The sequence below is a fragment of the Entelurus aequoreus genome, linkage group LG05 (genome assembly GCF_033978785.1).
Source record: "Entelurus aequoreus isolate RoL-2023_Sb linkage group LG05, RoL_Eaeq_v1.1, whole genome shotgun sequence".
NCBI lineage: Eukaryota > Metazoa > Chordata > Actinopteri > Syngnathiformes > Syngnathidae > Entelurus > Entelurus aequoreus.
The window spans coordinates 11,068,189-11,212,367 of NC_084735.1; the positions used below are offsets into that span (position 1 = coordinate 11,068,189).

Sequence of the window (144,179 nt, forward strand, 5' to 3'; positions counted from 1 at the left end):
TCTTAGTTTCATATTTGTGTCACGTTCAACTGACACAACTTCACTCTAAACACCAGCCTGGAGCATTTAGGTGTGTGTGTGCGTGTGTGTGTGTGTGTGTGTGACTGTGTGTGTGTGTGCGTGTGTGTGCGGGGAGGTGAGCCTCCATCACTGAGATGTCACGTGAGGGAAAATCAAGTCTGATTCTGCTTGGCTTCTGGCCTTTAAAGAAGGAGTCCCTAAAAGCGTCCACGCCCATGTGGTCTCTGCGGGGTCGTGGGCGGGCCTACGCTAGCTGCCAGTCACACGACGCCACATTTCAACCTTTCATGTCAAGAGGAAGAAGTGCAACTGGGAAGTGCACAAACAGGAAACAGGAAACAATCATGAGTGGAGGGCATAAATTGCAGGCTGATTGGCAACTGCAAGCAGGTGTGCCAATCAGGGACAGGTGAGGGAGACAAGCAGGAAGTGGAAGTAAAACAAGAGCGCTGACAGGAAATAAACACCAAGTAAGGACAGGTGTGTGACATCACACCTAATATATGATTGACATGTACCCCTGTGACATCACACCTAATATATGATTGACATGTACAAACCCCGTTTCCATATGAGTTGTGAAATGGTGTTAGATGTAAATATAAACGGAATACAATGATTTGCAAATCATTTCCAAGCCATATTCAGTTGAATATGCTACAAAGACAACATACTTGATGTTCAAACTGATAAACTTTTTATTTTTTGCAAATAGTCATTAGCTTTACAATTTGATGGCAGCAACACGTGACAAAGAAGTTGGGAAAAGTGGCAATAAATACTGATAAAGTTGAGGAATGCTCATCAAACACTTATTTGGAACATCCCACAGGTGTGCAGGCTAATTGGGAACAGGTGGGTGCCATGATTGGGTATAAAAACAGCTTCCCAAAAACTGCTCAGTCTTTCACAAGAAAGGATGGGGCGAGGTACACCACTTTGTCCACAACTGCGTGAGCAAATAGTCAAACAGTTTAAGAACAACGTTTCTCAAAGTGTAATTGCAAGAAATTTATGGATTTCAACATCTACGCTCCATAATATCATCAAAAGGTTCAGAGAATCTGGAGAAATCACTGCACGTAAGCAGCATGGCCGGAAACCAACATTGAATGACCTTTTGGTTTGTTCTGTGTGGTGTTTGTGTCTCCTCTCAATTGCTCTGTTTATTGCAGTTGTCAGTGTTGCTGGCTCGGGTTTGGTTTTGGAATTGGATTGCATTGTTATGGTATTGCTGTGTATTGTTTTGTTGGATTGATTAATTAAAAAAACAAAACACTTTTTTTTTTTTTTTTTAATGAAAAAAAAAATTAGATTTTTTAAAAATGAGAATCGATTCTGAATCACACAACGTGAGAATCGCGATTTGAATTCGAATCGATTTTTTCCCACACCCCTAATATATATATATATATATATATATATATCCATACATGCATTTTCTACCGCTTATCCCTTTCATGTATATATATATATATACATACACATATATATACACACACACATATATATATACATACATACATACACACACACACACACATATATATATATATATAAATATATATATATAAATATATATATATATATATATATATATATATGTATATATGTATATATATATATATATATATATATATATATATATATATATATGTATATATATATATACATACAACTGTATTTTAATGTTGTCATGATGGTGGTACTTAATGAATACTTAGGTCTACTACACTACTGTATTTAATGTTGTCATTATGGTGATACTTAATGAATACTTAGGTCTACTACACTACTGTATTTAATGTTGTCATTATGGTGGTACTTAATGAATACTTAGGTCTACTACACTACTGTATTTAATGTTGTCATTATGGTGGTACTTAATGAATACTTAGGTCTACTACACTCCTGTGTTTAATGTTATTATGGTGGTACTTGATGAATACTTAGGTGTACTACTCTACTGTATTTAATGTTGTCATTATGGTGGTACTTAATGAATACTTAGGTCTACTACACTACTGTATTTAATGTTGTCATTATGGTGGTACTTAATGAATACTTAGGTCTACTACACTACTGTATTTAATGTTGTCATTATGGTGGTACTTAATGAATACTTAGGTCTACTACACTACTGTATTTAATGTTGTCATTATGGTGGTACTTAATGAATACTTAGGTCTACTACACTACTGTATTTAATGTTGTCATGATGGTGGTACTTAATGAATACTTAGGTCTACTACACTACTGTGTTTAATGTTATTATGGTGGTACTTAATGAATACTTAGGTCTACTACACTACTGTATTTAATGTTGTCATTATGTTGTCATGGTAACGGTGAACAGCTGTCTCGTCAGCTGACGCGCGAGCTCGCAACCGGGGTGACTTGGCAACCTGCCAAAGTCCACTTAATAAAATGGTATTTAATCGTAGAGCACATGCGCACCCCTATTCACCTGGCCACTCAGGTAAGGTGTGTATATCATTCGGCATTAGTTCGGCCAGTCGGCTTGTATGATGACGTCATCACAGCCAAGCTACTTAGGTTCGGCGCGCTCCCGTCTCATCTGCTGGTGCGCGAGCCCGTTAATTAGTCAGCTGTGTCAAATCAAGCGGAACAAAGGACGCACCGCAGCGCGGAAACAACTTTAGTTCCTTACAGAGAAGTTGATGTAGGTGTACACCTAATGTTGTGCACATATTTCTTTATGTATCCCTAATAACCTGAGATCCCTCAAAATGTTTTCATCCAATTGCACCCAGGACCTTGGCCATAGGCTCGGCCAATCAATGACTGGCAGGCTGGTGGACTGGCGAATGGGAGGAGAGGAGAGGCGGGACAAAAAAAGACTGGCGAATGGGAGGAGAGGAGGGGCGGGACAAGAAAAGAGGGGGAAAACAGAAAAGACGGAAAATGGCGGCGCCTGAAGAGGTCCGAGGCTGACGGAGATTTCGCTGTAAGTAACAGTAAATAACAGTTTAGCTCTTAGTCACCGCCTGTGTGACAGGGTTTCATCCGAGCTATACCATCAATTGATGAACGTGGACTTAAACAAGTTGAAAAACTTATTGGGGTGTTACCATTTAGTGGTCAATTGTAGGGAATATGTACTGTACTGTGCAATCTACTAATACACGTTTCAATCAATCAAAGCTACAAAACTGTTAAAAGTTGAGTGGCGTGTGGAAGAGCGGAAGACTCCACGCTAACAACGCTGAAGATTCGTCCGCCATTATACCAGCAACAAGTGTAGGTCGCGTAGTGCAACCATAGACATGTTATAAGTAGACGCAGCATTGGCTGCTGTGACGCGACAAATTGGGCCGCCATCTTGAAGTGGTGACGAGGAGTTGGCGAGCAGCCTAAACTGACAGTTGACAGGTAGGAAACAAAGATGCTAAACTGACAGTTGACAGGTAGAAAACAAAGATGCTAAACTGACAGTTGACAGGTAGAAAACAAAGATGCTAAACTGACAGTTGACAGGTAGAAAACAAAGATGCTAAACTGACAGTTGACAGGTAGAAAACAAAGATGCTAAACTGACAGTTGACAGGTAGAAAACAAAGATGCTAAACTGACAGTTGACAGGTAGAAAACAAAGATGCTAAACTGACAGTTGACAGGTAGAAAACAAAGATGTTAAACTGACAGTTGACAGGTAGAAAACAAAGATGCTAAACTGACAGTTGACAGGTAGAAAACAAAGATGCTGAACTGACAGTTGACAAGTAGAAAACAAAGATGCTAAACTGACAGTTGACAGGTAGAAAACAAAGATGCTAAACTGACAGTTGACAGGTAGAAAACAAAGATGCTAAACTGACAGTTGACAGGTAGAAAACAAAGATGCCAAACTGACAGTTGACAGGTAGAAAACAAAGATGCTAAACTGACAGTTGACAGGTAGAAAACAAAGATGCTAAACTGACAGTTGACAGGTAGAAAACAAAGATGCTAAACTGACAGTTGACAGGTAGAAAACAAAGATGCTAAACTGACAGTTGACAGGTAGAAAACAAAGATGCTAAACTGACAGTTGACAGGTAGAAAACAAAGATGTTAAACTGACAGTTGACAGGTAGAAAACAAAGATGCTAAACTGACAGTTGACAGGTAGAAAACAAAGATGCTGAACTGACAGTTGACAAGTAGAAAACAAAGATGCTAAACTGACAGTTGACAGGTAGAAAACAAAGATGCTAAACTGACAGTTGACAGGTAGAAAACAAAGATGCTAAACTGACAGTTGACAGGTAGAAAACAAAGATGCTAAACTGACAGTTGACAGGTAGAAAACAAATATGCCAAACTGACAGTTGACAGGTAGAAAACAAAGATGCTAAACTGACAGTTGACAGGTAGAAAACAAAGATGCTAAACTGACAGTTGACAGGTAGAAAACAAAGATGCTAAACTGACAGTTGGCAGGTAGAAAACAAAGATGCTAAACTGACAGTTGGCAGCTAGAAAACAAAGATGCTAAACTGACAGTTGACAGGTAGAAAACAAAGATGCTAAACTGACAGTTGACAGGTAGAAAATAAAGATGCTAAACTGATAGTTGACAGGTAGAAAACAAAGATGCTAAACTGACAGTTGACAGGTAGAAAACAAAGAAGGTGTTGAGTGTTTTCCTGCTCAAATGAGCAGACTGTTGAAAATAGGAATCGAGGGATTACTTTTCACAAGTAAGATTTAACATTAACGTACTATTGGTTGTATTTTGTGAAAAGAATATTATCACAGAGTTGAGAAGGAGCAAAGATCTTTAATAGTACTGAAATCGTACTGATTATGATGCATTCTCATTTAAGGCAAAGTATAAGACAATACTTTCTTAACAGTATAATTGTAACCAGGAATAAGTCTTCAAGTAACAATATTCAAATGCTAACATTGTTTGGTAAGACAGAATTTGGTTTTATTCTGAATCCAGTTTAACAGATTGGTGGTTTTAGCTGATATAAAGACATTCAGGTGTTTATATATGTTTATGTTGAAGTATTTGGCAGACACTTTTATCCAAAGCGACATAAATAAAAAATACATATAAAACAATCACTGTAAACATGATCATTTAAGGGAAGAATGTAATACAAAATATCAATACAAAGTGTCAAGACAGAATAAACTCTCTGCTGCTGCAGCAACAGAGATACAGTCTATAAGATATATAGATATCTAATGTATTCATACATTGTTTATGTAGCATGTATATATAACCTAATCATATTGTTTCTTCAATTTAAAAATAGCTGACCCTTCTCTGGGATTATATTCCCAGTTTTGATCTCGGCCGTCTGGTCACTTATAGCATATAAGAATATTATATTACTGTCAAGCAAACTATGGATAATAAAACATGTGTCCTTTATCATAACTACACGTATGACAAAAAAGCGTGTGAAAATCAGTGGTATTCAGTGAGGTAAGATGAATTAAATGCGCTGACAGTTCATTGCTCCTGCCAAATGAATTGCACTGAGTGGAGCAGATCACCACTCCAAGATGGCGGCCCCGCGTCTCGTCAGCGCCAGTAGGCAGTAGCGCTCCATGCTGCGTACCCTTAGAAGATGTCTATGAGTGCAAGGCACACGTCCTCGTTAGGGAGGGAAAAGTGTTGTTGACTCAGTTCTATGACTAACCGTGGTCAACATGGGAGTCTGGTCACGTCAGAGAAGGACGACAGCCAGCCTGTTGACTGCTGCAGTAGGACATCTCCCCGCTCTCCTCCTCATCCTCTCACGCTGCGGTTGGTGAGTAGAAAGACTTCCCTGCCACACATAACTCCACCATTTGGACCGGACAATGCGCTCATGATGGACACAGGTTGTTTTTTTTTAACGGTCGGCAAGTACGGAACGTTGCGTTGGACAATCCAAACCGAAAGGAACTTTGAACTGACTGTGAACAATGAGAGGACTGAATACTGTGTGAGACTGTTCTTGGGTTTACTATTAATAGCAAGGGTACTGTGTGTGTATTGTGTTCACAAGAATACGACTGCTATTTGCATATGTGGGATTATTTCTGTGTTTTTGTGTATAGACACATGCTGATGGTGTTGAATCCAGCTTCCAGGTGTTATTGTGCCACTCCAGTGAAGTGAAGGTGAACACAACGTTTTGGATTTCTTATAGTGGTTACAGATTATTAGAGAAATCATTCCTATAAGTCCATGTTTTGTTTATATATTTTTGTATTTACTTTTCTATTTTACTTAGTATTAAAGTACTAATACTGGGGTAATAAATAACAGAATGTTTTTCAACTTTCACGCTACTGATTTTATTGAGAAGTTTTTTTTCCCTTCTCTGAAGTAGGGGCTTCTCGTCCTCTGTTCTGGAGCGTAATAGTTAGTAAGTCCCACACACTGACACTTATTCTGTACTTTAGGTTCTCACCATGACAGGTTCAAATCCTAGAGCCTAAGCTATTGTGTTTTGACCAAACAGGCAGAGTAATAGGCCTGGCGGTTAGGGATTTAGCTCCTCTAACTTCCTGCCATTCAGGGAAGAGTGATTTACCCCTACTAAGCAGACATAGGTCCCGTCTGTTACATGTACTTCCTTACAGAGAAGTTTAGTTCCTTACTGATAAGTTTAGTTCCTTACAGAGAAGTTTAGTTCCATACTGAGAAGTTTAGTTCCTTACAGAGAAGTTTAGTTCCTTACAGAGAAGTTTAGTTCCTTACTGAGAAGTCTAGTTCCTTACAGAGAAGTTTAGTTCCTTACAGAGAAGTTTAGTTCCTTACAGAGAAGTCTAGTTCCTTACAGAGAAGTCTAGTTCCTTACAGAGAAGTTTAGTTCTTAACTGAGAAGTGTAGTTCCTTACTGAGAAGTTTAGTTCCTTACAGAGAAGTTTAGTTCCTTACAGAGAAGTTTAGTTCCTTACAGAGAAGTCTAGCTCCTTACAGAGAAGTCTAGTTCCTTACAGAGAAGTTTAGTTCCTTACAGAGAAGTTTAGTTCCTTACAGAGAAGTTTAGTTCCTTACAGAGAAGTCTAGTTCCTTACAGAGAAGTCTAGTTCCTTACAGAGAAGTTTAGTTCCATACTGAGAAGTTTAGTTCCTTACAGAGAAGTCTAGTGCCTTACAGAGAAGTTTAGTTCCTTACAGAGAAGTGTAGTTCCTTACTGAGAAGTCTAGTTCATTACAGAGAAGTCTAGTTCCTTACAGAGAAGTCTAGTTCCTTACAGAGAAGTTTAGTTCCTTACTAAGAAGTTTAGTTCCTTACAGAGAAGTTTAGTTTCTTACAGAGAAGTTTAGTTCCATACAGAGAAGTTTAGTTCCTTACAGAGAAGTTTAGTTCCTTACAGAAATGTTTAGTTCCTTACAGAGAAGTCTAGTTCCTTACAGAGAAGTCTAGTTCCTTACAGAGAAGTCTAGTTCATTACAGAGAAGTCTAGTTCCTTACAGAGAAGTCTAGTTCCTTACTGAGAAGTTTAGTTCCTTACTGAGAAGTCTAGTTCCTTACTGAGAAGTCTAGTTCCTTACAGAGAAGTCTAGTTCCTTACAGAGAAGTTTAGTTCCTTACTGAGAAGTTTAGTTCCTTACAGAGAAGTCTAGTTCCTTACTGAGAAGTTTAGTTCCTTACTGAGAAGTTTAGTTCCTTACAGAGAAGTCTAGTTCCTTACAGAGAAGTCTAGTTCCTTACAGAGAAGTTTAGTTCCTTACTGAGAAGTTTAGTTCCTTACTGAGAAGTCTAGTTCCTTACAGAGAAGTTTAGTTCCTTACTGAGAAGTTTAGTTCCTTACTGAGAAGTCTAGTTCCTTACAGAGAAGTCTAGTTCCTTACAGAGAAGACAGATGTGTGGCAAAAGTGTATGAAAACCAAAAGCTGTACGGACAGCCGGTAAGATCGTGCTTTGTTTCTCTTTGTGCGTGTGACTCACCTGTTGGCAGGTGAGATGTGTGTGGGGGGGTTGTGTACTCACTTACTTTGTGTAACTGTTGGCTGCTAAGTTGGTCTGATAAATGTTGTAGTAGTTTGCTTCTTCAGTCGCCCAATTTATAAACTAAATAATAAACAATAAAGTGTTGGATTTAACTGTGCTGGATCAGTGTCTGCCAATGAGGGCATATGATAAACTAAATCAGTGTTTCCCATAAACTGCCAAGATACCTGTGGCGGTGGGGGCGTGGCTATGGGCGTGGTCACCATGACATCATCGCGTAATTTGCATAATTACTACAATGATATGATTTTCTCTAAAAAGGCTCAAAAAATGTATACTTACTAATTAATAACAGTTTTGTTTTAAACGTCCATCCATCCATTTTACAATATAATTACAACACTTTATGTACATATTTATATACAGATTTGAACAATAAGTTATTCACTGAAATATATTTATTAATTGTGGTTCTTACAAAAAATATATCTTATAAAATATAAAAGCTAAAATATCTCTTAAAGCTCTGCCCCTTTAATTATTGCATACTAAATCATTTAACTTTAGCCTACTACTACAACCATATTATTTACCAGCAACATAAAGTGAAACAGAGGCAGAGGTGTCCTGCCACAGTCAGTAACAAATAAACAGAAAACAGTAGTGGTCAAATACAAATAAGGCAACAAGAGAAGTATCCTACACTTCTCTTTTGTAAAGTACATCTGAACAGCCTATATGGGCATCTACATCAACTATAGGATTTGCCTGAGAAGCTGGACAGGACGTAATTCTTTCGTGGCGGGCCGCCACAAATAAATGAATGTGTGGGAAACACTGTAAATAATAAAGTGTTGGATTTAACAGTGCTGGAACAGTGGCTGCTAGTGAGGACATATGATAAACCAAATAATAAATAATAAAGTGTTGGATTTAACAGTGCTGGAACAGTGGCTGCTAGTGAGGACATATGATAAACCAAATAATAAATAATAAAGTGTTGGATTTAACAGTGCTGGAACAGTGGCTGCTAGTGAGGACATAGGATGAACGAGGCATTTTTCTATTGGTAGACAGCGTTTAAGATTGAGTGTTTCGCTGCTAAATTAATAATACATTTATACTGGATATGTGTTTTAAATATGTATCTAAAACAGGGGAAATAGGTGGTTAATTGCTTAGGTATTTATGTATTTGCGTATTGGGTTTTATGCGGCATTAATATATTGTGTTTCTGGGGTTAAATGTATTTTATATATATCTTGGTGCATTTACATTGAAGTGAATTATAAGTGAAGTGAATTATATTTATATAGCGCTTTTCTCTAGTGACTCAAAGCGCTTTTACATAGTGAAAGCCAATATCTAAGTTACATTTAAAGCAGTGTGGGTGGCACTGGGAGCAGGTGGGTAAAGTGTCTTGCCCAAGGACACAACGGCAGTGACTAGGATGGCTGAAGCGGGGATCGAACCTGGAACCCTCAAGTTGCTGGCACGGCCACTCTATCAACCGAACTATATCGCCCGATTTTAAATCAATTGTTGAGACAATTGATTTAAAATCTGTTTTAACTTAAAGGGAAATAGTCCATTTTCTTGCACTTGTTTAATGGTTAAGGGTTTGATAGCCTAATTAATAATTGTAAATTATGGGATTGATAATTGGTTGATTTTTTTACAGCATGTTAATCTTGTGGTGTTATGTCTTTCAAGGTTTTTCACCTAACAAGACTGCTAACAAGACTGCAAAAAAAGACTGCTAAAAAAGGTAACAAAGGTAAAAATGCTAAACAAGACTGAAAAAAGACTAAAAAGAAAAAAGAAGCTGTTTCTTCGTTTGGAGAAACGGCTGCAAACTAAAGGAAAAATAAAAGGAAATAAATACCAACGCTCTGGTCTTTTGAGTGACATCCAGAATTCACATTCAGCATTGGTACATCCTTTCAAGTGTGGGATAAGCACAGCATAGAAGCAACACACTTGATGAATACTTAGGTCTTCTAATCTACTATATTTTAATGTTATTATTATGGTGGTACTTAATGAATACTTAGGTCTACTACACTACTGTATTTTAATGTTATTATTATGGTGGTACTTAATGAAAACTTAGGTCTACTACACTACTGTATTTAATGTTGTCATTATGGTGGTACTTAATGAATACTTAGGTCTACTACACTACTGTATTTAATGTTGTCATTATGGTGGTACTTAATGAATACTTAGGTCTACTACACTACTGTATTTAATGTTGTCATTATGGTGGTACTTAATGAATACTTAGGTCTACTACACTACTGTATTTAATGTTGTCATTATGGTGGTACTTAATGAATACTTAGGTCTACTACACTACTGTATTTAATGTTGTCATTATGGTGGTACTTAATGAATACTTAGGTCTACTACACTACTGTATTTAATGTTATTATGGTGGTATTTAATGAATACTTAGGTCTACTACACTACTGTATTTGATGTTGTCATTATGGTGGTACTTAATGAATACTTAGGTAAACTACACTACTGTATTTAATGTTGTCATTATGGTGGTACTTAATGAATACTTAGGTCTACTACACAACTGTATTTAATGTTGTCATTATGGTGGTACTTAATGAATACTTAGGTCTACTAAATTACTGTATTTTAATGTCGTCATTATGGTGGTACTTAATGAATACTTAGGTCTACTACACTACTGTATTTAATGTTGTCATTATGGTGGTACTTAATGAATACTTAGGTCTACTACACTACTGTATTTAATGTTGTCATTATGGTGGTACTTGATGAATACTTAGGTCTACTACATTACTGTATTTTAATGTTGTCATTATGGTTGTACTTGATGAATACTTGGGTCTACTACACTACTCTATTTAATTAAACGGTGGCATTGTTGTGTGTGGACACAGATAAGGTTAGGTGGGATTTACCCTGGATAACCCTATCTGACTTAGTGTAAACGGGGCCTAAGAGACAATACTGTGTTTAGATGGAGACAGGTGTGGACAATATTGTCCCCACACTAAAAGTATACAGAAAACTATTTGATGTGTTGCAGCAGGTGATGTGTTGTCACAACTTGTTCATAAAGTCTTTACTTTGTTTACTACTCCTCCTTTATTGAACTGTATCAGTGTTCAAATAACATCAATACTAGCTAAATGTTTTGTCATCTCATCCAACTGAACGCATGCTGTGAAGATTGTGTATTCCATGTGAGAGGTATTACTCCTCTTTATTTTTGTTGTTGGCCAAACTGTTGTACTGAACCACTAGGAGGTGTTGTTGGAGAAGAACAAAAGTTTGTTTATTAGACTTCATCTTCATTAGCCAAACTGCTTTGTGTTTTACTTTGATATCAAAAAGTAAACACCAGGTTTTTTTGGTTTTTTTACATGTTTTTTTCATGTCACAAAGTTATTACTTCAAAGTCATTCATGTGACATCATGTTGTTAATGTTTTATTGTGTGTAGTTAATTCCTGTATGACATATTTCTGCTCAAACTCTTCATGGATCTGTCCTGATACATCACCTACATCAGGAGTCACCAACCTTTTTGAAACCAAGAGCTACTTCTTGGGTACTGATTAATGCAAAGGGCTACCAGTTTGATACACACTTAAATAAATTGCCAGAAATAGCCAATTTGCTCAATTTACCTTTAACTCTATGTTATTATTAATAATTAATGATATTTACACTTAATTGAACGGTTTAAAAGAGGAGAAAACACGAAAAAAATGACAATTAAATTTTGAAACATAGTTTATCGTCAATTTCGACTCTTTAAAATTCAAAATTCAACCGAAAAAAAAGAGAAAAACTAGCTAATGTGAATCTTTTTGAAAAAATTAAAAAAAATAATTTATTGAACATAATTAGTAATTTTTCCTGATTAAGATTAATTTTAGAATGTTGATGACATGTTTTAAATAGGTTAAAATCCAATCTACAATTTTTTTTAGAATATATAACAAATTGGACCAAGCTATATTTCTAACAAAGACAAATCATTATTTCTTCTAGATTTTTCAGAACAAACATTTTAAAAGAAATTCAAAAGACTTTGAAATAAGATTTAAATTTGATTCTACAGATTTTCTAGATTTGCCAGAATAATTTTTTTGAATTTTAATCATAATAAGTTTGAAGAAATATTTCACAAATATTCTTCGTCGAAAAAACAGAAGCTTAAATGAAAATTAAATTAAAATGTATTTATTATTCTTTACAATAAAAAAAATAAATTTACTTGAACATTAATTTAAATTGTCAGGAAAGAAGAGGAAGGAATTTAAAAGGTAAAAAGGTATATGTGTTTAAAAATCCTAAAATCATTTTTAAGGTTGTATTTTTTCTCTAAAATTGTCTTTCTGAAAGTTATAAGAAGCAAAGTAAAAACATTAATGAATTTATTTAAACAAGTGAAGACCAAGTCTTTAAAATATTTTCTTGGATTTTCAAATTCTATTTGAGTTTTGTCTCTCTTAAAATTAAAAATGTCGGGCAAAGCGAGACCAGCTTGCTAGTAAATAAATAAGATTTAAAAAATAGAGGCAGCTCACTGGTAAGTGCTGCTATTTGAGCTATTTTTAGAACAGGCCAGCGGGCTACTCATCTGGTCCTTACGGGCTACCTGGTGCCCGCGGGCACCGCGTTGGTGACCCCTGCTCTACATCTACATATACATGTACAGCACTTAAATAAATAACTTCTCTATCAAAATGTAAAAATAGAGATAAAGGCATCATGTAATGACAAAAAGCTGACAAGTTTATATTATTAAAGAAAAAAAACAACTAATACCGTATATTACCAAATAGTAGCCCGGGCGTTTATTTCACAAAATGGGGTCGGACCCCGGGCGGCTATTGGGACATGGGCGGTTATTTGCACAAGGCTTTTATTTATTTTTGCACCAGCCTGCACCAGGCCATTATTTGGTTACAATGGTTACTGTCCAGTATTTTTTTTTCGTACAAAAAACTTTAAATGTAAAAGCTATTGTAAACATACAAACAAGAGATCAACATGAGGTAGGCTATCAAAAGACAAGAGATCAACAAGGCCTCAACATGGCAGTAGTGCAAGAATTGTCAAATAGAATACCAATACTAAAAATAAATAAACTTTTAAAATAAAGCAGCCTACTGGGAAAAATCAAATTATGGTACCAAGTACTCAAGTATAAAACCCACCATCAAAACAGAACAATAATACTGTCATTTAAATCAAATAAAGGCTACAGTACTACAGTTTTAAATAAAGCAGCATACGTGATGTATCCACTGACACAAATTAGCATCAAGCTCGTCGCTCACTTTCTTCCTACCTCCACCAGATAAGCGAGCCCGTTTTCCATCGATTGCCGACTGAGATAGTAGTTCTCCCTTTTTTTGTTTCCATTCTCGTACACGTTTTGGGTCAACGTTAAACTGCCTGGCCGCTGCCAAACCAGAATTCTGCTCCGCATACTTCACAACCGCTAGCTTGAACTTTAAGTCAAACTTCCTGTTCTTCTTCCCCCTTCAAGTATTCCCGTCCATCAGTTGTATCCTGTTCATTCAACTCACTGCTACTGTTGCTTGCCATGCTGAAACTTTTCCTCGTGGCTTTGTTGTTGTCGTTGAGTGTGTGTTACGCTATATGCGGTGACCCATTGCAATATGTTGATTACCCAGAATCCCCACGTAACGTCTGCTGTTACCGTAATTACCAGAATTACTGCACCTTTGCTTTTCCTTTTAGTTTATTGGGCTTAATGAAATCAATATGATTTTAATCTAAATTATGCAAATAACAGCCCATGGGCGGCTATTTGGACATGGGCGGTTATTAGGAAGAGGCGGTTAATTCACTAAATGGGGTCAGACTCCGGGCGGCTATTAGGACATGGGCGTTTATTTGGTAATATACGGTATTTGTCTTTAAATATATAGATAATGTTTAGTCTTTTTATTAGACATTACAAAGTACATGATGGTATTACTTTCACACCCCAACACTGCTTTACCTAATCATGATTTCAATATTGATAACTAGGGATGTCCGATAATGGCTTTTTGCCGATATCCGTTATTCCGATATTGTCCAACTCTTTAATTACCGATACCGATATCAACCGATACCGATATCAACCGATATATACAGTCGTGGAATTAACACATTATTATGTCTAATTTGGACAACCAGGTATGGTGAAGATAAGGTACTTTTTAAAAAAAATTATAAAATAAGATAAATTAAAAACATTTTCTTGAATAAAAAAGAAAGTAAAACAATATAAAAACAGTTACATAGAAACTAGTAATTAATGAAAATGAGTAACATTAACTGTTAAAGGTTAGTACTATTAGTGGACCAGCAGCACGCACAATCATGTGTGCTTACGGACTGTATCCCTGCAGACTGTATTGATATATATTGATATATAATGTAGGAACCAGAATATTAATAACAGAAAGAAACAACCCTTTTGTGTGAATGAGGAGGGAGGTTTTTTGGGTTGGTGCATTAATTGTAAGTGTATCTTGTGTTTTTTATGTTGATTTAATTAAAAAAAAAAAAAAAAAAAAAAACGATACCGATAATAAAAAAAAAACGATACCGATAATTTCCGATATTACATTTTAACGCATTTATCGGCCGATAATATCGGCAGGCCGATATTATCGGACATCTCTATTGATAACAATCATCTTCATTATTACTTTGGCCATAATTGGCAGCCCTAGATCTCATACATGAACACTACTTGTATTTATATGGACAACAAGTGCAGTTACCGCTTATGGCCATCAGGTGCCATCTTTCAATGTGTGTGTGTGTGTGTGTGTGTGTGTGTCTCTCCTAACTTGCCTTGGTGCCCTAAAATATGAGCCCTCCTTTAAGGCAACACTTGCCTTGACCTTAAAAAGTTCAAATTTGAGGCCTGCAATGTTCATTGTGTAAATGATAAATGGGTTATACTTGTATAGCACTTTTCTACCTTCAAGGTACTCAAAGCTCTTTGACACTATTTCCACTTTCACACATGTTCATTATGTACACTACCGTTCAAAAGTTTGGGGTCACCCAAACAATTTTGTGGAATAGCCTTCATTTCTAAGAACAAGAATAGACAGATGAAAGTTCTCTTTTTCTGGCCATTTTGAGCGTTTAATTGACACCACAAATGTGATGCTCCAGAAACTCAATCTGCTCAAAGGAAGGTCAGTTTTGTAGCTTCTGTAACGAGCTAAAGTGTTTTCAGATGTGTGAACATGATTGCACAAGGGTTTTCTAATCATCAATTAGCCTCCTGAGCCAATGAGCAAACACATTGTACCATTAGAACACTGGAGTGATAGTTGCTGGAAATGGGCCTCTATACACCTATGTAGATATTGCACCAAAAACCAGACATTTGCAGCTAGAATAGTCATTTACCACATTAGCAATGTATAGAGTGTATTTCTTTAAAGTTAAGACTAGTTTAAAGTTATCTTCATTGAAAAGTACAGTGCTTTTCCTTCAAAAATAAGGACATTTCAATGTGACCCCAAACTTTTGAACGGTAGTGTACACAATGAACATTATGTACACAATGTACACAACAAACATTAAGTACACAATGAAAATTATGTACACAATGAACATTGTGTACACAATGTACACAATGAACATGTACACACTGAACATTACGTACACAATGAACAATATGTACATTGTGTACATAATGTTCATTGTGTACATGTATATACATATAAACCAAAGCAACCTCGGCTGTATATACATGTATGTATGTATGTATGTATATTACTTTTAAATGTAGTTCTTCCACTCTGCTGGCTGCTTTTGTGGGAGAAAATAAAGGTGAGAATGAACCAAATACGACAAAACCACCTTGCTGAGGGGAGAGGACTGACCTGCTCCTTCTAAAGTTGTGTGTGCGAGTGTGCGTGTGAGTGTGTGTGTGTGTGTGTCACCTGGCATGCACCCCAGGGTAGGTGTTAGAGGTCATGGACCTGAAGTGAAAGTGAGGAGCCGTGGGCCCACCATCATCATAATGTTTACCTGCAGGACCCCATTATGAGTAACCATGGAGACAGGTGAGGGGGAGGGCCACACCTGCCTGGGGTTGTTGTGCAGTGACCCTTACACTGTGACTTTGAAGACTTGTTGCTGCATCACTAAATGTCACACACTAAGATACACAATAGCACCTGCTAAACACTGTGTGCAGATGTCCATGGATGTCACACACTAAGATACACAATAGCACCTGCTAAACATTGTGTGCAAATGTCCATGGATGTCACACACTAAGATACATAATAGCACCTTTGATTGATTGATTGATTGAGACTTTTATCAGTAGATTGCACAGTACAGTACATATTCCGTACAATTGACCACTAAATGGTAACACCCCAATAAGTTTTTCAACTTGTTTAAGTCCACGTTAATCAATTGATGGTACAAATATATACTATCATCATAATACAGTCATCACACAGGTTAATCATCAGAGTATATACATTGAATTATTTACATTATTAACAATCTGGGGGGTGGGATGAGGAGGGTTTGGTTGATATCAGCACTTCAGTCATCAACAATTGAGAACAGAGAAATGGACATTGAAACAGTGTAGTTCTGACTTGGTAGGATATGTATAGCGAGCGGAGAACATAGTGAGTTCAGAAAGCATAAGAACAAGTATATACATTAGAAATACATTTGATTATTTACATTTGGTTATTTACAATCCGGGGAGGTGGGATGTGGAAGGGGGAGGGTGTTAGTTTAGGGTTGAAGTTGCCTGGAGGTATTCTTTTAGTGCGATTTTGAAGGAGGATAGAGATGCCCTTTTACACATGTTGGGAGTGCATTCCACATTGATGTGGCATAGAAAGAGAATGAGTTAAGACCTTTGTTAGATGGGAATCTGGGTTTAACGTGGTTAGTGGAGCTCCCTCTGGTGTTGTGGTTATGGCGGTCATTTACGTTAAGGAAGTAGTTTGACATGTACTTCGGTATCAGGGAGGTGTAGCGGATTTTATAGACTAGGCTCAGTGCAAGTTGTTTAACTCTGTCCTCCACCCTGAGCCAGCCCACTTTGAGAAGTGGGTAGGACTGAGGTGGGATCTGGGGTGGAGGTTGTTGCGTCGACCAGCATTCCTCCAATGGGGAATTCAAATTGCTAGTCTCTCCCAGATTCTTTTTATGGCAATAAGCTGATGTTTATATTCAATCAACAGGCAGTAGTTGGTATTTTGTGGTTTATTCTCCAAGCTTAGAGGACAAACGTGAGACCAATCTAGCACACCAGCGTTCCCCCGCCCGGTCTAGCTCGGTCTCCCCTCCACCTCCTGTCCCCCCAAGCTCAGCACTGCCCTGTGCTCCTTATCTTAGGAATGTTATGGCAGTCTCAACAGCGCTCTGTCTCTCTACTCAAGGGCACTCGAATGCAAGCACTTTGTTACCACACAAGACATTAGCTGATGAAAATATGACTATAGGAGTTTAGAAAGAAGTACCACTTAAATATGGATATGATTCTGATCTGCTTCCATCAAGGTCTAGAAGTAACCTGATTAGCTTGTTCTGGGATGTTTGGAGTTTAGATTTGAGGGTTTTGGAGGTGCTGGGGTACCAGGAGGTGCATGCGTAATGGAAAAAGGGTTGAACGAGAGTTCCCGCTAGAATCTTCATGGTGCTTTTGTTGACCAGAGAGGAGATTCTATAGAAAAATCTCGTTCGTTGGTTGACCTTTTTGATGACCTTGGTTGCCATTTTATCACAGGAAAGATTAGCCTCTAGAATGGAACCTAGGTAGGTGACCTCATCTTTCCTGGTGATAACAATGTCACCCACTTTTATAGTGAAGTCATTGACTTTCTTAAGGTTGATGTGGGACCCAAACAGGATGGATTCAGTTTTACCCAAGTGTATGGATAGCTTGTTGTCAGCGAGCCAGGTGCAAGTTCTACAGAGTTCAGCACTGAGGATTTTCTCCACCTGTGACTTGTCCTTGCCGGATACCAGCAGGGCCGAGTCATCTGCAAACAAAAACAATTCACAGTCGCATGCCGATGACAAGTCGTTTATGTATTTTAGGAACAGTAAAGGTCCCAATAAACTGCCTTGGGGGACTCCACAGCTCACTGAGGGGTGGGGGGGACACGGTGCCGTTCACCTCTACCACCTGCTCCCTCCCCTCCAAGTAAGATTGCATCCAGCTCCATGAGGTTTTGTTAAATCCGATTGCTCTGAGCTTATCCAACAGTATAGCGTGGTTAACGGTGTCAAAGGCCTTCTGAAGGTCCAGCATGACCATGCCGCAGTATTTGCCCGCGTCCACCTCATGTTTGATGTGGTCGCTCAGATAGAGAAGGCATGTGTCAGTGGAGTGGTTAGTTCTGAAGTCAGATAGAGAAGGCATGTGTCAGTGGAGTGGTTAGTTCTGAAGTCAGATAGAGAAGGCATGTGTCAGTGGAGTGGTTAGTTCTGAAGTCAGATAGAGAAGGCATGTGTCAGTGGAGTGGTTAGTTCTGAAGTCAGATAGAGAAGGCATGTGTCAGTGGAGTGGTTAGTTCTGAAGTCAGATAGAGAAGGCACGTGTCAGTGGAGTGGTTAGTTCTGAAGTCAGATAGAGAAGGCATGTGTCAGTGGAGTGGTTAGTTCTGAAGTCAGATAGAGAAGGCATGTGTCAGTGGAGTGGTTAGTTCTGAAGTCAGATAGAGAAGGCATGTGTCAGTGGAGTGGTTAGTTCTGAAGTCAGATAGAGAAGGCATGTGTCAGTGGAGTGGTTAGTTCTGAAGTCAGATAGAGAAGGCATGTGTCAGTGGAGTGGTTAGTTCTGAAGTCAGATAGAGAAGGCATGTGTCAGTGGAGTGGTTAGTTCTGAAGTCAGATTATGTGTCAGTGGAGTGGTTAGTTCTGAAGTCAGATAGAGAAGGCATGTGTCAGTGGAGTGGTTAGTTCTGAAGTCAGATAGAGAAGGCACGTGTCAGTGGAGTGGTTAGTTCTGAAGTCAGATAGAGAAGGCATGTGTCAGTGGAGTGGTTAGTTCTGAAGTCAGATAGAGAAGGCATGTGTCAGTGGAGTGGTTAGTTCTGAAGTCAGATAGAGAAGGCATGTGTCAGTGGAGTGGTTAGTTCTGAAGTCAGATAGAGAAGGCATGTGTCAGTGGAGTGGTTAGTTCTGAAGTCAGATAGAGAAGGCATGTGTCAGTGGAGTGGTTAGTTCTGAAGTCAGATAGAGAAGGCATGTGTCAGTGGAGTGGTTAGTTCTGAAGTCAGATTATGTGTCAGTGGAGTGGTTAGTTCTGAAGTCAGATAGAGAAGGCATGTGTCAGTGGAGTGGTTAGTTCTGAAGTCAGATAGAGAAGGCACGTGTCAGTGGAGTGGTTAGTTCTGAAGTCAGATAGAGAAGGCATGTGTCAGTGGAGTGGTTAGTTCTGAAGTCAGATAGAGAAGGCATGTGTCATTGGAGTGGTTAGTTCTGAAGTCAGATAGAGAAGGCATGTGTCAGTGGAGTGGTTAGTTCTGAAGTCAGATAGAGAAGGCATGTGTCAGTGGAGTGGTTAGTTCTGAAGTCAGATAGAGAAGGCATGTGTCAGTGGAGTGGTTAGTTCTGAAGTCAGATTATGTGTCAGTGGAGTGGTTAGTTCTGAAGTCAGATAGAGAAGGCATGTGTCAGTGGAGTGGTTAGTTCTGAAGTCAGATAGAGAAGGCACGTGTCAGTGGAGTGGTTAGTTCTGAAGTCAGATAGAGAAGGCATGTGTCAGTGGAGTGGTTAGTTCTGAAGTCAGATAGAGAAGGCATGTGTCATTGGAGTGGTTAGTTCTGAAGTCAGATAGAGAAGGCATGTGTCAGTGGAGTGGTTAGTTCTGAAGTCAGATAGAGAAGGCATGTGTCAGTGGAGTGGTTAGTTCTGAAGTCAGATAGAGAAGGCACGTGTCAGTGGAGTGGTTAGTTCTGAAGTCAGATAGAGAAGGCATGTGTCAGTGGAGTGGTTAGTTCTGAAGTCAGATAGGGAAGGCATGTGTCAGTGGAGTGGTTAGTTCTGAAGTCAGATAGAGAAGGCATGTGTCAGTGGAGTGGTTAGTTCTGAAGCCGGGTTGGAATTAGTACATGAGTTTATTAGTGGCAAGGTAACTATCGACCTGTTCATAAACTATTTTCTCCATTACTTTCGAAATGGAACTGAGAATAGAAACAGGTCGGTAGTTGCCAGGTTCTAATTTGCTACCTTTTTTAAAGAGGGGAGTTACTCTTGGGTTACCTGCTAATGAAATACTTGTGTGTTCTACTAAGACTGCTTGTACAAGGAATAAGTGCAGAGCACCTTCTTGAAACCACACTTGTTTTTGTAACAGGAAGCTGTGAGACGGAACAAACATCACATTTGAAATGTCAGGGAATCAAACCTTTGGCATCTGGGTTGTGAGCCATCCTGTCATCCATGGAAAGGTCAGCTGACTGTGACATCATGCATGATCCTTCGCCACTCAGGGCGCATATTTGTTCAACATGTCACATCTCATCTCTGTGTGTGTGTGTGTGCGTGTGTGTGTGTGTGTGTGTGTGTGTGTGTGTGTGTGTGTGTGTGTGTGTGTGTGTGTGTGTGTGTGTGTGTGTGTGTGTGTGTGTGTGTGTGTGTGTGTGTGTGTGTGTGTGTGTGTGTGTGTGTGTGTGTGTGTGTGTGTGTGTGTGTGTGTGTGTGTGTGTGTGTGTGTGTGTGTGTGTGTGTGTGTGTGTGTGTGTGTGTGTGTGTGTGTGTGTGTGTGTGTGTGTGTCACGTGACAACGTTAGTTTGACCCACTGCAGTTCACTATAAAGTGCCCCAAATTATAAGCCATACCCACCACATTCTAGAACTATATTTCCATATATAAGTCTCACTGGACCAGGGGTCACCAACCTTTTTGAAAGCAAGAGCTACTTCTTGGGTACTGATTAATGCGAAGGGCTACCAGTTTGATACACACTTAAATAAATTGCCAGAAATAGCCAATTTGCTCAATTGACCTTTAACTCTATGTTATTATTAATAATTAATGATATTTACACTTAATTGAACGGTTTAAAAGAGGAGAAAACACGAAAAAAATGACAATTAAATTTTGAAACATAGTTTATCGTCAATTTCGACTCTTTAAAATTCAAAATTCAACCGAAAAAAAGAAGAGAAAAACTGGCTAATTTGAATTTTTTTGAAAAAATAAAAAAAATAATTTATGGAACATCATTAGTAATTTTTCCTGATTAAGATTAATTTCAGAATTTTGATGACATGTTTTAAATAGGTTAAAATCCAATCTACATTTTGTTAGAATATATAACAAATTGGACCAAGCTATATTTCTAACAAAGACAAATCATTATTTCTTCTAGATTTTCCAGAACAAAATTTTTAAAAGGAATTAAAAAGACTTTGAAATAAGATTTAAATTTGATTCTACAGATTTTATAGATTTGCCAGAATAATTTTTTAAAATTTGAATCATAATAAGTTTGAAGAAATATTTCACAAATATTCTTCGTCGAAAAAACAGAAGCTAAAATGAAGAATTAAATTAAAATGTATTTATTATTCTTTACAATAAAAACAATACATTTACTTGAACGTTGATTTAAATTGTCAGGAAAGAAGAGGAAGGAAGGTAAAAAGGTATATGTGTTTAAAAATCCTAAAATCATTTTTAAGGTTGTATTTTTTCTCTAAAAGTTATAAGAAGCAAAGTAAAAAAAATAATGAATTTATTTAAACAAGTGAAGACCAAGTCTTTAAAATATTTTCTTGGATTTTCAAATTCTATTTGAGTTTTGTCTCTTTTAGAATTAAAAATGTCGAGCAAAGCGAGACCAGCTTGCTAATAAATAAATACAATTTAAAAAATAGAGGCAGCTCACTGGTAAGTGCTGCTATTTAAACTATTTTTAGAACAGGCCAGCGGGCTACTCATCTGGTCCTTACGGGCTACCTGGTGCCCGCGGGCACCGCGTTGGTGACCCCTGCACTGGACTATAAGTCACAGATATATATGTTGTGAAATGAGATAATTACACAGAAATATTCTCTAAATGTTTATTTACCTCCCTTCATTGTTTCCAAACAGTGTCTGTAACAGAGCAGTAAAACGGATGATCAAACAAAACAGAAGTCATGGTCATGGACCCACTAGCTGCGCAAGCTAGCTCTCCAATCAGCTAAACAGACTAATTTGTGAAAGTGAAACAATACAAAAATAATGTAAGTTAATAATACTAACAGACACTCGTAAATGTACTAGCATATTAGCTCATGCTAATGAGGCTAGCTTGATTACATTACATTAGCAGGTAGAAATATGCATGAAAACACTCCTACAGACATCACACATGGGACACCTTAGGAAGTAAGAATAGTTGTAGTTATATTGTAAAACTTACAAACGTTGCTTGGAGTGATGAATGAAAAATCCATATGAGTAGAAACGCTATGGATTTAATATAATACTTCCGGCACTAAACAGGAAGTACATTTCCAACACACAGCACCTGTCGTGACTGAACTTATTTAAAAGATGGCGCCATTGCACAAACAATAACACCATTGAAGTTTCCCTGTTGGTGTTTTACGAAAACTATTTGTTGAACACAAAACATTATGGCCGTTAGCCAAAATACAATTATTCATCCATTTTCTACTGCTTGTCCCTCTCGGGGTTGACACTCACATTCATTATTTAGGACAGCTTTAGAACCAAACAACGTGGGTGGACTCTCCCATCTTAAAGGGACAGTCCCAATCATGTGCTCCCACTATTAAGAATGTTATTCTATATTATCATGTTTTAAAGGGACCCTAAACCTAAATTCACCAAAACGTCACAATTCATGATTTATAGGTTTTTAAACAAACAGAATTACTAGAAAAGCTAGCATGATAATGTTAGCATGATGACATTGGACAAGTTAGCATTATTCTAAGATGGAGCCAAGTAATAAAACACACTATTTTTAGGTGTGGAAATTCAAAATTATCTAAAAAGCTAGCATTAAACGTGCTCGTGTTGTTGGCATTAGCTAGTATGCTAACGTGTTTACAAGTGTCTGTGTTAGTATTATTAACTTACAATGACATTTGTTTTGTGTTGTTCCACTTTCACAAATTCCTCAGTAAATTCACCAAAAGGTCAGCGTGGAGTTATTGAGTCTGTTTAGCTGATTGGAGAGCTAGCTTGCACAACTAGTGGGTCCATGACCATGACTGACGTTTTGTTTGATCAGCCGTTTTACTGCCTTGTTACAAAGACCGTTTTTTAAACAATGAAGGTATGTAAATAAACATTTACAGAATATTCCTATGTAAATAACATTTCGCAACATATTTATCTGTGACTTATAGTCCAGTGTGACGTATACCGGTATATATATGTATGTATGTATATATGTGTATATATGTATATGCATGTACTGTATATATATATATGTATGTATGTATTAGGGCTGCAACAACTAATCAATTAAAATCGATTATAAAAATAGTTGCTGATTAATTTAGTCATCGATTCGTTGGATCTATGCCATGCGCAGAAGCTTTTTAAATTTTTTTTTTTTTTTTTTTAAATAAACCTTTATTTATAAACTGCAACATGCACAAACAGCTGAGAAACAATAATCAAAATAAGTATGGTGCCAGTATGCAGTTTTTTTCAATAAAATACTGGAAAGGATAGAAATGTAGTTTGTCTCTTTTATCCGATTATTAATCGAAGTAATAATCGACAGATTAATCGATTATCAAAATAATCGTTAGTTGCAGCCCTAGTATGTATATATATATATATATATATATATATGTATGTATGTATGTATGTATGTATGTATGTATGTGTGTATGTATGTATATTAGGGGTGTAACGGTACATAAAAATTTCAGTTCGGTATGTACCTCGGTTTAGAGGTCACAGTTCGGTTAATTTTCGGTACAGTAAGAAAACAACAAAATATAAATTTTTTGGTTATTTATTTACCAAATTTGCAAAATCTTCCACCAAAAATATATTTCTTAGTGTAATATTTGATGTGAAGTAATGGGAACCTTGGATAGGTCAATAATTCATAATAATATTGATTTATTATGTTTTGAGCAATGACAGTTTGAAAGAAAAAAAACCCCAGCTTTGTTTTATTAGTCAACATTGCAACTTTTTCTAAATTACATTTAACCTTTAAACTTTTTTATTCCACTTGTGTTATGTGGGGCTGCAACTAACGATTAATTTGATAATCGATTAATCTGTCGATTATTACTTCGATTAATAATCTGATAAAAGAGACAAACTACAGTTCTATCCTTTCCAGTATTTTATTGAAAAAAAAACAGCATACTGGCACCATACTTATTTTGATTATTGTTTCTCAGCTGTTTGTGCATGTTGCAGTTTATAAATAAAGGTTTATTTAAAAAAAAAAAAAATTTTTTTTTTAAAAGCCTCTGCGCATGCGCATAACATAGATCCAACGAATCGATGCCTAAATTAATCGGCAAATATTTTTTTAATAGATTTAATCGATTAGTTGTTGCAGCCCTAGTATGTATATATATATATATATATATATATATATATATATATATATATATATATATATATATATATATATATATATATATGTATGTATGTATATTAGGGGTGTAACGGTACATACAAATTTCAGTTCGGTACGTACCTCGGTTTAGAGGTCACAGTTCGGTTAATTTTCGGTACAGTAAGAAAACAACAAAATATAAATTTTTTGGTTATTTATTTACCAAATTTGCAAAATCTTCCACCAAAAATATATTTCTTAGTGTAATATTTGATGTGAAGTAATGGGAACCTTGGATAGGTCAATAATTCATAATAACATTGATTTATTATGTTTTGAGCAATGACAGTTTGAAAGAGAAAAAAAACAGCTCTGTTTTATTAGTCAACATTGCAACTTTTTCTAAATTACATTTAACCTTTAAACTTTTTTATTCCACTTGTGTTATGTAGGGCTCCAACTAACGATGAATTTGATAATCGATCAATCTGTCGATTATTACTTCGATTAATCGATTAATAATCGGATAAAAGAGACAAACTACATTTCTATCCTTTCCAGTATTTTATTGAAAAAAAACAGCATACTGGCACCATACTTATTTTGATTATTGTTTCTCAGCTGTTTGTACATGTTGCAGTTTATAAATAAAGGTTTATTTAAAATAAAAATAATTTAAAAAAAATAAAAAAAGCCTCTGCGCATAGCATAGATCCAACGAATCGATGACTAAATTAATCAGCAACTATTTTTATAATCGATTTTAATCGATTAGTTGTTGCAGCCCTAGTGTTATGTTTTTATTTGAATAGTATTTTTAGAATGTGCCGTGGGCCTTTAAAACATTAGCTGTGGGCCACCAAATGGCCTCCGGGGCACACTTTTGACACCCCTGCTATAGATAATAAAAAATAAAATGTGATAAATCTATGGATAAAAAGCAGCGCGTTTATCATAACTCTCTCTCTCTCTCTCTGTCTCTGCCCCTCCCTCACCAATGCTGCAGTTTGTTTTGTTTTTAACCCCTTCTTAACCATGAACGTACATTGAAAATACACGCAACCATAGCTCGGGGTGCCGGACATTTGGGCCATTTGGGTGCACCGCCCGGGCGGCCCCGCGGGGGAGGGCATGTCCGGTGAGGGGAGGACGTGTGGTCAGGACCTGGCCTCTCTTTTGCTGGCATGCTGGCGGCTAACGGGCTGGGATAGACTGGCTGTGCGTCTTCCTTTCGCCGGGCGTGTCCTCTTTTGCGGAGCTGCCGGGGCGGGTTTTCTTGGATGCCTTAGGTGTCCTGCATTTTGAGTATTGTTTACACAACATGCAGTACGCTACTTAATATGTCCGTGTGGAAACTCGTTCGGTACACCTCCGCACCGAACCAGAACCCCCGTACCGAAACGGTTCGATAAAATACCCGTACCGTTACACCCCTAATGTATATATGTATGTGCGTATGTATATATGTATGTATATGTACAGTGGGGCAAAAAAGTATTTAGTCAGCCACCCATTGACAATCAATGGGTGGCTGACTAAATACTTTTTTGCCCCACTGTATATATATTAGGGATGTCCGATAATGGCTTTTTGCCGATATCCGATATTCCGATATTGTCCAAGTCTTTAATTACTGATACCGATATCAACCGATATATGCAGTCGTGGAATTAACACATTATTATGCCTAATTTGGACAACCAGGTATGGTGAAGATAAGGTACTTTTTAAAAAAAATTAGTAAAATAAGATAAATAAATTAAAAACATTTTCTTGAATAAAAAAGAAAGTACAACAATATAAAAACAGTTACATAGAAACTAGTAATGAATGAAAATGAGTAAAATTAACTGTTAAAGGTTAGTACTATTAGTGGAGCAGCAGCACGCACAATCATGTGTGCTTACGGACTGTATCCCTTGCAGACTGTATTGATATATATTGATATATAATGTAGGAACCAGAATATTAATAACAGAAAGAAAGAACCCTTTTGTGTGAATGAGTGTAAATGGGGGAGGGAGGTTTTTTGGGTTGGTGCACTAATTGTAAGTGTATCTTGTGTTTTTTATGTGGATTTAATAAAAAAAAAAAACCAAAAAAAAAACAAAAAACGATACCGATAATAAAAAAAACGATACCGATAATTTCCGATATTACATTTTAACGCATATATCGGCCGATATGATATCGGCAGGCCGATATGATCGGACATCTCTAATATATATGTATGTGTATATATATATGCATGTGTATATATATGTATGTAGATGTATTAGGGCTGGGCAATATGGCCTTTTTTTAATATCTCGATTTAGGCCATATCGCGATGCACGATATATATGTGGATATTTTGCCTTAGCCTTGAATGAACACTTGATACATATAATCACAGCAGTATGATGATTCTATGTGTCTACATTAAAACATTCTTCTTCATACTGCATTAATATATGCTCCTTTTGAACTTTCATGCAGAGAGGGAAATCACAACTAAGTCAATTTAGCAAAAGTGTATTTATGAAACAGTTATTAAGCAGTGGCACAAACATTCATGTCATTTCAAAACAGAAAGTGCAAGATTGTCAGAGGCATTTTAAAACAAGTATAGTATATGTCCTACAGTGTTGATGTTGAAATACAAACCCCGTTTCCATATGAGTTGGGAAATGGTGTAAAATGTAAATATAAACAGAATACAATGATTTGCAAATCCTTTTCAAGCCATATTCAGTTGAATGCACGACAAAGACAACATATTTGATGTTCAAACTCATAAACTTTATTATTTTTTTTGCAAATAATAATTAACTTAGAATTTCATGGCTGCAACACGTGCCAAAGTAGTTGGGAAAGGGCATGTTCACCACTGTGTTACATGGCCTTTCCTTCTAACAACACTCAGTAAAGGTTTGGGAACTGAGGAGACACATTTTTGAAGTGGAATTCTTTCCCATTCTTGCTTGATGTACAGCTTAAGTTGTTCAACAGTCCGGGGGTCTCCCTTCTGCTATTTTAGGCTTCATAATGCGCCACACATTTTCAATGTCTGGACTACAGGCAGGCCAGTCTAGTACCCGCACTCTTTTACTATGAAGCCACGTTGATGTAACACGTGGCTTGGCATTGTCTTGCTGAAATAAGCAGGGGCGTCCATGGTAACGTTGCTTGGATGGCAACATATGTTGCTCCAAAAGCTGTATGTACCTTTCAGCATTAATGGTGCCTTCACAGATGAGTAAGTTACCCATGTCTTGGCCACTAATACACCCCCATAACATCACACATGCTGCCTTTTACACTTTGCGTCGATAACAGTCTGGATGGTTCTTTTCCTCTTTGGTCCAGAGGACACGATGTCCAGTTTCCAAAAACAATTTGAAATGTGGACTCGTCAGACCACAGAACACTTTTCCACTTTGTATCAGTCCATCTTAGATGAGCTCAGGCCCAGCGAAGCCGCCGCCGTTTCTGGGTGTTGTTGATAAATGGTTTTCGCCTTGCATAGGAGAGTTTTAACTTGCACTTACAGATGTAGCGACCAACTGTAGTTACTGACAGTGGGTTTCTGAAGTGTTCCTGAGCCCATGTGGTGATATCCTTTACACACTGATGTGGCTTGTTGATGCAGTACAGCCTGAGGGATGGAAGGTCACGGGCTTAGCTGCTTGATTTCTCCAGATTCTCTGAACCCTTTGATGATATTACGGAGCGTAGATGGTGAAATCCCTAAATTCCTTGCAATAGCTGCTTGAGAAATGTTGTTCTTAAACTGTTCAACAATTTGCTCAGGCATTTGTTGACAAAGTGGTGACCCTCGCCCCATCCTTGTTTGTGAATGACTGAGCATTTCATGGAATCTACTTTTATACCCAATCATGGCACCCACCTGTTCCCAATTAGCCTGTTCACCTGTGGGATGTTCCAAATTATTGCCACCTTTCCCAACTTCTTTGTCACGTGTTGCTGCCATCAAATTTCACAACTCATATGGAAACGGGGTTTGTATATATATATATATATATATATATATATATATATATATATATATATATATATATATATATATATATATATATATATATATATATATATATATATGTATGTATATATATATATATGTATGTATATATATATATATATATGTGTATGTATATATATATATATATATATATGTGTATATATATATATATATATATGTGTATATATATATGTATATATATATATATATATGTATATATATATATATATATATGTGTATATATATATATATGTGTATATATGTATATTTGTATATATATGTACCGTGTATACATACACTACCGTTCAAAAGTTTGGGGTCACCCAAACAATTTAGTGGAATAGCCTTCATTTCTAAGAACAAGAATAGACTGTCGAGTTTCAGATGAAAGTTCTCTTTTTCTGGCCATTTTGAGCGTTTAATTGACCCCACAAATGTGATGCTCCAGAAACTCAATCTGCTCAAAGGAAGGTCAGTTTTGTAGCTTCTGTAACGAGCTCAACTGTTTTCAGATGTGTGAACATGATTGCACAAGGGTTTTCTAATCATCAATTAGCCTTCTGAGCCAATGAGCAAACACATTGTACCATTAGAACACTGGAGTGATAGTTGCTGGAAATGGGCCTCTATACACCTATGTAGATATTGCACCAAAAACCAGACATTTGCAGCTAGAATAGTCATTTACCACATTAGCAATGTATAGAGTGTATTTCTTTAAAGTTAAGACTAGTTTAAAGTTATCTTCATTGAAAAGTACAGTGCTTTTCCTTCAAAAATAAGGACATTTCAATGTGACCCCAAACTTTTGAACGGTAGTGTATATATGTATATATACATATGTATATATGTATATATACATATGTATATATGTATGTATATTGTATGTGTATGTATGTATATATATACAGTATGTATGTATATGTATAATGATTTATATATATGTACATATGTATAGTAAGGGTGTAACGGTTCGTGTATTTGTATTGAACCCTTTCAGTACGGGGGTTTCGGTTCGGTTCGGAGGTGTGCCGAACAAGTTTCCACAGGAACATATTAAGTAGCCGCCTAAGCTAAAGTCTTAACAAGCTGCTCTGCTTCGTTCTGCCTCTGTCTTTTGTCAGTCCTCTACACAGCACCCAGCATTGCCCCACCCACACAACCATCTGATTGGTTACACACAGAGCAGTAACAGCCAATCAGCAGTGTGTATTCAGAGTAGGGATGTCCGATAATGGCTTTTTGCCGATATCCGATATTGTCCAACTCTTTAATTACCGATACCGATATCAACCGATACCGATATCAACCGATACTGATATCAACCGATATATACAGTCGTGGAATTAACACATTATTATGCCTGATTTGGACAACCAGGTATGGTGAAGATAAGGTACTTTTTAAAAAAAATGAATCAAATAAAATAAGATAAATAAATTAAAAACATTTTCTTGAATAAAAAAGAAAGTACAACAATATAAAAACAGTTACATAGAAACTAGTAATGAATGAAAATTTGTAAAATTAACTGTTAAAGGTTAGTATTATTAGTGGACCAGCAGCACGCACAATCATGTGTGCTTACGGACTGTATCCCTTGCAGACTGTATTGATATATATTGATATATAATGTAGGAACCAGAATATTAATAACAGAAAGAAACAACCCTTTTGTGTAAATGGGGGAGGGAGGTTTTTTGGGTTGGTGCACTAATTGTAAGTGTATCTTGTGTTTATTATGTGGATTTAATAAAAAATAAAAAAAAATAAAATAAAAAAAACGATACTGATAATAAAAAAAACGATACCGATAATTTCCGATATTACATTTTAACGCAATTATCGGCCGATAATATCGGCAGACCGATATTATCGGACATCTCTAATTCAGAGCGCATGTAGTCAGTGCTTCTGCGGTGGGGTTAGCAGATAGGTGTTTAGCAGGTAAGCATCAGGCAGCGGACTCTTCCCAAATGATAATTAACACCTCCCCGTCAGCATCACTATGAGCCCGTTGACGTTCTAGAAACAAACGGCAGCTCAGCTCACTTGCAATCCTGGCTTGAGGTGAAGGCTAATTAGCTTTTAGCGTAACGTTAGCTCATTTTGTGGTGTGTGTGTGTGTTACGGACAGCAAAGCCCTGTTTGTCTGTTATTTCACTTGACCTTTTTCCGTGTTGATTGAGCTGTGTTGAAGCAGCAAAAAAGGACATGATGTTAAATGAAGAGTTTCTGTCTCTGATAGTTGATATAATAATGTAAGTGCATCATTAAGCCTACATGAACTCCATGGTGTTCAGGGATGAATAGTCTCTCCTATTGCTATTGTACTATTTCTTCAGCTATAGTTACATTAATCATTAGTAATGTAGCAGCCTAGTTTTGAATGGCAGTATCACATGTTGATAAAAATATAACATTTACATCATAATAATCAACTACAAGCTTCCCAAATGCTGTAATAAATCAAGCATGATGAGTTGACTTGAAACTGTTTAATGTTGCACTTTTTATATGTAGAAGAAAAGTTTTGTCATGTTTGTACCGCCGAACCGACATTTAAAAAGTATTTAGTCAGCCACCCATTGATTGTCAATGGGTGGCTGACTAAATACTATATATATATATATATATATATATATATATATATATATATATATATATATATATCAATATCAATGTGCTAATAATGGTTCACTCTGGGGTCAATGTGCTAACAAAAGTGTTGTTTGTTGAGGGTGTCTTCCTGGTCTGTGTCCTCCCAGCTTCATCTTGATGCTGTCTGTGATGACAACATGGTGGGCTGCATCAAGGTGACAACTCTGCTCTCTCTCACCACCTCCATGGTGAGGTGTGCACTGACCACATCACCTGGGTGGGAGTGGTCTACATGTAGTCTGGAGGTGAGGTAAGACAATGACTAACTCTCTCATGACTAAAGTCTGATCATCATTCATTCATGTCAATAATTAACACTAACGACTACTTTGCAATTACAATCATTTTCAGTGCAGCTGTGTTAAACATACCAACTAAATAAATAGTCTAAATGAAAATAAAACATTTTTAAATACTTTTAATAATAAAAACATTTAAAAAATAGAATAATACAAAGTTAAATAGTAATTTATATGAATTGTAAATGTAACCACAAATATTTGAAGAACACATCAGTCTGGATGATGATGGTGGTGGTGGAACACATCAGTCTGGATGATGATGGTGGTGGAGGATCACATCAGTCTGGATGATGGTGGTGGTGGTGGAACACATCAGTCAGGATGATGATGGTGGTGGAGGAACACATCAGTCAGGATGATGATGGTGGAGGAACACATCCGTCAGGATGATGATGATGGTGGAGGAACACATCAGTCAGGATGATGATGATGGTGGTGGAACACATCAGTCAGGATGATGATGGTGGTTGACGAACATCAGTCAGGATAATGATGGAGGAACACATCAGTCAGGATGATGGTGGAGGAACACATCAGTCAGGATGATGATGGTGGTGGAACACATCAGTCTGGATGATGATGGTGGTGGAGGATCACATCAGTCTGGATGATGGTGGTGGTGGTGGAACACATCAGTCAGGATGATGATGGTGGTGGAGGAACACATCAGTCAGGATGATGATGGTGGAGGAACACATCCGTCAGGATGATGATGATGGTGGAGGAACACATCAGTCAGGATGATGATGATGGTGGTGGAACACATCAGTCAGGATGATGATGGTGGTTGACGAACATCAGTCAGGATAATGATGGAGGAACACATCAGTCAGGATGATGATGGAGGAACACATCAGTCAGGATGATGATGGTGGTGGTGGTGGAGGAACACATCAGTCAGGATGATGATGGAGGAACACATCAGTCAGGATGATGATGGTGGTGGTGGTGGAGGAACACATCAGTCAGGATGATGGTGGAGGAACACATCAGTCAGGATGATGATGGTGGAGGAACACATCAGTCAGGATGATGATGGTGGTGGAGAAACACATCAGTCTGGATGATGGTGGTGGTGGAGGAACACATCAGTCAGGATGATGGTGGTGGAGGAACACATCAGCCAGGATGATGATGGTGGAGGAACACATCAGTCAGGATGATGATGGTGGAGGAACACATCAGTCAGGATGATGATGGTGGAGGAACACATCAGTCAGGATGATGATGGTGGAGGAACACATCAGTCAGGTTGATGGTGGTTGAGGAACACATCAGTCAGGATGATGATGGTGGAGGAACACATCAGTCAGGATGATGGTGGTTGAGGAACACATCAGTCAGGATGATGATGGTGGTGGAACACATCAGTCAGGATGATGATGGTGGAGGAACACATCAGTCAGGATGATGGTGGTTGAGGAACACATCAGTCAGGATGATGATGATGATGGTGGAGGAACACATCAGCCAGGATGATGATGGTGGAGGAACACATCAGTCAGGATGATGGTGGTGGAGGAACACATCAGTCAGGATGATGATGGTGGTGGAACACATCAGTCAGGATGATGATGGTGGAGGAACACATCAGTCAGGATGATGGTGGTGGAGGAACACATCAGTCAGGATGATGATGGTGGTGGTGGAGGAACACATCAGTCTGGATGATGGTGGTGGTGGTGGAACACATCAGTCAGGATGATGATGGTGGTGGAGGAACACATCAGTCAGGATGATGATGGTGGTGGAACACATCAGTCAGGATGATGGTGGTGGAGGAACACATCAGTCAGGATGATGATGGTGGTGGAGGAACACATCAGTCAGGATGATGATGGTGGTGGAGGAACACATCAGTCAGGATGATGATGGTGGTGGAGGAACACATCAGTCAGGATGATGGTGGTGGAGGAACACATCAGTCAGGATGATGATGGTGGTGGAGGAACACATCAGTCAGGATGATGATGGTGGTGGTGGAACACATCAGTCAGGATGATGATGATGGTGGAGGAACACATCAGTCAGGATGATGGTGGTGGAGGAACACATCAGTCAGGATGATGATGGTGGTGGAGGAACACATCAGTCAGGATGATGATGGTGGTGGAGGAACACATCAGTCAGGATGATGATGGTGGTGGAGGAACACATCAGTCAGGATGATGATGGTGGTGGAGGAACACATCAGTCAGGATGATGATGGTGGAGGAACACATCAGTCAGGATGATGGTGGTGGAGGAACACATCAGTCAGGATGATGGTGGTGGTGGTGGAGGAACACATCAGTCAGGATGATGGTGGTGGTGGTGGAGGAACACATCAGTCAGGATGGTGGTGGTGGTGGTGGAGGAGGAGGAGGAGGAGGAACACATCAGATCTTTTCTGTCCTGTCATCATTGTTTATGTTGAGGTTAAAGAAGTGATTCACTGCATGTGAGAAGATTTCACATGACATTGGACATTTATGTTCTAATACTTTAATGTTGGAGACCTTTTCACTTCTTACCTTTGTCAGGGACATCTAGTCTACTCTACTTGTCATGCTGGTGTCACCTTCACACAGGAACCAAGTAAGAACATGTCTGCTGTGTTGTGGTGTCACCTTCACACAGGAACAAAGTGAGAACATGTCTGCTGTGTTGTGGTGTCACCTTCACATAGGAACCAAGTAAGAACATGTCTGTGTTGTGGTGTCACCTTCACACAGGAACCAAGTGAGGACATGTCTGCTGTGTTGTGGTGTCACCTTCACACAGGAACCAAGTAAGAACATGTCTGCTGTGTTGTGGTGTCACCTTCACACAGGAACCAAGTGAGGACATGTCTGCTGTGTTGTGGTGTCACCTTCACACAGGAACCAAGTAAGAACATGTCTGCTGTGTTGTGGTGTCACCTTCACACAGGAACCAAGTGAAAACATGTCTGCTGTGTTGTGGTGTCACCTTCACACAGGAACCAAGTGAGGACATGTCTGCTGTGTTGTGGTGTCACCTTCACACAGGAACCAAGTGAAAACATGTCTGCTGTGTTGTGGTGTCACCTTCACACAGGGACCAAGTGAGGACATGTCTGCTGTGTTGTGGTGTCACCTTCACACAGGAACCAAGTGAGGACATGTCTGCTGTGTTGTGGTGTCACCTTCACACAGGAACCAAGTGAAAACATGTCTGCTGTGTTGTGGTGTCACCTTCACACAGGAACCAAGTGAGGACATGTCTGCTGTGTTGTGGTGTCACCTTCACACAGGAACCAAGTGAAAACATGTCTGCTGTGTTGTGGTGTCACCTTCACACAGGGACCAAGTGAGGACATGTCTGCTGTGTTGTGGTGTCACCTTCACACAGGAACCAAGTGAGGACATGTCTGCTGTGTTATGGTGTGAAAACATGTCTGCTGTGTTGTGGTGTCACCTTCACACAGGAACCAAGTGAGGGCATGTCTGCTGTGTTGTGGTGTCACCTTCACACAGGAACCAAGTGAAAACATGTCTGTTGTGTTGTGGTGTCACCTTCACACAGGAACCAAGTAAGAACATGTCTGCTGTGTTGTGGTGTCACCTTCACACAGGAACCAAGTAAGAACATGTCTGCTGTGTTGTGGTGTCACCTTCACACAGGAACAAAGTGAGAACATGTCTGCTGTGTTGTGGTGTCACCTTCACATAGGAACCAAGTAAGAACATGTCTGTGTTGTGGTGTCACCTTCACACAGGAACCAAGTAAGAACATGTCTGCTGTGTTGTGGTGTCACCTTCACACAGGAACCACGTGAGGACATGTCTGCTGTGTTGTGGTGTCACCTTCACACAGGAACCAAGTAAGAACATGTCTGCTGTGTTGTGGTGTCACCTTCATACAGGAACCAAGTAAGAACATGTCTGTGTTGTGGTGTCACCTTCATACAGGAACCAAGTAAGAACATGTCTGTGTTGTGGTGTCACCTTCATACAGGAACAGAGTGAAAACATGTCTGCTGTGTTGTGGTGTCACCTTCACACAGGAACCAAGTAAGAACATGTCTGTGTTGTGGTGTCACCTTCACACAGGAACCAAGTGAGAACATGTCTGCTGTGTTGTGGTGTCACCTTCACACAGGAACCAAGTGAGAACATGTCTGCTGTGTTGTGGTGTCACCTTCACACAGGAACAGAGTGAAAACATGTCTGCTGTGTTGTGGTGTCACCTTCACACAGGAACCAAGTGAAAACATGTCTGCTGTGTTGTGGTGTCACCTTCACACAGGAACCAAGTGAGGACATGTCTGCTGTGTTGTGGTGTCACCTTCACACAGGAACCAAGTGAAAACATGTCTGCTGTGTTGTGGTGTCACCTTCACACAGGGACCAAGTGAGGACATGTCTGCTGTGTTGTGGTGTCACCTTCACACAGGAACCAAGTGAGGACATGTCTGCTGTGTTGTGGTGTCACCTTCACACAGGAACCAAGTGAAAACATGTCTGCTGTGTTGTGGTGTCACCTTCACACAGGAACCAAGTGAGGACATGTCTGCTGTGTTGTGGTGTCACCTTCACACAGGAACCAAGTGAAAACATGTCTGCTGTGTTGTGGTGTCACCTTCACACAGGGACCAAGTGAGGACATGTCTGCTGTGTTGTGGTGTCACCTTCACACAGGAACCAAGTGAGGGCATGTCTGCTGTGTTGTGGTGTCACCTTCACACAGGAACCAAGTGAAAACATGTCTGTTGTGTTGTGGTGTCACCTTCACACAGGAACCAAGTAAGAACATGTCTGCTGTGTTGTGGTGTCACCTTCACACAGGAACCAAGTAAGAACATGTCTGCTGTGTTGTGGTGTCACCTTCACACAGGAACCAAGTAAGAACATGTCTGCTGTGTTGTGGTGTCACCTTCACACAGGAACAAAGTGAGAACATGTCTGCTGTGTTGTGGTGTCACCTTCACATAGGAACCAAGTAAGAACATGTCTGTGTTGTGGTGTCACCTTCACACAGGAACCAAGTAAGAACATGTCTGCTGTGTTGTGGTGTCACCTTCACACAGGAACCAAGTAAGAACATGTCTGCTGTGTTGTGGTGTCACCTTCACACAGGAACCAAGTGAAAACATGTCTGCTGTGTTGTGGTGTCACCTTCACACAGGAACCAAGTGAGGACATGTCTGCTGTGTTGTGGTGTCACCTTCACACAGGAACCAAGTGAAAACATGTCTGCTGTGTTGTGGTGTCACCTTCACACAGGGACCAAGTGAGGACATGTCTGCTGTGTTGTGGTGTCACCTTCACACAGGAACCAAGTGAGGACATGTCTGCTGTGTTGTGGTGTCACCTTCACACAGGAACCAAGTGAAAACATGTCTGCTGTGTTGTGGTGTCACCTTCACACAGGAACCAAGTGAGGACATGTCTGCTGTGTTGTGGTGTCACCTTCACACAGGAACCAAGTGAAAACATGTCTGCTGTGTTGTGGTGTCACCTTCACACAGGGACCAAGTGAGGACATGTCTGCTGTGTTGTGGTGTCACCTTCACACAGGAACCAAGTGAGGGCATGTCTGCTGTGTTGTGGTGTCACCTTCACACAGGAACCAAGTGAAAACATGTCTGTTGTGTTGTGGTGTCACCTTCACACAGGAACCAAGTAAGAACATGTCTGCTGTGTTGTGGTGTCACCTTCACACAGGAACCAAGTAAGAACATGTCTGCTGTGTTGTGGTGTCACCTTCACACAGGAACCAAGTAAGAACATGTCTGCTGTGTTGTGGTGTGACCTTCACACAGGAACAAAGTGAGAACATGTCTGCTGTGTTGTGGTGTCACCTTCACATAGGAACCAAGTAAGAACATGTCTGTGTTGTGGTGTCACCTTCACACAGGAACCAAGTAAGAACATGTCTGCTGTGTTGTGGTGTCACCTTCACACAGGAACCAAGTAAGAACATGTCTGCTGTGTTGTGGTGTCACCTTCACACAGGAACCACGTGAGGACATGTCTGCTGTGTTGTGGTGTCACCTTCACACAGGAACCAAGTAAGAACATGTCTGCTGTGTTGTGGTGTCACCTTCATACAGGAACCAAGTAAGAACATGTCTGTGTTGTGGTGTCACCTTCATACAGGAACCAAGTAAGAACATGTCTGTGTTGTGGTGTCACCTTCATACAGGAACAGAGTGAAAACATGTCTGCTGTGTTGTGGTGTCACCTTCACACAGGAACCAAGTAAGAACATGTCTGTGTTGTGGTGTCACCTTCACACAGGAACCAAGTGAGAACATGTCTGCTGTGTTGTGGTGTCACCTTCACACAGGAACCAAGTGAGAACATGTCTGCTGTGTTGTGGTGTCACCTTCACACAGGAACAGAGTGAAAACATGTCTGCTGTGTTGTGGTGTCACCTTCACACAGGAACCAAGTGAGAACATGTCTGCTGTGTTGTGGTGTCACCTTCACACAGGAACCAAGAAAGAACATGTCTGTTGTGGTGTCACCTTCACACAGGAACCAAGTGAGAACATGTCTGTGTAATATTGGTAGTTTAACAATAGTTTGAGCTACGTATTTAATGGTAGTTTAAACTACCAATATTACACAAACCCCATTAAAGTACTGTGGTTGTTTAAACTACGGTAATTAAACTACAGCGGTAGTTTAAACTACTGTAATTAAACCACCGCGGTAGGCACAGTAGTTTAAACTACCGCGGTGGTTTAATTACGGTAGTTAAAACTACCGCGGTAGTTTAATTGCCGTGGTTTGAACTACCGAGGTAGTCACGGTAGTTTAAACTGCCGATGTAGTTTAATTGCGGTAGTTCAAACTACCGCGGTAGTTTAATTACGACAGTTCAAACCACGCGGTAGTTTAAACTACCGTAATTAAACTACATCTGTAGTTTAAACTACTGTGGTAGTTTAATTACGGTTGTTTAAACTACCATAATTAAACTTCCGCGCAGTTTAAACTACCGTAATTAAACTACCGCTGTAGTTTAATTACGGTTGTTTAAACCACAGCGGTAGTTTAGTTACGGTAGTTTAAGCTACCGCAGAAATTCAAACTACGGTAATTAGACTACCGCTGTAGCCACAGTAGTTTAAACCACCGTAATTAAGCTACAGCGTAGTTTAAACTACCGTAATTAAACTACCACGGTAGTTTAATTACTGTAGTAGTTTAATTACGGCAGTTCAAACTATGCGGTAGTTTAAACTACTGTAATTAAACTACATCGGTAGTTTAAACTACTGTGGCAGTTTAATTACGTTTGTTTAAACTACCGTAACTAAACTGCCGCTGTAGTTTAAACAACCGTAATTAAACTACCACTGTAGTTTAATTACGGTTGTTTAAACTACAGCGGCAGTTTAGTTACGGTAGTTTAAACTACCGCGGAAATTCAAACTACGGTAATTAAACTACCGTGGTAGCCACAGTAGTTTAAACCACCGTAATTAAACTACAACATAGTTTAAACTACCGTAATTAAACTACCGCGTAATTTAAACTACCACGGTAGTTTAATTACAGTAGTAGTTTAATTACGGTAGCTTGAACTACCGTAATTAAACTACCGCGTAATTTAAACTACCACGGTAGTTTAATTACGGTAGTAGTTTAATTACGGTAGCTTGAACTACCCCGGTAATTTAATTACCATAGTTTAAACTACCACAGTTCTTTAATGGGGTTTGTGTAATATTGGTTGTTTAAACTACCGTTAAACAGGTAGCTTAAACTATAGTTAAACTACCAATATTACACAGACATGTTCTCACTTGGTTCCTGTGTGAAGGTGACACCACAACACAGCAGACATGTTTTCACTCTGTTCCTGTGTGAAGGTGACACCACAACACAACAGACATGTTCTTACTTGGTTCCTGTGTGAAGGTGACACCACAACACAGCAGACATGTTCTCACTTGGTTCCTGTGTGAAGGTGACACCACAACACAGACATGTTCTCACTTGGTTCCTGTGTGAAGGTGACACCACAACACAGACATGTTCTCACTTGGTTCCTGTGTGAAGGTGACACCACAACACAGCAGACATGTTCTCACTTGGTTCCTGTGTGAAGGTGACACCACAACACAGCAGACATGACATCACATACTTACAACTACCAGACATCACATACTTACAACTACCAGACATCACATACTTACAACTACCAGACATCACATACTTACAACTACCAGACATCACATACTTTCAACTACCAGACATCACATACTTACAACTACCAGACATCACATACTTACAACTACTCCAAGACGGGTACATTTGAAGTTAAATGTTGAAATGCTTTTCCTAGTTACTTGAATTATTTGTATTGACTTTTTTACTTTTAAATGTAACACTGCACTTTACTTTGAAACTCTCCACTGTTAAATGTAACACTGCACTTTACTTTGAACTCTCAATCCAAGTAACTCTCGACTCTCAATCCAAGTAAATGGAACACTTGCAAGATGTCACAAAAATCACAATCTACCTTTTAAATCTTTCAGAAAATGATGTAGGAATATCAAATCGTATTGTTGATTGAATATTGTGATATATACTGTACATATATCGTATTGTGAGCTCAATATCGAATATCGTGAGATTAGTGTATCGCTACAGCCCTAGTTAGTGTAAAGTGTCGCACCAACAACTCTTATATCGGCTGATAAGGACAAGGCTATTTTTTATGTTAGATTTTGAAGAGCCAGTCACTTTTTGTCCCAACAATGGTCAACTTTTATTAGGCAAAGACATGACACATGAAATGTCTTACAAGGGCAACAACCAGCACATCTTTTAGAGAGAAGAGTAGTACCTACAGACCATGGACACTCTTCATGTCAGACCTCTACAGAGAAGAGTAGAACCTGCAGACCATGGACACTCTTCATGTCAGACCTCTACAGAGAAGAGTAGAACCTGCAGACCATGGACACTCTTCATGTCAGACCTCTACAGAGAAGAGTAGAACCTGCAGACCATGGACACTCTTCATGTCAGACTTCTACAGAGAAGAGTAGAACCTGCAGACCATGGACACTCTTCATGTCAGACTTCTATAGAGAAGAGTAGAACCTGCAGACCATGGACACTCTTCATGTCAGACTTCTACAGAGAAGAGTAGAACCTGCAGACCATGGACACTCTTCATGTCAGACTTTTAGGGAGCAGAGTGGTACCTACAGACCATGGACACTCTTCATGTCAGACTTTTAGAGAGAAGACTAGTACCTGCAGACTCTTCATGTCAGACTTTTAGGGAGCAGAGTGGTACCTACAGACCATGGACACTCTTCATGTCAGACTTTTAGAGAGAAGACTAGTACCTGCAGACTCTTCATGTCAGACTTTTAGGGAGAAGAGTGGTACCTACAGACCATGGACACGCTTCATGTCAGACTTTTAGAGATAGGACTAGTACCTGCAGACTCTTCATGTCAGACTTTTAGGGAGCAGACTGGTACCTACAGACCATGGACACTCTTCATGTCAGACTTTTAGAGATAGGACTAGTACCTGCAGACTCTTCATGTCAGACTTTTAGGGAGAAGAGTGGTACCTACAGACCATGGACCCTCTTCATGTCAGACTTTTAGAGATAGGACTAGTACCTGCAGACTCTTCATGTCAGACTTTTAGAGAGAAGACTAGTACCTGCAGACTCTTCATGTCAGACTTTTAGGGAGAAGAGTGGTACCTACAGACCATGGACCCTCTTCATGTCAGACTTTTAGAGATAGGACTAGTACCTGCAGACTCTTCATGTCAGACTTTTAGAGAGAAGACTAGTACCTGCAGACTCTTCATGTCAGACTTTTAGGGAGCAGAGTGGTACCTACAGACCATGGACACTCTTCATGTCAGACTTTTAGAGATAGGACTAGTACCTGCAGACTCTTCATGTCAGACTTTTAGGGAGCAGAGTGGTACCTACAGACCATGGACACTCTTCATGTCAGACTTTTAGAGATAGGACTAGTACCTGCAGACTCTTCATGTCAGACTTTTAGGGAGCAGAGTGGTACCTACAGACCATGGACACTCTTCATGTCAGACTTTTAGAGATAGGACTAGTACCTGCAGACTCTTCATGTCAGACTTTTAGGGAGCAGAGTGGTACCTACAGACCATGGACACTCTTCATGTCAGACTTTTAGAGATAGGACTAGTACCTGCAGACTCTTCATGTCAGACTTTTAGGGAGAAGAGTGGTACCTACAGACCATGGACACTCTTCATGTCAGACTTTTAGAGATAGGACTAGTACCTGCAGACTCTTCATGTCAGACTTTTAGGGAGCAGAGTGGTACCTACAGACCATGGACACTCTTCATGTCAGACTTTTAGAGAGAAGACTAGTACCTGCAGACTCTTCAAGTTAGATGGGTCCTGAGCGGGGAATATTCAGGCCAAAGGTCCCAGGACTGGGTTCTGACTTCCTCCTGTTCATCATGTCCTGCGTGGCCGAGATGGAGAAGGCTTTGGTCTTGTTCCCGCGCGGGGCCTGAAGGAAGTCCACTACCGCGCAGGTGGGCTTGGGACGCCTGCGTCTTAACGCCCGTCTCTCTGCCCGAGTCTTGGGCGGGTTCAGCCCGTGGCAGATGCGGGAACAAGCTGTGGTGATTCCGCAGAAGGACGGATCGTCTGAATGGGACGACGTCTCCGAGCTGGCCTCGGACGGACAGTCTCTGGAGGACGGTCTCTTGGTCACGGTGGTGGCGGGCACACCGTTACATAAAGCAGCTCCGTAGCACGGGGGAGGAGCAGCCAGATAGGAAGTCAGAGTCTCCACTTCCTCAATGGATTTCATCTTACGCCGCCTCCTCTGCAAGTTAGCCCACAAGATGATTACATTGTGCTTCACAAATATACTCACACACCTTATTTATTATCCACAACGTACTTTAGTAGGTCAACTACATTGTAATACAAAGTACATAAGCAGTGAAGTTGTCACGTTGTGTAAATGGTAAATAAAAAGAGAATACAACAAATCCTTTTCAACTTATATTCAATTGAATAGACTGCAAAGACAAGATATTTCATGTTCACACTGACAAACTTTCTTATTTTCTGCAAATATTAGCTCATTTGGAATTTGATGCCTGCAACATGTTTCAAAAAAGCTGGCACAAGTGGCAAAAAAGAGTGAGAAAGTTGAGGAATGCTCATCAAAGACTTATTTGGAACATCCCACAGGTGAACAGGCTAATTGGGAACAGGTGGGTGCCATGATTGGGTATAAAAGTAGATTCCATGAAATGCTCAGTCATTCACTAACAAGGACGGGGGCGAGGGTCACCACTTTGTCAACAAATGCCTGAGCAAATTGTTTAAGAACAACATTTCTCAACAAGGAATTTAGGGATTTCACCATCTACGCTCCGTAATATCATCAAAAGGTTCAGAGAATGTGGAGAAATCACTGCAGGTAAGCCATGATATTACACACCTTGGATCCCTCAGGCATCAAAAAGCCACATCAGTGTGTAAAGGATATCACCACATGGGCTCAGGAACACTTCAGAAACCCACTGTCAGTAACTACAGTCGGTCACTACATCTGTAAGTGCAAGTTAAAACTCTACTATGCAAAGCCATTTATCAACAACACCCAGAAACGCTTCGCTGGGCCCGAGTTTATCTAAGATGGACTGATGCAAAGTGGAAAATTCTTCTGTGGTCTGACGAGTCCACATTTCAAATTGTTTTTGGAAACTGTGGCTCAAAGAGGAAAAGAACCATCCGGACTGTTCTAGGGTGAAAGTGTAATGGTGATGGTATGGGGGTGTATTAGTGGCCAAGACATGGGTAACTTACACATCTGTGAAGGCACCATTAATGCTGAAAGGTACATACAGCTTTTGGAGCAACATCATGGACGCCCCTGCTTATTTCAGCAAGACAATGCCAAGCCACGTGGCTTCATAGTAAAAGAGTGCGGGTACTAGACTGGCCTGCCTGTAGTCCAGACATTGAAAATGTGTGAAGGCTAAAATATGAGAAGGGAGACTGTTGAACAACTTAAGCTGTACATCAGGGGTCACCAACGCAGTGCCCGCGGGCACCAGGTAGCCCGTAAGGACCAGATGAGTAGCCCGCTGGCCTGTTCTAAAAATAGCTCAAATAGCAGCACTTAAAGAGCTGCCTCTATTTTTTAAATTGTATTTATTTACTAGCAAGCTGGTCTCTCTTTGCCTGACATTTTTAATTCTAAGAGAGACAAAACTCAAATAGAATTTGAAAATCCAAGAAAATATTTTAAAGACTTGGTCTTCACTTGTTTGAATAAATTCTTTAATGTTTTACTTTGCTTCTTATAACTTTCAGAAAGACAATTTTAGAGAAAAAATACAACCTTAAAAATGATTTTAGGATTTTTAAACACATATACCTTTTTACCTTTTAAATTCCTTCCTCTTCTTTCCTGACAATTTAAATCAATGTTCAGGTAAATTTATTTTTATTGTAAAGAATAATAAATAAAATTTAATTTAATTCTTCATTTTAGCTTCTGTTTTTTCCACGAAGAATATTTGTGTAATATTTCTTCAAACTTATGATCAAAATTCAAAAAAATTATTCTGGCAAATCTAGAAAATCTGTAGAATCAAATTTAAATCTTATTTCAAAGTCTTTTGAATTTCTTTTAAAAATTTTGTTCTGGAAAATGTAGAAGAAATAATGATTTGTCTTTGTTTGGTCCAATTTGTTATATATTCTAACAAAGTGTAGATTGGATTTTAACTTTTTCAAAACATGTCATCAAAATTCTAAAATTAATCTTAATCAGGAAAAATTACTAATGATGTTCCATAAATTATTTTTTAATTTTTTTCAAAAAAGATTCGAATTAGCTAGTTTTTCTCTTCTTTTTTTCGGTTGAATTTTGAATTTTAAAGAGTCGAAATTGAAGATAAACTATGTTTCAAAATTAATTGTCATTTTTTTCGTGTTTTCTCCTCTTTTAAACCGATTAATTAAGTTTAAATATCATTAATTATTAATAATAACATAGAGTTAAAGGTAAATTGAGCAAATTGGCTATTTCTGGCAATTTATTTAAGTGTGTATCAAACTGGTAGCCCTTCGCATTAATCAGTACCCAAGAAGTAGCTCTTGGTTTCAAAAAGGTTGGTGACCCCTGCTGTACATCAAGCAAGAATGGGAAAGAATTCCACTTCAAAAATGTGTCTCCTCAGTTCCCAAACCTTTACTGAGTGTTGTTAAAAGGAAAGGCCATGTAACACACTGGTAAAAAGGCCTTTTTTGCAATGTCTTGCTGCCATTAAATTCTAACTTCATGATTATTTGCAAAAATAACAAAGTTTCTCAGTGTGAACATGAAATATCTTGTCTTTGCAGTCTATTCAATTGAATATAAGTTGAAAAGGATTTGTTGTATTCTCTTTTTATTTAGCATTTACACAACCTGACAACTTCACTGCTTTTGTACTTTGTAGTTATTTCAAATAAAGTGTGAGTGCTCCGATGCTGAAGTTGAAGTTAAATGCTGACAGAATGTAGTATGAATGGAAGAATAGTTTGAATGTTCAAAAGTTAGAATTTCCAGGAAAACAGGAATTTGGTTTGGAAGTTGGGAAAGTTAGGTGGAAAGTGTTGATGTTGGAATGCTTTGAACACCTTGAAAAATGTGGGAATTGTGCAACTTGGAAAAATGTCCCATTCATTTCAATGGGAACTTCCTGGGAATTTGGGGAAAAGCGGGATGTTTTTTTTTTTTTAAATGATTAAGAGCATGAATGAGCTGAGTTGGTTGGTGTTGGAATTCTTTAAGTTGGTCAAGAAATGTTGAAGTTTTTTAATGTAATTTCGGGAAAACCGGAAATGTTTCAAGTTCTTAAACCAACTTGTTTATTTGTCCTGACTAAGAGGAATGTTGTGACAGTGGAACGCTTGAAGTGGAGTGAAACATGTGAAAGGAGTCAGCGCACTAAAAAAGGTTGGAAATAAGGTTAGAAAAAAAACAGGAATTCCTGGAAATGTGTTGAACTTGGAAAACTGCTTGTTTGAATGTCCAGGATGAGTGGAATGTGGAATGCTTTGAAGTAGGGATGTCCGATAATGGCTTTTTGCCGATATCCGATATTGTCCAACTCTTTAATTACCGATACCGATATCAACCGATATATGCAGTCGTGGAATTAACACATTATTATGCCTAATTTGGACAACCAGGTATGGTGAAGATAAGGTACTTTTAAAAAAAATTAGTAAAATAAGATAAATAAATTAAAAACATTTTCTTGAATAAAAAAGAAAGTAAAACAATATAAAAACAGTTACATAGAAACTAGTAATTAATGAACATTTGTAAAATTAACTGTTAAAGGTTAGTACTATTAGTGGACCAGCAGCACGCACAATCATGTGTGCTTACGGACTGTATCCCTTGCAGACTGTATTGATATATAATGTAGGAAGCAGAATATTAATAACAGAAAGAAACAACCCTTTTGTGTGAATGAGTGTGAATGGGGGAGGGAGGTTTTTTGGGTTGGTGCACTAATTGTAAGTGTATCTTGTGTTTTTTATGTTGATTTAATTAAAAAAAAAACAACCAAAAAAACGATACCGATAATAAAAAAACCGATACCGATAATTTCCGATATTACATTTTAACGCATATATCGGACATCTCTACTTTGAAGCGGTTGAAAAATGGCTAATTCATTTTGAATGGGGAAAATGTCCCTAAAAAATTGTGGGAAATGTGAATGTAAATCTATTGACTGACAACTTCTCCATGTTGTTGTTCTATCTCAGGGGTCGGCAACCCGCGGCTCCGGAGCCGCATGCGGCTCCTTGACCACTCTGATGCGGCTCAGCTACATACATGCCCACCCCCCCCCCCCCCCCCCGATTTTCCCAGGAGATTGATGGATCTCAGTGTCTCTCATAAATTACTCCCAGGGAAAAAATAATCCTATTTACACTCTAATTACTAAGTAAAGGGAGTGTCCTAATTGCACTGCAGTAATTGTCCTCTATAGCATTTACATACAGCGTGCCAGTCCAGCCACATGTTGCATGTTGTTATTACTTGCACACACAGGAGACAGCAAAGCATACTTACTCATCAGCCACACAGCTTACACTGACGGTAGCCGTATCAAACAACTTTAACATTGTTACGTTACAAATATGCGCCACACTGTGAACCCACACCAAAAAAGAATGAAAAACACATTTCTGGAGAACTTCCCACCGTAACACAACATAAACACAACACAACCATTACCCAGAATCCCATGCAGCCCTAACTCTTCCGGTCTACATTATACACCCCCGCTACCACCAAATCCCCCCACACATCAACCCCCCCCTCCGTGCGTTGGTTGAGCGGAAGAGTTAGTGCTGCATGGGATTCTGGGTATTGGTACCGTCAGTGTAAGATGTGTGGCTGCTGAGTTAGTAGCCTTGCTGTCTCTTACGTGAGCAAGCTGAAATTGCATTCTACGTGTGGTCGAGCAGGTACACCGTTAGGGCAGACTGTAGAGGGCGCCAAATGCAGTGTCATCACGCTCTGATATTCGGGAGTCTCCCGGGAAAAGTGAGAGGGTTGGCAAGTATGACGCAATCAAGCACCATTAGTTCAAAACTCGCAGGCTGCACTAACATCAAATTTCCACATTAAAGTGCGTGCCGGTGCGTGTGTCGGAGACCACTGGTTAACATAGCACAAAGCATTTAAGCTTTGTATGCAGTGTTTTTCATTTTAAAATTTTTTTTGTGGCTCCCATTGCTTTCTTTAATTTGTGAAACTTGCCAAAATGGCTCTTTGAGTGGTAAAGGTTGCCGACCCCTGTTCTATCTGCTCCCCACTGGGGAGGGGGAGTCTGTCTCTCATCACCTGGACGATCATTTCCCCATCAATGATTACATAAATATTACTACACATGTGTTTGATGTTCTATCTGCTTGTGGTAAAGAGCAAGGTGGCACCGAAATGTAGGGGGGGGCGGGGGAGGGGGGGTGTTTCTCAGTAGGTGTATTATCATTTCCCTATGAAATGAATGAATGAATATGAGGTCCAGTAGGAGTAGAATGTATGAATATGAAGTGTTGTGTGTCACACACCTTCCTGTTAGCTGGACTCTCCTCAGCTTGGACACTCTCCACACCTGCAAGACAAAGAAGAGGGTCATAGTCCTGACATGGCATGCAACACACCTGCAAGACAAAGAAGAGGGTCATAGTCCTGACATGGCATGCAACACACCTGCAAGACAAAGAAGAGGGTGATTGTCCTGCCATGGCATGCAAAGAAGAACCATGTGCTACCTTTAATGGTGTGTGACTGTGAGGAGTTGATGAGTGGATAGGAGGCGCTCCTCTTGAGGGCGGAGTCATGACAGGAAGTCAAGTGCCTAATGAGAGGAGAAAGAGGTGGAGTCAGACTGAAGACAAGATGATGATATCAGTGTGTACCTGTCAGGACAACAGTAGGTGTAGCTGGTTGCCGGGGGCAACTGTGGTCCAGCAGGAGGAGCGATGGAGATGCAGCGCTTGGCACACAGCAGCAAGGTGACGCACACAGCCAGCAGCACACACACTGCAAGGTACTTCTCCCTGGCACACACCTGTGTGGGCACACACCTGTATCTTTACATCCTCCCTGGCACACACCTGTATCTTTACATCCTCCCTGGCACACACCTGTATCTTTACATCCTCCCTGGCACACACCTGCATCTTTACATCCTCCCTGGCACACACCTGCATCTTTACATCCTCCCTGGCACACACCTGCATCTTCACATCCTCCCTGTCACACACCTGCATCGTCCAGGTGAAGTCACATGGTATGACAACAGCCATATTGGAGTCTATACTGGGAGTACTTCTTCAAAAGATGGGGTAAATATATGTTTTGTGCAGGTGGCCAGCACCGTTTTGTCCTACTCATGTCGGTGGTCCTTGAACTCAGCGTAGTTTGTGTACATGTACAACTTTCTCAGACGCTGCCACAGAAAGACGTGTTTTATGCCACTCCTTCTTTGTCTCATTTTGTCCACCAAACGTTTTATGCTGTACGTGAATGCACAAAGGTGAACTTTGACTTGTTGGTAGTGCTAATCAGGCATGTTTGGCCACTGCATGACTGCAAGCTAATCCATGCTAACATGCTATTTAGGCTAGCTGTATGTACATATTTTTATGTACATATTCCTTGTCCTCCAGTGATAATGATACTTGTAAGAAACTTACTTTATTTGTCACCATGGAGGCCAGGATTAGTGATTTAGAAGTAGCTAAAACACTGTGGATGGATGTTAGCCATGTGTTAAAGCATCTCTTCCTGAGGGTGTTTCAGTGTTATAACTTCACCTTTATCTTTACTTTTTACATCAAAATGCGTCCATTCTCCCTTTTCTGTCTACACACTGTGTCTGCTTGTAAGTACTCTGTGTGTGTGCACTGCTGAACATGCTCCACTGCTTGTAAAAGCAGCAAAGTCACCAGGTGTATGATGTACGTACTGCCCCTTTAATTAAAAGAAAGTGGTATATTTCAAAAGGAGGATAGTGATTTATTAGTACCAACCCTCATGCACACTTGAAGTATTTAGTGGTGTGGAATGTTGGAAAAGGCTTGATCAGGTGAAATGACTCACAGTCACGTAGGTATGATCAGGTGAAATGACTCACAGTCACGTAGGTATGATCAGGTGAAATGACTCACAGTCACGTAGGTATGATCAGGTGAAATGACTCACAGTCATGTCGGTATGATCAGGTGAAATGACTCACAGTCACGTAGGTATGATCAGGTGAAATGACTCACAGTCATGTCGGTATGATCAGGTGAAATGACTCACAGTCACGTAGGTATGATCAGGTGAAATGACTCACAGTCATGTCGGTATGATCAGGTGAAATGACTCACAGTCACGTAGGTATGATCAGGTGAAATGACTCACAGTCATGTAGGTATGATCAGGTGAAATGACTCACAGTCATGTAGGTATGATCAGGTGAGATGACTCACAGTCATGTCGGTATGATCAGGTGAAATGACTCACAGTCACGTAGGTATGATCAGGTGAAATGACTCACAGTCATGTAGGTATGATCAGGTGAAATGACTCACAGTCACGTAGGTATGATCAGGTGAAATGACTCACAGTCATGTCGGTATGATCAGGTGAGATGACTCACAGTCATGTAGGTATGATCAGGTGAAATGACTCACAGTCACGTAGGTATGATCAGGTGAAATGACTCACAGTCATGTCGGTATGATCAGGTGAAATGACTCACAGTCACGTAGGTATGATCAGGTGAAATGACTCACAGTCATGTCGGTATGATCAGGTGAAATGACTCACAGTCACGTAGGTATGATCAGGTGAAATGACTCACAGTCACGTAGGTATGATCAGGTGAAATGACTCACAGTCATGTAGGTATGATCAGGTGAAATGACTCACAGTCATGTCGGTATGATCAGGTGAGATGACTCACAGTCATGTAGGTATGATCAGGTGAAATGACTCACAGTCACGTAGGTATGATCAGGTGAAATGACTCACAGTCATGTCGGTATGATCAGGTGAAATGACTCACAGTCACGTAGGTATGATCAGGTGAAATGACTCACAGTCACGTAGGTATGATCAGGTGAAATGACTCACAGTCATGTAGGTATGATCAGGTGAAATGACTCACAGTCATGTCGGTATGATCAGGTGAAATGACTCACAGTCACGTAGGTATGATCAGGTGAAATGACTCACAGTCACGTAGGTATGATCAGGTGAAATGACTCACAGTCACGTAGGTATGATCAGGTGAAATGACTCACAGTCACGTAGGTATGATCAGGTGAAATGACTCACAGTCATGTAGGTATGATCAGGTGAAATGACTCACAGTCATGTAGGTATGATCAGGTGAAATGACTCACAGTCACGTAGGTATGATCAGGTGAAATGACTCACAGTCATGTAGGTATGATCAGGTGAAATGACTCACAGTCATGTAGGTATGATCAGGTGAAATGACTCTCAGTCACGTAGGTATGATCAGGTGAGATGACTCACAGTCACGTAGGTATGATCAGGTGAAATGACTCACAGTCACGTAGGTATGATCAGGTGAAATGACTCACAGTCATGTAGGTATGATCAGGTGAAATGACTCACAGTCATGTAGGTATGATCAGGTGAAATGACTGACAGTCATGTAGGTATGATCAGGTGAAATGACTGACAGTCATGTAGGTATGATCAGGTGAAATGACTCACAGTCATGTAGGTATGATCAGGTGAAATGACTCACAGTCATGTAGGTATGATCAGGTGAAATGACTCACAGTCATGTAGGTATGATCAGGTGAAATGACTCACAGTCACGTAGGTATGATCAGGTGAAATGACTCACAGTCATGTAGGTATGATCAGGTGAAATGACTCACAGTCATGTAGGTATGATCAGGTGAAATGACTCACAGTCACGTAGGTATGATCAGGTGAAATGACTCACAGTCACGTAGGTATGATCAGGTGAAATGACTCACAGTCACGTAGGTATGATCAGGTGAAATGACTCACAGTCATGTAGGTATGATCAGGTGAAATGACTGACAGTCATGTAGGTATGATCAGGTGAAATGACTCACAGTCATGTAGGTATGATCAGGTGAAATGACTCACAGTCATGTAGGTATGATCAGGTGAAATGACTCACAGTCATGTAGGTATGATCAGGTGAAATGACTCACAGTCATGTAGGTATGATCAGGTGAAATGACTCACAGTCATGTAGGTATGATCAGGTGAAATGACTCACAGTCATGTAGGTATGATCAGGTGAAATGACTCACAGTCATGTCGGTATGATCAGGTGAAATGACTCACAGTCATGTAGGTATGATCAGGTGAAATGACTCACAGTCATGTCGGTATGATCAGGTGAAATGACTCACAGTCATGTAGGTATGATCAGGTGAGATGACTCACAGTCATGTCGGTATGATCAGGTGAAATGACTCACAGTCATGTAGGTATGATCAGGTGAAATGACTCACAGTCATGTCGGTATGATCAGGTGAGATGACTCACAGTCACGTAGGTATGATCAGGTGAAATGACTCACAGTCATGTAGGTATGATCAGGTGAAATGACTCACAGTCATGTAGGTATGATCAGGTGAGATGACTCACAGTCATGTCGGTATGATCAGGTGAAATGACTCACAGTCACGTAGGTATGATCAGGTGAAATGACTCACAGTCATGTAGGTATGATCAGGTGAAATGACTCACAGTCACGTAGGTATGATCAGGTGAAATGACTCACAGTCATGTCGGTATGATCAGGTGAGATGACTCACAGTCATGTAGGTATGATCAGGTGAAATGACTCACAGTCACGTAGGTATGATCAGGTGAAATGACTCACAGTCATGTCGGTATGATCAGGTGAAATGACTCACAGTCACGTAGGTATGATCAGGTGAAATGACTCACAGTCATGTCGGTATGATCAGGTGAAATGACTCACAGTCACGTAGGTATGATCAGGTGAAATGACTCACAGTCACGTAGGTATGATCAGGTGAAATGACTCACAGTCATGTAGGTATGATCAGGTGAAATGACTCACAGTCATGTCGGTATGATCAGGTGAGATGACTCACAGTCATGTAGGTATGATCAGGTGAAATGACTCACAGTCACGTAGGTATGATCAGGTGAAATGACTCACAGTCATGTAGGTATGATCAGGTGAAATGACTCACAGTCATGTCGGTATGATCAGGTGAAATGACTCACAGTCACGTAGGTATGATCAGGTGAAATGACTCACAGTCACGTAGGTATGATCAGGTGAAATGACTCACAGTCACGTAGGTATGATCAGGTGAAATGACTCACAGTCACGTAGGTATGATCAGGTGAAATGACTCACAGTCATGTAGGTATGATCAGGTGAAATGACTCACAGTCATGTAGGTATGATCAGGTGAAATGACTCACAGTCACGTAGGTATGATCAGGTGAAATGACTCACAGTCATGTAGGTATGATCAGGTGAAATGACTCACAGTCATGTAGGTATGATCAGGTGAAATGACTCTCAGTCACGTAGGTATGATCAGGTGAGATGACTCACAGTCACGTAGGTATGATCAGGTGAAATGACTCACAGTCACGTAGGTATGATCAGGTGAAATGACTCACAGTCATGTAGGTATGATCAGGTGAAATGACTCACAGTCATGTAGGTATGATCAGGTGAAATGACTGACAGTCATGTAGGTATGATCAGGTGAAATGACTGACAGTCATGTAGGTATGATCAGGTGAAATGACTCACAGTCATGTAGGTATGATCAGGTGAAATGACTCACAGTCATGTAGGTATGATCAGGTGAAATGACTCACAGTCATGTAGGTATGATCAGGTGAAATGACTCACAGTCACGTAGGTATGATCAGGTGAAATGACTCACAGTCATGTAGGTATGATCAGGTGAAATGACTCACAGTCATGTAGGTATGATCAGGTGAAATGACTCACAGTCACGTAGGTATGATCAGGTGAAATGACTCACAGTCACGTAGGTATGATCAGGTGAAATGACTCACAGTCACGTAGGTATGATCAGGTGAAATGACTCACAGTCATGTAGGTATGATCAGGTGAAATGACTGACAGTCATGTAGGTATGATCAGGTGAAATGACTCACAGTCATGTAGGTATGATCAGGTGAAATGACTCACAGTCATGTAGGTATGATCAGGTGAAATGACTCACAGTCATGTAGGTATGATCAGGTGAAATGACTCACAGTCATGTAGGTATGATCAGGTGAAATGACTCACAGTCATGTAGGTATGATCAGGTGAAATGACTCACAGTCATGTCGGTATGATCAGGTGAAATGACTCACAGTCATGTAGGTATGATCAGGTGAAATGACTCACAGTCATGTCGGTATGATCAGGTGAAATGACTCACAGTCATGTAGGTATGATCAGGTGAGATGACTCACAGTCATGTCGGTATGATCAGGTGAAATGACTCACAGTCATGTAGGTATGATCAGGTGAAATGACTCACAGTCATGTCGGTATGATCAGGTGAGATGACTCACAGTCACGTAGGTATGATCAGGTGAAATGACTCACAGTCATGTAGGTATGATCAGGTGAGATGACTCACAGTCATGTCGGTATGATCAGGTGAAATGACTCACAGTCACGTAGGTATGATCAGGTGAAATGACTCACAGTCATGTAGGTATGATCAGGTGAAATGACTCACAGTCACGTAGGTATGATCAGGTGAAATGACTCACAGTCATGTCGGTATGATCAGGTGAGATGACTCACAGTCATGTAGGTATGATCAGGTGAAATGACTCACAGTCACGTAGGTATGATCAGGTGAAATGACTCACAGTCATGTCGGTATGATCAGGTGAAATGACTCACAGTCACGTAGGTATGATCAGGTGAAATGACTCACAGTCATGTCGGTATGATCAGGTGAAATGACTCACAGTCACGTAGGTATGATCAGGTGAAATGACTCACAGTCACGTAGGTATGATCAGGTGAAATGACTCACAGTCATGTAGGTATGATCAGGTGAAATGACTCACAGTCATGTCGGTATGATCAGGTGAGATGACTCACAGTCATGTAGGTATGATCAGGTGAAATGACTCACAGTCACGTAGGTATGATCAGGTGAAATGACTCACAGTCATGTCGGTATGATCAGGTGAAATGACTCACAGTCACGTAGGTATGATCAGGTGAAATGACTCACAGTCACGTAGGTATGATCAGGTGAAATGACTCACAGTCATGTAGGTATGATCAGGTGAAATGACTCACAGTCATGTCGGTATGATCAGGTGAAATGACTCACAGTCACGTAGGTATGATCAGGTGAAATGACTCACAGTCACGTAGGTATGATCAGGTGAAATGACTCACAGTCACGTAGGTATGATCAGGTGAAATGACTCACAGTCACGTAGGTATGATCAGGTGAAATGACTCACAGTCATGTAGGTATGATCAGGTGAAATGACTCACAGTCATGTAGGTATGATCAGGTGAAATGACTCACAGTCACGTAGGTATGATCAGGTGAAATGACTCACAGTCATGTAGGTATGATCAGGTGAAATGACTCACAGTCATGTAGGTATGATCAGGTGAAATGACTCTCAGTCACGTAGGTATGATCAGGTGAGATGACTCACAGTCACGTAGGTATGATCAGGTGAAATGACTCACAGTCATGTAGGTATGATCAGGTGAAATGACTGACAGTCATGTAGGTATGATCAGGTGAAATGACTCACAGTCATGTAGGTATGATCAGGTGAAATGACTCACAGTCATGTAGGTATGATCAGGTGAAATGACTCACAGTCATGTAGGTATGATCAGGTGAAATGACTCACAGTCACGTAGGTATGATCAGGTGAAATGACTCACAGTCATGTAGGTATGATCAGGTGAAATGACTCACAGTCATGTAGGTATGATCAGGTGAAATGACTCACAGTCACGTAGGTATGATCAGGTGAAATGACTCACAGTCACGTAGGTATGATCAGGTGAAATGACTCACAGTCACGTAGGTATGATCAGGTGAAATGACTCACAGTCATGTAGGTATGATCAGGTGAAATGACTGACAGTCATGTAGGTATGATCAGGTGAAATGACTCACAGTCATGTAGGTATGATCAGGTGAAATGACTCACAGTCATGTAGGTATGATCAGGTGAAATGACTCACAGTCATGTAGGTATGATCAGGTGAAATGACTCACAGTCATGTAGGTATGATCAGGTGAAATGACTCACAGTCATGTAGGTATGATCAGGTGAAATGACTCACAGTCATGTCGGTATGATCAGGTGAAATGACTCACAGTCATGTAGGTATGATCAGGTGAAATGACTCACAGTCATGTCGGTATGATCAGGTGAAATGACTCACAGTCATGTAGGTATGATCAGGTGAGATGACTCACAGTCATGTCGGTATGATCAGGTGAAATGACTCACAGTCATGTAGGTATGATCAGGTGAAATGACTCACAGTCATGTCGGTATGATCAGGTGAGATGACTCACAGTCATGTAGGTATGATCAGGTGAAATGACTCAGTCATGTCGGTATGATCAGGTGAGATGACTCACAGTCATGTAGGTATGATCAGGTGAAATGACTCACAGTCATGTCGGTATGATCAGGTGAGATGACTCACAGTCATGTAGGTATGATCAGGTGAAATGACTCACAGTCATGTCGGTATGATCAGGTGAGATGACTCACAGTCATGTAGGTATGATCAGGTGAAATGACTCACAGTCATGTAGGTATGATCAGGTGAAATGACTCACAGTCATGTCGGTATGATCAGGTGAGATGACTCACAGTCATGTAGGTATGATCAGGTGAAATGACTCACAGTCATGTCGGTATGATCAGGTGAGATGACTCACAGTCATGTAGGTATGATCAGGTGAAATGACTCACAGTCATGTAGGTATGATCAGGTGAAATGACTCACAGTCATGTCGGTATGATCAGGTGAAATGACTCAGTCATGTCGGTATGATCAGGTGAGATGACTCACAGTCATGTAGGTATGATCAGGTGAAATGACTCACAGCCATGTCGGTATGATCAGGTGAGATGACTCACAGTCATGTAGGTATGATCAGGTGAAATGACTCACAGTCATGTCGGTATGATCAGGTGAAATGACTCACAGTCATGTCGGTATGATCAGGTGAGATGACTCACAGTCATGTAGGTATGATCAGGTGAAATGACTCACAGTCATGTCGGTATGATCAGGTGAGATGACTCACAGTCATGTAGGTATGATCAGGTGAAATGACTCACAGTCATGTAGGTATGATCAGGTGAAATGACTCACAGTCATGTAGGTATGATCAGGTGAGATGACTCACAGTCATGTAGGTATGATCAGGTGAGATGACTCACAGTCACGTAGGTATGATCAGGTGAAATGACTCACAGTCATGTAGGTATGATCAGGTGAGATGACTCACAGTCACGTAGGTATGATCAGGTGAAATGACTCACAGTCATGTCGGTATGATCAGGTGAGATGACTCACAGTCATGTAGGTATGATCAGGTGAAATGACTCACAGTCATGTAGGTATGATCAGGTGAAATGACTCACAGTCACGTAGGTATGATCAGGTGAAATGACTCACAGTCATGTAGGTATGATCAGGTGAAATGACTCACAGTCACGTAGGTATGATCAGGTGAAATGACTCACAGTCATGTCGGTATGATCAGGTGAAATGACTCACAGTCACGTAGGTATGATCAGGTGAAATGACTCACAGTCACGTAGGTATGATCAGGTGAAATGACTCACAGTCATGTAGGTATGATCAGGTGAAATGACTCACAGTCATGTCGGTATGATCAGGTGAAATGACTCACAGTCACGTAGGTATGATCAGGTGAAATGACTCACAGTCACGTAGGTATGATCAGGTGAAATGACTCACAGTCACGTAGGTATGATCAGGTGAAATGACTCACAGTCACGTAGGTATGATCAGGTGAAATGACTCACAGTCATGTAGGTATGATCAGGTGAAATGACTCACAGTCATGTAGGTATGATCAGGTGAAATGACTCACAGTCATGTAGGTATGATCAGGTGAAATGACTCTCAGTCACGTAGGTATGATCAGGTGAGATGACTCACAGTCACGTAGGTATGATCAGGTGAAATGACTCACAGTCACGTAGGTATGATCAGGTGAAATGACTCACAGTCATGTAGGTATGATCAGGTGAAATGACTCACAGTCATGTAGGTATGATCAGGTGAAATGACTGACAGTCATGTAGGTATGATCAGGTGAAATGACTGACAGTCATGTAGGTATGATCAGGTGAAATGACTCACAGTCATGTAGGTATGATCAGGTGAAATGACTCACAGTCATGTAGGTATGATCAGGTGAAATGACTCACAGTCATGTAGGTATGATCAGGTGAAATGACTCACAGTCACGTAGGTATGATCAGGTGAAATGACTCACAGTCATGTAGGTATGATCAGGTGAAATGACTCACAGTCATGTAGGTATGATCAGGTGAAATGACTCACAGTCACGTAGGTATGATCAGGTGAAATGACTCACAGTCACGTAGGTATGATCAGGTGAAATGACTCACAGTCACGTAGGTATGATCAGGTGAAATGACTCACAGTCATGTAGGTATGATCAGGTGAAATGACTGACAGTCATGTAGGTATGATCAGGTGAAATGACTCACAGTCATGTAGGTATGATCAGGTGAAATGACTCACAGTCATGTAGGTATGATCAGGTGAAATGACTCACAGTCATGTAGGTATGATCAGGTGAAATGACTCACAGTCATGTAGGTATGATCAGGTGAAATGACTCACAGTCATGTAGGTATGATCAGGTGAAATGACTCACAGTCATGTCGGTATGATCAGGTGAAATGACTCACAGTCATGTAGGTATGATCAGGTGAAATGACTCACAGTCATGTCGGTATGATCAGGTGAAATGACTCACAGTCATGTAGGTATGATCAGGTGAGATGACTCACAGTCATGTCGGTATGATCAGGTGAAATGACTCACAGTCATGTAGGTATGATCAGGTGAAATGACTCACAGTCATGTCGGTATGATCAGGTGAGATGACTCACAGTCATGTCGGTATGATCAGGTGAAATGACTCAGTCATGTCGGTATGATCAGGTGAGATGACTCACAGTCATGTAGGTATGATCAGGTGAAATGACTCACAGTCATGTCGGTATGATCAGGTGAGATGACTCACAGTCATGTAGGTATGATCAGGTGAAATGACTCACAGTCATGTCGGTATGATCAGGTGAAATGACTCACAGTCATGTCGGTATGATCAGGTGAGATGACTCACAGTCATGTAGGTATGATCAGGTGAAATGACTCACAGTCATGTCGGTATGATCAGGTGAGATGACTCACAGTCATGTAGGTATGATCAGGTGAAATGACTCACAGTCATGTAGGTATGATCAGGTGAAATGACTCACAGTCATGTAGGTATGATCAGGTGAGATGACTCACAGTCATGTAGGTATGATCAGGTGAGATGACTCACAGTCACGTAGGTATGATCAGGTGAAATGACTCACAGTCATGTAGGTATGATCAGGTGAGATGACTCACAGTCATGTAGGTATGATCAGGTGAGATGACTCACAGTCATGTAGGTATGATCAGGTGAGATGACTCACAGTCATGTAGGTATGATCAGGTGAGATGACTGACAGTCATGTAGGTATGATCAGGTAAGATGACTCACAGTCATGTAGGTATGATCAGGTGAGATGACTCACAGTCATGTAGGTATGATCAGGTAAGATGACTCACAGTCATGTAGGTATGATCAGGTGAGATGACTCACAGTCATGTAGGTATGATCAGGTGAGATGACTCACAGTCATGTAGGTATGATCAGGTGAGATGACTCACAGTCATGTAGGTATGATCAGGTGAGATGACTCACAGTCATGTAGGTATGATCAGGTGAGATGACTCACAGTCATGTAGGTATGATCAGGTGAGATGACTCACAGTCATGTAGGTATGAGGAACACAAACCTACTCATTTCTGGACTAATGCCGTCTTTCATTCGATTGAAGTGGAGTGGTAATTTCACAATCATTCATGAATTGATCACTTGAGACAGTTGAATGATGCAGACACATTTGTTACTGGGTACTGCAAGTAGACGGCAGCAAATGCTCTACCTGGTTGTGCAGCTGGCTGAGTGTGACGGACAGGTTGACAACCATGTGAGTCATGTTGTGCAGCTGCTCTTGCAGCAAGTGGATGGACTCAGTCTGACGCTGGTCCTGCAACATCATGAACAATCATTAATACAACACATCCAGGATGGTCCTGCAACATCATGAACAATCATTAATACAACACATCCAGGATGGTCCTGCAACATCATGAACAATCATTAATACAACACATCCAGGATGGTCCTGCAACATCATGAACAATCATTAATACAACACATCCAGGATGGTCCTGCAACATCATGAACAATCATTAATACAACACATCCAGGATGGTCCTGCAACATCATGAACAATCATTAATACAACACATCCAGGATGGTCCTGCAACATCATGAACAATCATTAATACAACACATCCAGGATGGTCCTGCAACATCATGAACAATCATTAATACAACACATCCAGGATGGTCCTGCAACATCATGAACAATCATTAATACAACACATCCAGGATGGTCCTGCAACATCATGAACAATCATTAATACAACACATCCAGGATGGTCCTGCAACATCATGAACAATCATTAATACAACACATCCAGGATGGTCCTGCAACATCATGAAGCATCATTAATACAACACATCCAGGATGGTTCTGCAACATCATGAATTATAATTAATACAACACATCCAGGATGGTCCTGCAACATCATGAAGCATCATTAATACAACACATCCAGAATGATGAATGATAATGAATACAAAACATCCAGAATGATGAAGAAAAGTGAATACAACACATCCAGAATGGTCCTGCAACATGATGAAGAATAAATGATACAACACATCCAGGATGATGAATGATAATGAATACAACACATCCAGGATGATGAATGATAATGAATACAACACATCCAGGATGATGAAGAATAATGAATACAACACATCCAGGATGATGAATGATAATGAATACAACACATCCAGGATGATGAATGATAGTGAATACAACACATCCAGGATGGTGAATGATAGTGAATACAACACATCCAGGATGATGAATGATAGTGAATACAACACATCCAGGATGATGAATGATAGTGAATACAACACATCCAGGATGATGAATGATAGTGAATACAACACATCCAGGATGATGAATGATAGTGAATACAACACATCCAGGATGATGAATGATAATGAATACAACACATCCAGGATGATGAATGATAGTGAATACAACACATCCAGGATGATGAATGATAGTGAATACAACACATCCAGGATGATGAATGATAATGAATACAACACATCCAGGATGATGAATGATAGTGAATACAACGCATCCAGGATGATGAATGATAATGAATACAACACATCCAGGATGATGAATGATAATGAATACAACACATCCAGGATGATGAATGATAGTGAATACAACACATCCAGGATGATAAAGAATAATGAATACAACACATCCAGGATGATGAATGATAATGAATACAACACATCCAGGATGATGAATGATAATGAATACAACACATCCAGGATGATGAATGATAGTGAATACAACACATCCAGGATGATGAATGATAGTGAATACAACACATCCAGGATGATGAATGATAATGAATACAACACATCCAGGATGATGAATGATAATGAATACAACACATCCAGGATGATGAATGATAGTGAATACAACACATCCAGGATGATGAATGATAGTGAATACAACACATCCAGGATGATGAATGATAATGAATACAACACATCCAGGATGATGAATCATAAATGATACAACACATCCAGGATGATGAATGATAATGAATACAACACATCTTGGATGATGAATGATAATGAATACAACACATCCAGGATGCACTCACCTGCTCCTCTGCAATTGTGGAAGTGTTCTGCAGTTTGATGATGGTTTGGTTGAAGGCCTTCTGCATCTCCTCCATCTGCTTACGATATCTGAGCGTGAAGGAGACACATGAGAAGATGCCACAACTTCCCCCCCTGAGGTTCCTCACCTCTGGCTGAGCTGCTCCAGGTAGCGTCCGCTGAGGGACATGTTGGTCTCCAGGGCCTTGATGCGGTTGTTGAGTCGCATGAACACGGACTCCTTCTGGCTGGAGCCGTGCAGCAGGTTCTGCTCCGTGCCGTTAGGAGGCTCGGCGTACATGTCCGAGAGGTTGGTGGAAGAGAAGTCTTCTGTGAGGTCCTGGCTTCTGAAGTCTGGGAGTGTGTGCGGAGGCTCAGTGTCAGGAACATCTTCAGGCTGGACAAGATGATCCTCTTCAGCCATGTCCTTCAGCATGGGCTCACAAGTGACTTGTACTGTGGTGCTGAGAGGCAGTGGAACTTCTTCTGAGCTGACACAGGGTGTTTCTAGCAGACTGAGGCTGGGCTCCAGCTGGGTCATGGAGTGCTCGTGAGATTCTGTGACAGTCTGGCTGGCTCCACTTCCTGCCTCCCTGGCAGGAGCTTCTTCTTCTTCTTCTTCTTCTTCTTCTTCTTCACGGGGCTGATGTTTGTCTTCAGAGGGCAGTGTTGTTGTCCTGCAGAGGAGCAGCAAACACTGCTGCTGCAGATACTCCTGGAGGGAGTCTGCACAGCAACAAGAGACATCTTCCTCCCGCTCTTCATCCAACTCCTCCTCTTTCTCCAAAAGGGTTATTGTGGAGATGATGGATTCCTCTTCCTCCGACTCCAAAGGGATGACAATCTGCTCCTTCATATTGTCAGGAAGAGCTGAAGGTTCAGTGATGAGCACATCTGGAGACATGGCTGCCTCCTCCAACTCAGGACTACAAGAAAGAGCAGTATTAATCATCAGCTAAATAAACGCATACTTCTTTCCTACGCCAACAGCCATAATGTTTGCTGTGCAGTAGTCGCCATTCAACCCAAGCAGACGTGTTGTTGTTTGTGCTGCGGCGCCATCTTTTACACACGTTCACTCACTTCAGGTGCTGTGAGTTCAAAATGTACTTTCCCTTTTAATGCCTTAAAGGCCTACTGAAATGATTTTTTTTTTATTTAAACGGGAATAGCAGATCCATTCTATGTGTCATACTTGATCATTTCGCGATATTGCCATATTTTTGCTGAAAGGATTTAGTAGAGAAAATTGACGATAAAGTTTGCAACTTTTGCTCGCTGATAAAAAAAGTGACGTCACAGGAGCTAGTATTCCTCACAATTCCCCGTTGTTTACAATGGAGCGAGAGAGATTCGGACCGAGAAAGTGACGATTACCCCATTAATTTGAGCGAGGATGAAAGATTCGTAGATGAGGAACGTTACAGTGAAGGACTTGAGAGACAGTGATGGACGTATCTTTTTTTGCTCTGACCGTAACTTAGGTACAAGCTGGCTCATTGGATTCCACACGCTCTCCTTTTTCTATTGTAGATCACAGATTTGTATTTTAAACCACCTCGGATACTATATCCTCTTGAAAATGAGAGTCGAGCACGCGAAATGGACATTTAAAGTGACTTTTATCTCCACGACAATACATCGGTGACACACTTAGCTACTGAGCTAACGTGCTAGCATCGTTCTCAAATGAAGATAGAAACAAAATAAATAAACCCCTGACTGGAAGGATAGACAGAAGAGCAAAAATACTATTAAACCATGGACATGTAACTACACGGTTAAAAATTCTCAGCCTGGTAAGGCTTAACAATGCTGTTGCTAACGACGCTAAGGCTAATTTAGCAACTTAGCAGCCGGAACTCACAGAACTATGTACTCTCTCCTTTTTCTATTGTGTATCACGGATTTGTATTTCAAACCACCTCGGATACTATATCCTCTTGAAAATGAGAGTCGAGCACGCGAAATGGACATTTAAAGTGACTTTTATCTCCAAGACAATACATCGGTGACACACTTAGCTACTGAGCTAACGTGCTAGCATCGTTGTCAAATGAAGATAGAAACAAAATAAATAAACCCCTGACTGGAAGGATAGACAGAAGAGCAAAAATACTATTAAACCATGTACATGTAACTACACGGTTGAAAATTCTCAGCCTGGTAAGGCTTAACAATGCTGTTGCTAACGACGCTAAGGCTAATTTAGCAACTTAGCAACCGGAACTCACAGAACTATGTACTCTCTCCTTTTTCTATTGTGTATCACGGATTTGTATTTTAAACCACCTCGGATACTATATCCTCTTGAAAATGAGAGTCGAGCACGCGAAATGGACATTTAAAGTGACTTTTATCTCCAAGACAATACATCGGTGACACACTTAGCTACTTAGCTAACGTGCTAGCATCGTTCTCAAATGAAGATAGAAACAAAATAAATAAACCCCTGACTGGAAGGATAGACAGAAGACCAACAATACTATTAAACCATGTACATGTAACTACACGGTTAAAAATTCTCAGCCTGGTAAGGCTTAACAATGCTGTTGCTAACGACGTTAAGGCTAATTTAGCAACTTAGCAACTGGAACTCACAGAACTATGATAAAACATTAGCGCTCCACCTACGCCAGCCAGCCCTCATCTTCCCATCAACAGCCGTGCTCACCTGCGTTCCAGCGATCAACGGCGCGACGAAGGACTTCATCCGTGGGTTTGGCGGCAAGCATCAGCTAGGCGTCTTCTATCAGGGTAAGTAGTCCTTGTTGTATTGCTGTAAGTATTGTACTTAGCCGCTAAGACATCGATCGATCCCACCTACAACGTTCTTCTTTGCAGCCTCCATTGTTCATTAAACAAATTGCAAAAGATTCACCAACACAGATGTCCAGAATACTGTGGAATTTTGTCGAACAAAACAGAGCTTTGTGTATTGTGTCCAATAGAGCCCAAACACTTCCGTGCATTTTATGACGTCACGCGCATAAATCATATCCAAAGGAGATTTTCAACCGGAAATGTGGCGAGAATTTTAAAATGTCCCTTTATAAGTTAACCCGGCCGTATTGGCATGTGTTGCAATGTTAAGATTTCATCATTGATATATAAACTATCAGACTGCGTGGTCGCTAGTAGTTAACCCAATACGGCCGGGTTAACTTATAAAGTGACATTTTAAAATTCTCGCCACACTTCCGGTTGAAAAAGCCTTCGGAGGATGAGTATGCGCGTGACGTCAATCATTGAACCGGAAGTATTGAATACAATACAAAAAAGCTCTGTTTTCATTTCATAATTCCACAGTATTCTGGACATCTGTGTTGGTGAATCTTTTGCAATTTGTTTAATGAACAATGGAGACTGCAAAGAAGAACGTTGTAGGTGGGTCGGTGTATAGCGGCTGGCTGTAGCAACACAACCAGGATTACTCACTTGGATAGCAGACGCGCTAGCCGATGCTAACCGGCCACCGCACGGATGATCGGGTGAAGTCCTTCGTCGCGCCGTTGATCGCTGGAACGCAGGTGAGCACGGGTTTTGATGAGCTGGGCAGATGATGGCTGGCTGGCGTAGGTGGAGCGCTAATGTTTTTATCATAACTCTGTGAGGTCCGGTTGCTAAGTCGCTAAGTCAGCCTTAGCGTCGTTAGCAACAGCATTGTTAAGCTTTGCCAGGCTGAGATCTATTAACCGTGTAGTTACATGTCCATGGTTTAATAGTATTGTTGATCTTCTGTCTATCCTTCCAGTCAGGGATTTATTTATTTTGTTTGTATCTGCATTTGAGACAGATGCTATCACGCTAGCTCGAGCTTCGTCGATGTATTGTCGTGGAGATAAAAGGCACTGAATGTTCATTTCGCGTTCTCGACTCTCATTTTCAAGAGGATATGGTATCCGAGGTGGTTTAAAATACAAATCCGTGATCCACAATAGAAAAAGGAGAGAGTGTGGAATCCAATGAGCCAGCTTGTACCTAAGTTACGGTCAGAGCGAAAAAAAATATGTATTTCACTGCATTCTAATCCGTCACTCTAACGTTCCTCATCCACGAATCTTTCATCCTCGCTCAAATTAATGGGGTAATGGTCCGAATAGCTCTAGCTGCATTGAAAACAATAGGAAAATATGAGGGAGTGAACAACTGCCAACGTCACGCTACTTCCGGTAGGGGCAAGGTTTTTTTTTATCAGAGACCAATAGTTGCGAACTTTATCGACGTTGTTCTATACTGAATCCTTTCAGCAAAAATATGGCAGTATCGCAAAATGATCAAGTATGACACATAGAATGGATCTGCTATCCCCGTTTAAATAAAAAAAAATCATTTCAGTAGGCCTTTAAACTGGAAGTACAACCACCCACAACATGTGTACGTTTTACAATATAACTACAACTATTCTTACTTACTAAAGTGTCCCATATGTGATGTCTGTTGCATATTTCTACCTGCTATCGTAATGTAATCAAGCTAGTGTTGTTAGCATTAGCTAATATAATAACACGTTTACGAGTGTCTGTGTTAGTTTTATTAACTTACATTCTTTTTGTTGTTTCACTTTCACTAATTCCTCAGTAAATTCACCAAAACGTCACCGTGGAGTTATTGAGTCTGTTTAGCTGATTGGAGAGCTAGCTAGGAGTTAACTCCTCTTATTGAGTCTGTTTAGCTGATTGGAGAGCTAGTTAGGAGTTAACTCCTCTTATTGAGTCTGTTTAGCTGATTGGAGAGCTAGCTAGGAGTTAACTCCTCTTATTGAGTCTGTTTAGCTGATTGGAGAGCTAGTTAGGAGTTAACTCCTCTTATTGAGTCTGTTTAGTTGATTGGAGAGCTAGCTAGGAGTTAATTCCTCTTATTGAGTCTGTTTCGCTGATTGGAGAGCTAGCTAGGAGTTAACTCCTCTTATTGAGTCTGTTTAGCTGATTGGAGAGCTAGCTAGGAGTTAACTCCTCTTATTGAGTCTGTTTAGCTGATTGGAGAGCTAGTTAGGAGTTAACTCCTCTTATTGAGTCTGTTTAGTTGATTGGAGAGCTAGCTAGGAGTTAACTCCTCTTATTGAGTCTGTTTAGCTGATTGGAGAGGTAGTTAGGAGTTAACTCCTCTTATTGAGTCTGTTTAGCTGATTGGAGAGCTAGCTAGGAGTTAACTCCTCTTATTGAGTCTGTTTAGCTGATTGGAGAGCTAGCTAGGAGTTAACTCCTCTTATTGAGTCTGTTTAGTTGATTGGAGAGCTAGCTAGGAGTTAACTCCTCTTATTGAGTCTGTTTAGTTGATTGGAGATCTAGGTAGGAGTTAACTCCTCTTATTGAGTCTGTTTAGTTGATTGGAGAGCTAGCTAGGAGTTAACTCCTCTTATTGAGTTTGTTTAGCTGATTGGAGAGCTAGCTAGGAGTTAACTCCTCTTATTGAGTCTGTTTAGCTGATTGGAGAGCTAGCTAGGAGTTAACTCCTCTTATTGAGTCTGTTTAGCTGATTGGAGAGCTAGCTAGGAGTTAACTCCTCTTATTGAGTCTGTTTAGCTGATTGGAGAGCTAGCTAGGAGTTAACTCCTCTTATTGAGTCTGTTTAGTTGATTGAGAGCTAGCTAGGAGTTAACTCCTCTTATTGAGTCTGTTTAGCTGATTGGAGAGCTAGCTAGGAGTTAACTCCTCTTATTGAGTCTGTTTAGCTGATTGGAGAGCTAGCTAGGAGTTAACTCCTCTTATTGAGTCTGTTTAGTTGATTGAGAGCTAGCTAGGAGTTAACTCCTCTTATTGAGTCTGTTTAGTTGATTGGAGAGCTAGACTTCATTTTATTTGTTTACTGCTGTGTTACAGACACCATTCTAAGTCATTTCACAAAGTATATATCTGCGGCTTATAGTCTGGTGTGGCTAATATATGTAAATATATATTTTTAGTGCAAAATGTAGTAGGTGGGTCTTGTACTGTATAGTACAGTAGGTAGAGCAAATAGGACTTGTGACTCACATGGTAGTTGGGTCTGTGGTGGGAGTTGGAGTGGTCACATGACTTCCATCCTGGGATGAAATGTTTCCTGGCCAACACAAAGAAGAAGAAGTACAGTATCACTGCATGGACAGTGCAGTGCAATGAGGACAAAGTATTGATGTATTGCTCCATACTAGAGCAGCATGTAGTTGTAACAATCATGTAGTTGTAACAGTGGAATGTACAGTAGATGTCAATATTCATGCTACACAAACCTTGCATCTCTGAGTTGCCCCCGAGAACATTGACAGCAATATTAGTGACCATGTTCAGAATGACATCTGTGGAGCAACAGCACAACTAAGTCATTTACACGTTCATACATCATCATGTAACAGCACAACTAAGTCATTTACACGTTCACACATCACCATGTAACAGCACAACTAAGTCATTTACACGTTCGTACATCACCATGTAAAAGCCCAACTAAGTCATTTACACGTTCGTACATCACCATGTAACAGCCCAACTAAGTCATTTACACGTTCGTACATCACCATGTAACAGCCCAACTGAGTCATTTACACGTTCACACATCACCATGTAACAGCCCAACTAAGTCATTTACACGTTCGTACATCACCATGTAAAAGCCCAACTAAGTCATTTACACGTTCACACATCATCATGTAACAGCACAACTAAGTCATTTACACGTTCGTACATCACCATGTAACAGCCCAACTGAGTCATTTACACGTTCGTACATCACCATGTAACAGCCCAACTAAGTCATTTACACGTTCGTACATCACCATGTAACAGCACAACTAAGTCATTTACACGTTCATACATCATCATGTAAAAGCCCAACTAAGTCATTTACACGTTCACACATCATCATGTAACAGCACAACTAAGTCATTTACACGTTCGTACATCACCATGTAACAGCCCAACTGAGTCATTTACACGTTCGTACATCACCATGTAACAGCCCAACTAAGTCATTTACACGTTCGTACATCACCATGTAACAGCACAACTAAGTCATTTACACGTTCATACATCACCATGTAACAGCCCAACTAAGTCATTTACACGTTCACATCACCATGTAACAGCCCAACTAAGTCATTTACACGTTCACACATCATCATGTAACAGCACAACTAAGTCATTTACACGTTCATACATCATCATGTAACAGCACAACTAAGTCATTTACACGTTCATACATCATCATGTAACAGCACAACTAAGTCATTTACACGTTCATACATCACCATGTAACAGCACAACTAAGTCATTTACACGTTCACACATCACCATGTAACAGCACAACTAAGTCATTTACACGTTCACACGTCATCATGTAACAGCACAACTAAGTCATTTACACGTTCACAAATCATCATGTAACAGCACAACTAAGTCATTTACACGTTCACACATCATCATGTAACAGCACAACTAAGTCATTTACACGTTCATACATCATCATGTAACAGCACAACTAAGTCATTTACACGTTCACACGTCATCATGTAACAGCACAACTAAGTCATTTACACGTTCATACATCATCATGTAACAGCACAACTAAGTCATTTACACGTTCATACATCATCATGTAACAGCACAACTAAGTCATTTACACGTTCATACATCATGATATATATTATTGCTGGACTTACCCTTGGCTGAGCCAATGATATTCTTGGAATGTTTGACTTCACCAGGTCCATATCCAGATGGGTAGTCTAAATGAGCAACACAATAGTCTCACAGTGCTATTGTATTCTTCTAGAATTAATATTAAGTCTTGTGTCCTAGGAGAACATGTATGGATCTAGTCTTGGACAGTAAACATTGTTACCCATAGGTAAGCCATGTCAAAGTACACAAGTCAACCCTCCTCCCTGGTTAGGCTTTTAAAGACAAGTAAAGATTAAGACGAGTACAAAATAAAAATGCATTAAAAAAATGTATGCCCAGTTCACACTTGTCATGAATAACGTGTGTACTTGTCATGAATAACATGTGTACTTGTCATGAATAACGTGTGTACTTGTCATGAACAATATGTGTACTTGTCATGAACAACATGCGTACTTGTCATGAATAACGTGTGTACTCGTCATGAATAACGTGTACTTGTCATGAATAACACGTCTACTTGTCATGAATAACATGTGTACTTGTCATGAATAACACGTGTACTTGTCATGAATAACATGTACTTGTCATGAATAACACGTCTACTTGTCATGAATAACGTGTGTACTTGTCATGAATAACGTGTGTACTCGTCATGAATAACGTGTACTTGTCATGAATAACACGTCTACTTGTCATGAATAACGTGTGTACTTGTCATGAATAACATGTGTGTACTTGTCATGAATAACGTGTGTACTCGTCATGAATAACGTGTACTTGTCATGAATAACACGTCTACTTGTCATGAATAACATGTGTACTTGTCATGAATAACACGTGTACTTGTCATGAATAACACGTGTACTTGTCATGAATAACACGTGTACTTGTCATGAATAACATGTGTACTTGTCATGAATAACATGTGTACTTGTCATGAATAATGTGTGTACTTGTCATGAATAACACGTGTACTTGTCATGAATAACATGTGTACTTGTCATGAATAACATGTGTACTTGTCATGAATAACGTGTGTACTTGTCATGAATAACGTGTGTACTCGTCATGAATAACGTGTGTACTCGTCATGAATAACGTGTGTACTCGTCATGAATAACGTGTACTTGTCATGAATAACACGTCTACTTGTCATGAATAACACGTCTACTTGTCATGAATAACACGTCTACTTGTCATGAATAACATGTGTGTACTTGTCATGAATAACATGTGTACTTGTCATGAATAACATGTGTACTTGTCATGAATAACATGTGTACTTGTCATGAATAACATGTGTACTTGTCATGAATAACATGTGTACTTGTCATGAATAACATGTGTACTTGTCATGAATAACATGTGTACTTGTCATGAATAACATGTGTACTTGTCATGAATAACACGTGTACTTGTCATGAATAACATGTGTGTACTTGTCATGAATAACATGTGTACTTGTCATGAATAACATGTGTACTTGTCATGAATAACGTGTGTACTTGTCATGAATAATGTGTGTACTTGTCATGAATAACATGCGTACTTGTCATGAATAACATGCGTACTCGTCATGAATAACGTGTGTACTCGTCATGAATAACGTGTACTCGTCATGAATAACACGTCTACTTGTCATGAATAACGTGTGTACTTGTCATGAATAACGTGTGTACTTGTCATGAATAACATGTGTGTACTTGTCATGAATAACGTGTGTACTCGTCATGAATAACGTGTACTTGTCATGAATAACACGTCTACTTGTCATGAATAACGTGTGTACTCGTCATGAATAACGTGTACTTGTCATGAATAACACGTCTACTTGTCATGAATAACATGTGTACTTGTCATGAATAACATGTGTACTTGTCATGAATAACATGTGTACTTGTCATGAATAACATGTGTACTTGTCATGAATAACATGTGTACTTGTCATGAATAACATGTGTACTTGTCATGAATAACATGTGTGTACTTGTCATGAATAACGTGTGTACTCGTCATGAATAACGTGTACTTGTCATGAATAACACGTCTACTTGTCATGAATAACATGTGTACTTGTCATGAATAACACGTGTACTTGTCATGAATAACACGTGTACTTGTCATGAATAACATGTGTACTTGTCATGAATAACGTGTGTACTTGTCATGAATAATGTGTGTACTTGTCATGAATAACACGTGTACTTGTCATGAATAACATGTGTACTTGTCATGAATAACGTGTGTACTTGTCATGAATAACGTGTGTACTTGTCATGAATAACGTGTGTACTCGTCATGAATAACGTGTGTACTCGTCATGAATAACGTGTGTACTCGTCATGAATAACGTGTACTTGTCATGAATAACACGTCTACTTGTCATGAATAACACGTCTACTTGTCATGAATAACACGTCTACTTGTCATGAATAACATGTGTGTACTTGTCATGAATAACATGTGTACTTGTCATGAATAACATGTGTACTTGTCATGAATAACATGTGTACTTGTCATGAATAACACGTCTACTTGTCATGAATAACATGTGTACTTGTCATGAATAACATGTGTACTTGTCATGAATTACATGTGTACTTGTCATGAATAACACGTCTACTTGTCATGAATAACGTGTGTACTCGTCATGAATAACGTGTACTTGTCATGAATAACACGTCTACTTGTCATGAATAACGTGTGTACTTGTCATGAATAACATGTGTGTACTTGTCATGAATAACGTGTGTACTCGTCATGAATAACGTGTACTTGTCATGAATAACACGTCTACTTGTCATGAATAACATGTGTACTTGTCATGAATAACACGTGTACTTGTCATGAATAACACGTGTACTTGTCATGAATAACACGTGTACTTGTCATGAATAACATGTGTACTTGTCATGAATAACATGTGTACTTGTCATGAATAATGTGTGTACTTGTCATGAATAACACGTGTACTTGTCATGAATAACATGTGTACTTGTCATGAATAACATGTGTACTTGTCATGAATAACGTGTGTACTTGTCATGAATAACGTGTGTACTCGTCATGAATAACGTGTGTACTCGTCATGAATAACGTGTGTACTCGTCATGAATAACGTGTACTTGTCATGAATAACACGTCTACTTGTCATGAATAACACGTCTACTTGTCATGAATAACACGTCTACTTGTCATGAATAACATGTGTGTACTTGTCATGAATAACATGTGTACTTGTCATGAATAACATGTGTACTTGTCATGAATAACATGTGTACTTGTCATGAATAACATGTGTACTTGTCATGAATAACATGTGTACTTGTCATGAATAACATGTGTACTTGTCATGAATAACATGTGTACTTGTCATGAATAACATGTGTACTTGTCATGAATAACACGTGTACTTGTCATGAATAACATGTGTGTACTTGTCATGAATAACATGTGTACTTGTCATGAATAACATGTGTACTTGTCATGAATAACGTGTGTACTTGTCATGAATAATGTGTGTACTTGTCATGAATAACATGCGTACTTGTCATGAATAACATGCGTACTCGTCATGAATAACGTGTGTACTCGTCATGAATAACGTGTACTCGTCATGAATAACACGTCTACTTGTCATGAATAACGTGTGTACTTGTCATGAATAACGTGTGTACTTGTCATGAATAACATGTGTGTACTTGTCATGAATAACGTGTGTACTCGTCATGAATAACGTGTACTTGTCATGAATAACACGTCTACTTGTCATGAATAACGTGTGTACTCGTCATGAATAACGTGTACTTGTCATGAATAACACGTCTACTTGTCATGAATAACATGTGTACTTGTCATGAATAACATGTGTACTTGTCATGAATAACATGTGTACTTGTCATGAATAACATGTGTACTTGTCATGAATAACATGTGTACTTGTCATGAATAACATGTGTACTTGTCATGAATAACATGTGTGTACTTGTCATGAATAACGTGTGTACTCGTCATGAATAACGTGTACTTGTCATGAATAACACGTCTACTTGTCATGAATAACATGTGTACTTGTCATGAATAACACGTGTACTTGTCATGAATAACACGTGTACTTGTCATGAATAACATGTGTACTTGTCATGAATAACGTGTGTACTTGTCATGAATAATGTGTGTACTTGTCATGAATAACACGTGTACTTGTCATGAATAACATGTGTACTTGTCATGAATAACGTGTGTACTTGTCATGAATAACGTGTGTACTTGTCATGAATAACGTGTGTACTCGTCATGAATAACGTGTGTACTCGTCATGAATAACGTGTGTACTCGTCATGAATAACGTGTACTTGTCATGAATAACACGTCTACTTGTCATGAATAACACGTCTACTTGTCATGAATAACACGTCTACTTGTCATGAATAACATGTGTGTACTTGTCATGAATAACATGTGTACTTGTCATGAATAACATGTGTACTTGTCATGAATAACATGTGTACTTGTCATGAATAACATGTGTACTTGTCATGAATAACATGTGTACTTGTCATGAATAACATGTGTACTTGTCATGAATAACACGTGTACTTGTCATGAATAACATGTGTGTACTTGTCATGAATAACATGTGTACTTGTCATGAATAACATGTGTGTACTTGTCATGAATAACATGTGTGTACTTGTCATGAATAACATGTGTACTTGTCATGAATAACATGTGTACTTGTCATGAATAACATGTGTGTACTTGTCATGAATAACACGTCTACTTGTCATGAATAACACGTCTACTTGTCATGAATAACACGTCTACTTGTCATGAATAACATGTGTGTACTTGTCATGAATAACATGTGTACTTGTCATGAATAACATGTGTACTTGTCATGAATAACATGTGTACTTGTCATGAATAACATGTGTACTTGTCATGAATAACATGTGTACTTGTCATGAATAACACGTGTACTTGTCATGAATAACATGTGTGTACTTGTCATGAATAACATGTGTACTTGTCATGAATAACATGTGTGTACTTGTCATGAATAACATGTGTACTTGTCATGAATAACATGTGTACTTGTCATGAATAACACGTCTACTTGTCATGAATAACACGTCTACTTGTCATGAATAACATGTGTACTTGTCATGAATAACACGTGTACTTGTCATGAATAACACGTCTACTTGTCATGAATAACATGTGTGTACTTGTCATGAATAACATGTGTACTTGTCATGAATAACATGTGTACTTGTCATGAATAACATGTGTACTTGTCATGAATAACATGTGTACTTGTCATGAATAACACGTCTACTTGTCATGAATAACACGTGTACTTGTCATGAACAACACGTGTACTTGTCATGAACAACATGTGTACTTGTCATGAACAACATGTGTACTTGTCATGAATAACATGTGTACTTGTCATGAATAACATGTGTACTTGTCATGAATAACATGTGTACTTGTCATGAACAACATGTGTACTTGTCATGAACATGTGTACTTGTCATGAATAACATGTGTACTTGTCATGAATAACATGTGTACTTGTCATGAATAACATGTGTACTTGTCATGAATAACATGTGTACTTGTCATGAATAACATGTGTACTTGTCATGAATAACATGTGTACTTGTCATGAATAACATGTGTACTTGTCATGAATAACACGTGTACTTGTCATGAATAACATGTGTGTACTTGTCATGAATAACATGTGTACTTGTCATGAATAAGTGAAGTGAAGTGAAGTGAATTACATTTTTATATAGCGCTTTTTCTCAAGTGACTCAAAGCGCTTTACATAGTGAAACCCAATATCTAAGTTACATTCAAACCAGTGTGGGTGGCACTGGGAGCAGGTGGGTAAAGTGTCTTGCCCAAGGACACAACGGCAGTGACTAGGATGGCGGAAGCGGGGATCGAACCTGCAACCCTCAAGTTGCTGGCACGGCCGCTCTACCAACCGAGCTATACCGCCCCGAATAACGTGTACTTGTCATGAATAACACGTCTACTTGTCATGAATAACACGTCTACTTGTCATGAATAACATGTGTACTTGTCATGAATAACATGTGTACTTGTCATGAATAACACGTGTACTTGTCATGAATAACATGTGTGTACTTGTCATGAATAACATGTGTACTTGTCATGAATAACATGTGTACTTGTCATGAATAACAAGTGTACTCGTCATGAATAACGTGTGTACTCGTCATGAATAACGTGTGTACTGGTCATGAATAAGGTGTGCACTCGTCATGAATAACATGTGTGTACTCGTCATGAATAACATGTGTGTACTCGTCATGAATAACATGTGTGTACTTGTCATGAATAACATGTGTACTTGTCATGAATAACATGTGTACTTGTCATGAATAACATGTGTACTTGTCTCGAATAACATGTGTACTTGTCATGAATAACATGTGTACTTGTCTCGAATAACATGTGTACTTGTCATGAATAACATGTGTGTACTTGTCATGAATAACATGTGTACTTGTCATGAATAACATGTGTACTTGTCATGAATAACATGTGTACTTGTCATGAATAACATGTGTACTTGTCATGAATAACATGTGTGTACTTGTCTCGAATAACATGTGTACTTGTCATGAATAACATGTGTGTACTTGTCATGAATAACATGTGTACTTGTCATGAATAACATGTGTACTTGTCATGAATAACATGTGTACTTGTCATGAATAACATGTGTACTTGTCATGAATAACATGTGTGTACTTGTCATGAATAACATGTGTACTTGTCATGAATAACATGTGTACTTGTCATGAATAACATGTGTACTTGTCATGAATAACATGTGTACTTGTCATGAATAACATGTGTACTTGTCATGAATAACATGTGTACTTGTCATGAATAACACGTGTACTTGTCATGAATAACATGTGTACTTGTCATGAATAACACGTGTACTTGTCATGAATAACACGTGTACTTGTCATGAATAACATGTGTACTTGTCATGAATAACATGTGTACTTGTCATGAATAACATGTGTACTTGTCATGAATAACATGTGTGTACTTGTCATGAATAACATGTGTACTTGTCATGAATAACATGTGTACTTGTCATGAATAACATGTGTACTTGTCATGAATAACATGTGTGTACTTGTCATGAATAACATGTGTACTTGTCATGAATAACATGTGTACTTGTCATGAATAACATGTGTACTTGTCATGAATAACATGTGTACTTGTCATGAATAACATGTGTACTTGTCATGAATAACATGTGTACTTGTCATGAATAACATGTGTACTTGTCATGAATAACGTGTGTACTTGTCATGAATAACATGTGTACTTGTCATGAATAACGTGTGTACTTGTCATGAATAACATGTGTGTACTTGTCATGAATAACGTGTGTACTTGTCATGAATAACATGTGTACAGTCGCCACATTCAGCTTCACTATCTATTGGGCAGAAATGGAGCATGAAAATGTCAAATGATGTCAATACTAGATGAGTGTTGGCCACTCCACCAATCAGAGCATGCTGTTCAGTATCATGGCCTCTGATTGGCTCAGCCTCAGGCTACATGACTATACTGATGAAACATGATTTCATGTCATAATAATTGAAAGTAGAGATGTCTGATAATATCGGTCTGCAGATATTATCGGCCGATAAATGCGTTAATATGTAATATCGGAAATTATCGGTATCGTTTTTTTTAATTATCAGTATCGTTTTTGTTGTTGTTTTTTTTTAATTAAATCCACATAAAAAACACAAGATACACTTACTAATAGTGCACCAACCCAAAAAACCTCCCTCCCCCATTTACACTCATTCACACAAAAGGGTTGTTTCTTTCTGTTATTAATATTCTGGTTCCTACATTATAAATCAATATATATCAATACAGTCTGCAAGGGATACAGTCCGTAAGCACACATGATTGTGCGTGCTGCTGGTCCACTAATAATACTAACCTTTAACAGTTAATTTTACACATTTTCATTAATTACTAGTTTCTATGTAACTGTTTTTATATTGTTTTACTTTCTTTTTTATTCAAGAACATGTTTTTAATTTATTTATCTTATTTTATTTGATTCATTTTTTTTTAAAAAGTACCTTATCTTCACCATACCTGGTTGTCCAAATTAGGCATAATAATGTGTTAATTCCACGACTGTATATATCGGTTGATATCGGTATCGGTAATTAAAGAGTTGGACAATATCGGCATATCGGATATTGGCAAAAAGCCATTATCGGACATCCCTAATTGAAAGATGTTTAGAATGTGGTGAATAACTAGTATGTACAGTATTTCCCAGGGTTGATGAAGCAAAGATTACTGTACCCAAGTCATCATCCTGGTCTTCTGGTCTTACATGAGGCTCAGCTATTTCATCATACTCTTCCACCATGCTGGTGCCAAACACTCTGCAACACAAATGTACAAATGTCTATTCTTCTTTTCAAGCATCCTGTTGGTCTGCAGCACTGCTGGTCAACTATTTCCTGTTAACCCCCACACACAACTAAGACAACATTCACACACCCCCAACACTAGGAATATCACTAGTATCATTTGTACATATAAATATATATACATACATACATACATACATACATACATACATATAATTATATATACATACATACATACATACATATATATATATATACACACACACACACATTATATATATATATATACATATATATATATATATATATATATATATATATATATATATATATATATATATATATATATATATATATATATATATATATATATTAGGGGTGTAACGGTACGTGTATTTGTATTGTACTGTTTCGGTACGGGGTTCGGTTTGGTTCGGAGGTGTACCGAATGAGTTTCCACACGAACATATTAAGTAGTCACCTCCGCTTCCTTCTGTCTCTGTCAGTCCTCTACACAGCACCCAGCATTGTCCCACCCACACAACCATCTGATTGGTTACAAACAGAGCGGTAACAGCCAATCAGCAGTGTGTATTCAGAGCACATGTAGTCAGTGCTTAGTGTTTAGCAGGTAAGCATCAGGCAGCGGACTCTCCCAAAATGATAATAAACACCTCCCAGTCAACTACTAGTAACATATCACTATGAGCCCGTTGACCTTCTAGAAATATAAAAGACAGCTCAGCTCGCTCGCAGTCCTGGCTTGAGGTCATTTTGTGGTGTGTGTGTGTTACGGACAGCAAAGCCCTGTCTGTCTGTTATTTCACTTGACCTTTTTCTGTGTTGATTGAGCTGTGTTGAAGCAGCAAAAAAGGACATGATGTTAAATGAAGAGTTTCTGTCTCTGATAGTTGATATAATAATGTAAGTGCATCATAAAGCCTACATGAACTCCATGGTGTTCAGGGATGAATAGTCTCTCCTATTGCTATTGTACCATTTTTTCAGCTATAGTTACATTAATCATTAGTAATGCAGCAGCCTAGTTTTGAATGGCAGTATCACATGTTGATAAAAAATATAACATTTACATCATAAATCAACTACAAGCTTCCCAAATGCTGTAATAAATTAAGCATGATGAGTTGATTTGAGACTGTTTAATGTTGCACTTTTTATATGTAGAAGAAAAGTTTTGTCATTTTATTTAATCTGAGCAACAACTTGAGGCAGTTTAATGTTGATTAACGTGGGCAGAATTATTATAGTGTTCCCAATGTTAAAAGGATAAAGCAATTGTTTACAAATTTGGTAAATAAACCAAAAAATTTATATTTTGTTGTTTTCTTACTGTACCGAAAATGAACCGAACCGTGACCTCTAAACCGAGGTACGTACCGAACCGAAATTTTTGTGTACCGTTACACCCCTAATAAATATATATATATATATATATGTATACAGTATACGATTTATTAACATTGTTTTTAATCTGCAACAGAAAAGATTTCAAGTGCATTAATTTGCCTGAAAGAAAAATCCTTATTAAAAACTATTAACATTTTGACTGACTTGAACCATTTGGTAGTGAAAAATACAATCAAATGAGCTCAATAAGTCATAATACATTTAAATGGATCATTGACTCAGGAGCACAATATACTAAACACTTTCACCTACAAAACAACAATCAATAAAACATTTTTTTACAGGAATAACATCTCCAATGCATCATGTACGTTATTAAATCATAACCTAATGAAGTTATTAAATCATGACCTAATGAAGTTATTAAATCATAACTTAATGAAGTTATTAAATCATGACCTAATGAAGTTATTAAATCATGACCTACCTAATGAAGGTATTAAATCATAACCTAATGAAGTTATTAAATCATGACCTAATGAAGTTATTAAATCATGACCTACCTAATGAAGTTATTAAATCATGACCTAATGAAGTTATTAGATGATGACCTACCTAATGAAGTTATTAAATGATGACCTACCTAATGAAGTTATTAAATCATGACCTACCTAATTAAGTTATTAAATGATGACCTACCTAATGAAGTTATTAAATGATGACCTACCTAATGAAGTTATTAAATCATGACCTACCTAATGAAGGTATTAAATGATGACCTACCTAATGAAGTTATTAAATGATGACCTACCTAATGAAGTTATTAAATCATGACCTACCTAATGAAGTTATTAAATCACAACCTACCTAATGAAGTTATTCAATCATGACCTACCTAATGAAGTTATTAAATGATGACCTACCTAATGAAGTTATTAAATGATGACCTACCTAATGAAGTTATTAAATCATGGCCTACCTAATGAAGTTATTAAATCATGACCTACCTAATGAAGGTATTAAATGATGACCTACCTAATGAATTTATTAAATGATGACCTACCTAATGAAGTTATTAAATCATGACCTACCTAATGAGACTGAGAGGACAGAAATGTTCTGATCCAAAGTGAGAGAGCAGCTCCACCTACAATGGAAGATGATTGAGTGATTACTCCAACACAAACACTGTGTGAAGACATTAGTAGCATTTACTACTTTGATTGACAAGACTTATTCCCTGACACTTGACATGATCAGCACAACACAACAAGTATGGCCAACACTCCCACACATGCTGACCTTTAAGTACTTGGTGAACATCTGAAGCAAGAAAAAAACACTTTTATCAAGACAATGTTGCTTTTCAATCAGTCTCACCATCTTGCCATTGTAATGAAGGTGACATATTTATATGGCACAAGTCATGACATACACCACACATAACATCATATATAGTAATAAAAGTGACATATTTATATGACACAAGTCATGACATACACCACACATAACTCCAAGTCATCAGCATCAGGTGACACACCAACAACTACTGTGTGACTCCAAGTCATCAGCATCAGGTGACACACCAACAACTACTGTGTGACTCCAAGTCGTCAGCATCAGGTGACACACCAACAACTACTGTGTGACTCCAAGTCATCAGCATCAGGTGACACACCAACAACTACTGTGTGACTCCAAGTCATCAGCATCAGGTGACACACCAACAACTACTGTGTGACTCCAAGTCATCAGCATCAGGTGACACACCAACAACTACTGTGTGACTCCAAGTCATCAGCATCAGGTGACACACCAACAACTACTGTGTGACTCCAAGTCGTCAGCATCAGGTGACACACCAACAACTACTGTGTGACTCCAAGTCATCAGCATCAGGTGACACACCAACAACTACTGTGTGACTCCAAGTCATCAGCATCAGGTGACACACCAACAACTACTGTGTGACTCCAAGTCGTCAGCATCAGGTGACACACCAACAACTACTGTGTGACTCCAAGTCATCAGCATCAGGTGACACACCAACAACTACTGTGTGACTCCAAGTCATCAGCATCAGGTGACACACCAACAACTACTGTGTGACTCCAAGTCATCAGCATCAGGTAACACACCAATAAACAGCCCCTAGAAAATTGTGTTGAAAATGGAGGATGGTAGTAAATATTACCTTGACATATTTGGCATAAAGATGCTCATCCAGTGGGAAGCTTTGCACGATGCGTTCATCACGGCCATGGAAAGTTCCCAACTTGAGCCATTTGTTGGTGGGGTACCTGCAGGAGCAGACTGGGGTTGTGGAGGAACTGACAAAGAGACTGGGATTGTGGAGGAACTGACAAAGAGACTGGGATTGTGGAGGAACTGACAAAGAGACTGGGATTGTGGAGGAACTGACAAAGAGACTGGGATTGTGGAGGAACTGACAAAGAGACTGGGATTGTGGAGGAAATGACAAAGAGACTGGGATTGTGGAGGAAATGACAAAGAGACTGGGATTGTGGAGGAACTGACAAAGAGACTGGGATTGTGGAGGAACTGACAAAGAGACTGGGATTGTGGAGGAACTGACAAATGACTGGGATTGTGGAGGAACTGACAAAGAGACTGGGATTGTGGAGGAACTGACAAAGAGACTGGGATTGTGGAGGAACTGACAAAGAGACTGGGATTGTGGAGGAACTGACAAAGAGACTGGGATTGTGGAGGAACTGACAAAGAGACTGGGATTGTGGAGGAACTGACAAAGAGACTGGGATTGTGGAGGAACTGACAAAGAGACTGGGATTGTGGAGGAACTGACAAAAGAGACTGGGATTGTGGAGGAACTGACAAAGAGACTGGGATTGTGGAGGAACTGACAAAGAGACTGGGATTGTGGAGGAACTGACAAAGAGACTGGGATTGTGGAGGAAATGACAAAGAGACTGGGATTGTGGAGGAACTGACAAAGAGACTGGGATTGTGGAGGAACTGACAAAGAGACTGGGATTGTGGAGGAACTGACAAAGACCTTTGTGCTTACCGATCACTGATGGAGAGCAGGAAGTCTTTGGGTGTGGAGGAGAAGAGTTCAAAGTTTGCCATGTCTAACTGCTTCACCTGAATGCGCTCACACAGCTCAATGATGAACCTGCAAAGTGGGGACCAACAACTTCTGTCAAATCATGTCTTTGTAGACTTCATGCCAAGCACATACCAGATCTTATTGCTGCAGGGATTTAGCATGTACAAGTCCATGTTCTCCTTCAGTATGGCCGACATGCTCTGGATGGGACACAAACATGTCAAAGTATCTTGTGATGTTGTAGTGTGTACCTTAGCTTCTGGGTTAGCACCCAGGATCTTTTCTCATTGAACTTGTACCTTAGCTACTGGGCTAGCACCCAGGATCTTTGCTCATTGAAGTTGTACCTTAGCTTCTGGGCTAGCACCCAGGATCTTTGCTCATTGAACTTGTACCTTAGCTTCTGGGTTAGCACCCAGGATCTTTGCTCATTGAACTTGTACCTTAGCTTCTGGGTTAGCACCCAGGATCTTTGCCCCACACTCCACAGAAGCATAGTTGTTGAAATTCTTTTGGACCTTCTTCACCACACTGGAGCCCCCGTTAGTAGATGTGTGTGTAGACTGAGCTGTGGAAATATCACAAGCGTTAGTAGATGTGTGTGTAGACTGAGCTGTGGAAATATCACAAGCGTTAGTAGATGTGTGTGTAGACTGAGCTGTGGAAATATCACAAGTGTTAGTAGATGTGTGTGTAGACTGAGCTGTGGAAATATCACAAGTGTTAGTAGATGTGTGTGTAGACTGAGCTGTGGAAATATCACAAGCGTTAGTAGATGTGTGTGTAGACTGAGCTGTGGAAATATCACAAGCGTTAGTAGATGTGTGTGTAGACTGAGCTGTGGAAATATCACAAGCGTTAGTAGATGTGTGTGTAGACTGAGCTGTGGAAATATCACAAGCGTTAGTAGATGTGTGTGTAGACTGAGCTGTGGAAATATCACAAGCGTTAGTAGATGTGCGTGTAGACTGAGCTGTGGAAATATCACAAATCACACATTGTCAATCTACTTGTGGTGGTAAATATCACATCATATCATCTTGTTTTATTACTACAATGTAAGACTTTGTACACCTTTGGTGTATTGACAGAAATGACGCTTCCCTCCTTAAATGTTGCAATTTAGTAGCAGACATGTAAACAGTCTTTCAAATAAAGGTGGTTGTTTATGGATCATCTCCACAATGAAGTCACTGGAAAACTAAGTGAAGGACTTTACAAAGGAAATGCAAATAATTGACACAGCTGAACAAGCAATACAACGATACAGGATCAGGCATGTGATTTCAACTTAATGAAAAAGACTGCCAATAAGCCGAGGGTCTGGGGGCTGCAGGTCTCCAGCTAGGTCCAGCCTGGTGGGAGGACAAGGGGGGCAAAACATCCCCCATTCATCCAAATTAATTCCTATGTCTGTTTCAGTCACTATGTTATTTAGTAACTACAGTAATTGTGTTGACATCCACAGGAACCACATGGGTTAGTCTACTCTATACAGTATTTACAACCTTACTAGTGTTCACTTCACAGCCACATATGGTCCATCTACTTATTGACATTATTTACACATGACTTTGTCTGTTTCAGTCACTATGTTATTTAGTAACTAAAACTTGTGTTCACATCCACAGGAACCACATGGGTTATTCTACTCTATACAGTATTTACATCCTTACTAGTGTTCACTTCACAGCCAAAGATGGTTCATCTACTTATTGACATTATTTACACATTACTTTGTCTGTTTCAGTCACTATGTTATTTAGTCACTACAGTAATTGTGTTGACATCCACAGGAACCACATGGGTTAGTCTACTATATACAGTATTTACAACATTACTAGTGTTCACTTCACAGCCACATATGGTTCATCTACTTATTGACATTATTTACACATGACTTTGTCTGTTTCAGTCACTATGTTATTTAGTCACTACAGTAATTGTGTTCACATCCACAGGAACCACATGGGTTAGTCTACTCTATACAGTATTTACAACCTTATGTGAGAGTGGATAAGCCATAATAATGCATGTATGTGAGAGTGGATAAGCCATAATAATGCATGAATGTGAGAGTGGATAAGCCATAATAATGCATGTATGTGAGAGTGGATAAGCCATAATAATGCATGTATTTGAGAGTGGATAAGCCATAATAATGCATGTATTTGAGAGTGGATAAGCCATAATAATGCATGTATGTGAGAGGGGATAAGCCATAATAATGCATGTGTGTGAGAGTGGATAAGCCGTAATAATGCATGTATGTGAGAGTGGATAAGCCATATATAATGCATGAATGTGAGAGTGGATAAGCCATAATAATGCATGTATGTGAGAGTGGATAAGCCATAATAATGCATGTATGTGAGAGTGGATAGGCCATAATAATGCATGTATGTGAGAGTGGATAAGCCATAATAATGCATGTATGTGAGAGTGGATAAGCCATAATAATGCATGTATGTGAGAGTGGATAAGCCATAATAATGCATGAATGTGAGAGTGGATAAGCCATAATAATGCATGAATGTGAGAGTGGATAAGCCATAATAATGCATGTATGTGAGAGTGGATAAGCCATAATAATGCATGTATGTGAGAGTGGATAAGCCATAATAATGCATGTATGTGAGAGTGGATAAGCCATAATAATGCATGTGTGTGAGAGTGGATAAGCCATAATAATGCATGTGTGTGAGAGTGGATAAGCCATAATAATGCATGTGTGTGAGAGTGGATAAGCCATAATAATGCATGTGTGTGAGAGTGGATAGGCCATAATAATGCATGTATGTGAGAGTGGATAAGCCATAATAATGCATGTATGTGAGAGTGGATAAGCCATAATAATGTATGTATGTGAGAGTGGATAAGTCATAATAATGCATGTATGTGAGAGTGTATAGGCCATAATAATGCATGTATGTGAGAGTGGATAAGCCATAATAATGCATGTATGTGAGAGTGGATAAGCCATAATAATGCATGAATGTGAGAGTGGATAAGCCATAATAATGCATGTATGTGAGAGTGGATAAGCCATAATAATGCATGTATGTGAGAGTGGATAAGCCATAATAATGCATGTATGTGAGAGTGGATAAGCCATAATAATGCATGTATGTGAGAGTGGATAAGCCATAATAATGCATGTATGTGAGAGTGGATAAGCCATAATAATGCATGTATGTGAGAGTGGATAAGCCATAATAATGCATGTATGTGAGAGTGGATAGGCCATAATAATGCATGTATGTGAGAGTGGATAGGCCATAATAATGCATGTATGTGAGAGTGGATAAGCCATAATAATGCATGTATGTGAGAGTGGATAAGCCATAATAATGCATGAATGTGAGAGTGGATAAGCCATAATAATGCATGTATGTGAGAGTGGATAAGCCATAATAATGCATGTATGTGAGAGTGGATAAGCCATAATAATGCATGTATGTGAGAGTGGATAAGCCATAATAGTGCATGTGTGTGAGAGTGGATAAGCCATACTAATGAATGTATGTGAGAGTGGATAAGCCATAATGATGCATGTATGTGAGAGTGGATAAGCCATAATAATGCATGTGTGTGAGAGTGGATACGCCATAATAATGCATGTATGTGAGAGTGAATAAGCCATAATAATGCATGTGTGTGAGAGTGGATAAGCCATAATAATGCATGTATGTGAGAGTGGATAAGCCATAATAATGCATGTATGTGAGAGTGGATAGGCCATAATAATGCATGTATGTGAGAGTGGATAAGCCATAATAATGCATGTATGTGAGAGTGGATAAGCCATAATAATGCATGAATGTGAGAGTGGATAAGCCATAATAATGCATGTATGTGAGAGTGGATAAGCCATAATAATGCATGTGTGTGAGAGTGGATAAGCCATAATAATGCATGTATGTGAGAGTGGATAAGCCATAATAATGCATGTATGTGAGAGTGGATAAGCCATAATAATGCATGTGTGTGAGAGTGGATAAGCCATAATAATGCATGTATGTGAGAGTGGATAGGCCATAATAATGCATGTATGTGAGAGTGGATAAGCCATAATAATGCATGTATGTGAGAGTGGATAAGCCATAATAATGCATGTATGTGAGAGTGGATAAGCCATAATAATGCATGAATGTGAGAGTGGATAAGCCATAATAATGCATGTGTGTGAGAGTGGATAAGCCATAATAATGCATGAATGTGAGAGTGGATAAGCCATAATAATGCATGTATGTGAGAGTGGATAAGCCATAATAATGCATGTGTGTGAGAGTGGATAAGCCATAATAATGCATGTGTGTGAGAGTGGATAAGCCATAATAATGCATGTATGTGAGAGTGGATAAGCCATGATAATGCATGTATGTGAGAGTGGATAAGCCATAATAATGCATGTATGTGAGAGTGGATAAGCCATAATAATGCATGTGTGTGAGAGTGGATAAGCCATAATAATGCATGTGTGTGAGAGTGGATAAGCCATAATAATGCATGTGTGTGAGAGTGGATAAGCCATAATAATGCATGTATGTGAGAGTGGATAAGCCATAATAATGCATGTGTGTGAGAGTGGATAAGCCATAATAATGCAAGTGTGTGAGAGTGGATAAGCCATAATAATGCATGTATGTGAGAGTGGATAAGCCATAATAATGCATGTATGTGAGAGTGGATAAGCCATAATAATGCATGTATGTGAGAGTGGATAAGCCATAATAATGCATGTATGTGAGAGTGGATAAGCCATAATAATGCATGTATGGGAGAGTGGATAAGCCATAATAATGCATGAATGTGAGAGTGGATAAGCCATAATAATGCATGTATGTGAGAGTGGATAAGCCATAATAATGCATGTATGTGAGAGTGGATAAGCCATAATAATGCATGTATGTGAGAGTGGATAAGCCATAATAATGCATGTATGGGAGAGTGGATAAGCCATAATAATGCATGTATGTGAGAGTGGATAAGCCATAATAATGCATGTATGTGAGAGTGGATAAGCCATAATAATGCATGTATGTGAGAGTGGATAAGCCATAATAATGCATGTGTGTGAGAGTGGATAAGCCATAATAATGCATGTGTGTGAGAGTGGATAAGCCATAATAATGCATGTATGTGAGAGTGGATAAGCCATAATAATGCATGTATGTGAGAGTGGATAAGCCATAATAATGCATGTGTGTGAGAGTGGATACGCCATAATAATGCATGTATGTGAGAGTGAATAAGCCATAATAATGCATGTGTGTGAGAGTGGATAAGCCATAATAATGCATGTATGTGAGAGTGGATAAGCCATAATAATGCATGTATGTGAGAGTGGATAGGCCATAATAATGCATGTATGTGAGAGTGGATAAGCCATAATAATGCATGTATGTGAGAGTGGATAAGCCATAATAATGCATGAATGTGAGAGTGGATAAGCCATAATAATGCATGTATGTGAGAGTGGATAAGCCATAATAATGCATGTGTGTGAGAGTGGATAAGCCATAATAATGCATGTATGTGAGAGTGGATAAGCCATAATAATGCATGTATGTTTAGTTTAGTTTATTAAGGATCCCCATTAGTCTACACCGCAGTGGAGACTATTCTTCCTGGGGTCCAGGCAAAAACATCACACAATCACAAAACAAAAGATTAAAATGCAGTACAACATGATCAAATAATAAAATGTTGTAATACAAAAATAGCAACAACAAAGAACCAAAAAAAATAATAATAACTTCGAGTTTACATAATATTGTTCATAACAAAGATAAAAAGAGCAATATAAAAATAGATATATATATATTTTTGCAAAAAAAAACAAAAAAACAAAGAACCAATGGCCTAAAATATATACATTAGTGTACCAAAGACAAACAATAAGTGACGAAAAAAGTTCCCTCCACCATTTTCTACTGCTTGTCCCATAATCAATAAAATAGTCAATAAAAACAGTCATGACATTAGGTACAATCTAGAATAATCTCTTTCCGCAATACTTCTCCTCTTAGTCTATTCTTAAAACCCACTCTGCTGGTGATTGATACCAAATATTGTGGAAGTCGATTCCAGTAAGTGATTGCCCTATACATTACAGTCTTTTTCAAAACATCACTTTTGGGTTTAAGACGGGTGAAAGCACCTCTTAGGGCTAACCTGGTACCATAGTTGTGACTTTCACTAGCAAGCAACAGCTGAGAATACAGATATGAAGGTTTATGGTATGTATAGATTGTTTTTAAAAATAGAATCAAACTACACGCTACTCTTTCACCAACTCTCATCCATGACAATTCATTATGCATGATCTCAACGCCGGTCCTAAATGAGCAATGGAGAGCTAGTCTGGCAGCTCTGTTTTGGGTAAGCTGGATTTTATTGAGTTCTTGTTTAGATGCATTGGACCAAATTGCTGGGCAGTAGTCAATATGTGACAATACAAGGGATTGTATAACTTGTTTCGTAGTTGTGTTAGTTAAAAAATAGGCACTTCTTCTTATGATTGAGATGCTTCTGCTCATTTTTTTTACTATGTTATTAATGTGAGTGGCCCAAGATAGTCTTTCATCTATTGTAACTCCCAGCAACCTGGCTTCTTTAACTTGTTCAATATGAACTCCGTTCAAAGAAACATTCAATATGCGTTCTTTTCTATGAGCATGTTTTGAGCAAATAACAAGACATTTTGTTTTGGAAATATTAAGTTTCATCTTATTTTCTGTAACCCATTTAGAAATCTGCATAACCTTGTCTTGTAGTATACTGCTCAGGTCTGTGCAATTATCAGCATAAGCATATATTGTTGTGTCATCTGCGTAAATTGCACAGCAACCATTCTTTAAAATACATGACATATCATTTACAAATATTGAGTATAATAAAGGTCCCAGGCAACTTCCCTGGGGAATACCACAATATAATGTTTTAATATTTGAAAGGGTTCCATTGAACATGACACATTGCTGTCTGTTGACTAGGTAGCTTTTCATCCAGTTAATCGCTGAGAGTTTAAAACCATAAGCAGACAGTTTTATAAGTAGTAGTTTGTGGTCAATAATATCAAAAGCAGCACTAAAATCTAATAGCACTGTGCCAACTAATAATTTACCGTCAATTTGTTTTAGCCAGTCATCTGTTAATTGTGTGAGAGCTGTGCATGTTGAATGGCCAGTTTTATATGCATGTTGAAAGTCTGAATTAATGTCATTTATAGAGAAATAATTTTGAATTTGCTTAAATATAATTGTTTCCATTAATTTTCCTAATACTGGTAAAATGCTAATTGGCCTACTATTCGATCCAGTGAATGCTTCTTTCCTATTTTTTGGTAGAGGAGTTACTCTAGCAACCTTCCATATTTGAGGATAGATTCCTTCTTTAAAACTTAAGTTAAAAATATAACATATCGGACTGGCTATTATTCCAGCTGACAATTTTAAAAGTCTACTATCTAGATTATCATGACCACAAGGTTTGTCAGATTTCAACTCAGACAATAGATTTTCAATTTCCAATACATTAGTGACTGAGAATTCAAATTTACATTTTTTGTCCTGCATGATATCATTTTTAATAAGTGACTCATGCATGTATGTGAGAGTGGATAAGCCATAATAATGCATGTATGTGAGAGTGGATAAGCCATAATAATGCATGTGTGTGAGAGTGGATAAGCCATAATAATGCATGTATGTGAGAGTGGATAGGCCATAATAATGCATGTATGTGAGAGTGGATAAGCCATAATAATGCATGTATGTGAGAGTGGATAAGCCATAATAATGCATGTATGTGAGAGTGGATAAGCCATAATAATGCATGAATGTGAGAGTGGATAAGCCATAATAATGCATGTGTGTGAGAGTGGATAAGCCATAATAATGCATGAATGTGAGAGTGGATAAGCCATAATAATGCATGTATGTGAGAGTGGATAAGCCATAATAATGCATGTGTGTGAGAGTGGATAAGCCATAATAATGCATGTGTGTGAGAGTGGATAAGCCATAATAATGCATGTATGTGAGAGTGGATAAGCCATGATAATGCATGTATGTGAGAGTGGATAAGCCATAATAATGCATGTATGTGAGAGTGGATAAGCCATAATAATGCATGTGTGTGAGAGTGGATAAGCCATAATAATGCATGTGTGTGAGAGTGGATAAGCCATAATAATGCATGTGTGTGAGAGTGGATAAGCCATAATAATGCATGTATGTGAGAGTGGATAAGCCATAATAATGCATGTGTGTGAGAGTGGATAAGCCATAATAATGCAAGTGTGTGAGAGTGGATAAGCCATAATAATGCATGTATGTGAGAGTGGATAAGCCATAATAATGCATGTATGTGAGAGTGGATAAGCCATAATAATGCATGTATGTGAGAGTGGATAAGCCATAATAATGCATGTATGTGAGAGTGGATAAGCCATAATAATGCATGTATGGGAGAGTGGATAAGCCATAATAATGCATGAATGTGAGAGTGGATAAGCCATAATAATGCATGTATGTGAGAGTGGATAAGCCATAATAATGCATGTATGTGAGAGTGGATAAGCCATAATAATGCATGTATGTGAGAGTGGATAAGCCATAATAATGCATGTATGTGAGAGTGGATAAGCCATAATAATGCATGTATGGGAGAGTGGATAAGCCATAATAATGCATGTATGTGAGAGTGGATAAGCCATAATAATGCATGTATGTGAGAGTGGATAAGCCATAATAATGCATGTATGTGAGAGTGGATAAGCCATAATAATGCATGTGTGTGAGAGTGGATAAGCCATAATAATGCATGTGTGTGAGAGTGGATAAGCCATAATAATGCATGTGTGTGAGAGTGGATAAGCCATAATAATGCATGTATGTGAGAGTGGATAAGCCATAATAATGCATGTGTGTGAGAGTGGATAAGCCATAATAATGCAAGTGTGTGAGAGTGGATAAGCCATAATAATGCATGTATGTGAGAGTGGATAAGCCATAATAATGCATGTATGTGAGAGTGGATAAGCCATAATAATGCATGTATGTGAGAGTGGATAAGCCATAATAATGCATGTATGTGAGAGTGGATAAGCCATAATAATGCATGTATGGGAGAGTGGATAAGCCATAATAATGCATGAATGTGAGAGTGGATAAGCCATAATAATGCATGTATGTGAGAGTGGATAAGCCATAATAATGCATGTATGTGAGAGTGGATAAGCCATAATAATGCATGAATGTGAGAGTGGATAAGCCATAATAATGCATGTATGTGAGAGTGGATAAGCCATAATAATGCATGTATGTGAGAGTGGATAAGCCATAATAATGCATGTATGTGAGAGTGGATAAGCCATAATAATGCATGTATGGGAGAGTGGATAAGCCATAATAATGCATGTATGTGAGAGTGGATAAGCCATAATAATGCATGTATGTGAGAGTGGATAAGCCATAATAATGCATGTATGTGAGAGTGGATAAGCCATAATAATGCATGTATGTGAGAGTGGATAAGCCATAATAATGCAAGTGTGTGAGAGTGGATAAGCCATAATAATGCATGTGTGTGAGAGTGGATAAGCCACACCAGGTCAAACATCTTACTTTTTTCTTTCTCCACCTCCATCACTTTCCGCTTCCACTCATCGAATGTGGGAATTTCCTCGGGGTCCTTGCTGGTCCCACTAAGGTCTGTGTCCACTGCACTCTGGTCCTACACAGGACATGTGTGATCACCACTTCCTCCTCGTCCTCACACCAACATTCACAACTTCACTGGCTGCCAGTTGAAAGACAGGAAGTTGATGACTTACTTCCTCCTTCAGAGAGTGAGACATGTTCCCATCCTGGTGCTGAGAACCTGGAGAAGGGTCCGTGTGACTTTTGGTACCAGTTGTGTGAGCGTTGGCCATGTTCTCCAGAATGAGGGGAGGAAGGCTGGCACAACAACAACACATGAAATAGTAACATGGAGGCTTGTCACCATGGCAACACCTATTTACATACTACTCTAAATAAAGGGGACCACAAAAAATGTCATTATTGTCTTTATTGTAACAAAATTTTTTAGTGTACATGAAACATGTTTATTATTGTCCTTCAATAAAATAGTCAACATACTAGACAACTTGTCTTTTAGTAGTAAGTAAACAAACAAAGACTCCTAATTAGTCGTATGCAGTAACATATTGTGTCATTTATACACCTATTATTTTGTACACATTATGAGGGACAAACTGTAAAAATGCATTATTCATCTACTTGTTCATTAACTGTTAATATCTGCTTATTTTCTGTTTGAACATGTTCTATCTACACTTCTGTTCAAATGTAATAATCACTTATTCTTCTCTTCTTTGATACTTTACATTACTTTTGGATGATACCACACATTTAGGTGTCGATCCGATACCAAGTAGTTACAGGATCATACATTGGTCATATTCAAAGTCCTCATATATTTACATATTTACTGACTTTATAAACATTATATGAACTTTAAAAAAAAGGGAAAAAGATTTTGCGATGATAAAAAAATATCAATGTAATCATAGTAGTATCGACGAGATACACTCTTGCACTTGGTATCATACAGTGAATGTCAAGTATAGATCCACCCATGGCATTTGTTTACATTCAGTAGTGTTAGCTTGCTGTTAGCGGTGAGCTACTGTATCCTCCTACTGTGTGTAGTGGAGCATGTTTAGCTATTCCTCGTCCTCCAGTGATAAAGTACTTGTAAGAAACATACTTTAGTCACCATGGAGACCAGGATTAGTGATTTAGAAGTAGCTAAAACACTGTGGATGGATGTTAGCCATGTGTTAAAGCAGCTCTTCCTGAGGGTGTTTCAGTGTTATAACTTCACCTTTATCTTTACTTTTTTGACCCAAAATGTGTCCATTCTCCCTGTTCTGTCTACACACTGTGTCTGCTTGTAAGTACTCTGTGTGTGTGCACTGCCCAACATGCTCCTCTGCTCCTAAAAGCAGCAATGTCACCACGTGACGACATGTCCGTTAAAGAAAAAGTTGAAGCGGTACTTTTCCAACAGCGTATAGTAGCGAATATGATTGATTAGTACCGTGGTACTATACTAGTAAAAGCCTAGTAATGATTGATTAGTACCGCGATACTATACTAGTACAGGCCTAGTAATGATTGAATAGTACCGCGGTACTATACTAGTACAAGCCTAGTAATGATTGATTAGTACCGCGGTACTATACTAGTAGAAGCCTAGTAAGATGTAATGATTGATGGAAGGTGCTGACCTGTCATTATCAAAGGGGTTAGACTCTTCTTCACAGTCAGCTGGAGACGAGGCAGAGTCAAGGTGACCTTCATCATGTGAAACACTACAATGACAAGTCACATTGTTTACAACACACTACAATGACAAGTCACGTTGTTTACAACACACTACAACACACACTACAACACACTACAATGACAAGTCACATTGTTTACAACACACTACAATGACAAGTCACATTGTTTACAACACACTACAATGACAAGTCACATTGTTTACAACACACTACAATGACAAGTCACGTTGTTTACAACACACTACAACACACACTACAACACACTACAATGACAAGTCACATTGTTTACAACACACTACAATGACAAGTCACATTGTTTACAACACACTACAATGACAAGTCACGTTGTTTACAACACACTACAACACACACTACAACACACTACAATGACAAGTCACATTGTTTACAACACACTACAATGACAAGTCACATTGTTTACAACACACTACAACACACACTACAACACACTACAATGACAAGTCACATTGTTTACAACACACTACAATGACAAGTCACATTATTTACAACACACTACAATGACAAGTCACATTGTTTACAACACACTACAACACACACTACAACACACTACAATGACAAGTCACATTGTTTACAACACACTACAATGACAAGTCACATTGTTTACAACACACTACAACACACACTACAACACACTACAATGACAAGTCATTGTTTACAACACACTACAATGACAAGTCACATTGTTTACAACACACTACAATGACAAGTCACATTGTTTACAACACACTACAACACACTACAATGACAAGTCACATTGTTTACAACACACTACAACACACTACAATGACAAGTCACATTGTTTACAACACACTACAACACACTACAACACACTACAATGACAAGTCACATTGCTTACAACACACTACAACACACACTACAATGACAAGTCACATTGTTTACAACACACTACAACACACTACAATGACAAGTCACATTGTTTACAACACACTACCATGACAAGTCACATTGTTTACAACACACTACAACACACACTGCAACACACTACAATGACAAGTCACATTGTTTACAACACACTACAACACACTACAATGACAAGTCACATTGTTTACAACACACTACAACACACTACAATGACAAGTCACATTGTTTACAACACACTACAATGACAAGTCACATTGTTTACAACACACTACAACACACTACGATGACAAGTCACATTGTTTACAACACACTACAACACACACTACAATGACAAGTCACATTGTTTACAACACACTACAATGACAAGTCACATTGTTTACAACACACTACAACACACACTACAACACACTACAATGACAAGTCACATTGTTTACAACACACACTACAACACACTACAATGACAAGTCACATTGTTTACAACACACACTACAACACACTACAATGACAAGTCACATTGTTTACAACACACACTATAACACACTACAATGACAAGTCACATTGTTTACAACACACACTATAACACATACTACAACACACTACAATGACAAGTCACATTGTTTACAACACACACTACAACACACTACAATGACAAGTCACATTGTTTACAACACACACTATAACACATACTACAACACACTACAATGACAAGTCACATTGTTTACAACACACACTATAACACACACTACAACACACTACAATGACAAGTCACATTGTTTACAACACACTATAACACACACTACAATGACAAGTCACATTGTTTACAACACACACTACAACACACTACAATGACAAGTCACATTGTTTACAACACACTATAACACACACTACAACACACTACAATGACAAGTCACATTGTTTACAACACACACTATAACACACTACAATGACAAGTCACATTGTTTACAACACACTATAACACACACTACAACACACTACAATGACAAGTCACATTGTTTACAACACACACTATAACACACTACAATGACAAGTCACATTGTTTACAACACACTATAACACACACTACAACACACTACAATGACAAGTCACATTGTTTACAACTCATTCACTCTGCATTCTAACATCAATTAACCAGCTAAATGCATGTTTTCATACAGCTTGTCCTCACTTGACCACATTCCAAAGTAAGAAGTTTCATGGTTCCAAAACTACCTTATAATGTTTTGTATGGAAATACACCTGAATAGCAGCAGTGCTCCTTATGTTGGATACATACAGTCTCTTATATTAGTGCTTCTTGTATAACATGTGTGAGTGACTTACTTACTTACATCATGAAGCTGCTAACCAGCTGTATAAGTACATAAACATGGTAGAAATAAGAATATAAGAGTGACTTAGTTAAACATACATCATGAAGCTGCTAACCAGTTGTATAAGTACATAAACGTGGTAGAAATAAGAATATAAGAGTGACTTAGTTAAACATACATCATGTATAAGTACATAAACGTGGTAGAAATAAGAATATAAGAGTGACTTAGTTAAACATACATCATGAAGCTGCTAACCAGCTGTATAAGTACATAAACGTGGTAGAAATAAGAATATAAGAGTGACTTAGTTAAACATACATCATGTATAAGTACATAAACGTGGTAGAAATAAGAATATAAGACTGACTTAGTTACACATACATCATGTATAAGTACATTAAACGTGGTAGAAATAAGAATATAAGAGTGACTTAGTTAAACATACATCATGTATAAGTACATAAACATCAATCAATCAATCAATCAATGTTTATTTATATAGCCCTAAATCACAAGTGTCTCAAAGGGCTGTACAAGCCACAACGACATCCTCGGTACAGAGCCCGAGGTAGAAATAAGAATATAAGAGTGACTTAGTTACACATACATCATGTATAAGTACATAAACATGGTAGAAATAAGAATATAAGAGTGACTTAGTTAAACATACATCATGTATAAGTACATAAACGTGGTAGAAGTAAGAATATAAGAGTGACTTAGTTACACATACATCATGTATAAGTACATAAAGATGGTAGAAATAAGAATATAAGAGTGACTTAGTTAAACATACATCATGAAGCTGCTAACCAGTTGTATAAGTACATAAACGTGGTAGAAATAAGAATATAAGAGTGACTTAGTTAAACATACATCATGTATAAGTACATAAACGTGGTAGAAATAAGAATATAAGAGTGACTTAGTTAAACATACATCATGAAGCTGCTAACCAGCTGTATAAGTACATAAACGTGGTAGAAATAAGAATATAAGAGTGACTTAGTTAAACATACATCATGTATAAGTACATAAACGTGGTAGAAATAAGAATATAAGACTGACTTAGTTACACATACATCATGTATAAGTACATTAAACGTGGTAGAAATAAGAATATAAGAGTGACTTAGTTAAACATACATCATGTATAAGTACATAAACATGGTAGAAATAAGAATATAAGAGTGACTTAGTTACACATACATCATGTATAAGTACATAAAGATGGTAGAAATAAGAATATAAGAGTGACTTAGTTAAACATACATCATGTATAAGTACATAAACGTGGTAGAAGTAAGAATATAAGAGTGACTTAGTTACACATACATCATGTATAAGTACATAAAGATGGTAGAAATAAGAATATAAGAGTGACTTAGTTAAACATACATCATGTATAAGTACATAAACGTGGTAGAAATAAGAATATAAGAGTGACTTAGTTAAACATACATCATGTATAAGTACATAAACATGGTAGAAATAAGAATATAAGAGTGACTTAGTTAAACATACATCATGTATATTTACATAAGGATGGTAGAAATAAGAATATAAGAGTGACTTAGTTAAACATACATCATGTATAAGTACATAAACGTGGTAGAAATAAGAATATAAGAGTGACTTAGTTAAACATACATCATGTATAAGTAAATAAACGTGGTAGAAATAAGAATATAAGAGTGACTTAGTTAAACATACATCATGTATAAGTACATAAACGTGGTAGAAATAAGAATATGAGTGACTTAGTTAAACATACATCATGTATAAGTACATAAACGTGGTAGAAATAAGAATATAAGAGTGACTTAGTTAAACATACATCATGTATAAGTACATAAACATGGTAGAAATAAGAATATAAGAGTGACTTAGTTAAACATACATCATGTATATTTACATAAGGATGGTGGAAATAAGAATATAAGAGTGACTTAGTTAAACATACATCATGTATAAGTACATAAACATGGTAGAAATAAGAATATAAGAGTGACTTAGTTAAACATACATCATGTATAAGTAAATAAACGTGGTAGAAATAAGAATATAAGAGTGACTTAGTTAAACATACATCATGTATAAGTACATAAACGTGGTAGAAATAAGAATATGAGTGACTTAGTTAAACATACATCATGTATAAGTACATAAACGTGGTAGAAATAAGAATATAAGAGTGACTTAGTTACACATACATCATGTATAAGTACATAAAGATGGTAGAAATAAGAATATAAGAGTGACTTAGTTAAACATACATCATGTATAAGTACATAAACATGGTAGAAATAAGAATATAAGAGTGACTTAGTTACACATACATCATGTATAAGTACATAAAGATGGTAGAAATAAGAATATAAGAGTGACTTAGTTACACATACATCATGTATAAGTACATAAATGTGGTAGAAATAAGAATATAAGAGAGACTTAGTTAAACATACATCATGCATAAGTACATAAACGTGGTAGAAATAAGAATATAAGAGTGACTTAGTTACACATACATCATGTATAAGTACATAAAGATGGTAGAAATAAGAATATAAGAGTGACTTAGTTAAACATACATCATGTATAAGTACATAAACATGGTAGAAATAAGAATATAAGAGTGACTTAGTTACACATACATCATGTATAAGTACATAAAGATGGTAGAAATAAGAATATAAGAGTGACTTAGTTACACATACATCAAGTATAAGTACATAAAGATGGTAGAAATAAGAATATAAGAGTGACTTAGTTACACATACATCATGTATAAGTACATAAACATGGTAGAAATAACAATATAAGAGTGACTTAGTTACACATACATCATGTATAAGTACATAAAGATGGTAGAAATAAGAATATAAGAGTGACTTAGTTAAACATACATCATGTATAAGTACATAAAGGTGGTAGAAATAAGAATATAAGAGTGACTTAGTTAAACATACATCATGTATAAGTACATAAGGATGGTAGAAATAAGAATATAAGAGTGACTTAGTTAAACATACATCATGTATAAGTACATAAAGGTGGTAGAAATAAGAATATAAGAGTGACTTAGTTAAACATGCATCATGTATAAGTACATAAGGATGGTAGAAATAAGAATATAAGAGTGACTTAGTTAAACATACATCATGTATAAGTACATAAACGTGGTAGAAATAAGAATATAAGAGTGACTTAGTTAAACATACATCATGTATAAGTACATAAACATGGTAAAAATAAGAATATAAGAGTGACTTAGTTAAACATACATTATGTATAAGTACATAAACGTGGTAGAAATAAGAATATAAGAGTGACTTAGTTAAACATACATCATGTATAAGTACATAAAGGTGGTAGAAATAAGAATATAAGAGTGACTTAGTTAAACATACATCATGTATAAGTACATAAATGTGGTAGAAATAAGAATACAAGAGTGACTTAGTTAAACATACATCATGTATAAGTACATAAACATGGTAGAAATAAGAATATAAGAGTGACTTAGTTACACATACATCATGTATAAGTACATAAACATGGTAGAAATAAGTATATAAGAGTGACTTAGTTACACATACATCATGTATAAGTACATAAACGTGGTAGAAATAAGAATATAAGAGTGACTTAGTTACACATACATCATGTATAAGTACATAAACATGGTAGAAATAAGAATATAAGAGTGACTTAGTTACACATACATCATGTATAAGTACATAAACATGGTAGAAATAAGAATATAAGAGTGACTTAGTTACACATACATCATGTATAAGTACATAAACGTGGTAGAAATAAGAATATAAGAGTGACTTAGTTACACATACATCATGTATAAGTACATAAACATGGTAGAAATAAGAATATAAGAGTGACTTAGTTACACATACATCATGTATAAGTACATAAACATGGTAGAAATAAGAATATAAGAGTGACTTAGTTACACATACATCATGTATAAGTACATAAACGTGGTAGAAATAAGAATATAAGAGTGACTTAGTTACACATACATCATGTATAAGTACATAAACATGGTAGAAATAAGAATATAAGAGTGACTTAGTTACACATACATCATGTATAAGTACATAAACATGGTAGAAATAAGAATATAAGAGTGACTTAGTTACACATACATCATGTATAAGTACATAAACGTGGTAGAAATAAGAATATAAGAGTGACTTAGTTAAACATACATTATGTATAAGTACATAAACGTGGTAGAAATAAGAATATAAGAGTGACTTAGTTAAACATACATCATGTATAAGTACATAAACGTGGTAGAAATAAGAATATAAGAGTGACTTAGTTAAACATACATCATGTATAAGTACATAAGGATGGTAGAAATAAGAATATAAGAGTGACTTAGTTAAACATACATCATGTATAAGTACATAAACATGGTAGAAATAAGAATATAAGAGTGACTTAGTTAAACATACATTATGTATAAGTACATAAACGTGGTAGAAATAAGAATATAAGAGTGACTTAGTTAAACATACATCATGTATAAGTACATAAACGTGGTAGAAATAAGAATATAAGAGTGACTTAGTTAAACATACATCATGTATAAGTACATCAACGTGGTAGAAATAAGAATATAAGAGTGACTTAGTTACACATACATCATGTATAAGTACATAAACGTGGTAGAAATAAGAATATAAGAGTGACTTAGTTAAATATACATCATGTATAAGTACATAAAGGTGGTAGAAATAAGAATATAAGAGTGACTTAGTTAAACATACATCATGTATAAGTACATAAGGATGGTAGAAATAAGAATATAAGAGTGACTTAGTTAAACATACATCATGTATAAGTACATAAAGGTGGTAGAAATAAGAATATAAGAGTGACTTAGTTAAACATACATCATGTATAAGTACATAAATGTGGTAGAAATAAGAATATAAGAGTGACTTAGTTAAACATACATCATGTATAAGTACATAAACGTGGTAGAAATAATAATATAAGAGAGACTTAGTTAAACATACATCATGTATAAGTACATAAACGTGGTAGAAATAAGAATATAAGAGTGACTTAGTTACACATACATCATGTATAAGTACATAAAGATGGTAGAAATAAGAATATAAGAGTGACTTAGTTAAACATACATCATGTATAAGTACATAAACGTGGTAGAAATAAGAATATAAGAGTGACTTAGTTACACATACATCATGTATAAGTACATAAACATGGTAGAAGTAAGAATATAAGAGTGACTTAGTTAAACATACATCATGTATAAGTACATAAACGTGGTAGAAATAAGAATATAAGAGTGACTTAGTTAAACATACATCATGTATAAGTACATAAGGATGGTAGAAATAAGAATATAAGAGTGACTTAGTTAAACATACATCATGTATAAGTACATAAAGGTGGTAGAAATAAGAATATAAGAGTGACTTAGTTAAACATACATCATGTATAAGTACATAAGGATGGTAGAAATAAGAATATAAGAGTGACTTAGTTAAACATACATCATGTATAAGTACATAAACGTGGTAGAAATAAGAATATAAGAGTGACTTAGTTAAACATACATCATGTATAAGTACATAAACGTGGTAGAAATAAGAATATAAGAGTGACTTAGTTAAACATACATCATGTATAAGTACATAAACGTGGTAGAAATAATAATATAAGAGTGACTTAGTTAAACATACATCATGTATAAGTACATAAACGTGGTAGAAATAAGAATATAAGAGTGACTTAGTTGAACATACATCATGAAGAAGTACATAAACGTGGTAGAAATAAGAATATAAGAGTGACTTAGTTGAACATACATCATGTATAAGTACATAAACGTGGTAGAAATAAGAATATAAGAGTGACTTAGTTAAACATACATCATGTATAAGTACATAAGGATGGTAGAAATAAGAATATAAGAGTGACTTAGTTACACATACATCATGTATAAGTACATAAACGTGGTAGAAATAAGAATATAAGAGTGACTTAGTTAAACATACATCATGTATAAGTACATAAGGATGGTAGAAATAAGAATATAAGAGTGACTTAGTTAAATATCCATCATGAAGAAGTACATAAACGTGGTAGAAATAAGAATATAAGAGTGACTTAGTTACACATACATCATGTATAAGTACATAAACGTGGTAGAAATAAGAATATAAGAGTGACTTAGTTACACATACATCATGAAGAAGTAGAAATAAGAATACTTGCCTGACTGTGATGTCCTCACCAGGACTGTCCTGTTCCTCAGCAGTGGATCCAAACACTGAAGCAGAAGATTCTAGATCTTGAGCAAGGCTGCTCTCTTCCGAGCTTTGCTCATGTTCAGTTTCTAAATGTGAAGTTCTATTGTTGACCTCTGACACCACATCTACTTTGGACTCTGGACCCAAGGCCTGGAAGACATTTGCAAAGCCTTCAAAGGTGCACTCAATGGCAGGTGTAAACACATCCAAAATGTATGTTTATTATTATTTCTTCTTTAAAGGTGCACTCAATGGCAGGTGTAAACACATCCAAAATGTATGTTTATTATTATTTCTTCTTTAAAGGTGCACTCAATGGCAGGTGTAAACACATCTAAAATGTATGTTTATCATTATTTCTTGGGTCAGTGGTCAACAAAATAAAGAGTTTTACATTGATAAATGGACAATTGTACAGGCTGAAGTTGAGCACTTCCAACCCTATAAACACTCTCCAATACAAGATGGAGTAACACCAGGACCTAGAGTTTCATAGACCTGTCCTTTACACAACATATGATAAATACACAACATAGAGACTTGACACAACATATGATAAATACACAACATAGAGACTTGACACAACATATGATAAATACACAACATAGACACTTGACACAGCATTTGATAAAAACAACATAGAGACTTGACACAGCATATGATAAATACACAACATAGACACTTGACACAGCATTTGATAAAAACAACAGAGACTTGACACAGCATATGATAAATACACAACATAGAGACTTGACACAACATATGATAAATACACAACATAGAGACTTGACACAACATATGATAAATACACAACATAGAGACTTGACACAACATATGATAAATACACAACATAGAGACTTGACACAGCATATGATAAAAACAACATAGAGAATTGACACAGCATATGATAAATACACAACACAGAGAGTGTTCAGTAAAGACATGCGAAATATTCCTGTACATGTGTTGGTTAAACATTTGTACCAAAAATATACAGCATTATTATTTATGTCCCATATTTAGTTGTGTAACAAACTTTGATCCTAGTACTGCTGTTTATTCCACAGTGATATATGTTTGTAAGACATTGCTCTTAAAGTTGTGTTTAAATGTTTGAATGTTGTTGTTGTTGTGTTTGCTATTGTTGTTTTTGTCTCTCTGTCTAATCCCCCTCTTGTCCCCACAATTCCCCCCTCTGTCTTCCTTTTTCTCTCTTTCTATCCCCTCCTGCTCCGGCCCGGCTGCACCAAATGATAATATAAATACATTTAATAGAGTCAAAATACTAGTAGGGCAACAAGAGAAGTATCCTACACTTCTCTTTTGTAAAGTAAATGTGAACAGCCGATATGGGCATCTACATCTGCTATATGATTTGCCCGAGAAGCTGGGCAGGACATTATAAAAAATAAAAAAAAATGTTTGAATGGAACATTTGCTCCACGGATGAACCCCCTGACACAAACACATCTACAAAACCCGTTTCCATATGAGTTGGGAAATTGTGTTAGATGTAAATATAAACGGAATACAATGATTTGCAAATCCTTTTCAACCCATATTCAGTTGAATGCACTACAAAGACAACATATTTGATGTTCAAACTCATAATTTTATTTTTGCAAATAATCATTAACTTGGAATTTCATGGCTGCAACACGTGCCAAAGTAGTTGGGAAAGGGCATGTTCACCACTGTGTTACATGGCCTTTCCTTTTAACAACACTCAGTAAAGGTTTGGGAACTGAGGAGACACATTTTTGAAGCTTCCCAGGTGGAATTCTTTCCCATTCTTGCTTGATGTACAGCTTAAGTTGTTCAACAGTCTCCTTTCTCATATTTTAGCCTTCACACATTTTCAATGTCTGGACTACAGGCAGGCCAGTCCAGTACTCTTTTACTATGAAGCCACGCTGTTGTAACACGTGCAGAATGTGGCTTGGCATTGTCTTGCTGAAATAAGCAGGGGCGTCCATGGTAACGTTGCTTGGATGGCAACATATGTTGCTCCAAAAGCTGTATGTACCTTTCAGCATTAATGGTGCCTTCACAGATGTGTAAGTTACCCATGTCTTGGCCACTAATACACCCCCATACCATCACACATGCTGGCTTTTACACTTTGCGCCTATAACAATCCGGATGGTTCTTTTCCTCTTTGGTCCGGAGGACACGACATCCACAGTTTCCAAAAACAATTTGAAATGTGGACTCGTCAGACCACAGAACACTTTTCCACTTTGCATCAGTCCATCTTAGATGAGCTCAGGCCCAGCGAAGCCGACGGCGTTTCTGGGTGTTGTTGATAAACGGTTTTCGCCTTGCATAGGAGAGTTTTAACTTGCACTTACAGATGTAGCGACCAACTGTAGTTACTGACAGTGGGTTTCTGAAGTGTTCCTGAGCCGATGTGGTGATATCCTTTACACACTGATGTGGCTTGTTGATGCAGTACAGCCTGAGGGATGGAAGGTCACGGGCTTAGCTGCTTACGTGCAGTGATTTCTCCAGATTCTCTGAACCCTTTGATGATATTACGGAGCGTAGATGGTGAAATCCCTAAATTCCTTGCAATAGCTGCTTGAGAAAGGTTTTTCTTAAACTGTTCAACAATTTGCTCAGGCATTTGTTGACAAAGTGGTGACCCTCGCCCCATCCTTGTTTGTGAATGACTGAGCATTTCATGGAATCTACTTTTATACCCAATCATGGCACCCACCTGTTCCCAATTAGCCTGTTCACCTGTGGGATGTTCCAAATAAGTGTTTGATGAGCATTCCTCAACTTTATCAGTATTTATTGCCACCTTTCCCAACTTCTTTGTCACGTGTTGCTGCCATCAAATTCTAAAGTTAATGATAATAATGTTAATGTTAATCAGTTTGAACATCAAATATGTTGTCTTTGTAGCATATTCAACTGAATATGGCTTGAAAAGTATTTGCAAATCATTGTATTCCGTTTATATTTACATCTAACACAATTTCCCAACTCATATGGAAACGGGGTTTGTACTTATAAACTACTTCTTATGTTTGCTTTCTGGAAGACAGATGAACCTCTAAGGAGGGGGCCCGGTTGCTGGTGGGGCAGGGGCGGTCTTCCCGTCCGGTTGCGGGGATTTTCTGGGCCCCCCGGGCGGAGCGTCCCGCCTTTCTGCCCGTGTGGGATGTGGTCTCTCGCTGGCTTGAGGGCTGGCTGTCCCCTGCTTCTCCCGTGCCTTGTCCTCCGCAGCCTGCTGCTGGCTCTTCCGGGCGGCACGGTGGGCCGGGCTCTGTGGTTCCTGTCGCTGGCCGGCCTGGCTGCGTGGGGCCGGTGGTCCCTGATCCTCATTGAACTGCTTTTTTCTTATCAAATAAATGGTGTAAACTGCTGACTAAAGGTGGATGATGAGTGATGTCATTGAGTAGTAGTCCTCCTGGTGAAAATGTCATCTATTGGTGTGGAAAAGTCTGCTTGGTTTTGTGATGTAACATCTGTAGTTTTGGTTGTCCATGAATATTAAAATCACCACACACAATATGGAGTATGTTTGATTTACTAAACAAATAATCACTTTTTTGATTGAATATGTGTGGACACCATCCAGGCGTTCTATAAACACAACTAACAATTATTTTTGGGGATTTTTGTACTTCAATTTTTACAGTATAAGACATTCAAAGACTTATATTAATCTTTCTACAGTTGAAATCTCCATTGACAAAAAGTGCTAGTCATTATGTGAAATACAAGATGTAGACTTAATCACAAGACAAAGAAGAAGTAACTCACCTGTGAAAGAGTCTGCTCCTTCTCTTCATGGTCACCTGTTGCCAGCTCCTTGGTAGACAAGGACGAGGGGAGCACGCCCAAGTCCTCATCCTCCTGATGACATCACACTCATTACTGACACAACCCTGGGAACATCACTAACATACACTTCTTCACCCTCTGAAATAAGTCAGCGTACATGCTCTTTCATCATCATATCTCACATAAAACACTTCACAACCTTGTATTCAAATCACTAAGATGATGATCTATTCAACACATCATTCCTAGGCTGAAGAGAAAAGTAAGTACTAAGCAAAATAAACTTCTTCTGCCAGTGTGATATTGTCATTACTGCCACTAGTCCCCCTTGAAAACTAATGTAATCATCATGTTAGTGCTCTAGACTTCTTCTGCTAGTGTGATATTGTCATTACTGCCACTAGTCCCCCTTGAAAACTAATGTAGTCATCATGTTAGTGCTCTAGACTTCTTCTGCTAGTGTGATATTGTCATTACTGCCACTAGTCCCCCTTGAAAACTAATGTAGTCATCATGTTAGTGCTAAAGACTTCTTCTGCTAGTGTGATATTGTCATTACTGACACTAGTCCCCCTTGAAAACTAATGTAGTCATCATGTTAGTGCTCTAGACTTCTTCTGCCAGTGTGATATTGTCATTACTGACACTAGTCCCCCTTGAAAACTAATGTAGTCATCATGTTAGTGCTCTAGACTTCTTCTGCTAGTGTGATATTGTCATTACTGACACTAGTCCCCCTTGAAAACTAATGTAGTCATCATGTTAGTGCTCTAGACTTCTTCTGCTAGTGTGATATTGTCATTACTGCCACTAGTCCCCCTTGAAAACTAATGTAGTCATCATGTTAGTGCTCCAGACTTCTTCTGCCAGTGTGATATTGTCATTACTGACACTAGTCCCCCTTGAAAACTAATGTAGTCATCATGTTAGTGCTCCAGACTTCTTCTGCCAGTGTGATATTGTCATTACTGACACTAGTCCCCCTTGAAAACTAATGTAGTCATCATGTTAGTGCTCTAGACTTCTTCTGCTAGTGTGATATTGTCATTACTGCCACTAGTCCCCCTTGAAAACAAGATGCTGCATCTCAGGGGTTTTTCCATGAAATAATACATTGAAATCCAAGTGGTGGAAAAGTGTATTACAACTGAATACCACTGTGGACCCCGGCTGAAAATCAGGTTTTTTTGGCGGGTGAATAAAGTCTTTTATTAGATCACTGAATGATCAATGCAAAACACTTACTACAGTCTAATACAGGGGTGTCAAACTCATTTTAGATCGGGGGCCACATGGAGAAAAATCTACTCCCAGGTGGGCCGGACAGGTAAAATCACGGCACGATAACTTAAAAATAAAGACAAATTCAGATTGTTTTCTTTGTTTAAAAATAGAACAAGAAAATTCTGAAAATGTACAAATCATAATGTTGTTTTTTTTTTACACTTACATGTTGCGGTTAATAGTATTCTATCTTTATTTGTCGTTATTTATATTTTCTGAATACATTATGTGATAATGTTCATCAGTCAACTCATTGGTGTTAATTTTCAATCTATTACGATAAAAAAATTATATCAAAATCAAATTACAGGATGTCATTCATGCAAGTTTGCTCATTTTCCTTAACTGGTGCACTAACATCATGTGGTTTATTTTATTTTTTTACATATGTAGCATAATCTACAAAGATGCAAATAATTGCTATTGTGACATCTAGTGGACACATTTAAAACAGCAGTTTCTTTCATTCAAAAATTTTGGTTCATTTTTATACTTAGCAAACTCATCCCGCGGGCCGGATAAAACCTGTCCGCGGGCCTGATCCGGCCCACGGGCCGTACGTTTGACACCCCTGGTCTAATATTAGATCAATGAATGATCAATAAAAAACACTTACTACAGTCTAATATTAGACCAATGAATGATCAATACAAAACACTTACTACAGTCTAATATTAGATCAATGAATGATCAATACAAAACACTTACTACAGTCTAATATTAGATCAATGAATGATCAATACAAAACACTTACTACAGTCTAATATTAGATCAATGAATGATCAATACAAAACACTTACTAGTCTAATATTAAATCAATGAATGATCAATACAAAACACTTACTACAGTCTAAAAGAGGAGAAATACACTACCGTTGAAAAGTTTGGGGTCACATTGAAATGTCCTTATTTATGAAGGAAAAGCACTGTACTTTTCAATGAAGATAACTTTAAACTAGTCTTAACTTTAAAGAAATACACTCTATACATTGCTAATGTGGTAAATGACTATTCTAGCTGCAAATGTCTGGTTTTTGGTGCAATATCTACATAGGTGTATAGAGGCCCATTTCCAGCAACTATCACTCCAGTGTTCTAATGGTACAGTGTGTTTGCTCATTGGCTCAGAAGGCTAATTGATGATTAGAAAACCCTTGTGCAATCATGTTCACACATCTGAAAACAGTTGAGCTCGTTACAGAAGCTACAAAACTGACCTTCTTTTGAGCAGATTGAGTTTCTGGAGCATCACATTGGTGGGGTCAATTAAACGCTCAAAATGGCCAGAAAAAGAGAACTTTCATCTGAAACTCGACAGTCTATTCTTGTTCTTAGAAATGAAGGCTATTCCACAAAATTGTTTGGGTGACCCCAAACTTTTGAACGGTAGTGTATAACCTTAGAGGGAAATGTCATTTAAAACATGTGTATGCACGCACAACACTTAAAACCTTTAGCATGTGGAATGAAATGAAGGAATGGACGAAGTAAAGAAATCAAACCAAGCAGCAACATGATTCAAGACTGTTCAAGTGTTGACAAAGTACACACAACAATCATTGTGATGAACATCTTCAACACTTTTTTTTAGATGAAGATGATTTATGTATCTAATATTTGTTTACTTATTATGGTAGATTCATTATTTAATCACTGTTCTGTTACACAAAACAAGGAAATGGGATACAATTAAATAAGCTCAGTTTCTTCCTACTCCTTTTCAGACGTGCTGTAATGAAGCAAGTGGCAATATGTAATGCATTACATTGTACATAAACTGAAAAAGAAATATTTATATTATCCACAACGTCAGACAAGTTGTGTAAAATGTTTTTCTGTCATGTATTGCAGCTCCAGACTGGACGTCATTGTACATAATTATTACATAATTGTACATAATCACACAAGAAGTGACAAAACAACAATAGACTATTAGCTGTCAATCAACATTATTAAGGAAGATGTTTTCATGCACTGGACATTGATGCATCCACTACACAACCTAATGTTGTTGTTCTCAAGTCTCTGGAAGACAAATACTGTATTATCCAGACTATATAGAGCTCAACCGTGTACAAGCCACACCCACTACATTTGAGAAGAAAACAATATTTATGTCCATGTATTAAAACTATAAGTCACAGATACATACATTGTGAAATGAGTTATGTACACAGAAATATTGTGTAAATGTTTATATACATATTGTCTTTGTTTACAAATGGTGTCTGTAACAGGGCAGTAAAACGGCTGATCAAACAAAACAGAAGTCATGGTCATGGACCCACTAGCTGTGCAAGCTAGCTCTCCAATCAGCTAAACAGACTCAATAACTCCACGCTGACTCTCTGGTGAATTTACTGAGGAATTAGTGACAGTGAAACTATACAATAATACTAACATGGACACTCGTAACTGTGTTAGCATATGAGCTCATGCTAACGATGCGAGCTTGATTAGATTACATTAGCAGGTAGAAATATGCATGAAAACACTCCTACTGACATCATACATGGGACACTTTAGTAAGTAAGAATAGTTTTAGTTATATTGTAAAACTTACAAACAATGTTTGGAGTGATGAATGAGTAGAAACGCTATGGATGGCACTTCCGGTTAAAGCACTAAACAGAAGGACACTGCAGCTCCTCCAAAACACCTTGTCTGTGTCTTTGCATGTTTCTTTTCAACTATCTCCATGATGGCTGTGAGCCAAGACAAATCCATAAGTTGTGTTGAAAGTAGAGATGTCCAATAATATCGGCCTGCCGATATTATCGGCCGATATATGCGTTAAAATGTAATATCGGAAATTATCGGTATCGTTTTTTTTATTATCGGTATCGTTTTTTTTTGTTTTTTTTAATAAATCAACATAAAAAACACAAGATACACTTACAATTAGTGCACCAACCCAAAAAACCTCCCTCCCCCATTTACACTCATTCACACAAAAGGGTTGTTTCTTTCTGTTATTAATATTCTGGTTCCTACATTATATATCAATATCAATACAGTCTGCAAGGGATACAGTCCGTAAGCACACATGATTGTGCGTGCTGCTGCTCCACTAATAGTACTAACCTTTAACAGTTAATTTGACTAATTTTCATTCATTATTAGTTTCTATGTAACTGTTTTTATATTGTTGTACTTTCTTTTTTATTCAAGAAAATGTTTTTAATTTATTTATCTTATTTTACTAATTTTTTTAAAAAGTACCTTATCGTCACCATACCTGGTTGTCCAAATTAGGCATAATAATGTGTTAATTCCACGACTGCATATATCGGTTGATATCGGTATCGGTTGATATCGGTATCGGTAATTAAAGAGTTGGACAATATCGGAATATCGGATATCGGCAAAAAGCCATTATCGGACATCCCTAGTTGAAAGTGTAAGAGAAATGTAGGGTACTAAGAGTATTTGATGAGTCTACCTGGTGCTGGTGTTCTCCTGTCTCTTCCACCACACCACTGTCCTGTGGAGGCACATGGTCCAGCTCTGTGCAGGCCACATAGCAGCTCCTGCCACACAAACATTCTAAATGTTGGACATGCTTCTAGGATCTGACTTTCAATAGATGTTATTCAAGCAAGGACAGTAAATATTTCATGTGTGACCATTCCTCTTTGCAGCACCTCTACAGCTCCATCAGGTTGGTAGGAATGTTGCTCTTCATCCGGGATGTCTCTGTACATTGCTGCATTCATCTTTCCCTCTATCCTGACCAGTCTAATTTCATTTCTGCCCAAGGTGCATCAACAAAGTATTGAGCAAAGGCTGTGAATACTTATGTACATGTCATTTCTATGTTTTTTATTTGTAATAAGTTTGCAAACATTTAAAAAAAAAAACAAGACTACATTGTCATGGGGTATTGTGTGTAGAATTTTGAGGACAATTTTAACAACAAAATGTGTAAAAACTGAAGCGCTGTGAATACTTTCCAGATGCACTGTATGTTATCCAACTGTAAATAATCCATCTTCTGATTGCTATTTGAGTGTTTTTATGGTTAACTAAATCTAATGATGACATCATGACACATGTAGATATGAAGTCAGGATGACATCATATATCAAGTCAGTAGTAGATGTCAAAGTACATGGATGACATCATAATAAATAAATGATAAATGGGTTATACTTGTATAGCGCTTTTCTATCTTCAAGGTACTCAAAGCGCTTTGACAGTATTTCCACATTCACCCATTCACACACACATTCACACACTGATGGCGGGAGCTGCCATGCAAGGCGCTAACCAGCACCCATCAGGAGCAAGGGTGAAGTGTCTTGCCCAAGGACACAACGGACGTGACTAGGATGGTAGAAGGTGGGGATCGAACCCCAGTAACCAGCAACCCTCCGATTGCTGGCACGGCCACTCTACCAACTTTGCCACGCCGTCATGACACATGTAGATATCAAGTCAGTAGTAGATGTCAAAGTACATGGATGACATCATGACGGATGTAGATATCAAGTCGGTAGTAGATGTCAAAGTACATGGATGACATCATGACAGATGTAGATATCAAGTCAGTAGTAGATGTCAAAGTACATGATCAGCTTCACACTCTGACTAATACAAGACAATCTCATACATATTCTACTGTACATCTCTACCACATAACTGTACAACACAACCATCATGTTAATTACACTACTGTATTTTATGTTATTATGGTGGTACTTGATGAATACTTAGGTCTACTACAATACTGTATTTAATGTTGTCATTATGGTGGTACTTAATGAATACTTAGGTCTACTACACTACTGTATTTAATGTTGTCATGATGGTGGTACTTAATGAATACTTAGGTCTACTACACTACTGTATTTAATGTTATTATGGTGGTACTTAATGAATACTTAGGTCTACTACACTACTGTATTTAATGTCATTATGGTGGTAATTGATGAATACTTAGGTCTACTACACTACTGTATTTAATGATGTCATTATGGTGGTACTTAATGAATACTTAGGTCTACTACACTTCTGTATTTAATGTTGTCATCATGGTGGTACTTAATGAATACTTAGGTCTACTACACTACTGTATTTAATGTTGTCATTATGGTGGTACTTAATGAATACTTAGGTCTACTACACTACTGTATTTAATGTTGTCATCATGGTGGTACTTAATGAATACTTAGGTCTACTACACTACTGTATTTAATGATGTCATTATGGTGGTACTTAATGAATACTTAGGTCTACTACACTACTGTATTTAATGTTGTCATTATGGTGGTACTTAATGAATACTTAGGTCTACTACACTACTGTATTTAATGTTGTCATTATGGTGGTACTTAATGAATACTTAGGTCTACTACACTACTGTATTTAATGTTGTCATTATGGTGGTACTTAATGAATACTTAGGTCTACTACACTACTGTATTTAATGTTGTCATTATGGTGGTACTTAATGAATACTTAGGTCTACTACACTACTGTATTTAATGTTGTCATCATGGTGGTACTTAATGAATACTTAGGTCTACTACACTACTGTATTTAATGATGTCATTATGGTGGTACTTAATGAATACTTAGGTCTACTACACTACTGTATTTAATGTTGTCATTATGATGGTACTTAATGAATACTTAGGTCTACTACACTACTGTATTTAATGTTGTCATCATGGTGGTACTTAATGAATACTTAGGTCTACTACACTACTGTATTTAATGTTGTCATTATGGTGGTACTTAATGAATACTTAGGTCTACTACACTACTGTATTTAATGTTGTCATCATGGTGGTACTTAATGAATACTTAGGTCTACTACACTACTGTATTTAATGATGTCATTATGGTGGTACTTAATGAATACTTAGGTCTACTACATTACTGTAACGGACATCCAGGTATTTTCTGAGGTGTTACTTGCTGAACAAAGAATGAGAACCACTGAAGTCATAGACAACATCATATTATTATCCACCATCATCCAACATAATCTCTGCTTTGATGGCTTTACTCTCTTTAATGGTATTGCAGCAGTAAAGTCATCAGTCTTTCCTGATGTCCACTTGGAAAAAAAGCTTTTTAATCCCGTCAGTTTGTTAAATACAAACCCCGTTTCCATATGAGTTGGGAAATTGTGTTAGATGTAAATATAAACGGAACTTAATGATTTGCAAATCCTTTTCAAGCCATATTCAGTTGAATATGCTACAAAGACAACATATTTGATGTTCAAACTCATAAACTTTTTTTTTTTTTTTTTGCAAATAATCATTACCTTAGAATTTCATGGCTGCAATATGTGCCAAAGTAGTTGGGAAAGGGCATGTTCACCACTGTGTTACATGGCCTTTCCTTTTAACAACACTCAAACGATTGTGAACTAAGGAAACTAATTGTTGAAGCTTTGAAAGTGGAATTCTTTCCCATTCTTGTTTTATGTAGAGCTTCAGTCGTTCAACAGTCCGGGGTCTCCGCTGTCCTATTTTACGCTTCATAATGCGCCACACATTATCAATGGGAGACAGGTCTGGACTGCAGGCGGGCCAGGAAAGTAACCGCACTCTTTTTCGTGCTGAATGTGGCTTGGCATTGTCTTGCTGAAATAAGCAGGGGTGTCCATGAAAAAGACGACGCTTAGATGGCAGCTTATGTTGTTCCAAAAGCTGTATGTACAGGTACCTTTCAGCATTAATGGTGCCTTCACAGATGTGTAAGTTACCCATGTCTTGGGCACTAATACACCCCCATACCATCACACATGCTGCCTTTTCAACTTTGCGTCGATAACAGTCTGGATGATTCGCTTCCCCTTTGGTCCAGATGACAGGATGTCGAATATTTCCAAAAACAATTTGAAATGTGGACTCGTCAAACCACAGAACACTTTTCCACTTTGCATGAGTCCATCTTAGATGATCTCCGGCCCAGGGAAACCGGCGGCGTTTCTGGGTGTTGTTGATAAATGGCTTTCGCTTTGCACAGTAGAGCTTTAACTTGCACTTACAGATGTAGCGACCAACTGTATTTAGTGACAGTGGTTTTCTGAAGTGTTCCTGAGCCCATGTGGTGATATCCTTTAGAGATTGATGTCGGTTTTTTATACAGTGCCGTTTGAGGGATGGAAGGTCACGCTCATTCAATGTTGGTTTCCGGCCATGCTGCTTACGTGCAGTGATTTCTCCAGATTCTCTGAACCTTTTGATGATATTATGGAGCGTAGATGTTGAAATCCCAAAATGTCTTGCAATTGCACTTTGAGAAACGTTGTTCTTAAACTGTTTGACTATTTGCTCACGCAGTTGTGGACAAAGTGGTGTACCTCGCCCCATCCTTTCTTGTGAAAGACTGAGCATTTTTTGGGAAGCTGTTTTTATACCCAATCATGGCACCCACCTGTTCCCAATTAGCCTGCACACCTGTGGGATGTTCCAAATAAGTGTTTGATGAGCATTCCTCAACTTTATCAGTATTTATTGCCACCTTTCCCAACTTCTTTGTCACGTGTTGCTGCCATCAAATTACAAAGTTAACGATTATTTGAAAAAAAAAAAAAAAGTTAATCAGTTTGAACATCAAATATGTTGTCTTTGTAGCATATTCAACTGAATATGGCTTGAAAAGGATTTGCAAATCATTGTATTCCGTTTATATTTACCTCTAACACAATTTCCCAACTTATATGGAACCGGGGTTTGTACACTTGTTGAAGTGAAGAAGTGTAACATAGAAGAAGTATAACAGAAGAAGTGTAACATAGAAGAAGTGTAACAGAAGAAGTGTAACAGAAGAAGTGTAACATGTAAGAAGTGTAACATAGAAGAAGTGTAACATAGAAGAAGTGTAACATAGAAGAAGTGTAACATGTAAGAAGTGTAACATAGAAGAAGTGTAACATAGAAGAAGTGTAACATAGAAGAAGTGTAACATAGAACTGTAACATGTTAGAAGAAGTGTAACATTAACATAGAAGTGTAACATAGAAGTGTAACATGTAAGAAGTGTAACATAGAAGTGTAACATAGAAGAAACATGTAACATGTAAGAAGTGTAACATGTAAGAACATAGAAGTGTAACATAGAAGTGTAACATATAAGAAGTGTAACATTAACAAAAAAGTGTAACATAGAAGTGTAACATGTAAGAAGTGTAACATAGAAGAAACATGTAACATGTAAGAAGTGTAACATAGAAGTGTCACATAGAAGTGTAACATATAAGAAGTGTAACATAGAAGAAGTGTCACATAGAAGTGTAACATAGAAGTGTAACATAGATAAGTGTAACATAGAAGAAGTGTAACAGAAGAAGTGTAACATAGAAGAAGTGTAACATGTAAGAAGTGTAACATGGAAGTGTAACATGTAAGAAGTGTAACATAGAAGTGTAACATGTAATAAGTGTAACATGCAAAAGTGTAACATTAACATAGAAGAAGTATAACATGTAAGAAGTGTAACATGTAAGAAGTGTAACATAGAAGTGTAACATAGAAGAAGTGTAACATAGAAGAAGTGTAACATAGAAGAAGTGTAACATAGAAGTGTAACATGTAACAAAAGTGTAACATGTAACAAAAGTGTAACATTAAGATAGAAGAAGTGTAAATAGAAGAAGTGTAACATTAAGATAGAAGAAGTTTGCCAGCTGCCACATCACAACACAGCTAGCTAACAAAGTAGCATTAGCATTGACCCACTTAAGCAGCGTTAGGTGTTAATAGTAATAATAATAATAAGGTAACTTACGCCAACACTAGAAAGAGCGCCACAGTTCGCCATGTCGTCATTGTCCTCCTCCTCCGGCCGGGAGAGACATACTCGTCTTTACGAGCTAACGGTGCTAATGCTAATGCTAACTCCACCGTCAGCCAAACAACATGCTTCCGACTGTCAGTGACGCCACCGTGTGACTGGCCAATCACAACGCAGCTAAGGTTAATGCGCACATCAGAACTGGACTGGCAGCGCTCGATTTCTACTCAAGCGTCGTCCGATGGGCGGAACTCCGAGGCGACGACACTGAGAAGTCGACTGCGCACGTGACTCCTGGCCGTCAGGGTCGCAAAAATGAACACGCAGTGAGCCTATGGAAGCGCTACTTCCGGTTAAAGCGATTTACATTTGACATTTATAAAGTTTATATAATTGTTACTATTCCTGCCTTACAACATTACCCATCGGTGTAGTAAAATAACCATGTCATAATTGTGTTGTCTGTCTATTTGTAAATAATGCAGACGAGGCGTGTTGGCTGCGCTCATACCGCATTCTAGCAACATACAACACTTCACGGGGCTACCGCGCATGCTCGTCACTACTGTTGCATGCTGGGTACTGTAGTTCTAATATTTCCTAGCTCATAACATCGCAATAATGAATGAATACACCATAATATGGCCCACCAAAACCCACGCATTGCCACTCTCACGATAATGAGCCTATTTGTACAACATCTTCACTCCTCGTATAAGCAACTTGCTATAAATGACCTTGAATAATCCTGCACTTGTCAACAATTGTGCGGCCTTTTTACAGCCAGACGAGGTCGCTGTTTTACCAGTGTCGGCTTTTTTCAAACATTGATGTTATTCAGGGACAAACTGCATCATAAACTATACTAGACGCCCTTTTCACTCAGAGTTTATTACTATTATATTAACTAGACGCCCTTTTCACTCAGTTTATTACTATTATATTAACTAGACGCCCTTTTCACTCATAGTTTATTACTATTATATTAACTAGACACCCTTTTCACTCATAGTTTATTACTATTATATGAACTATACGCCCTTTTCACTCAGAGTTTATTACTATTATATGAACTAGACGCCCTTTTCACTCAGAGTTTATTACTATTATATTAACTAGACGCCCTTTTCACTCATAGTTTATTACTATTATATTAACTAGACGCCCTTTTCACTCATAGTTTATTACTATTATATTAACTAGACGCCCTTTTCACTCAGAGTTTATTACTATTATATTAACTAGACACCCTTTTCACTCAGAGTTTATTACTATTATATTAACTATACGCCCTTTTCACTCATAGTTTATTACTATTATATGAACTAGACGCCCTTTTCACTCATAGTTTATTACTATTATATGAACTATACGCCCTTTTCACTCATAGTTTATTACTATTATATGAACTATACGCCCTTTTCACTCATAGTTTATTACTATTATATTAACTAGACGCCCCTTTCACTCATAGTTTATTACTATTATATTAACTAGACGCCATTTTCACTCAGATTTTATTACTATTATATTAACTAAACGCCCTTTTCACTCATAGTTTATTACTATTATATGAACTATACGCCCTTTTCACTCATAGTTTATTACTATTATATTAACTATACGCCCTTTTCACTCAGAGTTTATTACTATTATATGAACTAGACGCCCTTTTCACTCATAGTTTATTACTATTATATTAACTAGACGCCCTTTTCACTCATAGTTTATTACTATTATATTAACTAGACGCCCTTTTCACTCATAGTTTATTACTATTATATTAACTAGACGCCCTTTTCACTCAGAGTTTATTACTATTATATTAACTAGACGCCCTTTTCACTCAGAGTTTATTACTATTATATTAACTAGACGCCCTTTTCACTCAGAGTTTATTACTATTATATTAACTAGACGCCCTTTTCACTCAGAGTTTATTACTATTATATGAACTAGACGCCCTTTTCACTCATAGTTTATTACTATTATATGAACTATACGCCCTTTTCACTCATAGTTTATTACTATTATATGAACTATACGCCCTTTTCACTCATAGTTTATTACTATTATATGAACTATACGCCCTTTTCACTCATAGTTTATTACTATTATATGAACTATACGCCCTTTTCACTCAGAGTTTATTACTATTATATGAACTATACGCCCTTTTCACTCAGAGTTTATTACTATTATATTAACTAGACGCCCTTTTCACTCATAGTTTATTACTATTATATTAACTAGACGCCCTTTTCACTCAGAGTTTATTACTATTATATTAACTAGACGCCCTTTTCACTCAGAGTTTATTACTATTATATGAACTAGACGCCCTTTTCACTCATAGTTTATTACTATTATATGAACTAGATGCCCTTTTCACTCATAGTTTATTACTATTATATGAACTAGACGCCCTTTTCACTCATAGTTTATTACTATTATATGAACTATACGCCCTTTTCACTCATAGTTTATTACTATTATATGAACTATACGCCCTTTTCACTCATAGTTTATTACTATTATATGAACTATACGCCCTTTTCACTCATAGTTTATTACTATTATATGAACTATACGCCCTTTTCACTCAGAGTTTATTACTATTATATGAACTAGACGCCCTTTTCACTCATAGTTTATTACTATTATATGAACTAGACGCCCTTTTCACTCATAGTTTATTACTATTATATTAACTAGACGCCCTTTTCACTCAGAGTTTATTACTATTATATTAACTATACGCCCTTTTCACTCAGAGTTTATTACTATTATATTAACTATACGCCCTTTTCACTCAGAGTTTATTACTATTATATTAACTGTACGCCCTTTTCACTCAGAGTTTATTACTATTATATGAACTAGACGCCCTTTTCACTCATAGTTTATTACTATTATATTAACTAGACGCCCTTTTCACTCATAGTTTATTACTATTATATGAACTAGACGCCCTTTTCACTCATAGTTTATTACTATTATATGAACTAGACGCCCTTTTCACTCATAGTTTATTCGGATCAGATGGCTCTAAGTAATGTCTAATCGGGTATTTACGGCAATGTTCCTTAAAAATACAATAATCCAATTTCTGATGCGTGTTATTTCCCATCTGGCAACGCCACCATGGGTCACGTGATCATAGCATATTCATTATTTACCACAACATATGTTTAACACAACATATTGTAAATGTGCAAACTAAACTACTATTAGTACGAGTGCACACATATATGTACATATACATTCACTGTACAAACATACATATACACATACTGTACATATTCATTCACTGTACAAACATACATATACACATACTGTACATATACATCCACTGTACAAACATACATATACACATACATGTACATATACATTCACTGTACAAACATACATATACACATACTGTACATATACATCCACTGTACAAACATACATATACACGTACTGTACATATTCATTCACTGTACAAACATACATATACACATACTGTACATATACATTCACTGTACAAACATACATATACACATACTGTACATATACATTCACTGTAAAAACATACATATACACATACATGTACATATACAAGTACATATACATACATACACTCATGCATATATTAACATTGTTGCCCTAGGGTAAACTGGGTAACACTGACAAAGCTTAACCTATTGTTACTATAACAATCTACAAGGTTAATACAGTTCGCTCCATTGATCTGCTTTCTTGTGTACTCGCAGTTATCATGGCATATACAGTATGTATCATTCGGGTGTCTTCCCCTACTGCCAGTTTGGCTCGGACAGACAAGTGGGAGAAAACACAAGACATGATGGATAACATTCACGTGTGAAATAATGTGACCCTTAGTCACCATCAAGTCGAGAGTGTTTACATGCGGAGTTAGATTGTGTACACTTAAATCATTATCTTATGCAACAGGAAGTGGATTCACATGGCCCCAGTTTACCTGACACAGGAAACGTGACAAAACGCTGTGTGCACGACCCACTTTAGCCGCCAGATGGCAGTGGAGTGTTGAATATGTTAAAATGTGTTTTGTGGCCATTCCAACTTTGACCACAGAGTGGCGCTTTCCATCATTTTCAGCAGACTGCATTGCAAAATGGTTCACATACTGTGACTGCTGCCATTGATGGTTTCTGTGGTTAAACTTGAAGGAGGCGGAGCAGTTTGTGTCAGAATAATTGTATCCAAGTTATCACAAAACTTTGGGTTTCAATGAGTTAGCAGACAAAAGCTGCTTACAAAAGGCTTGTAAGACTCCACTGTGTAGGATGGGAAGCGACATGAAGGTGTCGGTTTCTTTGATGTATTGTAGTCCACAGGAATATTTTGTCTTGACCCAAGATCTACAAAGCGGAGAGGAAGCAGGACCTGACCCCCCCCCCTCCAGGCACCTTTTCTTTGAACTGTTTTGTAACCAAAGGCGACGGCTGTTTACGACCCCCGTCCCTTAGAAACAGCTGTTGCCATGTAATCAGGGAAAGTCCAAATAAAAGAGGAGGCGTACAATCTTTAGTCAGAGTGTGGTGGGACACTGTTCAAGGGTACAGGTCTACGCGTTTCTCCTCATTCAGCCAAATTAAATTCCGTCTCTGTTTGATTCCTTGCTTCTTGTCTGTTTAATAAATGTACCTAACAGTTTGCTAGACAAGAACCAAGCGGGAACCTCTTGAGATAGTCAGACTTTTTATTGAGGACACAGAAAACAACAACAGATGCAACAATTCTCTCCTTTGGCAACACACAATTGGAAGTCAGGTCTACACACTTCATGGTCTTAAGAGTCCAGTACAGTATATATACACACATGGGACAACATGGAGGTCGGGCACAGATGCTGACGGACCACCTCGCAGTAAGTCCAGGAGAGGATTCTAGTCATGGAAACTTGTGTGGTCCAGCAGTCAGCACCTGCACCTGAGCCCAGCTAGACCTGATACAGCACAGGTACAACAAGGTTATTGAAGCCAGCAGGGGTGTCCAGACCTTGGCACTAGACCTGATACAGCACAGGTACAACAAGGTTATTGAAGCCAGCAGGGGTGTCCAGACCTTGGCACTAGACCTGATACAGCACAGGTACAACAAGGTTATTGAAGCCAGCAGGGGTGTCCAGACCTTGGCACTAGACCTGATACAGCACAGGTACAACAAGGTTATTGAAGCCAGCAGGGGTGTCCAGACCTTGGCACTAGACCTGATACAGCACAGGAACCACAAGGTTATTGGAGCCAGCACGGGTGTCCAGACCTTGGCACTAGACCTGATACAGCACAGGTACAACAAGGTTATTGGAGCCAGCACGGGTGTCCAGACCTTGGCACTGGGGGCCACACATTGGCATGCAGGGGCCAATCTTGGTGTTTTTCATATTCAAACAATATTAGTTGTAACCATGAGGACTCCTCTCCTTCTTGGTGAAGGTCTCAGGACCCAAAAGTGTTAAAAAAAATAAATTAAAAACATTTAAATATATATATATAAATATATATATATATATATATATATATATATATATATATATATATATATATATATATATATATATATATATATATATATATATATATATAAATATATATTTATATATATATATATATATATATATATATATATATATATATATATATATATATATATATATATATATATATATATATATATAAATATATATATATATATATATATATATATATATATATATATATATATATATATATATATATATATATATATATATATATATATATATATATATATATATATATATCAAACAGCCATGTTTTTATGGCACAAACACTAAATAAGCAATTTAAGTCATCATTTTATATATTTTTTTAACTTTCAACACTTAAGTCTCTCGGTCAACTTCACATCTATTTGTCCATTATAAGTTGTTTTAATGTCTGTTGTGTGTTATTTTGTCAAAGAAAACCAATGTTTTTTTTTATGGCCAAAACACCAAATATTTGATGTAGTTATGACATGTTTGTGAGTGATGACAGTTTAAATTCCCCCAAATATATTTCAAAGTGGAATATTTTGATGTGAAGTAATTGGAGCCTTAAATATGTCAATCATTCGTAACATTTATTTTGATTCATTATTGTTGTTATTGTGATAATAGAGTCAACTTTGACATGTTTTGCTCCTTTACTCCACTTTTCAGTAGTATGTTGAAGATGTGCTGTTGACAAATGTCCCCCGTGCCACACTTTGGACACCCCTGATACACAGAACACTGACCGTGCTCCTCAGCCCACATGTGTGTGTGTGTGTGTGGGGGGGGGGCTGCTACTACACACACACACACACACACACATCAGCACATACTTTGGATCAATGTTCTCACACTCTCATCTCCTGGTCCTCACAGAACAATACTATAATCAACACTTATGGAGGGGTTCCTGCAAGGAATGTATACTTGGACATCCCCCCCCCCCCATACATACACACACACACACACACACACACACACACACACACACACGCACACACACACATGCAGTACAAGCAGCTTGTGTGCCATGCTGCCGTTGGGAATGCAGAGGGCAGCAGAAAGTTGAAGCAGCAGGTGGTGGACCTGGAGGTTGTGTAATACTAGAAGGTGGAGGTTGTGCAATACTAGAAGGTGGAGGTTGTGTAATACTAGAAGGTGGAGGTTGTGTAATACTAGAAGGTGGAGCACGTACACCACAAGACGATACGGTACACAGATACATGTCACCTGGTGGCAGGTGAAGGGACACAAGTGGAAGATCTGCACGAGGGAAGGAACACAGCAGCATGGCTGAGAGGGGAAGGGGAAGAAGAAGAAGAAGAAGAAGAAAAAGAAGAAGAAGAAGAAGAAGAGGTCCATCTTTGGACGTCTATGGCGGGACTTGTCGTGTTGGCGATGGCGGGGGTCGTCGACTTGAGTGGAGGACAAGACAAGACCAGAGGAGAAGTTTCAGTAGAAGAAGAGAAGACAAACAACCTTTTCCACTACACAGGGGCCCGGGGCCCACTCAAATATGAACACTGAATGATTGACTAAGTAGGACCTTGTCACATGACATCGCAGACTAATCACACGTAAAGAGACTCATCACAACAATCATGTCATCACATGATCAATATGTTTCTATCAACTGTCAATAACATCAATATGTTTCTATCAACTGTCACATGATCAATATGTTTCTATCAACTGTCACATGATCAATATGTTTCTATCAACTGTCAATATCATCAATATGTTTCTATCAACTGTCAATAACATCAATATGTGTCTATCAACTGTCACATGATCAATATGTTTCTATCAACTGTCACATGATCAATATGTTTCTATCAACTGTCAATAACATCAATATGTTTCTATCAACTGTCACATGATCAATATGTTTCTATCAACTGTCAATACATCAATATGTTTCTATCAACTGTCACATGATCAATATGTTTCTATCAACTGTCAATAACATCAATATGTTTCTATCAACTGTCACATGATCAATGTGTTTCTATCAACTGTCACATGATCAATATGTTTCTATCAACTGTCACATGATCAACATGTTTTTATCAACTGTCACATGATCAATATGTTTCTATCAACTGTCAATAACATCAATATGTTTCTATCAACTGTCACATGATCAATGTGTTTCTATCAACTGTCACATGATCAATATGTTTCTATCAACTGTCAATAACATCAATATGTTTCTATCAACTGTCACATGATCAATATGTTTCTATCAACTGTCAATAACATCAATATGTTTCTATCAACTGTCACATGATCAATGTGTTTCTATCAACTGTCACATGATCAATATGTTTCTATCAACTGTCAATAACATCAATATGTTTCTATCAACTGTCACATGATCAATATGTTTTTATCAACTGTCACATGATCAATATGTTTCTATCAACTGTCAATAACATCAATATGTTTCTATCAACTGTCACATGATCAATGTGTTTCTATCAACTGTCACATGATCAATATGTTTCTATCAACTGTCAATAACATCAATATGTTTCTATCAACTGTCACATGATCAATATGTTTCTATCAACTGTCATTAACATCAAAGTGTCAATAAAACACTTTAGTCATTTTTCTGCTGCAGGACTGCTTGTATCGCACATGATATCACACACAATTAATCCGCTACAAGACTGCTTGTATCGCACATGATATCACACACAATTAATCCACTGCAAGACTGCTTGTATCGCACATGATATCACACACGAGTAAACACGCTGCAGGACTGCTTGTAGCGCACATGATATCACACACAATTAATCCGCTGCAAGACTGCTTGTATCGCACATGATATCACACACAAGTAAACACGCTGCAGGACTGCTTGTATCGCACATGATATCACACACACGTAAACACGCGGCAGGACTGCTTGTATCACACATGATATCACACACGAGTAAACACGCTGCAGGACTGCTTGTATTGCACATGATATCACACACGAGTAAACATGCTGCAGGACTGCTTGTATCGCACATGATATCACACACGAGTAAACACTCTGCAGGACTGCTGGAAATCGCACATGATATCACACACGAGTAAACACGCTGCAGGACTGCTTGTATCTGTGTGAGTCTTGTGTTTTCTCCTACCCACCTGGGGATACTTGGAGGGGCCCTGTTTGGGCGGCTGGGGGCCTGAGGACTCTCAGCACTGTTGTTGAAGGGCCCCAGGGGTCCCGGGCGGTTAGGTGGCGGTGGGGCCCCACGAGGCCCGGGGCGCTGGCCTGCAGACATCCTCCTGGGACCAGTGGGACTGGGAGGCGGAGACCTTGACACCAGGGAAGGTTTAGAAGACATAGGACAAGTTCTTGATACAGGTGTGTCGGTACCTGCGACCACCGCTGGACTCGCCCACCCAGGAGTTGTCCACGGGTGGGGGCATGGGCACGGTGATGGTGGAGGTGGAGATGTCTCCAATGATGGCCAGAGCCTCCTTCAGGGCCTGGTGGGTCCTCAGCACCTCGTCCCTCCTCCGGGCCTGCTCCTGGGACTCGTCCATCAGGGCGTTCTGGTCTCCTGCAGAGTACAGCTGGGCCAGCAGCTCCGCGTTGATGAACTCCTTCACCTGTGGACAAGATGGAGGCTGCAGCGGGAGAAGGTGGTGTAGAAGGCAGGTGAGTGTTTACGTTGTTGATCATCAGGTGCATGATGGCCTTGGGCATCAGGTCTCTGATGCACTTGTTGACGATGGCCATGTAGGAGTCCACCAGGTTCCTGATGGTCTCCACCTTGCGCTCCAGCTGGGGGTCCATGGAGAAGTTGTCTGAGGCGGTACTGGTCTCACTCTCCACCTTCATGGGGGAGAAGAACACACCACACCTGTCATGCCATGTCTTGATTAATCACATTGCTAACGTTAGCTGCATTGTTAGCCACCAGAGAGCATTTTTATATGTTAGCATCTTCTTGTCTCATGGTGTTGTAACCATAGCAACCATATGTTAGCATCTTCTTGTCTCATGGTATTGTAACCATAGCACCTCGCAGCAGCGGTGACCCTCGCCGAGGACCACCTGGCCGTTCACCGCGAGGCGCAACCGGCACCCACAACGCACGGACAAAGCACGCAACCGGCACCCACAACGCGCGGACAAAGCACGCAACCGGCACCCACGACGGCGGACAAAGCGCGCAACAAAAGGAGGAGGGAGTATTGCAAATTCCCAAACATGACCCGTGTGACTCTCCCTCCGCTCTTTCTCCGCAGGTCCCGGCTGCTGCCTTCAGAACATCTCCCGCGCAGACGGCCCCTCAAACGCTTGGGCAGGTGTGCTGGAGGCGTGGTCGGCCCGATCACGCGCGTCAGGGACTTCCGCAGGTGGAGACGTACTGTATCACGGTAAGGATACAAGGGAGTAGCGAGCAGACCATGATCCACCAGAACCTGGTTCGACCCGGGGCTTTGAGGCAGGCAACACGGCTAAAAATTAGGTGTGTTCATGGGGTTGTGCACGAGTACCCTGTGGTGCCAGTGGAAATTTGGTATGAGGGACAAAAGCATAGGGTCAAGGTAGCTGTAAGTACGCACCTTTCGCACCCCGTAATTTTGGGCACAAATTGGCCGGGGTTTAACAGTCTAGTGACACAATGCGTGGGGGTGCGTTCACGGACCGTAGGAAAGGGGAATATCCGTGCAGTTCTCAGTGGCGACGCGGGTCCATCCAACACTGCCGAGCGGGAATCGAGAGGAAACTTTGCGCGCGGCCTGGCACCAGGTGGCTTACATCGACGGTCAGCTGGTGCGCCCGGGAACAGCGCGGGTATTTCCTCATTTCTCAATTATTAGAGATAGATTATACCGGGTGAGTTGTGACACTCAAACAGGAGAGGAAACCACCCAGTTGTTGGTGCCGAAACGCCGCCGGGAAATGGTTTTCCAGGCGGCGCACTACAATCCCATGGCTGGCCACATGGGGTAGGATAAAACACTCAATCGGGTCATGGTCCGATTCTATTGGCCGGGCATCCGGACAGACGTGCGCCGCTGGTGTGCTGCCTGCCCGGACTGCCAGCTGGTGAACCCGGTGGCCACCCCCAAGGCGCCCTTGCGCCCATTGCCGCTCTTGGAGGTCCCCTTCGAAAGAATTGGTATGGACCTCATCGGACCATTCCACCCGAGCACACGGGGATATCGCTTTGTGGTAGTCCTGGTGGATTACGCAACGCGCTATCCCGAAGCAGTGCCACTGCGCTCCATCTCTGCAAAGAGTGTCGCGCAGGCCCTGTCTCAGGTCATCTCCCAAGTTGGAATCCCGAAAGAGATTCTGACTGACCAGGGCACGTCCTTTATGTCATAAACGATAAAGGAACTATACGGATTATTGGAAATTAAAGCGATCCGCACCAGGGTATACCACCCACAAACAGATGGGCTGGGGGAGCGGCTAAATAAGACGCTGAAAACCATCATCTGTAAGTTTACGCACGAGGACAAACCCATCCATCCATCCATTTTCCAGGGTATACCCCGCCTTACGCCCGATTGTAGCTGAGATAGGCTCCAGCGCCCCCCGCGATGAGGACAAACCAAATTGGGATAAATGGCTGGATCCCCTACTGTTTGCAATGCGGGAGGTACATCAGGCCTCTACAGGCTTTGCGCCTTTTGAGTTATTATACGGCAGGAAGCCGCACGGGGTTTTGGATGTAATTAGGGGAAAGCTGGGAGGAGGGGCCAAGCTCCAGCAAAAACGAAATTCAATACGTCATGGACATGCGAGCAAAACTCCCCACGGTGGGGCACTTGTCACGCGAGAATTTGCTCCGTGCCCAGGAACGTCAGCAGGGCGTGTATAACAGGGGCACTCAGCTAAGGAAATTTTCACCGGGAGAAAGAGTGCTTGTGTTACTTCCAACATCCAGCTCGAAATTACTCGCCAGGTGGCAAGGACCCTTTGAGGTCACACGGCAAGTGGGTGATGTGGACTACAAGGTCCGGCGCTCGGACCAGGGCAGAGCCACCCAAATTTATCATATAAACCTCCTGAAAACATGGAAGGAGGCGGAGCCTGTTTCCATGGTGACGGTGGTTGAGGAGGATTTCGGGCCAGAGGTCCCGCGCTCTGTTCTGCCCTTCCCCCTCCTCTGTGACAATCTGCTCACGTTAGCGCAGAAAGCGGATGTTGCCAAGCTGCAGCAGCGCTTCTCTGATGTGTTCTCCCCTCGGCCCGGGCGCACGAACCTCATCCAACATCATATTGAGACCAGCGCGGGGGTTACGGTGCGGTCTCAGCCCTACAGGCTCCCTGAACACAAACGCAAAGTGGTTCGGGAGGAATTAAAATCCATGCTGGAGTTGGGGGTAATAGAAGAATCCCCCGGGGCGTGGTGCAGCCCCATCGTTCTGGTAGGGAAAAAGGATGGGTCTGTGCGGTTCTGTGTGGATCACCATAAGGTGAACGAAATATCACGTTTTGACGCTTACCCAATGCCTCGGGTCGACGAGCTCCTTGATCGGCTGGGTACTGCTCGTTTTTTTACGACACTGGATTTAACCAAGGGCTACTGGCAGATTCCCTTGTCACCAGAGTCCAGGGAAAAAATGGCCTTTTCCACTCTGGAAGGTTTGTACCAATTTGTGACACTTCCGTTTGGCTTGTTCGGTGCGCCCACCACTTTCCAGCGCCTCATGGAACGGGTGCTGAGGCCTCACGCTGTATACGCGGCTGCCTACCTGGATGACGTCATCATCCAGAGTAGCGGCTGGGAAGAGCACATGCGGCGAGTGGGGCAGTGCTCGAGTCCCTGAAGCAGGCAGAGCTCACCGCCAACCCGGCGAAGTGTGTTGTTGGCCGGAGGGAAGTACAGTATTTGGGGTACCACTTGGGAGGAGGGCAGGTGCGCCTGCAGGTAGATAAAACAGCAGCAATTGTGGCCTGCCCAATCCCCAAGACGAAAAAAGAGGTGAGGCAGTTTCTGGGTCTGGCAGGTTACTACCGGAGGTTTATCCCCCGGTTTGCGGACCTGACCAGCCCACTAACTGACCTCACCCAAAAGGGTGCTCCAGATCTGGTCCAGAGGACGGAGCAGTGCCAGCAGGCGTTAGAGAGGGTTAAAAAGGCCCTCTGCGAGGAGCCGATCCTGCACATGCCTGATTTTTCTCTCCCGTTTTGTCTGCAGGCTGACGCGTTGGGCAGGGGACTGGGAGCTGTTTTGTCCCAGCAGGTGGAGGGCGTCGACCGACCCATCCTTTGTATCAGCCGAAAGCTATCCGAAAGAGAGGCCAGGTATAGCACAGTGGAGAGGGAGTGCCTCGCCATTTGGTGGGCGGTCGGGGCCCTCCGATACTACCTCCTGGGGCGCTCATTCAGCCTCTGCTCGGACCACAAACCCCTCCAGTGGCTCCATCGCATGAAAGATGCCAACGTGCGGATCACCCGTTGGTATCTACCTTTACAACCCTACAACTTCAGAGTGATTCACAGACCGGGTGCACAGATGGCCATGGCCGACTTCCTTTCCCGCTCCCTCACGGGATGGGGGGGGGGGGGGGGGGGGGGGGGGGGGGGGAATAGGGAGGGGGGGTGGCCTGTGGACCTGCAGCGAAGCGGGGTGTGCCAGGGCCGGCTTCGAGATTAGCGACAGGTGTGTAGATGGCACACCTGGGCCGGTTTATCTGATCAGCGGTCCCTCTGTTAAAGAGCAGCAGCCGGGAAGGAGAGGCGTTAGTACGAGTACGAGCACGAGCATGAGAGAGAGCGAGGACTGACACGTAACGCAATGACTGAAAAGGAACATAAAGAACATTTATTGAAAAATAAATCATTGTTCAGAACTATGAATGAAGCGGTCATGTCCGTGATTGGTGGTCTGAAGAACCCGGAAGAGCAAGTCTTCAACAAGCATGTTGAGCTACATCAAAGACTTGTAAGGAATGTACTTGACTCGCCACCATGCATGTATGCGATATGATTGATTGATTGATGGATTGATGTATGCGATATAGATGTTGACACGTATGCGATATAAATGCTGACACGTATGCTATGTAAATGTTTACATGCATGCGATATAAATTTTGACACATATACAACATAAATGTTGACACGTAAGGGATGTAAATGTTGACATGTATGCGATACAAATGTTGACAGTTGTGCGATATAAATGTTGACACCTATGGGATATAAATGTTCACACGTATGCGATATAAATGTTGACACGTATGCGATATAAATGTTTACACTAATGCTATATAATTGTTGACACGTATGTGATATAAATGTTGACACTTATGCGATATAAATGTTGACACGTATGCGATATAAATGTTGACAGGTAGGCGATTTAACCGTTGACAGTTGTGTGATATAAATGTTGATACACATGCGATATAAATGTTTACACTAATGCTATATAATTGTTGACACTAATGCTATATAATTGTTGACACGTATGTGACATAAATGTTGACACTTGTGCGATATAAATGTTGACATGTGTGCGATATAAATGTTGACACATATGCGATGTAAATGTTGACACGTATGCTATATAAATGTTGACAGGTATGCGATATAACCGTTGACAGTTGTGTAAAAAATGTTGACACGCATGCGATATAAATGTTTACACTAATGCTATATAATTGTTGACACGTATGTGATATAAATGTTGACACTTATGCTATATAGATGTTGACATGTGTGTGATATAAATGTTGACACATATGCGATATAAATGTTGACACGTATGCAATATAAATGTTGACAGGTATGCAATATAAATGTTGACACGTATGCGATATAATCGTTGACAGTTGTGTGATATAAATGTTGACACGTATGCGATATAAATGTTGACAGGTATGCGATATAAATGATGACACGTATGCTATGTAAATGTTGACACGTATGCGATATAAATGTTGACACGTATGCGATATAAATGTTGACACGTATGCGGTATAAATGTTGACACGTATGCGGTATAAATGTTGACACGTATGCGGTATAAATGTTGACAGGTATGCAATATAACCGTTGAAAGTTGTGTGATATAAATGTTGACACGCATGCGATATAAATGTTTACACTAATGCTATATAATTGTTGACACGTATGTGATATAAATGTTGACACGTATGCGATATAAATGTTGACACGTATGCGATATAAATGTTGACACGTATGCGATATAAATGTTGACAGGTATGCGATATAATCGTTGACAGTTGTGTGATATAAATGTTGACACGTATGCGATATAAATGTTGACAGGTATGCGATATAAATGATGACACGTATGCGATATAAATGTTGACACGTATGCGATATAAATGTTGACACGTATGCGATATAAATGTTGACACGTATGCGGTATAAATGTTGACACGTATGCGGTATAAATGTTGACACGTATGCGGTATAAATGCTGACAGGTATGTGATATAACCGTTGAAAGTTGTGTGATATAAATGTTGACACGCATGCAATATAAATGTTTACACTAATGCTATATAATTGTTGACACGTATGTGATATAAATGTTGACAGTTATGCTATATAGATGTTGACACGTATGCGATATAAATGTTGACACATATGCAATATAAATGTTGACACATATGCGATATAAATGTTGACAGGTATGCGATATCACCGTTGACAGTTGTGTGATATAAATGTTGACACGCATGCGATATAAATGTTTACACTAATGCTATATAATTGTTGACACGTATGTGATATAAATGTTGACAGTTATGCTATATAGATGTTGACACGTATGCGATATAAATGTTGACACATATGCGATATAAATGTTGACACATATGCGATATAAATGTTGACAGGTATGCGATATCACCGTTGACAGTTGTGTGATATAAATGTTGACACGCATGCGATATAAATGTTTACACTAATGCTATATAATTGTTGACACGTATGTGATATAAATGTTGACACTTATGCTGTATAGATGTTGACATGTGTGCGATATAAATGTTGACACATATGCGATATAAATGTTGACACGTATGCGATATAAATGTTGACGGGTATGCGATATAACCGTTGACAGTTGTGTGATATAAATGTTGACACATATGCGATATAAATGTTGACAGTTGTGTTATATAATTGTTGACACGTATGTGATATAAATGACAAAGAAGCAGTAAGAAGGTAAGTGCAGGTGCTGACCGTGGTGATCTTCTCAGGGTAAACTCCAGCACGTAGCAGAGAAGACTTCCAGCTGTCCACATCATCCTGGGAGTCACACGCCAGCTCCAGTGTGCGGTTGTCCTTGTACACGTTCCTGCAGTACACACATACATGGCTAGTACAAGTACACCTTCCTGTAGTACACACATACATGGCTAGTACAAGTACACCTTCCTGCAGTACACACATACATGGCTAGTACAAGTACACATTCCTGCAGTACACACATACATGGCTAGTACAAGTACACCTTCCTGTAGTACACACACACATACATGGCTAGTACAAGTACACCTTCCTGCAGTACACACATACAAGTACACATGAAGTACAAGTTCATAATCCTACACATATTTGCAGCGCTGCATGCAGGCCTTTAGCTCTTTGGCTTGATAATTGCCACGTGGTGACTAATAATGATCATAATAATATTAATCATAATAATAATCATAATAATAATAATAATAATAACAATAACAACAATCATAATAATAATAATAATCATAATATGCATAATAATATTCATAATAATATTAATAATAACCATAATAATGTAATAATCATATTCAAATAATAATCATAATAGTACCAATATAAATGTTTTTGATTATAATAATGATAATAATCATATTCATAATAATATTAATGACATTGATAATAGTAATCATAATAATAATAATCATAGTAATATTAATTATTATAAGTCATAATAATAATTAGAGATGTCCGATAATATCGGTCTGCCGATATTATCGGCCGATAAATGCGTTAAAATGTAATATCGGAAATTATCGGTATCGTTTTTTTTTATTATCAGTATCGTTTTTTTTATTTTTTTATTTTTTTTTTATTAAATCCACATAAAAACACAAGATACACTTACAATTAGTGCACTAACCCAAAAAACCTCCCTCCCCCATTTACACTCATTCACACTCATTCACACAAAAGGGTTGTTTCTTTCTGTTATTAATATTCTGGTTCCTACATTATATATCAATATATATCAATACAGTCTGCAAGGGATACAGTCCGTAAGCACACATGATTGTGCGTGCTGCTGGTCCACTAATAATACTAACCTTTAACAGTTAATTTTACAAATTTTCATTAATTACTAGTTTCTATGTAACTGTTTTTATATTGTTTTACTTTCTTTTTTATTCAAGAAAATGTTTTTAATTTATTTATCTTATTTTATTTTATTCATTTTTAAAAAAAAGTACCTTATCTTCACCATACCTGGTTGTCCAAATTAGGCATAATAATGTGTTAATTCCACGACTGTATATATCGGTTGATATCGGTATCGGTTGATATCGGTATCGGTTGATATCGGTATCGGTAATTAAAGAGTTGGACAATATCGGCATATCGGATATCGGCAAAAAGCCATTATCGGACATCCCTAATAATAATAATAACAAAAACAAAGATGGTATTTCAGTGATTGTGACATGACTTGCAGCTGACCTGGACTCGGTGTTGAAAATGCAGAAGATGTGTTTGCTGGACATGAAACTCTTCTCCACATCACGGACCTTCAGGTTGTCCAGAGGCAGCATGTACTTCTTCTCCTTCTCCTGTCAGGATGCACACACACTTCTTACTGCGTGCTGGCGACAACACACAAGGTCAGTGTCAGGATGCACACACACTTCTTACTGCGTGCTGGCGACAACACACAAGGTCAGTGTCAGGATGCACACACACTTCTTACTGCGTGCTGGCGACAACACACAAGGTCAGTGTTAGGATGCACACACACTTCTTACTGCGTGCTGGCGACAACACACAAGGTCAGTGTCAGGATGCACACACTTCTTACTGCGTGCTGGCGTGAGATAAACCTTCCTCTGAGGAACCTTGAACTGGAGTCTAGGATCCTCCTTTGACTTGGACCATGGAGCAAAACCTTCCTCTGAGGGAACTGGAGTCTCGGCTCCTCTTTTGACTTGGACCATGGAGATAAACCTTTCTCTGAGGAACCTGGAACTGGAGTCTAGGATCCTCCTTTGACTTGGACCATGGAGATAAACCTTCCTCTGAGGGAACTGGAGTCTCGGCTCCTCGTTTGACTTGGACCATGGAGATAAACCTTCCTCCGAAGAACCTTGAACTGGAATCTAGGCTCCTCCTTTGACTTGGACCATGGTGATAAACCTTCCTCTGAGGAACCTTGAACTGGAGTCTAGGCTCCTCCTTTGACTTGGACCATGGAGATAAACCTTCCTCTGAGGAACCTGGAACTGGAGTCTCGGCTCCTCGTTTGACTTGGAAAATGGAGATAAACGTTCCTCCGAAGAACCTTGAACTGGAGTCTAGGCTCCTCCTTTGACTTGGACCATGGAGATAAACCCTCCTCTGAGGAACCTGGAACTGGAGTCTAGGCTCCTCCTTTGACTTGGACCATGGAGATAAACCCTCCTCTGAGGAACCTGGAACTGGAGTCTAGGCTCCTCCTTTGACTTGGACCATGGAGATAAACCTTCCTCTGAGGAACCTTGAACTGGAGTCTAGGCTCCTCCTTTGACTTGGACCATGGAGATAAACCTTCATCTGAGGAACCTGGAACTGGAGTCTATGCTCCTCTTTTGACTTGGACCATGGAGATAAACCTTTCTCTGAGGAACCTGGAACTGGAGTCTAGGATCCTCCTTTGACTTGGACCATGGAGATAAACCTTCCTCTTAGGGAACTGGAGTCTAGGCTCCTCTTTTGACTTGGACCATGGCGATAAACCTTCTTTTGAGGGAACTGGAGTCTCGGCTCCTCGTTTGACTTGGACCATGGAGATAAACCTTCCTCCGAAGAACCTTGAACTGGAATCTAGGCTCCTCCTTTGACTTGGACCATGGTGATAAACCTTCCTCTGAGGAACCTTGAACTGGAGTCTAGGCTCCTCGTTTGACTTGGACCATGGAGATAAACCTTCCTCTGAGGAAGCTGGAACTGGAGTCTCGGCTCCTCGTTTGACTTGGACCATGGAGATAAACGTTCCTCCGAAGAACCTTGAACTGGAGTCTAGGCTCCTCCTTTGACTTGGACCATGGAGATAAACCCTCCTCTGAGGAACCTGGAACTGGAGTCTAGGATCCTCCTTTGACTTGGACCATGGAGATAAACCTTCCTCTTAGGGAACTGGAGTCTAGGCTCCTCCTTTGACTTGGACCATGGAGATAAACCTTCTTTTGAGGGAACTGGAGTCTCGGCTCCTCGTTTGACTTGGACCATGGAGATAAACCTTCCTCCGAAGAACCTTGAACTGGAGTCTAGGCTCCTCCTTTGACTTGGACCATGGTGATAAACCTTCCTCTGAGGAACCTGGAACTGGAGTCTAGGCTAATCCTTTGACTTGGATCATGGAGATAAACCTTCCTCTGAGGAACCTGGAACTGGAGTCTATGCTCCTCCTTTGTCTTGGACCATGGTGATAAACCTTCCTCTGAGGAACCTGGAACTGGAGTCTATGCTCCTCCTTTGACTTGGACCATGGTGATAAACCTTCCTCTGAGGAACCTGGAACTGGAGTCTATGCTCCTCCTTTGTCTTGGACCATGGTGATAAACCTTCCTCTGAGGAACCTGGACCTGGAGTCGAGGCTCCTCCTTTGACTTGGACCATGGTGATAAACCTTCTTCTGAGGAACCTGGAACTGGAGTCGAGGCTCCTCCTTTGACTTTGACCATGGAGATACACCTTCCTCTGAGGAACCTGGAACTGGAGTCGAAGCTCCTCCTTTGACTTGGACCACGGAGATACACCTTCCTCCGAGGAACCTCCGACAGCTGCAGAGATGTAAACTTGAAATATGCTCGCCTCGCACTTTGAGGGCGATGTGGTCACCGGGAGGGGGAGGAGCCAAGGTGCCTGCAAAGTCCTAGTTGTGAAGTCAGTGGTGTTGGAGGAAGGAGAAGGAGGATGTAATGCTGTTGGAGGAACATCTAGTGAGGCTGCAGTGTAGCTCCACCTGCTGTGCACAACAACAACAACAACAACAACAAGAAGCTGCACAGCGGGCAGAGAAGTGAAGAACATGGCCGCCAGCAGAACCTTGTGGATGTGTGAAGAATAAAAACTACATTTGACTCCTGGTCACGACTGGTTCTAGTGATCAGACGCACCTCGTCATCCTTGAACCAGGACAGGCTCTCAGCGGTCAGCACAAACCAGTACTCCTTGGCCCCGCCCTTCATGATGCTGATGTTGTTGATGGTCAGCCAGCCTTTACGGATCACCTGCAGGGAGGGGGAGGAGCTTAGAAGGTCGCCACATGTCACACCTGGAGGAACCACAAGATGTGTGTGTGTCACCTGGTTGGTGGCAGAACTCTGGCTCTTGTTGGTCTGACTGCTCCTCTGCTGAGCGCTGTGCACCGGGGTCACACCCAGGTCACACCCAGGTCACGCCGAGGTCACACCCAGGTCACACCCAGGTCAGGTCGGACATGAGGAAGGGAAGAAGGGTGAAGGTGAAGACAACCTGCTCACTACAGTAGATCACTCAGCATTTCTGTGGACTTCTAGGGTTGTACGCTATACCACTACTAGTATAGTATACTGCTACTAGTATAGTATACCGCTACTAGCATAGTATACCTCTACTAATATAGTATACCACTACTAGTATAGTATACTGCTACTAGTATAGTATACCGCTATTAGCATAGTATACCTCTACTAATATAGTATACCACTACTAGTATAGTATACTGCTACTAGTATAGTATACAGCTACTAGCATAGTATACCTCTACTAATATAGTATACCACTACTAGTATAGTATACTGCTACTAGTATAGTATACAGCTACTAGCATAGTATACCTCTACTAATATAGTATACCACTACTAGTATAGTATACCTCTACTAATATAGTATACCGCTACTAGTATAGTATACTGCTACTAGTATAGTATACCGCTACTAGCATAGTATACCTCTACTAATATAGTATACCACTACTAGTATAGTATACCGCTACTAGCATAGTATACCTCTACTAATATAGTATACCACTACTAGTATAGTATACCGCTACTAGTATAGTATACCTCTACTAATATAGTATACCACTACTATTATAGTATACCTCGACTAATATAGTATACCACTACTAGTATAGTATACCACTACTAGTATAGTATACCTCTACTAATATAGTATACCACTACTAGTATAGTATACCGCTACTAGCATAGTATACCTCTACTAATATAGTATACCACTACTGGTATAGTATACCACTACTAGTATAGTATACCTCTACTAATATAGTATACCACTACTATTATAGTATACCTCGACTAATATAGTATACCACTACTAGTATAGTATACCACTACTAGTATAGTTTACCAGTAATTGTATACTACTACTAGTATAGTTTCGGTTCTAGTATAGTTTACCAGCAATAGTATACAGCTACTAGTATAGTATACCATTACTAGTATAGTATACCATTACTAGTATAGTTTACCAGTACTAGTATAGTTTACCAGTAATAGCATACCGCTACTAGTATAGTATACCACTAATAGTACACCACTAATACAAACCCCGTTTCCATATGAGTTGGGAAATGGTGTTAGATGTAAATATAAACGGAATACAATGATTTGCAAATCCTTTTCAAGCCATATTGAGTTGAATATGCTACAAAGACAACATATTTGATGTTCAAACTGATTAACATTAACATTATTATCATTAACTTTAGAATTTGATGGCAGCAACACGTGACAAAGAAGTTGGGAAAGGTGGCAATAAATACTGATAAAGTTGAGGAATGCTCATCAAACACTTATTTGGAACATCCCACAGGTGAACAGGCTAATTGGGAACAGGTGGGTGCCATGATTGGGTATAAAAGTAGATTCCATGAAATGCTCAGTCATTCACAAACAAGGATGGAGCGAGGGTCACCACTTTGTCAACAAATGCCTGAGCAAATTGTTGAACAGTTTAAGAACAACATTTCTCAAGCAGCTATTGCAAGGAATTTAGGGTTTTCACCATCTACGCTCCGTAATATCATCAAAGGGTTCAGATAATCTGGAGAAATCACTGCACATAAGCAGCTAAGCCCGTGACCTTCCATCCCTCAGGCTGTACTGCATCAACAAGCCACATCAGTGTGTAAAGGATATCACCACATGGGCTCAGGAACACTTCGGAAACCCACTGTCAGTAACTACAGTTGGTCGCTACATCTGTAAGTGCAAGTTAAAACTCTCCTATGCAAGGCGAAAACCGTTTATCAACAACACCCAGAAACGCCGTCGGCTTCGCTGGGCCTGAGCTCATCTAAGATGGACTGATACAAAGTGGAAAAGTGTTCTGTGGTCTGACGAGTCCACATTTCAAATTGTTTTTGGAAACTGTGGACGTCGTGTCCAAAGAGGAAAAGAACCATCCGGATTGTTATAGGCACAAAGTGTAAAAGGCAGCATGTGTGATGGTATGGGGGTGTATTAGTGGCCAAGACATGGGTAACTTACACATCTGTGAAGGCACCATTAATGCTGAAAGGTACATACAGCTTTTGGAGCAACATATGTTGCCATCCAAGCAACGTTACCATGGACGCCCCTGCTTATTTCAGCAAGACAATGCCAAGCCACGTGTTACATCATAGTAAAAGAGTGCGGGTACTAGACTGGCCTGCCTGTAGTCCAGACCTGTCTCCCATTGAAAATGTGTGGCGCATTATGAAGCCTAAAATAGCAGAAGGGAGACCCCCGGACTGTTGAACAACTTAAGCTGTACATCAAGCAAGAATGGGAAAGAATTCCACTTCAAAAATGTGTCTCCTCAGTTCCCAAACCTTTATTGTTTACTGAGTCAATAAATATCATCCCTTCTGCTCATTGAGTCAATAAATATCATCCCTTTTCACACTCACTTTCTGCACGACAAAACACTTAAGTCATGATTGTCTTCAGGTTAAAGTAGAGTGGTAATTGTTTTATTTGGCGAAAGCGAGTGGTCACTATAATTCATTAGGTCAAGCGCATGACGCAGTAAGTTGAATGATGCGGACACGTTTGTTACTGGATACTTTCTAACACGCCTTGGAGACGTTGTATGTGTAAGTGATATACCAATATCAATATTTGATGTATTGACTCATGTTTCATTTATCAATGAATATTACTCAAGTGTGCTTAGCTGTTGTGTAGCCGCTAGGTCCTAGCATGTTTACCTTTAGTGAGTGACTAAAAGACACAACAAGTGTGTTTATTGGAGCGTATGTAGATGTTACCACCCTCGTATCAGAGAGGATATTTACATGATATAAGTGGATACAATCTGATACTTGATGTTCTGCTGATATCAGGGCCCACATCCCCAGTATCACAAACATGCATGTACACAGTCATTATTTGGTCTAACCCAAGTGAAGAGTCAGTATCTAACTTCAATCATTCATATTTAAATCAGCACAATAATAATAATAATAATAAATAATGATTTTTACTTTGCAAAGCCAATGAAGTCCTCATGGTTGGTGTTGATGTAAGACAGTTGGATGTCAATCACCAGCAGAACCTGCAACAATACAACACATTTACTCTAGCAATCATACATACACACATACATACATACATGTACACATACATACATACATATACACATACATACATACATACATACATACATACATACATATATATATACATATACACATACATATATACACACATATACATACATACATATATACATACATATACACACACACACACACACATACATACATACATACATACATACATACATACATACATATATATATATATATACATATACACATACATATATACACACATATACATACATACATATATACATACATATACACACACACACACACACATACATACATACATACATACATACATACATACATAGTATGCATAAATCAAGTATTTGAACTTTAAAATATAAAACATGACAACAATAGCTGCTGTATAACATTATTTGTGTATACAATTATATTGTTGTGTGTAACATTATATTGTTGTGTGTAACATTATATTGTGTAAACAATTATATTGTTGTGTGTAACATTATATTGTTGTGTGTAACATTATATTGTGTATACAATTATATTGTTGTGTGTAACATAATATTGTTGTGTGTAACATTATATTGTGTATACAATTATATTGTTGTGTGTAACATTATATTGTTGTGTGTAACATTATATTGTTGTGTGTAACATTATGTTGTGTGTAACATTATATTGTTGTGTGTAACATTATATTGTGTATACAATTATATTGTTGTGTGTAACATTATATTGTTGTGTGTAACATTATATTGCTGTGTGTAACATTATGTTGTGTGTAACATTATATTGTTGTGTGTAACATTATATTGTGTATACAATTATATTGTTGTGTGTAACATTATATTGTGTATACAATTATATTGTTGTGTGTGACATTATATTGTTGTGTGTAACATTATATTGTTGTGTGTAACATTATGTTGTGTGTAACATTATATTGTTGTGTGTAACATTATATTGTGTATACAATTATATTGTTGTGTGTAACATTATATTGTTGTGTGTAACATTATATTGTTGTGTGTAACATTATGTTGTGTGTAACATTATATTGTTGTGTGTAACATTATATTGTGTATACAATTATATTGTTGTGTGTAACATTATATTGTGTATACAATTATATTGTTGTGTGTAACATTATATTGTTGTGTGTAACATTATATTGTTGTGTGTAACATTATGTTGTGTGTAACATTATATTGTTGTGTGTAACATTATATTGTGTATACAATTATATTGTTGTGTGTAACATTATATTGTTGTGTGTAACATTATGTTGTGTGTAACATTATGTTGTGTGTAACATTATATTGTTGTGTGTAACATTATATTGTGTATACAATTATATTGTTGTGTGTAACATTATATTGTGTATACAATTATATTGTTGTGTGTAACATTATATTGTTGTGTGTAACATTATATTGTTGTGTGTAACATTATGTTGTGTGTAACATTATATTGTGTATACAATTATATTGTTGTGTGTAACATTATATTGTGTATACAATTATATTGTTGTGTGTAACATTATATTGTTGTGTGTAACATTATATTGTGTATAAAATTATATTGTTGTGTGTAACATTATATTGTTTTGTGTAACATTATATTGTGTGTATAACATTATATTGTTGTGTGTAACATTATATTGTGTATACAATTATATTGTTGTGTGTAACATATGTATAAAATTATATTGTTGTGTGTAACATTATATTGTTGTGTGTAACATTATATATTTTTTTGTTATAATTTTGGTCCAGTATGACTTTCAACATTTATGTTGGCGACCTCTGTCACAACATGTTGACCACCATCACATGTTGACCACCATCACACGTTGACCAACATCACACGTTGACCAACATCACACGTTGACCACCATCACACGTTGACCACCATCACATGTTGACCACCATCACACGTTGACCACCATCACACGTTGACCAACATCACACGTTGACCACCATCACACGTTGACCACCATCACATGTTGACCACCATCACACGTTGACCACCATCACACGTTGACCACCATCACATGTTGACCACCATCATATGTTGACCACCATTACATGTTGACCACCATCACATGTTGACCACCATCACACATTGACCACCATCACACTTTGACCACCATCACATGTTGACCACCATCACATGTTGACCACCATCACACGTTGACCACCATCATATGTTGACCACCATCACATGTTGACCACCATCACACGTTGACCACCATCACACGTTGACCACCATCACATGTTGACCACCATCATATGTTGACCACCATTACATGTTGACCACCATCACATGTTGACCACCATCACACTTTGACCACCATCACATGTTGACCACCATCACACTTTGACCACCATCACATGTTGACCACCATCACATGTTGACCACCATCATATGTTGACCACCATCACATGTTGACCACCATCACACTTTGACCACCATCACATGTTGACCACCATCACACTTTGACCACCATCACATGTTGACCACCATCACACGTTGACCACCATCACATGTTGACCAACATCACACATTGACCACCATCACACGTTGACCACCATCACACGTTGACCACCATCACATGTTGACCACCATTACATGTTGACCGCCATCACATATTGACCACCATCACATATTGACCACCATTACATGTTGTGTTGACCACCATCACATGTAGACCACCATCACATGTAGACCACCATCACATATTGACCACCATCACATGTTGACCACCATTACATGTTGACCAACATTACATGTTGACCACCATCACATGTTGTGTTGACCACCATCACATGTAGACCACCATCACATATTGACCACCATCACATGTTGACCACCATCACATGTTGACCACCATCACACGTTGACCACCATTACACGTTGACCACCATCACATGTTGACCACCATCACACGTTGACCACCATCACACGTTGACCACCATCACACGTTGACCACCATCACATGTTGACCACCATCACATGTTGACCACCATCACATATTGTGTTGACCACCATCACAAATAGACCACCATCACATGTAGACAACCATCACATATTGACCACCATCACATGTTGACCACCATCACATGTTGACCACCATCACACGTTGACCACCATCACACGTTGACCACCATCACATGTTGACCACCATCACACATTGACCACCATCACATGTTGACCACCATCACATGTTGACCACCATCACATATTGTGTTGACCACCATCACATATAGACCACCAGCACATGTAGACCACCATCACATATTGACCACCATCACATGTTGACCACCATTACATGTTGACCAACATTACATGTTGACCACCATCACATGTTGTGTTGACCACCAACACATGTAGACCACCATCACATGTTGACCACCATCACATGTTGACCACCATCACATGTTGACCACCATTACATGTTGTGTTGACCACCATCACATATAGACCACCATCACATGTAGACCACCATCACATATTGACCACCATCACATGTTGACCACCATTACATGTTGACCAACATTACATGTTGACCACCATCACATGTTGTGTTGACCACCATCACATGTAGACCACCATCACATGTTGACCACCATCACATGTTGTGTTGACCACCATCACATGTAGACCACCATCACATGTTGACCACCATCACATGTTGACCACCATTACATGTTGTGTTGACCACCATCACATATAGACCACCATCACATGTAGACCACCATCACATATTGACCACCATCACATGTTGACCACCATTACATGTTGACCAACATTACATGTTGACCACCATCACATGTTGTGTTGACCACCATCACATGTTGTGTTGACCACCATCACATGTAGACCACCATCACATGTTGACCACCATCACATGTTGACCACCATTACATGTTGACCACCATCACATGTTGTGTTGACCACCATCACATGTTGTGTTGACCACCATCACATGTAGACCACCATCACATATTGACCACCATCACATGTTGACCACCATCACATGTTGACCACCATTACATGTTGACCACCATCACATGTTGACCACCATTACATGTTGTGTTGACCACCATCACATGTAGACCACCATCACATGTTGACCACCATCACATGTTGACCACCATTACATGTTGTGTTGACCACCATCACATGTTGACCACCATTACATGTTGATCACCATCACACGTTGACCACCATCACATGTTGTGTTGACCACCATCACATGTAGACCACCATCAATTGTTGACCACCATCACATGTTGACCACCATCACAACATGTTGACCACCATCACATGTTGACCACCATCACAACATGTTGACCACCATCACACGTTGACCACATCACACGTTGACCACCACCACATGTTGTGTTGACCACCATCACATGTTGTGTTGACCACCATCACATGTTGTGTTGACCACCATCACACGTTGACCACCATCACACGTTGACCACCATCACATGTTGACCACCATTACATGTTGATCACCATCACACGTTGACCACCATCACATGTTGTGTTGACCACCATCACATGTAGACCACCATCACATGTTGACCACCATCACATGTTGACCACATCACATGTTGTGTTGACCACCATCACATGTAGACCACCATCACAACATGTTGACCACCATTACATGTTGACCACCATCACATGTTGACCACCATTACATGTTGATCACCATCACACGTTGACCACCATCACATGTTGTGTTGACCACCATCACATGTAGACCACCATCAATTGTTGACCACCATCACATGTTGACCACCATCACAACATGTTGACCACCATCACATGTTGACCACCATCACAACATGTTGACCACCATCACACGTTGACCACATCACACGTTGACCACCACCACATGTTGTGTTGACCACCATCACATGTTGTGTTGACCACCATCACATGTTGTGTTGACCACCATCACACGTTGACCACCATCACACGTTGACCACCATCACATGTTGATCACCATCACACGTTGACCACCATCACATGTTGTGTTGACCACCATCACATGTAGACCACCATCACATGTTGACCACCATCACATGTTGACCACATCACATGTTGTGTTGACCACCATCACATGTAGACCACCATCACAACATGTTGACCACCATTACATGTTGACCACCATCACATGTTGACCACCATCACACGTTGACCACATCACACGTTGACCACCATCACACGTTGACCACCATCACACGTTGACCTCCATCACACGTTGACCACCATCACATGTAGACCACCATCACATGTTGTGTAGACCACCATCACACATTGACCTC

The 144,179-nt window shown here is 38.9% G+C and overlaps 2 protein-coding genes across 7 annotated transcripts in view; both read right to left on the bottom strand.

The window, feature by feature from the left end:
- Positions 1-32,965: 32,965 nt before the first annotated feature.
- LOC133650158 (SUN domain-containing ossification factor-like) lies at positions 32,966-115,657 on the bottom strand. Of its 5 annotated transcripts, XR_009826191.1 has the most exons (26): positions 115,498-115,657; positions 110,192-110,279; positions 105,445-105,537; positions 101,636-101,820; positions 93,048-93,131; positions 91,587-91,710; positions 91,378-91,486; positions 82,189-82,313; positions 81,878-81,945; positions 81,704-81,811; positions 80,849-80,954; positions 79,746-79,801; positions 77,216-77,298; positions 68,845-68,910; positions 67,420-67,485; positions 67,184-67,250; positions 61,358-62,134; positions 61,211-61,298; positions 59,323-59,427; positions 47,936-48,087; positions 47,789-47,874; positions 47,585-47,628; positions 41,846-42,308; positions 40,948-41,275; positions 40,832-40,852; positions 40,178-40,433 (listed from the first exon to the last, which is right to left on the bottom strand). XR_009826191.1 is itself a non-coding variant. In XM_062047078.1 (24 exons), exons 1-23 carry the CDS (start codon positions 115,536-115,538, stop codon positions 41,862-41,864), a joined length of 3,168 nt encoding a protein of 1,055 aa, XP_061903062.1. In that variant the 5' UTR covers positions 115,539-115,657; the 3' UTR covers positions 32,966-33,153; positions 41,846-41,861. The 5 variants fall into 5 exon arrangements, 4 of the variants coding, with proteins under 4 accessions (XP_061903062.1, XP_061903064.1, XP_061903061.1 ...); XM_062047078.1 differs by lacking the exons at positions 40,178-40,433; positions 40,832-40,852; positions 40,948-41,275 and adding an exon at positions 32,966-33,153; XM_062047080.1 differs by lacking the exons at positions 40,178-40,433; positions 40,832-40,852; positions 40,948-41,275 and adding an exon at positions 33,779-33,884.
- Positions 115,658-121,986: 6,329 nt separating this feature from the next.
- The window catches only part of LOC133650159 (dynamin-3-like), a 47,978-nt gene continuing 25,785 nt past the window's right edge, over positions 121,987-144,179 (bottom strand). Inside the window, exons 13-21 of one of the 2 annotated variants that reach the window (XM_062047082.1) lie at positions 138,745-138,815; positions 135,578-135,632; positions 135,389-135,502; positions 132,738-132,847; positions 131,244-131,358; positions 124,725-124,889; positions 124,428-124,663; positions 124,193-124,366; positions 121,987-122,460 (exon numbers count right to left, since the gene is read on the bottom strand). In XM_062047082.1, coding sequence (XP_061903066.1) covers positions 122,418-122,460; positions 124,193-124,366; positions 124,428-124,663; positions 124,725-124,889; positions 131,244-131,358; positions 132,738-132,847; positions 135,389-135,502; positions 135,578-135,632; positions 138,745-138,815 — 1,083 coding nt within the window. In that variant the 3' untranslated portion in view covers positions 121,987-122,417. Of the gene's footprint in view, positions 122,461-124,192; positions 124,367-124,427; positions 124,664-124,724; positions 124,890-131,243; positions 131,359-132,737; positions 132,848-135,388; positions 135,633-138,744; positions 138,816-144,179 lie in introns of both variants that reach the window. The other variant, XM_062047081.1, reaches the window with a different exon arrangement.

Coding starts and splice junctions, on each gene's coding strand:
- LOC133650158 (XM_062047078.1), bottom strand. CDS start 115,538: ATGACGACATGGCGAACTGTGGCGCTCTTTCTAGTGTTGGC. Junction 79,802..80,848: donor TTTATGCCAAATATGTCAAG/GTAATATTTACT, acceptor CTTCCATTGTAG/GTGGAGCTGCTCTCTCACTT. Junction 68,911..77,215: donor AGACCAGGATGATGACTTGG/GTACAGTAATCT, acceptor TTGCTCATTTAG/ACTACCCATCTGGATATGGA.